Source organism: Dipodomys merriami, unplaced genomic scaffold, assembly GCF_024711535.1.
Source record: "Dipodomys merriami isolate MVZ:Mamm:240054 unplaced genomic scaffold, mDipMer1.0.p SCAF_1, whole genome shotgun sequence".
Lineage (NCBI taxonomy): Eukaryota > Metazoa > Chordata > Mammalia > Rodentia > Heteromyidae > Dipodomys > Dipodomys merriami.
The window spans coordinates 77,120,941-77,265,119 of NW_027202270.1; the positions used below are offsets into that span (position 1 = coordinate 77,120,941).

At 38.6% G+C, this 144,179-nt stretch overlaps 2 protein-coding genes, 1 long non-coding RNA gene and 1 other non-coding gene across 14 annotated transcripts; 1 reads left to right on the forward strand and 3 right to left on the reverse strand.

Annotated features, from left to right (window-relative positions):
- Nucleotides 1-6,108: 6,108 nt before the first annotated feature.
- Ccnt2 (cyclin T2) lies at nt 6,109-40,693 on the reverse strand. Of its 6 annotated transcripts, none has more exons than XM_070024062.1 (10): nt 39,605-39,686; nt 30,862-31,013; nt 29,373-29,496; nt 25,271-25,399; nt 23,031-23,091; nt 20,034-20,096; nt 17,366-17,411; nt 15,746-15,909; nt 13,150-13,220; nt 6,109-12,670 (listed from the first exon to the last, which is right to left on the reverse strand). In XM_070024062.1, the coding sequence occupies exons 3-10, from the start codon at nt 29,418-29,420 to the stop codon at nt 11,246-11,248; spliced, it is 2,007 nt and encodes a 668-aa protein (XP_069880163.1). In that variant the 5' UTR covers nt 29,421-29,496; nt 30,862-31,013; nt 39,605-39,686; the 3' UTR covers nt 6,109-11,245. The 6 variants fall into 6 exon arrangements, with proteins under 6 accessions (XP_069880163.1, XP_069880155.1, XP_069880171.1 ...); XM_070024079.1 differs by lacking the exons at nt 29,373-29,496; nt 30,862-31,013 and adding an exon at nt 40,511-40,693 and having other exon boundaries at nt 11,253-11,413; nt 11,515-12,670; XM_070024054.1 differs by lacking the exons at nt 29,373-29,496; nt 30,862-31,013 and adding an exon at nt 40,511-40,693.
- A 234-nt stretch (nt 40,694-40,927) lies between these two features.
- Nucleotides 40,928-114,600, forward strand: LOC138828244 (uncharacterized). 2 transcript variants are annotated; one of them, XR_011372218.1, is made up of 3 exons: nt 40,928-41,002; nt 72,143-72,359; nt 113,065-114,600. It is a non-coding gene; the product is annotated as an uncharacterized lncRNA (long non-coding RNA). The 2 variants fall into 2 exon arrangements; XR_011372219.1 differs by having other exon boundaries at nt 40,937-40,956.
- On the reverse strand, nt 48,053-103,753 carry Acmsd (aminocarboxymuconate semialdehyde decarboxylase). 5 transcript variants are annotated; one of them, XM_070024120.1, is made up of 11 exons: nt 103,560-103,751; nt 93,794-93,838; nt 81,228-81,324; nt 77,877-77,926; nt 76,415-76,651; nt 72,211-72,304; nt 69,123-69,218; nt 67,513-67,685; nt 65,030-65,086; nt 54,813-54,911; nt 48,055-50,354 (listed from the first exon to the last, which is right to left on the reverse strand). In XM_070024120.1, exons 1-11 carry the CDS (start codon nt 103,614-103,616, stop codon nt 50,292-50,294), a joined length of 1,068 nt encoding a protein of 355 aa, XP_069880221.1. In that variant the 5' UTR covers nt 103,617-103,751; the 3' UTR covers nt 48,055-50,291. The 5 variants fall into 5 exon arrangements, with proteins under 5 accessions (XP_069880249.1, XP_069880221.1, XP_069880211.1 ...); XM_070024110.1 differs by having other exon boundaries at nt 65,030-65,089; XM_070024148.1 differs by lacking the exon at nt 76,415-76,651 and having other exon boundaries at nt 48,053-50,354; nt 65,030-65,089.
- A 6,461-nt stretch (nt 114,601-121,061) lies between the features above and the next one.
- Nucleotides 121,062-121,194, reverse strand: LOC138835154 (small nucleolar RNA SNORA13). Its single transcript, XR_011374472.1, has one exon. It is a non-coding gene; the product is annotated as a small nucleolar RNA SNORA13 (small nucleolar RNA).
- Between the last annotated feature and the right edge of the window lie 22,985 nt (nt 121,195-144,179).

Sequence of the window (144,179 nt, forward strand, 5' to 3'; positions counted from 1 at the left end):
AACTTTTTGTTAAGAAGTGTTCTTTTGAGTGTAAAAATCTTTAGGATGCTCCTTAAACTGACATATATATATATATATATATATATATATATATACATATATAAACTGACATATATATATATACATATATATGATTTACTGTTACTCTTAAAAATGGTTACTATTTTTCAATCATATTTAACAAAAATGGAGGCATTCAAGGATAGGGTAGGCTCAAACCAAAGGGAAAAAATGAGTATTTTTAGATGTAAACAATAAAAGGGATCTTAAAATCTGGACAAATGATCATAATCTGTTTCATACTGTTATAAATAAATTTCATATACAGTTATCTCTTACAATATATGGATCTACCAATACTTACAATTGCCCCCCAATTTTAAGTATTGGGGCTTGAACTCTGGGCATGGGTGCTGTCCCTGAGCTCTTTAGCTCAAGGTGAGCGCTCTATCACTTGAACACAGTGCCATCTCTGGTTTTCTAGTGGTTTATTGGAGATAGTCTCATGGACTTTCCTGCCTGGGCTGGCTTTTGAACCTTGATCCTCAGATCTTAACCTCCTGAGTAGCTAAGATTACATCTGTGAGCAACTAGTATCTGGCCTTACAATTTTTTTTGGTATGCTTTTTATTGTAAAAATATGGCCTTACAAAATTTTTATTGCATAAAGAAACAGTTGCAGATTCCCTTTTTTCATGGATACTAAGAGTATATTATCAAGAAAAGAAACATTATTGCCTAAAGTCAAAGATACTGTAACAGTTATTTCAAAATGTACACTGGAAAAAGTCAGAAAGGAGCTAGCAAGTAGGAATGATATATAGGAAGGTATGAAAACATTTTTTTTTTTTTGGGGGGGGAAACAAAGCTAAAGAAAATTCTTTTAAACGTGGAAGTAATGAAAGTAAGCTTTGTTTTAAAGAAGTGTTCCCAAATGGGAAAAAAAAGTAGAATATATTTGGTCCTTAAAGAGTGTGTATAGAGGGTAGAAACAGCTCGGACAAAGAAATCAGAATGCTATGAATAGGTCTTGAAATATATAAAAGATGGAAATTATGAAGGGTTTATGTGTGTAATTAAGCTGGCTGTAATTTAAAAGATTATTTTAAGGTTTTTCTAAGGTCAAGATTGAATACACTTATATAAAACTAACACTAAATTTTATGCCTATGTGTGTGTGTGTCTTGGTCCTACGGCTTGAACTCTACCACTTGAGCCACAGCTCCACTTCCAGCTTTTTGGTGGAAGGTAATTGGAGATAAGAGTCTCATGGACTTTCCTGCCCGGTCTGGCTTCAAACCATGATCCTCAGATCTCAGCTTCCTGAGTAGATAGGATGAACCCCAGCCCTGTCCATGTGTTCTTATTTGTAAGAAAGAGTTTATGGTTCTAACAATGATGTCAACATTAATTATCCTAAAATGTTGTATATAATAGAAATAATTAGACTGTTTTGTCAATTGCCATTAAAAAATTTTGGCCTTGGCTGTTGTAAGATCTTTTTTTTTTTTTTCTTTTTTTGGGGGTCCGATAGTGGGCCTGAACTATGGACCTGGGCGCTGTCCCTCAGCTCTTCAGCTCAAGGCTAGCACTCTACCACTTGAGCCACAGTGCCACTTCCAGCTTTATTTTTGCTTATGTGGTGCTGAGGAATCGAACCCAGGGCCTCATAAATGCAAGGCAAGCACTCTACCACTGAGCCACCTTCCCAGCCCCTGTAAGATCTTTTCTGTAGATCTGATCCTCCTCTGGAGCATTGCAGACAGATCCATAGAGGATGGCTCAAACTAATATTTGTCAAACTGAAAAGGTGGCCCTGCTTAGCTTTGTTGCTCACATTTGGCTAGAAAAAGATCTTACTGGTATAGATTTCCACTTGACCTGCCTGTGGGACCAGAGCAATTGGGACATTTTATCCTAGGAACGAGGAAAAACTAACTAGGATATCTAATACTTACAATGAGTTGAGTCCTAGTAGGACAAAGCTTATCCTAGTAACAAGAGATCATATAGAGACAAATAGTATGAAGAACTGTTTATAGAAGAGGGGGGAATGTTATCAGAATCCAAATGAAATCACCTTTCAAAACTAAAAATGAGAGGTTGAAATAGTTTATATGTGGTTACATGACACCCATTTGTCTACCTTCCAATTGTCCAGATCTTGTATCCTAGCCTATCAACTGCTATTTCTCTAGATCTAGGAGAAAACTAGATGCTTCTCTTCATTAGATCTTACATTGTTAATATTTCAACCAACTTTCCTTTTTTTTCCCCAGACTATAAAAGTACAAATTGTACAGCCTAAGAGCTAACTCTACTGAACTCTGTGATAGTTGAGAGGTCAGGCAATACTTCAAATCAGGATATCCCTCGATATCCTAACCATAGCACAAGGTGACACAGGTGCCCAGATTAAGACTAGATGCTTTGATTATATTCCAGACAATTCAGCCAACATAACTGGCCCCAGATCAACGCAATGTTGACTGCTAGAACTTGAGTACTTTCCTGTTTTCTTGCTCCTCTGGATTCACGTAGTGTCTTACTATAGTTCCTTCTTAAAATCATCTGTGGGGCATCTTACTCTGCTTTGTTTACTGCTGTATCTCACTGGTTTCAACAGTTTATTCTGTGTTTCCACAGCATGGCTCCTCCTCAAATACAACTATAGTTGATTATGATCTCCTTCTCATCATTCAGCTTTTTCCATTGACAGAAAGCAAGGACAAGGCCTTATCTAGGCCTATGCCACAAACCATCAGGAAAGTAGCCAAAGACAGATATCAACTTGGCATTTCCTAAAAGATTTAAAGGTCTCCAATCTTTGAGGCGAAAATGATAGGTAGCTATGAAAATAGATAGGAAAAATGAAAATGGAACTTAAAAATAGATGAGATGGCAGAAATCTTTGAGACAGAACATTTTACTTAAGTGGACCACCAAGGTCATAGGATGTCAGAGTTACCAGGACAATAAACTATGCCCTATGGGTTAACTGTTACAGTAAATCTCCCCTTTGGACAGTGATTGTCCAAAAAGCTGCTCCTGGACAGGGTCTTAATGCTCATACTTTAATAAAAATGTGCTGGGGTAAAAATTAATGTCATTTGGGGGGGGAGGGGGGTATAATTGGGTGGGGGGAGGGGGGAGGCTGGGAAGGGAGGTGAAGGGTAAACAAAGGAGGAGGCTGCAATGCTTGGTAAGAAATGTATGCATTATCCTGCCCATGTAATTGTAGCCCCTCTGTACAGTATGTTCTCAAATAAAATAAAATTAAATTAAAAAAAATTAATGTCATTTTGACTTATTGACAAATTTACTCCTAAGATCTGACAGCACCATTTATTTGCAGTGAATTAGGTCAGTCTACATCTAGAAGCAAAGCTGAAGCCAGCTGTCAGGCAAAATTGAGTCTTGATAAGGATGGAATGGTCACTCTTCATTTTCAAGAACACTGGATTTATCCCTCAAAGTAACCACGTGTTGTTTTAAGCTATAACTTTTATTGGCTCCTACCACTTCAAGATAGCACCAACTACAAATTCTACTTAAGCTAGTATATCAAACTGCTTTACTATTTGGCTTGGGTGCTGCACCTGAGCTTTTTTGCCTCAAGGTTAATGGTCTATTACTAGAATCACAGCTCTACTTCTGGCTTTTTGGTAGTTAATTGGAGAGAGCCTCATGGACTTTTCTGCACAAGCTGGCTTTGAACTGTAATTTTCAGCTCTCAGTCTCCTGAGTAGCTAGGATCACAGGTGTGAACAACCAGAGCCTGGCTTCTAGAGCAATAACATGAAATGCAGCTTAAGTGAGGTAGATTTTCTTTTGGTTAATTTCTAACATTGATGACTTCGTGTATATATTTTCCTTCTTTCCCTGTTTAGCTTTCCCTCCACACTTAGCATGAAGGAATGAGTATACTTCATATTTTACTTATATACCAACATGACCTCAAAGTATTTTGTAAAGGTAGGGCTTCATTTCTCTCCCCACCACCTCCCCCCCCCCTCACTTTGGGGTTATCGTCATTGTTCTTTACTTACATTGCCTCTGTGGGAAGACTTATGCTGTGAAATCACAGTAAGGGACCTATGAACTAGACTGGCAAGTCTACCTCTTGATAAAGAATTTGGAATACAATGTTAGAATATTAATCTTCAGAATAAGTTTGAAGTAAGAGCCTTCCTAAGGATTATCAAGTTGTATCAAGTTGTATAAATTAGTACCACTTTCAAATTTCTTTCTGCCTTCCAGATTTTAGATATTCATTACATTCTCAAGTTTTATTCCACTCAAACAAAATGCCAAAGACACAAGTCCTGTTCATAATTCTAAGTTACTTTAGTGATGGGATAAGCTTCTCATTTTTTCACTGAACAGTTTTATTGCCTACCCCTCCATAACCCATCACCTTACCTTTTCACCATACATAGTTTTCCATACATTAAAAACTAATTTTTATTACATTTAACTCTTCCAATATGTTCACTTGGGCCCAAGTCAGAAGAAATTTAAATTCCTAAGTAAACTTGTAAAAAGTAGGTGTATGGATCTTAACTGTAACGTATGCTAGCCTTTACACTGTGGACATTTCTTGGTGGGTGAACATACAAAAGAGCAAGCTCTGGAGTACAGGATAGAAAGATGTAGCAGTGTGAAACTACCCACTCTCCTGAAACACAACTCTGAGAGCTCCAACGTAATTGTTTAATCTGATCAATGAATAGGCATAGACCTCCTTCATGTATGCTGGCCAGTCTATTTTTCACACCTGCTGCACTGTTTAGAGCTGTTTAAATGCAGGAATTTGCATTAAAAATGTTTTCAACTAATCAAGTAGGGTATCTTCACAGGTAACCAGTTAAAGTTTTTGTGTAAGCCACTACATAGTGGAAAATTTTAAGTTAAGCCTCAAGGACTGTTTGCTATTGTCAGGACACCTCAAAATTGTGAAAGATGATGGCAAATTCAGCTGTAGTTTCTTTGACTTGAAAGGCTAAGAAATCTTGATTATATGTACACCAAGACAATTCAAAGGTTTAGGTTTAGTCTCATCTTACTTTCATGACAACATGATAAAAATTATTAGTGAGGCCCTATTGTTGAGGTGGTATTGTGGGAACAGGTAGATAATATAGTAGAGCTAAAACAAAAATGTTAAGACTAAAAAGTATACTGAAGCTGGGCCCTAATGGCTTACACCTGTAATCCTAGCTACTTAAGAGGCTGAGATCTGAGGATCATGGTTCAAAGCCAGCCTGGGCAGGAAAGTCTATGGGACTCTTATCTCCAATTAACGACTCAGAAAAAGCCAGAAGTGGTGCTGTGGCTCGTGATAGAGGGCTAGCCTTGAGCACAGAAGCTCAGGGACAGAGCCCAGGATTTGAGTTCAAGCCTCAAGATCTCTGCCCCCGCCCCCCAAAAAAGTATACTGAAAATAACATGGGAAGGAGGGAACAGAGCTGGATGCACATGGTTCAACATGTTCTCATGTAAACCACCCAACTGATTATATGCTAAGGGAATAAGCTAGGACTATGTGTCACCATACATCTCTGTGACTTAAAGACGTTTGCTTCAGTGAAAGTAACTTCTGTCCTAATTCTACTGTACTAAAGTTATTGCATTTAAGTCTTTATTATCTTCCAAGTACAAAGTATAGGAAGTTGGGAGAAGGAAAGTAGAGAGCAGCTGCACTGCATTAAAAAAAAAATCAGGTGATTCACTCAATGTCATTCTTCTAGTAAGTTAATGGGGCTGAGACTGGAATGTGGAACTGATTACAGAAACCATGTTTGGCCCAGGCAAAAAGTTGGAACACTCTTATCTCAAAAAACAGCCTGGGTGTGGTAGTGACATCTAGGATCCCAAGATACAAGGGAGGCCAAGGTAGGATTATGCTCTGAGGCAGACTTAGGCAAAAAGTAAGACCTTATCTAAAAAACAACCAAAAGTGGATTAGATTGTGGCTCTAGCACAGGCCCCCAGTATTTTTTTTTTTAAAAGTCAATTACAGTCTCTTATAATTTCCCACATTTCCCAGGGAGTAACAATTGTTTCTGATTCACATTAACTTAACAAGACATGTTAAGAGTCTTAGGATTTATGTTGCCAATCAATAAATTTTATTAATAATCCCTTGTAAAGATACTGAGAAGCTGAAATTCAATGACTAATTAATGCCAATACATACATATGCCTGTTAAGGATTTTTCTATCAGCAAACATCCCATTCAAATTTCCATGGATGTCTTGAGTACATTCAGAAAACAAAATCCCAATCACTGTTCACAATGAATACTAGAGGAAGTTTTTCTAACCAAATAAAGCTGCTTGAAAAACACACCTTAAAAACAAGAATGCACTTATTACTTCAGAACACACTTAAACAACAGGCAAATCAAATTGGACTACTAAATGGAAGGACATTAAATGAGGCTTTCTCTTAGAAATAAACCTGAACAGTCCTCAGGATCTAGTTTTGAGATTAATGGGTCCCCTCTATAATAGAATTGCTGTTTATATATTGCTTCAATATATACGCCTATCTAAAAACATCAGGTAGGAAACATGATGGTAAATTAGAGAACAAAAAAAGGAGGCACAGAGACAAAACCTGGCTGGGTCAAAGGAATCAACAGGAGTAAAAATAAAATGAATACAAGGCATGGAAGCCAAATCACTGAGCATTTCAGTCCCATACACAAGATCATCTTGTGAGGATATATGCTGTAGCAAACTTCTTACAAGCCACCCAGCCTTATTAAGCTGGCCACAAACTAACCACTGATTTCAGACAGACATCTTAATTTTCACTCAACCTATCAATACCAAAAATTAGTACCCTGGGAGAACAGATATGATGTGCTGCATTTCCAGTGTTTAAATCCGCCTAGACTAGTCTATCTTAAATAAATGGGCACATGAGACTTAAGTTCAGTTCAAGTTTTCAGAGTGTGGGATTTGCTTTATCTATGTTCTATTGCTTCTACAGAAAGGCTGAGGGAGCAACAGCTCAATAAAGAAAAATAACAAATCAAGTATTCTTCACCTTGTTTCACTTTTTCCTTAACAAAAGAATTCCTAAAAAGCATGGCAGTAGGAAAAAATTGTGCGATGTTTTAAGAACAACTAATGTTAAGGTTAAAGCAGGATTAAGAGTTGGATGGTTAGACTGGGCTATGTAATCAGTCTCAAACCAGTGCTGGTAGGTCATGCCTGGTTACTTGGGAGGCAGAGATCAGGAAGATGACAATTTCAGGGGTTGAGGCCACCATGAGGAAAACAAAAGAAGTCCCAGGCAAAAACACAAGATCCTATCTAAAGAATGAAATGAGTGAAAGCACCTGTCTAGCAAGGTTTGGGTTCAAACCCCAATACCATTTAAAAACAACAACAAAAAACCAAACCCTCCCTAAACCAAAACTCAACCAAAATCTCAGAATTGTCTTTATTTTTTAAATAGATGTTACCATTTCCTTGTGATTTTTTTTTTTGGGGTCGGTCGTGGGGCTTGAACTCTGGGCTTGGGCACTGTCCCTGCACTCTTCAGTTCAAGGCCAGTGCTCTACCACTTGAGCCACAGTGCCACTTCCAGATGTTACCATTTCCTAAGAAAGGTTCCCCGTTCAAAAAAATGCGAAAGCCTAAAATCTCTACTCATTGTGTACTACATATGCATATTTAATCAGTGGTTTATTTCTAAGGCTGGATAAGAATAGGTCAGCAATTTAAAGTCTCAGATACAAAAGAAAATGTGCTTACAATGTTTTAAGGCAAGGTACTTGGTAACAAAAACATTCTAAACTGGTCTCTGAAGTAGAACACAACTAGTCATTTCTTCAATTCAAAGAGGATAGGCCAAAAAGATAAATAAGAATTCTCATATAATAATAATCTATTGGTACAAGTATCAGCATTTTATCATGATATTCAAGAAACTGCACATCATGGTAGATTAAAAAAACGAAAACTAGGCACTCACACACAGTGAGACCAACAGAGGAGACTCTTGGGGGAGGAACACCAAGTTGTAATGCCTATGTGCCTCTGATCATATAAAATAATATTTATAAAAACGAATTCCAGGAAATGGAAAAAAAGTCCAAAAACTCTGAATAACCTGAAAACCCAGCGAGGCCAAGATGGACATGAACTGCTTTGTGGGAGACGCTAGGACAGACACCAGTACTTGCAAACAGGTAACTAACTCTTGCAAGGCAAAGGATATGGCCACCAATTTTGTAAAGCAGTCCTTTGAGAATTTCTTTAAACAAACATCTGATAGCTTTGGTTCTGAAAATATCATACATTAAAGCAGGTAAGGCAAATATTTAGAGGAAATAGCTAAGTATTGGAAAATTAGATGAAAGAGGTAGAAGTGAGGCCTTTGTTTGCTATGTGCTTCTGCATAAGAAGGTTAACAAATATATGGTATAGGGAAAACACAACTTAAAAATGAATCACTCTTTTATAGGATGTTTTAAAGATAATGTTTTTTAATAGTTCAAATATTAAAAAAAAACTCATCAAAAATGTTATCACCTTAACAGTACTTTGCACATGTGGAATTCCATACCTAAATTTGATACTATTTTGGTTTATTTATGGCTACTTACAAGACTCACAGTAATAATGTCCATTCATCTGAGTCTTTTTCTTTGGTAGAGTCTAATGGGACCAGGCAGATGAACTATTTTATGCAAATAAGATGGTTAAAATGAATTCATGGTGATATGAATTAGGAGGGTTTTTCTTTATGAAAATGAAACTTCAAAAGGATTCTGCATTTATTCCCACTGTGGTTTTGGAAGCTTAATATCCTGTTCAGAGGTTAAAGAGTTTGAATAGCTCACACAATCCTGTGAAAATCACAACTGGCTGCCCTTTAATAAATAGTCATTGTAAAGAATTACATTTACAGAGTGAAAAGTGAATACATAGCATTTCAAATTCAGTTTTGGAAGTACTAGTAAGTACTGACCATAACAATATACACTAGCTATCTTTTTTTTAACTGTCCATCATTAGCACCAATAAAGATTCAACAAGATTACCTTTATTCCCACATCTCAAAACAATTCTGCAAGTTCTTAGTGAAGTTTAACTATAGTCACAGACCTTAAATATTCACATTGTTTTCTATGTCATACTGAAAATAAGTTCACTACTTTTATGGATATTCTTTACAAAATCTTATTAAATTTCCTGGTATTACCCCCTCCCCCCCATTATACAGTAGCACAACCACCCTATGTCGTTTTACATGATAGCTCTGCGGAGGTTTCACATCTAAATTACCAAGAACAAAACCCTTCCCTCCCTCATCTTGCACTCAGCTTAATTCTATACTAGTCCTTGGATTATGTACCATGGTAAAAGTATAACTGTATCAAAATTACCATGTTTATGGATACAATATTATGCTACACAGAGCAACCAAGTTACATATAATGACAAAGATTACTAATGTTATGCAAGACAAGAACAAATGTGAGGACATCTACCTAGGCAAAGTCCCTATAAAGAGGCTCCTAGTATGCCAAGTTCAAATAACATTGACAAAATAATGAACAATTATCTTAAAAATTATAAAGCTACTAGCAACTTAACTGCTAAATAAAAGTAGATCACAAGTTCAAACCTCTAATATTTACAACCACAATATACTTGAGTAAAATTACAATTGTGCACATACCAGTGGCTTCGTAACAAAATAGCTCATATACACAGAGGAAAAATTAGTCTTCAGTTCAACCAACGTTGAATCTAACCCATCTTATAGATACTCAACAGCTTGAAGATTTACCACAGAAAAAAATCAATATTAACTGATAAACAAGAGCCATACTATTGGCATTTAAACCAAAATTTACACAAGTTAAAGCCTATTGTTGGATCAGGAGTCAGATGACCGTGCAAACTTTACCTCAACAGGAATATACTGAGATGTGCAAACAAATGTATAACCCTCCACTAGTGGTTTGCCTGGAGGCTGGCTTTTTTCTTTAAAAACAAAAACAAAAACATAGCTTCCTGATAACAACCATAAGCTATAAATACAGGTACAATGCACAGTCAGTGATCTTTTATTTTTATTTATTAGAATATAAAAGAATTGAGAGCATAGGTTTATTTTCATTTTTTTATAAGGAAGACTGTATTTTACCTGAAAAAGAAATATGGCATCACAATGCAAACACACCTCAGGGGAGGAGTATATTAAAAAATATGGTGTTATTGTGAATGCTAAAGGAAGCAACCTCAGCTTACTGTTATATGTAGTGTTTAAGTTCTTTAAAGAAAAAACTAATTCTTCACTATGTATGCTTTTGCAAATTTAGTTTTTAAATCACAGTAATCCACATAACCATCATTAACAGTTGTTTTATGGTACTGTAACAGGCCAACAACATTTAAATGCACTTCACATCAAGAGTATGTAAACTTTATTTTTTTTCCTTTTCAAGCCTTCAGAAAATTAGGGGCTATTTTATTAGCCAATCTGGCCAGAAACTCTGAAGGCAGAATTCGAGTGCCACTTGAGGCACTATATACCCATCTGGTAGTGAAGTGTCCCCCCTTCAGTGGCTTCCAGTAAGGCCTAGAGTTTAAGGTTAACATGAAAAAGTGCCACCTTTTAGATTAGTGATGGACTCTGACAAGAGAAAATAAAGTTATTCTGTATATTGTTATACTTACAAGCAGCTCCAATCCTGAGTATTTATGGTAATATCTAAACATACAAAAATGTATGTACATTTTTCTCCACTTTCTTGTAAACAGTTGTCAGTATGCTGTTTTATCCCTTTATCATTGAAACATGCAAATCATACATACACATATAAATACACAAAAGAAAACAATTTACACTCATTCAAAAGCCAAGCAACAACAAAAAAGCTACAGTATTCAAATTATAAATAATGAATGCTTGACACATCTTATATTCCTAGAAGCATTGCCAGCCATTCATCCTAATGTTCTCAGCTGCAATTGTAGAAATACTGAGTTTTGCACCTTCCATGCTTTTACAGTATTTATAACACTATCATATGTGGAGATAAAGACTTGTTTACTATAATCTCTTCTTTTCAGAATGACGAGTAAAGCAGCACTTACAAATATTGAAGCAGTGGCAGCAAAAGCACGTGTTACCACTGCTAGATCAGGAGGAAGTTTTTCATCCTAACAATTTTTAAATTAAAAAAGTAAAGGAAAAATTGACCTAAACAAATGATTACATATTCATTCCTTGGGCACTTAACAGCGAGTCCAGCATGTCGAATGTGTCTTTGTAGTCCATATGCTGGCTGTTTGTACTGTACTCGTGATTGGCATCAGGACCGTTGGTCTCCACTGGTTTCTTGTCCAGTTTCACGAGGGTGCTGAGATGTCCGTAGCCCACCTGGTATGTGACAGGGGGAGGAGGGGGTAAGGGATGGTTAAAAACAGAGTTGTGAGAGGATATATACTGCTTAACAGAGGAGGAAGAACTAGATGAACTACCTGAACTTTTGGAACTTTTGCTCATTTTGGAGTGATGGTTGTAAGAGGCATCATTGATATGCAGCTTCTTTCTTGAAGAACTGGAACTAGAGGAAATGCCATCACTGCTCAGGCCAACCGGACTCCTCAAAACAGTAGGTGGTATTCCATCAGCACTGTGTTTACTGCCACTGCTGCTGCCAACATGCAAATGGGAATGCTTGTGGCCACTGGCATGGTGGCGATTTGTAGGATGCTCTTTGTGCTTTTCCTTATGGTCTCTGCTAATATGCGGGCTTGAATGCTTGCTCTTCCCACTGCCTTCATCAGAAGAGCTGTGTCTTTCTGAGGATGAGACTTTAATCTTCATTTTCAGTTCCTCTTTACTGGTGCCTTTATCAGTGGGTGGTATTGGAATTCTTAATTTCAGTGATCCACTCTTTTCCTTTTTCTCTGCCATGTATTTTTCAGTCTTTTCAGTATTTGTGATGGGAATTTTCATTTTAATGGGAGAAGTTACAGAACTGCTGCTGGCTGCCTGTGACTGCATGTGTTTGTGTTGCTGTTCTACCTGGGCAGCTATATAATGATCCCTTACATCGAGATCAAGAGTTTCTAGCTTACGCTTTTCTCTGTATTTATCTAAAGACATTTTATGAGGAATTACTCCAGGAGTAGCAGGAATAGGCCCATGGTGTTTACTGCTCCCTGCTTTATGAGTATATTCTTGTTTAACAGAAGAATGATCAGATATTTTGTCAGGTCTGTGATGTAACCCTGAATGCAGTGACATAGAAGGTCCCTGCTGGAAGTTGATGTTGTATTGGCTACTAGACAAAGATGCTTCCTGTTTCTGTGAATATATCGGCTCTGTCCTTGATGATTCTTGGTGCTGAGGCCATTCTTGGTGAGATGACAAACCATATGAGGTGCTGGGCATTCCCGTTGCTAGCACTGACAAATTATCAGATGTACGGCTGTCCTGAACAGAAACATTTCCTGAGTTTAGAGGTACCGGTGGAGGAAATGTTGATGTAGAAGGTTTCTGAAAACTTGGGTTTGCAGGCACACCAGTGACACTATCTACTAAAATGGAATTCTGGACCAAAGACGAACCAAGAAGTGGTGTCTCTGATACTTGTCCATCTACTTTTGGTTTCTGAGCCGCCTGAGTAGCCTATTTAAATAAAACACAAAAGAAACAATGACAGCAAAGAGATTTAATACAGTCTGTTAATAAAACTTCCATATTAACTATATGGAAATAAAAATCACCTGGTTTCAGGCTTTTATGTTGTCAATAAATGTCAATAGAGGCATAATAGAAGGCTCTAAATCGAAAATTCAGTTTTTGAGTTAAGATTCAATTAACCAACCCATACCCAGTATTTGAGAGAGTAATTTGTCAGCTCCCTCACTTGTAAAACAAAGACAACACTTCCACCACAGTCACTGTAAGAATTAAATATAAAATGCATAATGCAATGTATAGTCCACTGAAAACAACAGCTGAATAAATTGAATATATATAGTTTATGGTATACTGCAGTTATCTGGGATACTGGAAGGCAGATTATTTAATAACATAAAACTGGTTTGCTATACAATTGCTAAATGACAAACTGATATTCTGTTAAATCCTGCCAATTCTCTTACCCTCCAGTTTCGAATCCTCTTCAACCTACTAGGCGTTTTCTCCAATATTTGTAGAAACTCATGTGTTAGCTCTAAAAATAAAATTTAAATTTAAAACTTAGAATTTAGAAACTTAGAAGTGCCTTTAGGATTTAAATTTCTCTCAAGTGGGCACTATTAAGAAAGGGGACCTTAAAAGTCTATCTCCTTAATTATTAACCTTCTATTTAACCATTATCATATACAGAAGTAGACAGAACTAGTATTTGAAAAGCTGAGTCCTTTTTTAAAAGAATACTCTCCACTCTGATTTTATTTGCTTACTTAGAATCTCTGGAAGACTCAGTAGAACTAAAAACAGCCCCTCTAAAATAACAGTCTTTATTATATAAGGAGTAATAGTAATGTTGGATGAGAGAAAGATCCATTAATGGATTCTTCAAAATTAGTGTGCAAAAGATTGAGGAAAAAGGATACTTCTATCTCAATAAATTTTCACTAAGGTAAGTTATTAATTACAAAGAGAGAGTACTTGTACAGGACAAAAATTTGGCAATCCCACTGTAACGAGCTGATTATCACTAGTGGCAAGATGTATTAGCATGATGTACCCTTGCAATCATGGTAGGACCTACTCATGAGAAAATATCCAGCAAACTCCAACGGGGAAAGGCTGTCAAATGTAATTGTCCTTCCAATCACTTCAAGTGTTGAGATCATAATAGAAAAATATCATAATATAAAAATACCACAGACCAGAAGAGACTAAAGATAAATCTGATTTAATTGATAAGTTTTTTTATCAGTATTAGTTTTGTTTTTAATAATTATACATTGTTATGTAAGATATTAACAATATCAACTGGGTAAAGGGCAAATAGGAATTAAAAAGTTCTTATACCAACACTCATACTTCCTAGCAATCAATACTATTATCATAGTAGCAAGTTACCATGGTCAATTTTCTAAGTTCAGGATTACAATCATCATTGACCTTCCATATGGTTATACTGTATGTTTTCTAGTCTAAAATAGTATCAGTAGTTACAAATACTCTAAAGACAAATATTAGCTGAGTTAGAATATCCTTTGTGGCATGTCTATCATAACACCAGGAAGGATCTCTGTCAATAAACAAGATTCACTTACTGTTTTTTAGTACAATAGTGAGTTTTTCTGCACACTATTTTATACAAATGCTAAGACTGATAACACATTATTGAATGTTTTCAAAAAAGCACATAACAAAAACTCCATACCTCTACACAAATACCTAAAAGTTGTCACAAGTATAACTATCCAAAACTAGCTTGTCAAACAGGTGTGCTAACAACCATCTCATGAACTAAAATCTTAATTTTACAAGATGTGTGACTTCCTTGACAATTTAATGAGTACTGTAGTCTGAGATTTTTGACAAAGTTTGGATGAAATAAAATGAATGCCTTGAGCTCTACTTCCTCAGTTGAAAAAGAATAATTTTCTGCCTGGCACTAGTAAATACAGCAAATCATAGATACATTAAGTCAATTAAATACACTGAAGTCACAGAATTCATGCTCAATTGCTTTTTAAATAAAAAAAATAAGCTTGAGCCTTTTCAGCAATTGTAGTGGGATATTTAGGTTCTTATGTCACACACAAAAAAACACCAAACCAAAATGAAAACAAATCCCAAACTTTAACCTAAAAGCAGGAAAAAAGGCAACCTAGTTTTTGTTGCATTTTATTTACATATTATGCATATATTTTTTTTAAGCTCAGTGTCTTAACTCTTCTCTCTCTCTTTCTCTCTGCCAGTCTGGGGCTTGAACTCAGGTCCTGGGCACTGTCCCTGAGCTTCTTTTGATCAAGGTTAGCATTCTACCACTTGAGCCACAGCACAACTTCTGTTTATGTGGTACTGAGGAATCAAACCCAAGGCTTCATGCATGCTAGGCCAACACTCTACCAACTAAGCCACATGGATGTCATTTCAACCCACTGAAATTAAATTTCCTTTGGACAAACTGTAAAAACCTGACAACCTAATGTAGCAGTAATGTGTACTGGGAGAAAATTTTCAAGAAGGAAAAAACAAAAGAAAGAAAGTCAATTAAAAAAAGTATATTTTAGAACAGGTGTAGGCAACCTATGACCAACAGTTAACCAAATATGGCTTGCCACCTGTTTTTTGTCTTTGTTGGTTTTGGGGCTTGAACTCAGGCTCTTCTGCTCAAGGCTAGCACTCTACCATTTTGAGCCACAGAGTTACAGCATCCCAAGGGGACTTTTCAGCCCAGGCTGGCTTTGAACTGTGATCCTTAGATATCAGTCTCCTGAATAGCTATGGTTACAGGCAGGAGCCACCAGCCCTCACTTGCTACCTGTTTTCTGAAACTATGTTACACTGGAACACTGCTTCATTGTTTATTTACAAATCACTTGTGGCTGCTTTTCAGCCAAAACAGTAGTTTCAGTTTGAACAGAAACCTTATGGCCCACAAACTCTTTAAAAAGCTACTCCAGTCTCTAACTTCATACCAGAATTGACAACTATTCAGGTGAGTAAAGCACATGTAAGATTTTTCCATTATACAAAGTTTAATATAAGGAAGGACCTCTTTTCTCTACTTACCATCTAGTAATTCAAGAGTAACTGTGGGATCCACATATTCCCACCAATGCTTTCCATCAGTTGATACAGGAATCTCCCAATTGGACCATTTGCAAGCCAAATGAATGCATACACATGCTATCACTGTTGGTTTGTACTGAAGACAGAAGGTGGTAAGATGCAGACTGTTGTAGAGCAGGTTTGAAAATGATGAGCCATAGAAATTCAAATATGTAAAACAAAGAAAAACATTTACCAGTTAAGATTAAAGCAAAAACAAGATTACATAAGTTTTCTTCAAGTTTAGAATATTTAACCTTATTTTAACAAATTAAACCAGTAATAAAAATTTAAGAAAATCCTAGATTAAATATCTCTCACCCACTACCCACAATACATATTTTATTAATATGACTATTTAAAAAATCCTGCTTTTTTATATTTTAAGGTACTAGATAAAAGAAGACAGTATACTTATAATAATCATTATATACAAAATAACACTATAAACTTGTATTTTTATGTCATAGCAAAAATGTAAAATAAAGAAAGGACTGTAAAACAAACTGCAATCTCAATGTCACATTATAATCCAGGATCATACCAGACCTAATGGTTAACCAATCAGAGACTTTACCATTCCTATGTAAATCAGTGTTCTTGGCAGCAAGAGCATAAAAAGAACTTACCTTTAGCCAAACACCAGGGCTCAAAGTGGGTAAATACTACAAAAATAGTACCTTTTACTCTTACTATTTCAAAAAATCATGTATCTATCATGCCATATCTTAGCTTTCTAACCAAAGTTTTAAAATTCTTTTCCCCCTCAGAATACCTAATGATAGAAGCTAAATCCCAGCAAATGTGCTGTCATTTGCCAATCCAAAATTTTAAATGAAAGTTGTCAGTGCCACATAAATTAAGGACCATATAAAACTCAGTTTGGTCTTCTCCCAATGGGCCCACTTAAAAATTTAAATCTCTAAGAATTATATGAGACACTAAACATTCCTTAAAACTATTCTTTCAATTCAGTTTCAGAAATGATAAAATGTTTACTGAATAGTCACAAACACATTTTTTGCTTTACATAAACTGAAAGGAAGTAAGGTTTTTTTAAAAGTAAAAAACTACAACTGACTGATAGGACTTTTTTTCTGCTTGTGAGTATTATCTGGAAAAATAAAAACCCTAAATTATGTAAGTTTTATTTATTTAAAAAACTTTAACGTATATTTTAAAGTTAAGATTGGATCAATGTGAAATTTTAAAAAAATTGTCATTTAACTATAATTGTAAACTAGAAATAGCTTTATACTTACCAAGTTGCTCGAATTTCTACGTTAAGTTTAGCTCTTTGTAATCTTTAGCTGCTATTCAGGCTACCAATTTTAGACTTATGCACTCACAAATCGAGAATATGTCATCAGAAAGCACCACTACACTTCACATTGTGCATTTAACCCCTCTGTGCCCAAAGTCCCTTGTACAATACACCGCAAAGCAAACAGGAAGGTACCACCACAGTAGATGGTCCAGTCTCCTGTTGCAACAAGGGTAAGAGACACATTGAGGGGACCCTGCATTAAAGGAAGCTATAGTGTGCTACAACAGTGCAACAAAGAGGGTCAGGATAACAACCTGTTGGTAGCCATGAAATAGGATGTCTGTGCCAAATCCTTGCTTGCTGTAAGAAAAGGAAAAAAAAAAAAAAGGAAGACAAGACTATGAGCTCAAACATGTTATTATCAAAAAGTTCTCAACGCAACAAAACTTCAAAGATTTGTACACAAAAAGTAAATTTTACTTACTACTTACAAATATCACAAGAGCGCCATCATTTTCTATACTACTGAAAATCTTCAACAACATTCACTCAAATGTTTCTTGCTATCCCCCAAAGATCTGAGAAACAAGCCGATTTGCTTTTAGCTAGCCAGTTACAAGGGCTAAACTTGTTACTAAGTTAAGCATCTAGTCAGCTAAAAGTTGAAATAAAGCATTCTCCTGGATTAAAAAAAAGAAAAAAGAAAAAAAAAAACAGAAAAAGGAGAACAAGAAAAGATTTTTGAAGTCTAATACAAAACATGAAGAGTTGCCTGCCAGACTTAATTAATCCTGTCTTAAATATTTCCATCAGAATGAAACAAAACAACCCAATTCCCCAAACTGACCAGTTCTTCATTATGCTATTAAGTTCAACAGGACAACCTAGAAACATACTTAAGGAGTAGTATAGGAAGCTCACTCTATTTTTTTTTTTCATTTCTAGATTCCAGTTAAAGACACATGTAGAAAAAAATACGAGTATTCTCAGAGAAATTAGAATGCTTCAAAACCATTCCCAACAGAAAAGTAGTATTTTACAAGCTTATGATATTGAAAACAATTTTCCCACCCATTCTCCTGCCTGGTATTCTTCTAACAGAAATGCCCTTGCTATACTGTCTCCCTTCCCTCCCATATTCATAATCACTGTTTTCCAAGGATCTGTTCTCCTAGGATCAGTTCACCTCAGCTCCACCCACCCCTCTAATACCAGGCCTCAAATTCCTTTCCCATCCTATTTTTTATTCATGGCACCTGTAATCCCTGATGCCCCATGTGGATCATCAACATAAGGGTTTTACAAAAGGGATTTGGGTTTGGCAGAGTTGTGCTAAGGAAGAGTGTCAAAGCATCAGATGTCTTGGAGGCAGTATGACTTAAGTATTGCATTCTTTCCTGGTGGAGAGGGGAGGAGAAATCACAGAAGTGAAAGGTCCCTGGTAAAAATGACAAGCCAATTCTGTAGCAAAGTAGCATAGTATCAACTGTCTCATCTCAGGGGAAGGGAGGAGGACTTTACAGATAACAATTTACCCCTCCTTGAAAAAAAGCATAGATACATATACAAAAAGGAAAAAAAAATTAATTGCCACGTCATATTTTCACCTAAGAAATGTATCTAATTTCAATAATCTATGAACAACAAAGAAATGGAGGGGAAATGTTTTTTTTTGTTAGCTGAAAATTTGTAACAGAGTATAGAAATAAACATACCCATGGTTTGTACGTAAATCAGTTTTAAATGTTTTTGTTTTGGATGTTGTATCAAATTTGCAGTTTATGTGAATGATTTAAAAATTCAACTATTTTCAACTAAGGTAATTTATGTAATTAAAAATACACTAATATTTTTCTTTAATATTCTCATCTTAAGAGTGAATTACATGACCTTCTATTATTCTTGCAAAAACTTGGCTTTTACTTTTAAGTCTTTAGGAAAACAAAACTAAGCCATTTTTCTGATTTCAACATCTACTACTAATTACTATACAAGCCTAAAATATTAGGGGTGAGAATATGCTACAAAATATATTCATATAATAGTCATGAATAAAAAGAATCATAAAATATATTCTAGCTTGATATAAAATTAATATAGAATGAGTAAAACGAGAATATTTAGAGAAACACAACACAAGATCATCAGAAATCTTAGCCATTGAATCTTAAAAACCCTGGTGATAGTGGTAGTGTAAAAAAAAACTCAAAAATTTTTATTTTTAAAAGAAAAGGCACACTAAGTTTCGCACAGGAGTGCTATGAATACATAAACAATTCAATTGGAAACAGGTAAGAAGTAAAAAGCAGCCCCATATACAGCCATGTGAGAAGTATTTTTATCAGTGACAGATACACAGAATAGTTTTTAAAAAAGTATATTTTACATGCCAGAAAGCAAAATAGCATGAAAATACATACTCCTATTTATAAAAGGTATTAACAGGCACCTCAATATGTATATCAGTTTAAAATTTTCCATTATACTTTAAAAGGAAAATCTTCGGCATTCTGAATAATGCCAAAAAAATTTATTAAATGTTTCATTTAAATAAAAATGGGAAAACTATTTCCCCAAATGACCTATCTACTAACACAAAGTTTTACCTGTAAGGTATGAGGTTGGCTCAAATTCATTACTTTCTGCATCTATGCACTAATGGCTTAAATCTTAAATATTAACTGAACCATTCTTGGGATAGCCTAACAGGAGAGTGATTGTTAGTATTGAGATATCCTCTAGTTATTTAGTAAGCAGATGCCCATCTAGATTGAATGGAAGCCAGTGCACAAATAGAGTAAACAAATAGGTAAACATAGAACACTAAAAACAAAAATTAATTTCAAACTAACATTTACCGCATTTTCAAAAACCCAATAAAAAAGACCCGAAAACCAAAATAACATCCAAACCAATTACAGACCACAAAAAAAAAGAAAGAGCATTAATAGTTGTCTTTAAAAAGTTACAAAGATCACTTACCTCTTACTAACTGGGTACATTTCACTACATCTGTGTGTGGGTGTTCAATGGTGATTTCAAAACCTGAAACGATAAGCATTTTCCCTCCAACTACTTACTACTACTATAATTGCCTGTGAAATACCATTTGCAACACAATTGTAATTATGTAATATAGCCTTCATTATTAGTTTCGAACACCGGCATGTTCATTACATGTAAGAATGTGAATTTCTTCTCAAGTACAGTGTCTCAATGAAGGGAACTGAAAGTGTGGCAAGAGGAAGAGCTCCAGGCTTGAGCAAAAATGCCAAGTAAGAGGGAGAAGCCCTGAGTTCAAGCCCCAGTATTGGTACAATAACAAACAAACAAAAAAATATCTCAATGAAGGAAATAGACAAAATTATTAAAGATCAAGGATAATTTTATTCAAAATTTACAATTAATTTGTGACTGTCCTCAAGTCAAAAACACATCAAAACAATGGCAAATAGTAACATTAACAATCAAAGTATTAAGCTGGTCCCCATAGTTTAAGCAGGAAATATAATTTTCTTAATATCCAAATTTTTTTTCCAGAAGATATAAAAATTACCTCTTTCATAACATAATTGTTGGGTTACAGTGACAGAAATAAACTTTAAATGAGAATAAATGTAGTTTTACACTACATGTAAGAACAAAGGGTTTTAGCCGAGCACCGGTGGCTCATGCCTGTAACCCCAGCTACTTTGGAGGCTGAGAGCTGAGGATGGTAGTTCAATGCCAGCCTGGGTAGAAAAGTCCCAGTGAGACTCTTATCTCCAATTAATTACTCAAAAACTGGAAGTGTTGCTGTGGCTCAAAGTGAAAGAGCACTAGCTTTGAGCAAAAGAGCTCAGGGGCAGTGCTCAGGCCTTGACAAAACAAAGAAAGGGTTTTAACCAGTTAGCTTTCAAGTATATTTTATTAACAACTAAAATTACATGGCAAGCACATCATATAGGTATTACAATTCTTAAAATTACTGTTTGTAAAACCAAAGATAAATGGTTTGAAAAGCTTTCACTATCCAATTAACCCTTAGGTATGGCAAGCATGGTCTTTTCTTTCTAAGGGAGGTTACATCTAGTGCTTCCAGAAGCAGTAAATGAAAGTACCAAATAATCTGGATTTATGAAGCAGCTGTATGCTTTAATTATGTTTTGCTTGTATTTGAGCATATAAAACAATTCTTCAAATAAATTCTAATGTTTTTAAAATGTTCATTTTCTGTGCTTAAGAATGTATTACATATTATGTTATGTAATGACTTTTTTGTAGTATTACTGGGATGGACTGATCACAGGCTCATATTCTTTGCATACTCTACTACTAAACTACACCCCTATATAACACCTGCATATAATAAAATTAATATTTTATAATGCAATGTTTTATACTTAAAATCTTATTATAAAATGTTTGTAACTTTATTCATAAAGGCATATAACTTTATGAGACAACTACATATTAAGTTGGCTCCTTTGGATCTTGTTCTTCTGGGTAACTAGGATTAAATGTGTGAGCTAAGTGGCAAGCCACTTTTATTTTTCTATCTTTCAAAATCTTTTTTTGGTGTGGGTCCTGCGGTTTGAACTCAGAGCCCAAGCCCTGTCCCTGAGCTTTTTTGCTCAATGCCAGCACTGAGCTACAGCATTTGAGCTACAGCTTCACTTCTGGCTTTTCAGTAGTTAACTGGAGATAAAGCGTCTTATAGACTTTCCTGCCTACGTTGGCTTAGAAACCTGATCCCCACATCTCAGCTTCTGGAAGTTAGGATTATAGGTGTGAGCCACTCACTCACTAAATCTTTTTTGTTATATGCATTTCAAACAAGCTACCTTAGAATAAAAAGAATCTATCATGATGGGCACTTGTACTTACAATATTTCTATTCAACATTTGGGAATAGAATAATAAAACAAACTTTCCTCAACTTTCTAAAACATGTCAGAGCCTACATATTTAAACTTAAATCTCTGAACCGGGTGCTGGTGGCTCACGCCTGTAATCCTAGCTACTCAGGAGGCTGAGATCTGAGGATCTCGGTTCAAAGCCAGCTCGGATAGGAAAAGACCATGAGACTCCTATCTCCAATAAACCACCAGAAAACCGGAAGTGGCACTGTAGCTCAAGTGGTAGAGTGCTCACCTTGAGCTGAAGAGCTGAGGGACAGCGCCCAGGCCCAGAGTTCAGGCCCACGACTGACAAAAATAAAAATTAAAATTAAAAAAAAAAAAACCACCTTAAATCTCTGTAATGATCATATTTATCTAGGATCTTCTGTAATATGTGACTTTGAGAAGGCATAATGTTCTTAGTATGAATTTCCACATTAGTAAAGTGAGAGTAAAGTCAGAATAAATGAATCTTGTATAGAAAGAAGTAACATGTAGAAAACAATAATTACTCAAATAATTACAACATCATTAAGAGTGGCAAGGACTAGCTAGGTAGGTGCTAGTGGCTCATACTGTCCTCTTAGCTCCTCAGGAAGCTGAAATTTAGGGATTGTGTTTCAAAGTCAGTCAGGGTAGGAAAACTAGTGAGACCCTTAATTCCAATTAGCCACTGAAAAGCTGAAACCAGACCTGTGGCTAAAGTGGTAGAGTACCTGCCTTGAGTGAAAAAGCTAAGGGACAGTGCCAGGCCAGGAGTTAAAGCTCTTGTCCTGGCGTGACTGCAACACACATATCCCAGAAAAGTGAATGAATGCTATATAAGTCTGAATACAGATCCAGTATATGTTAACTGCCCCTCACAGACCATTTGACCCTATAATGAAAACCTACACTGCTTCAACTATCTGAAAACCCAAAGAAATCATTGAGGTTATTTACTATCAAATTAAATTATGCCAAATAAAATTCAATTTCTGAAAAATGGTTTCCTTTAACAAGTTAACACTAGTGTGGTCGAAAACCTGTCTTAAAATTACTTGGCTTAATAATAAAATTATCCTAGGAATATTTTGATATAGAATATTAAAGAACATACCTAGTGTTTGTAGCATTATAGTTTCAAGTAAAACCAGTTCTTGAGTTTGCTGAAGGTAAGCCTGCCAGATAAAAACAATTATTGAAATGCTTTAGATAAACAATATATTAGACAACCTGACCATTACATCTCATAAATATTAGATCAATTATGAAAGAATCATAGCAGTATAGAGGGGAAGAAGAAAATCGATTTACTCTGATGTTTAAACAGAATCACCTTAATATAGGAACTGTAGACAAAGAATGAAAATGAACTAAATAGGTAATGCAAAGGAGTACAGGTTGAAAAAAGATTAGTTTAACTTTATACAGGCATTGCTGCTTTAAGGTATCTAAGGACAGAATCACTAAACCAAATGAAAACATTGAACTCAAACCTGCTTTTAAGATAAAGGCTTATAAACTGAAGACAAACACTAAGACTTGTCATGTGGTAATTCCTTGAAAGTCAAGGTTAGTTGTGTTTCTTAGGAAACACAACAACAAAACCTTTTATCACTAATAACTAGATTAAAAGAAAATAAGTTGGATATAGAACCAAAATAATTTATCATCCAACTATAGAGACATACATGCAAGAGAATACATCTTTATATCTTTTCTTTTTTTGCCTTTTCTTTTTTAATTTTTAAATTTTTTTTTTGTCAGTCATGGTGCCTGAACTCTGGGCCTGGGCGCTGTCCCTCAGCTCTTCAGCTGAAGGCTAGTGCTCTACCACTTAAGCGTCAGGCCCACTTCCGGCCTTTTCTGCTTATGTGGTGCTAAGGAATGGAACCCTCATGCATGCAAGGCAAGCACTCTACCATTGAGCCACCTTCCCAGCCCCAATTGTTTTTTTTTTGTAAAGGTGGTATCTAGAGCGGTTAACTCTCTCTACAAAGAGATTATTGTCCTTTACTCTGTGAAGAAAGAATAGGAAACCTTTTTGCCACACATTATTAGGATCATGCATGACACTTGACCCAGATGAGAAGGAAATAATGCATTATGCAAATCATTTTTTGGTGTGCTGATACTGGGGCTTCAACTTGTCTTGGGGGGCTGTCCCTTAACTTTTCCCTCAGGGCTAGTGCTCAACCACCTGGACCACAACTTCACTTCTGGCTTTTTGGAAGTTAACTGGAGGTAAGAGTTTCATAGACTTTCCTGCCCCAAGTGGCTTCGAACTGTGATCAACAGCACTCTGCCTCCTGAGTAGGTAGGATTACAGGCATGAGTCACCAGAGTGCAGCTAAATACTTATTTTTTTTTAGGCACTCTGCTAATCCCAGAGGTTAAGAACACCTTTAATTTTTTAAAGGTTACTGACCTCATTCCAGTATTTGAAAAATATCCTTAAGCGTTAACTAGAAATAATTAGTTAAGCTAATAGGAGCTATAAAAATTACAGAACAGGGGCTGGGAAGGTGGCTCAGTGGTAGAGTGCTTGCCTTCCATGCATGAGGCCCTGGGTTCGATTCCTCAGCACCACATAAGCAAAAAGAAAAAAGCCGGAAGTGGTGCTGTGGCTCAAGTGGTAGAGTGCTAGCCTTGAGCTGAAGAGCTGAGGGACAGCGCCCAGGCCCAGAGTTCAGGCCCCACGACCAGACCCCCCCCCAAAAAATTACAGAACACTCATACATTCCCTTTTAATACTGACATTACTATTTTACTCTAAAACAAATTTCATTAATAAAATCAGATGCATTTTATTAATCTGGACTTTAAACTTGACCTAGATCAAACTGAATCATTATAATCTGGTAGTCATTTAGTAAATGAAGGGTCTTGGTTATAACTCACCTACAAGGATACTAATGAAAAATGACTGTAAAGGTTTACAATTTGAGGTTCCATTTTAAGATTTCATAGAAACAATCCTTTATAAAGATTCATTACTGATCTAAAGGTAAACTAGATTTTTTTATTCCTTTACATACTAACAATTTAACAGTTACTTATCTTTTGATCTCAAATACACCTACCACTGGTGGTAAATGACATATTTGATAGTTTTCTGTGAGGATAAACAATCAAATGTGAAACGAGAAAAAGTAAATCTGAATCAAAACATCTGACTTCAAAGCAGGAAGAACGACATCTAAATTATGAACATGTATGAGATGTTCTTGCCACATGGCTTCCTGGTATATTCCTAAGTGGCAATTAAACGAATTTGAAAGGCAAGACTAATTGAATAGTACTTTAGTTAGGATTTCAAATTTACGAAGAAAAAACAACCCCCCCAAATTTACATACATCACATTTTGTATCCAGCAGTGGATCTAGGGGATGAAGACAAGCATGTGCTACTTTGATAACATGTTCAAGTTTTCGCGCCTGTTCTTCTACTTTTGCAGCCAAAAATAATGCAGTAGGTGATATTATCTGCAAGAAAGATAAAAAAAAAAAAATCGGTCATTTTAAAAGTAAATACATTTTGGGAAATCCCTCTACTTTCTAAAAGAGAAGGTGTACAAATAAGAAATGTACTGGTTGGTTAATAGTATGAACTGAAGAGTGGGCTATGACAAGATTCATGTAAAGGCTTCAAGTGTTCTACCACTTGAATCACACCTCAGTCCTTTTGGTTTTAGTTTTTCAGCTTGAACTTTTGCCCTCACCTATCTCTGCTTCTTAGACAAGGAGTACAATCATGAACCATCATGATGGGTCTGAGCTTTAAGAGCTTTTGCACATATTAAGCAAGATATGTTTTAATAGTTATTAATTTACACATTGTGGAGGTAAGGAAAAAAATAAATCAAGCAAGATAATGTAGCTTAAAAGAAAAAAAGATTTAAAAAATGGGTGAAATACCATAGTGAACTTCTTTTGGGGGGGGGGGAGGCTCAGATTTACTAGTTTCTAGTTTTAAGTCAAACAATAACTTGCATGCTTAGAAGCCAGACAATTTTATTTAAGGGGCAAAAAAAGCAAAGGTAAAAGGTAAAAAGGTAAAAGGTAAAAGCAAAAAGGTAAAAATCTGAAAGTGAATCTGCCACTTAATACCTTTATTACATCACTACAGCAATAATAAAAAAAATCAGCTAGAAAATCAGGGTAAAAGAAAAATAAACTAATAGAACAGAAGCTTTGCTAAGTGGAGTTCCAGGGAGTAGGGATTTTCATTTTTTTTTAATTTAGTAAGTTAGGTTCTTGGGATACTAGAACAGAGCTTAATTACAAAGACACTGGATAAGACAGAGAAAAAAATTCTGAGTAAATATTTACCTCCCAAATAAGCAACAAACCAAGCAATTACTGATTCAGAAACTAGGTATACTTTACAAACTCAACAGGTTTTAAGATTACAGGAAAAATTTCTTACAGAAAGGTAATTTCTAACTTCCAAGATTCAAGTATCTATTTTTAAAAAAAGATTAATATCTGAATTTCATTGTTACTTTAGATATCATCAATCACTAAACACACCCAGGCATACACTAAAATGGGAGATGGACAAAGGCATAAATCACATCACTAATTGATTTGAGTAGTTAATGCAAAGAGGACATTTCTGATACAAACTTTTGTACTGGGGCTTGAAATCAGGGTCTTGTACTCTAGCTTTGTTTATTGTGTTCAAGACTAGTGTCCACACCCATCTTTTGCTGATTAGTTGGAAATATATCATGGACTCTTCTGCCTGGGCTGACTTTGAACCTCAATCCTCAGATTTTGGCCTAAGTAGCTTTGATTAAAGGTGTGAGCCACCAATGTTTGGCATGCTGGAAGCTTTTAAGACATGACATGATATTTAATCCGTAAACTTTGGACACAAAAGGGACTTTTATTTGCAAATGTGTAAGTGGAATGAAATTGACTTTAAGCTCTTTGTATAGCATGAACTTTCAAAATAGACCTAAAATAAATGTGGTTTCTGCAACAGTATAGATTTTAAAGGCATGATCTCCAAAGATAGCACTATTAGGAGGACTATGGGCTTTTAAGAAGTAGGCCCTTAGTGGGACATTTTTAGGTTATTAGGGGCATACCTCTCAAAGAGACTATGGGACCAGGCCTTTTTGTTTTTCTATTATGAGGTAAGCAGTTTACTTGGTCTTGATTAGCTAGCTGCCTTTGCAAGAATCCCAGAGCAATGAAGCCAGAACAGTGAGCTAAAATAAGCCTTTCTCTTTGTAAATTTATGGTCTTAGGTATATCATTACACTGACAAAGTTGATTAATAGTCTTTTCAACACCAGAAATACTGTTACCTTAAATGGGCAGACTTATTTTTATTATTTTAATGTTTATTAATTTTTAAAATAAAATTACAGCTTGGAAGAATCAAGAATGCTCAAATGGGTAACTAAATCTGGAAGTAGCTACCACATGACTAAGTTATTTATTTCTTGCACTGTACATCTGCTATCCAATGTTTGCTGAATATGTAAGATATGGATAATATATATGGGTATTAATATTAAAGTATTACAAATATTACAGCAAAATTCTGAGAGTGTCAACAGTGAGCAAGAAAGCCTAGTAAGAACACAAGGGCCTGAGTTCAAGCTTGGTACAAGCACAAAACAATCAGTCAAAGAGCCAATGCCCAAATTCAAAAAGTACTAAAAAACCCCCAAAAACCCAAACACCAAAAAAAAAAAAAAAACAAAACAAAACCCTGAAGATACAATTTCTTATTTATTACTTTGTTGTCTAAGAGAATCTAACTTTCAAATGCAAATCTTTAGGAGCTGTTGTTAGTGAAGACACTCAAGTCATAAGTCAAACCAAACTGCTTATAATACTCAAATTTCCAACATAATTGCCAGATGATTCCTCTTATTTGCCAAAAAGATATTTATAAATTTCCAAGAAACTTTTCTTGGTAAACTTCATTCATGGAATTTCTAATCATTGCTCCATTCTCTTCAGATTTTGTGGCAGCATTAACTTTAAGCTTCAATATCAAGAAAATTTTCAAACTATACAGCTTTTCACTTTCGAAGATAGTCTCAAAACAAAAAATGACTATTAATAATTTTAAAGTTTTATAAATAATTTTACAAAGTTTCCAGGGAGGCTGGACACTGGTGGCTCAAACCTGTAATCCTAGCTACTCAGAAGGCTGAGACTTGAGGATTGCGGTTAGAGGCCGACATGGGAAGAAAAGTTTGTGAGACTCTTATCTCCAATGAACTACTTAGAAAAAGCCAGAAGTGATGCCTATGGCTCAAGTGGTAGAGCACTAGCATTGAGCACAAAGAGGCTCAGGGACAGTGCCCAGGCTGTCCATGGGGGGTTGGGGGGGAGAGGAGGTTTCCAGGCAGTCAAGCAGGATATATTCCTGGTTATAGAAGTCTTTTTGTTCCTATCACACAAAACTCAATTCCCATTCTGCTTCAGTGTAACACTAATACACAACTGTTCCAAAGCTCTTGGTGAAATCCACTAACTCCATTTACATTTCCTTTTTTACAGCCTGAAAATATTTCACTCTATTAGGGTTGACTATAAAGAACACAACAAAAAGGCTTTTTAGATAGATACTTGGTGAATATCTATATGAGGCTTAATTTAAGAATGACAATGAAGGTGATCAAATAGGGACTACTGCTTTTTGTATACAAGGCTGACTGTCATATAGCCTAAAAGAATTCTAAGTTTCCAGTAGTAGAAACATTACTAGTCTGTTGCTTTTAAAGGTGTTGAAGGCAACAAACATTTATTAGCACATATAAACCTGGTTCAAAGCTAGAATTCATATCAATACTATTAAATGAGTACAGATAATCAATTTGGTTTGTGTGACCCAACAATTCTAAACTTGAAACTCAAAAAAAAAAAAAAGAAAAGAAACTCAATTCACTAGAACATCCATGTACTATTTGTTTCAGTGTTCTGGTCCTTAAGTTTAAAGTAAACTTTCTTAAATTATTATAGCCAAAGGGAGAAAAAGGTAAAAAGAAAGTTGATTTTTAAATAAGTACCCAGAGTCTGTCACTGTAGCAGATGCACAACTATTTCCAGGGAATGCTACATTCTCAAATTTCTACAGAAGCATGCCATATAAATCATAGAGAAGGAGTCAGTGGTGGACAGTCAGACTGAGTGGTCAGACTGAATGAAGTGTCCCTTAGGAATATATCTTAAATATTACTATGTTGAAATTTTAAGTGATTGTGTATCGTTAAGTGTTGACTTTAAATTTAAAAAAAAGAGTTAACAAGCTTTTAACATTAACTCTTCTTTCTCCCAGTTTTAAAAACTCAGTGTTTTCAAGGTTGTGTTGCAGTCCTAAGTATATTTAAACACTACAATTATGACACTTGACATTACTTCAATGATTTATATATACCCATATTCCTTTCTCCCCCTTTCCTTTTCTATTCCTTTATATTTCCATTCCTACCTCTTGATCTGACTCCCTTCCTTCTCCATCTGTTCTCCTCCTGCCCATTCCTGGCCGCTGTCTCCCCTCTCTGCCATGATGCCCTCACTGCTGACATTCTTCACTCTCCAATGCTGGCTTCAACCTTGATAGTTGGAGGCAAGGTCAGTTGAATTAACAAAAGGCCTGGGTAATTGCTAAGTCACCAAAGATGGATGTATCAGTCAGTTTCAAATGAATCCATTCTGGTATTTTTTAAAAACTAGGTAGTTATAGGAAAATCAATTTATAAGTACAATATCACCCCTTTCTGTTCCTCATTCTTTTAATAATCTTGGTACACATATTATTTAGTTTCTACACACTAGTGAAGGTATTCTTTCCCTGTCCCAAACATCTCCCCATTTCAGCTCCAAGGCTACAAAAACTACTTGTTGTGCCTGGTAAAGGAGTTTCATTAACGTATCACTAGATCTAACTGTCACAACTAGAATTTGGAAATTATTAGAATTTGGTAAGTATTGCAGTTTACTCCAAAGGATGTAAGTTGAGTAAAAATACAGAAACATCTTAGGATAAGGAGAAGTAGAACTTAAGAATAGTTCACGAAAGTGGAATAAAAACTCACTCGTTGGTATTAAAAAAAATCACCATGCTGGATAACTGAGCAAAAATTCCAGTATTATGCTAAAAAGTGGTTTACATTTTTAATTTTGTTGCAATGAAATCACTGACATTTTTAATATTATAAAAAATGCCATTACCTCAGCCTGGCATTTTATTTTCCTATTCATGTATTTATGGGTGAAATACTGTCACATAAGACATTTCATATTAAGAATTTAAACAATCTTCAAATGAAGTTATTTGGGACAACTCACTACATTTAAAAGGTAGTTGACGTAATAAAGTCTCAAAAATATTAGTATTCAAGTATTGCTGAAAAGTAGTAATTAAGAGAATACGGACTGATTTCTATATCGTACTCGAATAATATCATACTAAATAAATGTCATACCATCTGGCATGTATAAACTTTCTAGCCAGGTACTGGCGGATCAAATTTATAATTCAATCTAGTTACTCAGGAGGGTGAGATCTGAGGATCATTGTTCCAAGCCAGATGGGGCAGGAAAGTCTGAGACTCTGATCTCCACTAGATTCCCCAAAAAGCTGGGAAGTAGAGCTGTGGCTCAAGCAGTAGAACACTAGCCTTGAACTAAAAGGTGAGGGACAGAACCTAGGCGCTGAGGGACAGAACCCAGGCGCTGAGGGACAGAACCCAGAACTGGTGTGTGTGTGCGCACACACGCATGTACACGCACACACGGACGCATGCACACTCACATCCCAAAACAATAAAAACTTTCTATCATGACCCTATCATGAAAATATCAACTTACAGCTTAAAAGCCCACATATTAAAAAAAAGTAGTCAACATAAAAATAGTTCTATGAAACAAAAATATTAATACCAAAGAGGTTTTCAAATATACTAAACAGATCTTACCCACTTTCCTTCAGATGGCTTTTTATAAAGATGGCAATCATTACTCTCCTCAAATTTACTCTACAAATCCAAGATTCCCATTGAAATTCCAGGGGGCTTTTTTGTTAGTTTTTTCTTTCTTTCTTTTCATATAGAAAACAAATGAGCTGATCCTAAAAGTAATATGGAAATACAAAGGAGCTAAGAATATCCAACTTAAAAAAAAAAGTAGGCAGAGTACAGTGCCTCTCAGGTGGCAGCAATCAGGGGGATCATGGTTCAGAGCCAGCTTAGGAAAAAAGTTTTCAAGAGCCAGGTCAACCAATAAAATCTGGTTGTAGTGGTGTCCATCCTAGCTTTGTGAGAAGCATAAACAAGAATGCAGTACAGGCTAGTCTGGATACCAGATCCTATCTGAAGAACAACTAAAGCAAAAAGGGATGGGGGTATAGTTCAAGTGGTAGTGCCTGCTAACAAGCGTAATACCCTGAGCTGACAACTGCAGTATGATCCCTCCCCCAAAATGAGGACATACTTTCTGAATTTAACACATACTACAAAGCCACATCATCAAGGCTACATGGTATTAGCATTAAGGACAAACATAATAATAGATCATGTAATAAAACCAAGAATTCGGTTGGGAATATGAGTCAGTGGTAGTGTTTGTATAGCATGCATGAAGTCCTGGGTTGGATTCCTCAGTACCACATAAACAGAAAAAGTGGAAAGTGGCATTGTGGCTCAAGTGGCAAGAGTGCTAGTCTTGAACAAAAAGCTCAACAACAGTGCCCAGGCCTCCAGTTCAAGCTCCAGGACTGGCAAAAAATAATATAAAAATGAATTTTAAGAAATGAAATAAAAATAAAACCAAGAATTCAGAAATATCCCCTTTTGGGCTGGGAAGGTGGCTCAGCGGTAGAGCGCTTGCCTTGCATGCATGAGGCCCTGGGTTTGATTCCTCAGCACCACATAAGCAGAAAAAAAAAGCCGGAAGTGGCGCTGTGGAGCTGAAGAGCTGAGGGACAGTGCCCAGGCCCAGAGTTCAAGCCCCACGACTGGACCAAAAAAAAAAAGAAAAAAGAAAAAAGAAAAAAGAAATATCCCCTTTTATTTATGGTTGATTAAATTTGATACTGCAACAACCAACTATATTAATATGAAAAAAAGTTCAACTTCTTGGTACTATATGCAATAATTAACTCAAATGAATCACAGACCAAAATTTAGGAGCTAAATTTATAAACCTCTTAAAACAATCCTCTTTGATTTTATATTACACAAAGGATTCTTTTTCATTGCATCAAGAATAAAAGTAACAAAAGAGAAAAAATTAGATGTTTGTGTTGCAAATAATACTGCCAAGAAAGTGATAAGCAAACACATACAGTGGGAGATAACATTTCACATCCACAAGAGTGGCTAATACACTCTGATTAATTTTAAGTATTGGAAAAATGTAAAGACATTGGACCCTTTATACATTAGTTTTAGGAGAGTAAAATGGTGTAGCTAGAATTTGGCAGTTCCTCAAAAATGTCTGAAAGACCTATCCAAGATCACTGTAGTTTAGAATGACCCTACAACAATACATACAGCAATTCTACTCTGAAATACATCCAAGACAAATGAAATCATTTTCATATAAAAACTTACACTTGAATGTTCATACCATTATTTGTCACTAAGTGGGATAAACCCAAATGTTCACCAACTGATTCATACAATCACATGATGGATAGATATTTAGGAGTAAAAAGGAATCAAATGCTTATAGGTGTTGTAGCATCTTTGAATCTTGAAAACAATACATTATGTCAAAGACCACATTATTACATGATTACATTTGTCTAGAATAGGAAAATTATGGAGGCAGAAATTAATTTATAAGTTGTTCTGTTTGGGAAAGGGAAAGCAACTGGTGAACAACCTGTTAATAGGTACAGTTTTTCAGGGGACAAAAGTACTCTAAATTTAGACTGTCGTGGTGATTGTGTAATTCCAAACAAAACACATCCTTAGACTTATACATTAGAAATGGGTCTATTTTACAGTCTGAAATAACAAACCTCAATAAAGATGGTTTTAAAAACTGTTGCTAAAAAGCATCTATTTATTAGATCTCTTTAAACAAGGTAACACAAAATAACTATTAACACCCACCTTAGGACAAGGATCTTGGAGAAATCTTGTATCTTCTCTAGATCACAAAAACTTTTCAAAACAGGGCCCCAAATTCTCAGTACTACCCCTCCCCCTGCCTTCTTAGTTACTGTTGTTTTTCCTCAAGCGTGATTCAATATCAGTCTTTTATTTTTAGATTTTAAGCAGAAAATAATTACTTTTCTCATTTTTTAACAACTTATAAATAGTCTGAACACATGTATGTTCTTACAGAATGAATTAATACACTGTAACTCCCATCATTTTGTTGATTCAAATAAGCATAACCTACTATTAAATAAAAGGTTAGCCATATATATAATTTGCAACATCTGGAAAGCAGTAAAAACTATTTAAACAAGAAAAATTACTTGCAATTGTACTGTATTTTACTAATCTCCAATCAATATAAAATATTAGATGTAATATTTCATATATCTTCTCCATATTAGGATTTTAAAAACTAGCCTTACACTATCTCAACTTGGTCATTTAATATTTCAAAGTCAAATTATTTTACCTTGAGTTTTTTACTTTTCTGAACTTCAAAAGGCTGTACAGGGGGTAATGTCTAAATGTCTAGTGCTTCTTGAACAATCACTCTTCTCCCCTAGGTTCATTTCACATATCCCACTTGCTTTATCACATATGTATGCTGAATATTCTTGCTGTAATTTTTAAACCTTAAAATTTATTACAGTTTTTAAGGTTTTTTTAGTTTTTCAGTACACTAGCCATACTTCATGGGTTCAATAGCCAGTTTTAGTTAGTGCCTATCATGTTACCTTATTCAGTTTCAAACCCATGAAAACAAAGAAATAAAGTTCTAAATGTTCCTAAGTATACAAAAGACACAGCTGATTAATCTTTTTAGCCATTTCTACATTAGACAAGTTTAAAATAAGTACTTTTAAACTGTGTAGTTTTCTCTCACCTAGTAGAATATATATTTCTAGGCAAAGTAGTACTTATGAAAATAAAAGATCCCATCTTTGCTTGTAACACTAGGAACTCAAAATATTGTACACAGCATATAAATGAGTTAAAGCACATTACTAACTTAATATGCCAATTTACAACTAGAAAACTTTTAAAGTGTAATATATTAGGCAAATATACCAAAGTATTGGAGGGTTGTTAAGAAGGTTCCCCAAATGTCCCTCATTTCCTAGGATATATATACATACTCACAGTAGAGTGTACAATGATCTAACTTGATTTTCACTTTTAACAAACTAATGTAACTGCTTAGTGGTATCCATCATGTGACTGCATCTTGATCTGGTGGGTCATGCCTGTAATACTAGCTGCTCAGAAGGCTGAGACTGAAAGATCGCAGTTCAAAGTCCGTCTGGGCAACAAAGTCTGAATTAACCAACAGAAGACTGAAATTGGAGCTGTGGCTCAAGTGGTAGAGGACCAGCCTTTAATGAAAAGGCCAAATAAGGATCCGAGGCCATGAGTTCAAGTCCAAGTACCAGCACAAAAAGATAAACAAAAGTCAACATAACAAAATGGAGGGCCTGCACACTCACATGCAATATAATAAAGACGGAATTTTACTTATCCTTTTTACAAAAATTAACTACACAGGAATGAACCTAAGCTAAGATCTAGGACTATAAACTCTAATAAGAGAAAAAGCTTCATGACACTGGATCTGGTGATCTTATCTTGAATGACACCAAAGTACAGAAAATAAAAAATAAATTGGACTTCAATAAAGCAAAATGATAAAGCACAGAATGGGAGAAAGCATTTGTAAATCATGCATCTGGTAAAAAAAATTAATAACCAGAATATACAAAGATCTCTTACAACTCAACAACAAAACCCCCAAACAATTCAATTAAAAAATGGACAAAGAACTTGAATAGACATTTATCCAAAGATATACAAATGGCTGACAAGCACATAAAAGAGATGGTCAATACAGGGAAATATAAATCAAAACTACAGTAAGATACCACTTCAAATCAGGATGGCTACTACTTTAAAATGGTGAATGGTGGCTAGGAAGGTGGCTCAGTGGTAGAGTGCTTGCCTTGCATGCATGAGGCCCTGGGTTCAATTCTGCAGCACCACATAAACAGAAAAAGCTGCAAGTGGCGCTGTGACTCAAGTGGTAGAGTACTAGCCTTGAGAGAGCTGAGGGACAGTGCCTAGGCCCAGAGTTCAGGCCCCATGAATGACTGATAAAAAAAGTAAAAATAAAAAAATGGTGAATGCTTGCATATTCACAATAGTGGCTGTTTCTAAAAATACAGTATGCTCCTCAAAAGTTTAAATAGAATTGTCACTTAATCCAATAATTCCACTTCTAGATAACAGGGATAAAATTCTAAAGTAAAAAATACAAAAGTAAAACAGGTATCTCAGAGCTTAAAATCCTGTTATTACTTTTGTAACAAGTAACTTCTGACAAAGAAAAGAAATTGTGGACATTTCTCTAGATAGATAAAAGAGTTTCTTCAAATCATTGAGGAAGAATGCAAACAAAAATCTTTAAATTTCCATCAATATATACTAGTGGGGCTGGGAAGGTGGCTCAGTGGTAGAGCGCTTGCCTTGCATGCTCAAGGCCCTGGGTTCGATTCCTCAGCACCACATAAGCAAAAAGAAAAAAGCCGGAAGTGGTGCTGTGGCTCAAGTGGTAGAGCACTAGCCTTGAGCTGAAGAGTTGAGGGACAGCGCCCAGGCCCAGAGTTCAGGTCCCACGACTGGACCCCCAAAAAAAAAAAAAAATACTAGTAATGAACTAAGTCAATCGAGAAAAACTGAGGAAGAAATGGGACTCAAATTTTAGCACAAGCAAATGCAAATCTATTTGTTTATGTATAGCAGTGTACCAACCAAATTTACATGTCTAAATCAAACTCAAATATGACAGATGTACTTTTATAGGTCATTCCTTAAGACCATACCCAAATACTTCCCCCCTTAACACACAATAGTATTTAAAGTGAGCAGAATATAAGTAGTTCTGATTGCAAAGAGAGAGATAGTGATATTAAAGAAAGAGAAGTACATCAATTGGGGAATGCTATGAGAACAGACCATGACAAATTAAAAAAATCAAAAACACTTAGAAAAGGACATGGTTTTTTTTTTGGGGGGGGAAGGGGGGGCAGAAGAAAGGAGGGGCTGGTTCTGGGGCTTGAACTCCAGAGCCTGGGTATTGTCCCTGAGATTTTGTGCTCATGGCTAATGCTTTATAACTTGAGCCATAGCTCCACTTTCCACTTTTTGGTGGTTAACTGGAGATACCAGTCTCACAGAACATCCTGCTTGGGCTGGCTTCAAACCATGATCCTCAGATCTCAGCTTCCTGGGTAGCTAGGATTATAGGCCTGAGCCACAGGCACCCAGCTGACATGTTCTATTTAATCAGATTCCTCCTCCTCATCTTTATTTTTTCTTTTTGAGATAGGGTCTCACTATGTAGTCCAAGCTGGACTTCAATATCTTCTGGCTTTAGCCTCCAAAGTGCTGAGATTATATGAGGCCCAGCTAAAGAGAAATCACTCAACTTGGAACTGGAATAAGGAACAAATTAATATAAACCTAACCAAATTAATGTGAGAAGCTCGATCAATACCTCTAATTACAATACAGGAGAGGATGCTCAACTTCACTTTATACAGGAAGCACTGTTGGCTTCAGAGATTTTACACTTTCACAAGTTTTATTTTGAGCTTGATCTAGGAAGGCCATTCTTTAATTTCAAGCTTAATTTACAGAAACATTTATGCATATAACAGAGTATAGAATTATCTAATTAGGCTACATTTTAAACACTTACTATATTTAAATACTTACTATCAATAATGATTCAACTCTCCAAGATACTGACAAAAGGAATGATAAAAAGGTTTTGGGTGTCACTAAAACATGTGGATAATGATTTTATCCTTAAATTACTACTTTACTTCTACAGTTCTTTTTCTTTACTTTTAAATTTGTCATCCTTGCAAAGTAATGAATGACAAGTATTTTTAAATACTTTAATGCGTGACATTTAAAACTTGATAGGCTTTGTCCTTTGTCCTACCACTTAACATTTAAGCTTGTTATTCTATATGGCTTAATTTACCAGTGTTCAGTTTGTGATGAACTCACGATTTTTCTAAGTTTAGTATGGCATTCAATGATAACACTTCAAGAAAAAAATTTCCCAAAGATGTGGGAGAACATGATTAAATATGACTCACATTCGAGATCATCCCTTCATATACAGAAATAGGAAGTTAAAATAGCAAGGTCCTGTAATTGATGCAAGTACACCAACACAAATATATTTTTTTGTCGGTCATGGGGCTTGAACTCTGGGCCTGGGTGCTGTCCCTCAGCTCTTTAGCTCACGGTGAGAGCTCTACCGCTTGAGCCACAGTGCCACTTCCAGCCATTTCTGCTTATGTGGTGCTGAGGAATCGAACCCAGAGCCTCATGCAAGCAGGCAAGCACTCTACCACTGAGCCACCTTCCAGCCCACCAACACAAATATTAAAAACATTTGGATATAGAAATAGAGGCAAAAAGACAACAATTAGATCTCACTTGGACCTCATTAGCTAAAAGTTGTGAATTCTGGCTTTAAGCAAAATATTTATTTAAAACACACCAATTAGAACATAAAAACAAATTTATGAGGAAAGACAGCCCCCCCCCAAAAAAAGTGGGAGATTTATAGCCATATAAAGCATTTCCAGGGCTGGGGATACAGCTTAGCAAATGCTCAGTGTGATCCCCAAAATACGAATGAAAAAAGGACACACACACAAAACACTATTATGTGTAGTGCCATACTAAGGGGCTGAACTCAGGATCTGGTCACTATACTTGAGCTTTTTTGCTTAAGGTGGCTCTCTACCACTTGAGCCACAGCTCTACCTCCAGTTTTTTGGTGGTTAAGAGATAAGAGTCTCACACTTTCTTGCCCAGGCTGGCTTCAAACCAACATGCTCAGACCTCAGCCTCTTGAGTATCTAGGATTAAATGAGCTACCAGCCCTGGGATAAACAGGACTATTAAGGCTTATAATTTCCTTTTTTTTTTTTTTTTTGGTCAGTTGTGGGGCCTGAATTCTGGGCCTGGGTGCCATCCCTGAGGTCTTCAGCTCAAGGCTAGCGCTCTACCACTTGAGCCACAGCACCACTTCCCGGATTTTCTGCTTTTGTGGTGCTGAGGAATCGAACCTAGGGCCTCATGCATGCAAGGTAAGCACTCTACCACTGAGCCACCTTGCCAGCCGGAGGCTTGTAATTACTACCAGGACCATTTAAGAAAAACCACTACCTTTCTGCTTCACAACTACCACTGACTCAAGTACTATGCATAAGAAATAACTATGAAACAAAAGAGCAACAATTACATAGATCTAAGAGAAAGAGTGGAAGGGGGACTAAAAGATACTTAATTTTATATGAAATATGTGTGTATATGTGTATAATTTGACAATCCAAATTAAACATCATTAGAAGAGCCTAAACCAGGAAACATACTTCAAGAACATTATAAATAGGAACTTTTCTAATGCCATTTTCTTAGCAAATGAAACCATATAATGACTATCCACATTTAACATAAGATCTTTTTGATCCATTTTTCTTCTAACACTTTTCAAAATAACATTATGAAAACTGAATTAAAAAAGTAAATATAGATATTGAGGGGGCAGGTTTAAATGTTTCTAAGTTTACATTTTTGGGTGGGCTAACAAATTTAACACAGTATTCTGAAAAGACATAACTTTCAGATGTTAAAAATTTTAAACCGAACAGTTCGTCAAGATTTACTGATTTGAAATCAGTACCAGTAACATTTTACATAAAAATTAATATACATAAACATAATCCTGACATAGGATATTAGAAGTGACCTTTTATTTGTTCAAGGATGGTACTCTACCACTTGAGCCACAGCTCCACTTCTAGCTTTTTGCTGTTTCATTGGAAGTAAGAGTCTCGTGGACTTTTCTGCTCTGATTCATCTTCAGATATCAGTCTCCTAAGTAACTAGTTTTACAGGCATGAGCAGCCTGTGCCCAGCAAGAGGTGATATTTAAAATCCTAACAACTAAAGGAACTAAAGCTGTTTGACACAAACAGAAACTATGAAATCTTAAGAATATGGTGTTAGTAAATGAAATATTTCCTTAACAGTAAATGTTCAAAGTGACATTAGTTACATTAATGTAACTATCTTAATCCTAATTCATATTTGAAACAAAGAGACGAACAAAATTAAGCTCTTTCACTGAATAACTAGGTTAGCTTAACTACACTGTCATTACTGAAATTCCAGCAGAAAGCATAAACTTTAAATAATTAAAATCATAAACGTTAAATAAAGAACATTATCTCTTTAGGTTAAAAATATTTTTTCTTTTATTAAAAATATTGGCAGAATCTAACACTGCCTTACAATCACAAATTAAAAAAAAATCCTCTGCATTTGAAGGAAAAGTATATCCTGCCATCTACTTTTATTGTTAACGCACAACACTAAATCGAACAGCACAATCAACCACCAGCTGACTTTTCTGTGTATAGATTTACACAACATTCAGCAGCAATAAAAAAGACAATAAAATAGTACTTACATTTCTACTAAATTTGGTGAAAGAATGGTGCATATAAAACCTGTGCATATAAACAATCGCAGTGTTTATTGTAAGCTGAGAGCTGAAATGTAACGTTGAGGAAATAATCAGAAAATACGTCTCATGGCCAAAACCATTTTCATGGAAAATTACTGACCCGCAAAGGGAGGTCTCCTGACCCCAAAGCCTCCCGAATATCATTCAAAACAGAAGCCCGGTCTGAAAATAAATGAAAGCCTGCGGAAGCGGGGGGGGGGGGGGGGGGGGACGACTGAGGGGGGGGGGGAGGGCAGGGAGATGGGTGGTCAGGGGAGAGTAAGAGTAGGCCGGACGCCAAATAAACAGAAATAACCTCGGAGTATTTTACTCTTAACACTGCTGTGAGGAGATCCCTGGGACTGAGGAAACTCAACACCGGACCAGTGGAAACCGGCGCGGCTCGGCTCCGCACAAAACCAACTCAGGGACATAAAGACCTCCAGTGCGCTGCCAGGCCGCCGGTGGGGAGCGCAGGTTCAAGCCTCGGAGAACAACTTGGCCCCGGATCGCGAACCTTCCTCCCTCTCAAGCCCTTCGGCGACCCCGGAAAGTCTAAGCTGCCTCCCCCACGACACGGCCTGGGCGGCGCCCCTATTCCCGCCGCACCACGCGCCGGCCGGAACAGATTACACAACGCAGCTCCTCGGCCCGCATTCCGGGGCTCCCGCGTCTTCTCCCCTCCTCCGCCCGGCCCTGCGGCCGCTGGAACCCCGGCTTTCCCTCCCTCACCGCGGCCAAGGCCCTGAGGAGGCTGGGGCGGAGGCGGCGCCATGTTCACGGGACAGCGAGGCCCGGCCACTGGACCGGGGTTGGGGGTGGGGGGGGACCAGACCTGAGGGGCGGAGGGCCCCAAAGAGCAAAGGATACACATTGAGACGCTGCCCCATCTCCTGGATGAGGTTGGCCGCCTGCTGGCGGTTCGAGAGCTCTTTGTCCGCCTCCATTCCGCAACGGCGGCTCGGCGTGTTCTCCAGCTGTTCCCGAGTGAAGAACCAACGAGAAGAAGCTCCACGGCCCGACGCCATGACACTTCCTCCTCCGCCCGCTCCCTCACCCACACCCCGCCCCTCCCGGCTCGCGGACTCCCCGCCAAGGCCGTGCGACCCCGCCCCACTCTGCTCGCCGTAGGCTTCGCCCCGCCCCCTTTCCCTGCCCGCCGCCGCCTGTGCGCGTGCGCGAAGGCTTCACAACCGGCCCCCTCCGGTCTTTTGCTTTCTTTTTCCTGCCCTCCCCTCCCCCCCCTTCCTCCCGTCGCAGCGCGAGCTCACGGGACCACAATGCTCCGCGCCGTTTGTCATTGGGAGGCGCCGAAGGTGGGGGTCACGCGGAAGGAAAAGGTCGGCGCGGTGCATGCCGGGTGTAGGTTCGCTAGGCCTATAAGGTGTTGGAGGGAGGCGGCTGGCCTTGTGTGGGTGATGGGAGAGAGCGGAGTGCACGGGCGGAAGGCAGGGCGGGCCGGGCGGCCGCGCTTCGGGCCTAGCCGAGATGGACTCGCGGCTCAGCGGTTTCTTCCGGGGACCTCAGTCCGCAGGCGCTTTAAACTTTGTGGCCCCATCGGGGTCTCACGCCGCCCTTGCTTGTGTGTGTGTGTGTGTCTGTCTGTCTGTCCGTGACCGTGTCCGTGTCCTGGACTTGAGCCCCGGGCCTGGGCACGGCCTCTGAGCTCTTTGGCTCCAGGCTAATGTTCTGCCAGATACTTGGGGCTTTGGGGTAGTTGCTTGGAAATTAGTCTCTCCGAATGTTCTGCCCGGGCTGGCTCGGGCCGGCGTGAGATACCGACCCCGGCGCTCTCTTTTGGGGCGGCCGGTGCATCGCAGGCGAATGACGCTCTGGGACGGAGCTAGCTGGGGACGGGTGCATCGGAAATAGTGCTTGAGCCCTCTACTCCCAACGCAAAAGGCCCTGGTGTTTGGTTTTTGTTTTTGTTTTTTTTCAAACTTGCTAAAGAATAAGCCCTTAAATAACTGCAGGACCAGAATCTCTGAACGAGGTCTCGAGTTCACCCTGGGAGTGTGTTATTTTTAAACCACGCTTAGCTGTTGAAGAAAAAGATGGGAGGGAAATAGTGCAACTGAGTAAAGATCGTATCTTTAGTACTTGGTAAAGTGACATACCAATCGGTTTATCCATTTTCTTTTGAAGAAGATGATACATCGTTTCACAGTAGTTGGGTGGTGGGCTCTGAGACAACTCCTATTGTACGTGAACAAGTATGTTTAAATTTGTAACTGTTGGCTGAAGACCCGGGAAAGGTAAGACAGGTTTACAAAAGACAAGTGTAAATTTCAACAGTTTCTGATGAAAACTCCCGGCTTTTGTTTGGGGTTCCTGGCTCAACCTGCCCCCATTGTATTGTAATATTATTTTAATTATAGTAGTTACCTTAGACAACTGCTTAGGTAACTTCATTTATTTGCCTCCAGGCTTGTGACTTAGAATGCCACAGATTTGATTCAAAGCAACATTTTTAACCTACATTCACCATTCATTTATGTTGAAAACTAGAAAAAGAGAACTTCCTCAACCAAAGTATACTTGTTTACATACAATAGAAAATTTTCGTAAGTACAAAACAAAAAATGGAAATTAAAAGATTAGGGGGGGAAGAAAATCTTATTCATAGATGACAAATGTTATGTATAATAGCCTAAACAACAGTCTTGTAACTAATGAACAGTGATAGCTAGATTTTTGAGATACAAGGTAAAGATATAAGTCAGTTGTTTACTGTGTAATCAACAAAGAATAGTTGGAAATTGAAATTGAAAACACATGTATTTACAATTATAGTCCCTACCTCAAAATAATAGATGTAGATCTAATATGCAGATCTGAATGTAGAATATTACAAAATTGATTAAGTCAAAGATCTAAAATGATTATGGGTTTATGGATTAGAAGAGTCAGATAACAATTTTTTCCCAATTTGATATATTAAATCAATGTAATCTCAAACAATTTCAGTATGTCCCTTTAGCTACTACTACCAAATTGATTTTAAAGTTTATGTGCAAAAGCAAATGACACAAACGCCAACAGAATCAAAAAGAACAAGTTGGATTAAGAATGTTAGGATTGATCAATGGAAGAAAATAGCCACACAAATAATCACCCAACCTTTGACAGAGGAGGTAGGGCAATACAATAAAGTAAGGATAGTCTTTACAACAAGCAGTACTAAAACAACTGGATGTCAATGTTGAGAAAAAAATGTCTAGATAGCTTATACTTTCCACATTTGTTGGGGGTTGGGGGGGGTTACTCAGGACTTGGGCTTTGTAATCTCAGCTCAGTAGGAGGTCTAGATAGGAAAATCATGGGGTTCCAGGCCAAGTTAGCATGAGACCCTATCTAAAAAACAAAAGCAAAAAGGACTGCGAGCATGATTCAAGTGATGGAGTTCTTGTCTAGTAAGCATAAAGACAAGAATTCAAACCCCAATACTGTGTAAATACTTAGAATAATCCATTCCTCTTCCTCCTCCTTACAAATAATTCAAAACTAGCTAGTCTAGTGGCTTGTGTCTATAATTTTAGATCCTTAGGAGGCAGATCAGAAGGATTACAGTTCAAAGGCTGGCTTGAAGCAAAAGACAAACTTGGTTTGGTAGTATGTGTCTGTTATTCCAGTTATAGCAGGGAGCATAAAACGGGAGGATTAAAGACCAAGCCAACCTGGCAAAAAATAAGAGCGTATCAAAAATAACTAGAACATATTGGGTGTAGTGGATCATGTCTGTAATCCTAGGTATTCAGGAGGCTGAGATTCAGAGAATTGTAGCTCCAGGCCAGCCTAAGCTAAAAAGTTCATCAGATTCCATCTAAAAGGAAGAAGTTGGATATTGTGGCAGGCAAGTCTTTATCCCAGCTTTGGGAAGCATAAAATAAGAGGATCATAGTTGGGTCACAACCCTGGCAAAAAGGACTTTAGCAGTAGATTGTCTGACAATCTTGAGGCACTGAGTTCAAATTCCAGTACCACCCCCTCAAAATAGAGCAAAAAGGATTCAAAGTATGGTTCAAGCAGTAGAACTTTCTAGCAAGTGTCAAGTCCTTAGTTCAAACCTCAATATTCAACTACAACAACAAAAATCCACAGTAAAAACTGAGAAACAACTTGAATGGATACCTCACAAGGAAGATTTAAGATAACATGAAAAAATGTCATGAGGGTATTCTTTGTAGCAGCTCATTGGAAAAGATTAGAAATGTGAGTGTCCATAAATTGAGAATTGGATGATTACAGTACAACTATGTAATTTTCATTCATAGTATTCAGCCATTAAAAACCAAGAGGCAGCTTGTATACAGAATGATCACCAGAGATTAAAACTTTGGGTGAAATGAAAAAAGAAAAGAATGCATGTAAGTACTCATAATCATAAACTGTACGGAAACATTAAAAAAATAGAACAGGTAAAATAGGTTCTTTAGGGGAATAGAGACCAAGTTGAATTTGATCTCTTTTTAACATGTTTTCAAAAATAAACTTTATTTTTAATTTTTTTCTCATTTTTTGTTTTTTATTGTAAAAATACTGTACAGAGGGGTTACAGTTACATGAGTTAGGTAATAAGTACATTTCCTATTGAGCATTATTACCTCCTCTGTTTTTCCCCTACCATCCCTTCCCTTCCCACTTGCCCAACTCCCCCTGCCCCTTGAACAAGTTGTAAAGTTTATTTTCATCATAGTGTCTTGTACATCTCATTGTTACAGTGGGTCAACCTGTATCCTTATTTCAGCATTTTGTTATTTCCTTTCCCCTTCCCAAATTTGAAAAATGTATATACAAGATGCAGGGCACCGATATCAAATACAGTGAAAACAGGGGTTATACCATCTGGGAAGAACATACAAAAGAAACAAAAAAAAAAAAAACCCAACACATAATACATTTTAAATATGTTTAAAAAATAGCAAGAAAGAAAAAAAACACTTGTGTCTCTATCTTGGGGTTCATTTCACTTAACATCTTTTTTTTTTTTTTGGGTCCGGTCGTGGGGCCTGAACTCTGGGCCTGGGTGCTGTCCCTTAGCTCTTCAGCTCAAGGCTAGCACTCTATCACTTGAGCCACAGCGCCACTTCTGGCTTTTTTCTTTTTGCTTATGTAGTGCTGAGGAATTGACCCCAGGGCCTCATGCACGCAAGGCAAGCGCTCTACCACGGAGCCACCTTCCCAGCCCCCTTAACATCATCTTATATGGTCATATGTACATAGCTTTTGATGTTTTTTTTTGCATGTCCTAGACTTATACTAGTTATTGCAAATAAGGGAAACCATGGGACCTATGTTTCTTTGGGCCTGGCTTACTTCACTTCATATAATTTTTTCCAAGTCGTTCCATTTCCTAACAAATGGAGCAATGTCATTCTTTCTGATGGAGGCATAGAATTCCATTGTGTATATATACCACATTTTCTTGATCCATTCATCTACTGAGGGACATCTGGATTGATTCCATATCTTAGCTATGGTAAATAATGCTGCAATAAACATAGTTGTGCTGGTAGCTTTAGTATGTTTGTGATCATTTGGGTAAATGCCCAAAAGTGGGATTGCTGAGTCCTAGGGGAGCTCTATGTGGAGTCTTTTGAGGAACCTCCATATTGCTTTCCAGAGTGGTTGAACAAGTTTACACTCCCATCAACAATGCAGTAGGGTTCCCTTTTGGCCACATCCCCTCCAGCATCTGTTGTTATTAGAGTTCTTGATTATAGCCATTCTAACTGGGGTGAGATGGAATCTCTATGTTTTGATTTGCATTTCTTTTTTCCTTTTTTTTTTTTTTTTTTTGTTATTTTTTGGGTCCGGTGGTGGGGCCTGAACTCTGGGCCTGGGCGCTGTCCCTCAGTTTTTCAGCTCAAGGCTAGCGCTCTACCACTTGAGCCACAGCACCACTTCCTGGCTTTTTCTTTTTGCTTATGTGGTGCTGAGGAATCAAACCCAGGGCCTCATGCATGCAAGGCAAGCACTCTACCACTGAGCCACCTTCCCAGCCCTGCATTTCTTTTATGGCTAGAGAAGATGAGCATTTCTTCAGGTGTCTTGGCCATTCTTCTCTCTTCAGAGAAGTTTATCTTTAAGTCTTTAGCCTACTTATTTATCAGGCAGTTGTTTCTTTGAAGATTTGTTGTTGGGGGATTTAGTTTTTTGAGTTCTTAAGTATAGTTTAGATATGAGATCCTTATCTGTTGTATGGCTATTGAAGCTCTTCTCCCAATCAGTGGGCTTTCTGTTGATCTTGCTAGCTATGTACTTTGCCTTGCAGAAACTGCAGTTTCATGCAATCTCACTTGCCCAACCTATCTTTGATTTGTTGTGTTTCTGGGTCTTTATTAAGAAAATTTCTGCCTGTGCCAAGGAGCCATAGAGTTTCTCCTATTTCTACCTGTAATATTTTCATGGCGTCTACTTTGACTTCAAGGTCTTTGATCCATTTGGAGTTGATTTTGATGGAGAGTGATATATAGGGATCTAGCTTTAGTTTTCTACAGGTGTTAAACCAATTTTGCCAGCACCATTCACTGAAGAGGGTATCTTTCCTTGATTCTATTTTTTTTAAGCTCCTGTATCAAAGATTAGGTCTGTGGATCTTCAGTTCTATTGCATTGGTTCTCAGGTTTGTTCTTGTGCCAGTACCAAGCTGTTTTGATTACTATGGCTTTGTAGTAGAGTTTGAAATTTGGTATTGATATTGCTCCAGCACTGTTCTTTCTGCTAAGGATTGTTTTTTCTATTTGGGTCTTTTATTGTTCCATATGAAATTTTGGATTGCTTTTTCTATTTCATTGAAGAATGACGTTAGAATATTGATAGGTATTGCATTGAATTTGTAGATAGCCTTTGGAAGTATTGCCATTTTTACAATGTTAATTCTCCCAATCCAGGAACATAGGAAGTTTTTCCACTTCCTAAGTTCTGCTTTAATTTCCTTTTTTAGGTTTTTAAAGTTTTCATCATAAGAGGTCCTTCACTCCTAGGTATGTTATTTTTTGTGGGGCTATTACAAAAGGAGTTGCTTTCCTGATTTCAACCATGTTCTTCTCATTGTTGGCATACAGAAAGCCATTGATTTTTGAGGGTTAATTTTATACCCTGCTACTTTGCCAAAGTTTCAAATCAGCTCAAGTAATTTGGAAGAGGAGTCCATGGGATTCTTTAAATACAAGATCATGTCATCTGCAAAGAGGGAGAGTTTTACTTCGTCTTTCCCTATTTGGATCTCCTTTATATTTGCATCTTGTCTTATTGCTGTAGTTAGGCATTCTAATACTAAATTGAAGAGAGGTGGAGAGAGTGTACATCCTTGTCTCATTCTTGAGTTATGGCTTTAGCTTTTCACTGTTGGGAGCCGACAGTAAAGTTTAAAGGTCATCTTGACCCCGGTGCTCACTTGAGGGCACATTCAAGGAACTAGCTTACTTAGAAAATACCAGGTGCCGGGATTGCTTTGCTGTGTCTGCAGAGTTTGTTTTACTTTCTACCAGTTGACCTTGTCTTGTTTTTACTGCACTCTGTTTTTATTGAAATTTTCCTTGTTTTTCTGGACTATTGTAACCTTATGTTACCTCTTGACTTCTAATAGTATATATTAGGGAAAGTTAAAAATAAACGGGGCTGCAGTCTTGAGCTGCAGACCTCCCGACCCCATCCTTTGTTTTATGTCTTTATTTTTCTGCATCCTCGCCCCCTAATTCAGGATTTCCTTTCGTTGCCGGCAGGCTCTGGCATTTCACCATTAAGTATAATGCCGGCTGTAGGTTTGTCATACACAGCCTTTATTATATTGAGGAATGTTCCATGGATTCCTAGTTTTTCCAGCACCTTCATCATAAAGGGGTGTTAGATCTTGTCAAATGCTTTTTCTGCATCCATTGAGATAATCATGTGGTTCTTATCCTTGCTTTTGTTGATGTGATGAATTCTATTAATCGATTTGCATCCCTGAAATGAATACTCTTTGATCGTGGTGTATGATTTTTTTGATGAATTGTTGAAGTCGATTGGCCAAAATTCTGTTGAGAAGCTTTGCATTGATGTTCATCAAATAAATGGGTCTATAGTTCTCTTTCTTTGATAAGTCCCTGCCTGGTTTTGGGATCAGGGTTATGATGGCTTCATTGAAAGAGTTTGGTACTGAACTTTCACTTTGAATTTCATTGAAGAATTGGAGGGAGTATTGGTGTGAGTTCTGCTTTGAAGGCCTTGTAGAATTCAGCTGTAAACCCTAAACTTCATTATTAATTTTTTTTCATTTTTGTGTGCCAATCCTGGGGGCTTGACTTCAGGACCTGGGCGCTGTCCTTGATCATATTTGCTCAAAGCCAGCACTCTACCACTTGACCCACTGCTTTACTTCTTGCTTTTTGGTGGTTAATTGGAGATAAGACTCCCATATGCTTTCTTGCCCCTGCTGACTTCAAATTGTGATCCTCAGGAATCAGTCTCCTGAGTAGTTAGGATTACAGGTATGAGGCTCTTGCTATACCCAAATTAAAAAGGGAACTGATTGATTCTTATGGTACCTGCACAATTTAACTTTTTTGTTTGTTTGTTTGGTCATGGGGCTTGAACTCTGGGCCTGAGTGCTGTCCCTCAGCTCTTTAGCTCAAGGAGAATGCTCTACCACTTGAGTCACAGTACCCTTCCGGTTTTCTGTTCGTGAATTGGAGATAAGATTCTTACAGGCTTTCCTGCCCAGGCTGGCTTTGAACCATAATCCTCAGATCTCAGCCTCCTGAGTAGCTAAGATTACAGGATTACCAGCACCAGGGTACAGTTTAACTTTTTAATTTTTCTTGTTTTTGGTGACAGTCCTGGAGATTTGAACTCATTGTGGGTGCTGTCCCTGAGCTTTTTTGCACAAAATTAGTACTCTTATCATTTGAGCTACTGATCCACTTCTAGTTTTTTTGTTTGTTGGTTGTTTTTGGTTTGTTTTTATGTTAATTAGAGGTGTGAGTTTCAAGGACTTTGGTGAGCTGCCTTTGAACAGTGATCAAATTTCAGCCTCTAGAGTAGCTAGGATTACAAGCATGAACCACTAGTAGGTGGCCAGTTTAACATTTTTTTAATTGTGAAAATACTGTACAGAGACGTTACAACCACGTGAGTGAGGTAATGAGTACATTTCTTAGCAAGCTTTGTTGTCTCCTCCTTTGTTTCCCCTTCCCATCCCTTCCCATCCCCCACTCCCACGAAAGTTGTAAAGTTATTTTTTTTTGACATAACGTCTTGTACGTTTTGGAATGCAGCCAGAGGTATATGAACTACAGATGTTCATTACCTGTCTCACATACAAGTGCCTTTGTAGCAGCTCAGGTGGGATGAAGTCATAAAGTCACTAGACAAAGCAACCTGTATTGCTCAGATCATTCTTCACAGCTAGCTTCCTATATCCTGCTCAGTATTTTAAATTAAAAGAGCTTCTGGTAAAGTACATTTGTAGACTAAAACTATAATGGGCAAGAATGGATAAGTTTGTCTGGCATTGGTGGCTCACCCCTGTAATCCCAGCTACTCAGGAAGCTGAGATCTGGGGATCACAATTCAAAGCTAACCCAATCAGGGAAGTCCATGAGACTCTTTTTTTTTTTTCAAGTGATAATTTTTTTTATTATTGTGAAAATACTGTACAGAGGGGTTACAATTACATGGGCAAGATAATGAGTACATTTCTTATCAAGCATTGTAGATTCCATCCCATCCTCTCCCCCCCCCCCCAATCCATGAGACTCTTATTGCCAATTAACCACCAGAAAACTGGAAATGGAGCTAGTTTTAAAGTGGTAGAGTACTAGCCCAGGGACAGCACCTAGGCCCCAAGTTCAAGCCCCACAACCTAAACAACACACACACACAGAGAATGGATAAGTTTTATCCAGTCTGAAGTCACAGGTATGTTCCCATAATTTTGCCCTTCTGTCTATGTCCTATCCCGTAAAACTAAAAAAAGAAAGCCATATCTATCCTAGACTCAACTCAAGCTCCAGACTCTGGGAAGATCTGCCCAGCTAGTCAAGATCAATATGAGTTTAATCTTCATGCTGTATTGTTCAGTAATTTCAATTGAGTTTTTTTTTTTGGGGGGGGTGTTGGTCATGGGGCTTGAACTCTGGGCCTGAGCGCTGTCACTCAGCTCTTCAGTTCAAGGCTAGCACTCTACCATTTGATCACAGCACCACTTCCTTGTTCAGTAATTTTCCCATGTACTTTTGCTTCTTTAATTGGATTATAAGCTCTTTGAGATTATGGGTTTCCTATGTATGGGCTGCATTTATCATGCAAAATATTCACTAATAGTGAGCTAATAAAAAAAGCTCTGAGTGGAAAAAACAAGTTTTTCAGGTCCATTCCAATGTCCTTGATAAAAGGAAAACATGTGAGCCCTATAAAGTGAACCCTTATATAAATCATTAATAACATTTTTAGTTTTCCAGAGTAATTGAGGAGGCTGGACAATATTTTTGATTTGCATATGAGATAATGTACTGCTTTTCAGAATAGCAATGTGAATCATGCCTATTATGAACAATTTAGGATACTTGGGTATATTCTATTTCTGGGAAAAGTGGTTCAAATAGGGTTTTAGTAATGCATATATGACACGCATTTATCTTCATGAAGTTTTGTTTTTATAGTGAATTCATTCAAATTGTTTTTTCTCAAGACCCAAAAATGCCAGGGCATTACCAGCTTTGAGTTTTTCCTAAAAAAGAGAGAAAGAAGTGTTTATTATTATTATTACTATTACTAGTGAATGTATTTTTTAGTACTGGTCTTGGGGTTTCAGCCAAAGGCCTGGGCCCTTTAGCTTTTTTATTCAGGGCCAGCACTTTCCACTTGAGCCACAGCTCCACTTTTTGGTGTTTTATTAGAAATGAGTCTTATGGACCTTACTAGCTGGGCTGGCTACTCAGATCTCATCCTCTTGAGTAGCTAGGATTACAGGTGTGAGCTATTGGTGCCTAGCTCATTATTGATTGCTTTAAAGTACTTTATTGAATGTCTTCAGGTGTTTTTTTTTTTAAACCTCTCCAGTATGAGACAAACATATTAGTAGGTTATTATTAAAACTCTTTAGACTAATGATGATTTTTGTGTTTTTTTGAGTTTTACTATGCTGTCCTCAAAGTTATTACGTAACCCAGAGTGGCCTTGAACTTAACATCCTCATAACTCAGCCTTCTTGGGGTTGGGATTTCAGGTATGTACCACTCTAGATGGCTTTGAACCCTGCTCCCCCACCATTTGAAGTCTGAAGCTTAATTATAGAAGAAAAGAAAGGTGCTTATAAAGGGAAGAGACTTCCTAGGAAAGTACCCTTTTTTGAATGTCATCAGTGAACTGTCTAGTAGGTCTTAGGGAGTGCTTGGAAGCAAATACAGAAAAAAGATGTTTAATTCTATAGGACAACAAGGCTGGAAGCAGCAATGTAGCCATTCTCTGGCTTTCATGCCTTATCCTTATTCTTATGGCCATCAGTAAAAGATAAGCTCTTTCATAGCAAGAGAAGTAATAACATGAGTTCAGGTGGGGTACAAATCTGTACATTTCATAAATTTCATAAAGGACTCCTATTTTTTCTCTACCCACTCTATTTTTATCGACTATATTAACTCTATAGAAAGAAGTGATTTGATAGGAAGTTTTGTAATATCCTAACTGATCTGTGTCTAGTCTGTAAAGATAGACATGTAGATGATGGTAGAAGGAAACATGTATGAAGTTGTGTAACATTCATACCATTCATGTATCTATCTGTATGTCATAATTGCTTCAGGATTCTTACATAGCTTTGAAACGTGGAGACTCACAGCAGAGATCTGTTAGTATTCTTCCCACAAAACACACTGGGGCCATTCTCTTCAGAGAACATTTTAGAAGTGCTGGTAACTGCTTGGAAAAACCATTTGCTTTACTTTTTAAAATATGTTGATACTGTGTATCTTTTGAAGGTGATACCTTTTGGTGTGTTAGAGACCTGATCCTGAAGTACAGGGTTTTGGAGTTGCTTCTGTGTAATGTAACTCAACCCTTTTTTTTCTCTTTTAACAAATTACTTAACAGCTAAGTCTTTGTTTTCCTTCTCTACATTTTGATGGTAGAATGAATCTTCACAATGTTTTTGTACTCATCAAATGGAGTTGATATTATACCTTAAATTTTTGTAGGGTGTTTACCTTCTTATGGTTCAAAATTCAAGAGGTATAAAACAGATGCATTCTTTCATTACTGCCACCCAAATTCCACTTTTTCTTCCCAGATTTATCAGTTATTCTTCCAGAGATATTTTATACATGTATAAGAAAATATTTATCTTTGGTTCCAATGCTCTTATTTTACACAAATGGATTAGTGTAGTGTCTTCTAGTGGATTGTGAAATTGTGATAATGTGTTTTTATTTTTATTTTTTGGCAGTACTGCAAGTCCTCTACCAGTTGAGTCATAGCTCCACCCCTTTTACTTTAGTTTGCTTTTAGATAAAGTCTCATACTTTTGCCTTGGCTGGACTTTTGCCTTGGACTGCAATTGTCCTATTTTATCCTCCTGAGTAGCAAAGATTACAGGCTTTGAGTACCAGGTCAATTTCTTGCTTGTGCCCTGTACCAGTGACTCATGCCTATATATCCTAGCTAATCAGGAGGTTAAGATCTGAGGGTCAGAGTTTGAAGCCAGCCTGGGTAGGAAAGTATTTGAGACTCTTATCTCCATTGAACCATCGAAAACCCAAAGTGGTTTTGTGGCTCAAAGTGGTAGAGCACTAACCTTTAGTGGAAAAAGTTCCTGAGCCCTGAGTTCAAGCCCCATAACCACCACCACAAACAGCAAAAAAGTCCTGGCTTGTTTTTGAGATAAGGGCTTTTGAACTTTTGCCTGGGCTGTCTCTAGACCATTCAGAAGAGTTGAATGGTATGCCTTTCCCTTGCCTTCCCCTGGCCTCCATTGCTCATTGCTCTCTCCCCTCCTTCCTGTCCTTCCTTCTTTTCCTCATTCTGTTTCTCTCTCTCTCTCTCTCTCTCTCTCTCTCTCTCTCTCTCTCTCTCTCTCTCTCTCTCTCTCTCTCTCTCTCTCTCTCTCTCTCTCTCTCTCTTTCACTGGGGCTTGAACTCAGGGCCTCACATTCTTGTTTAACTATTGCATTCAAGGCTGGTGCTCTACCACTTAAGTCACAACTCCATATAGAGTCTTTCGGATTTGTCTGCTGGGGCTGACAAATCTGATCCTAGAACCTGATCTTCAAATTTCAGCCTCCTGAGTAGCTAGGATTACAGGCATGAGCCACCAGCATCTGGGTTGAATGGCTATATCTCTCCTGCTCCTGGGGTTTGAACTCTCAAGGCTTAGGCACGGTCCCTTGGCTTCTTTTGCTCAAAACTAGCACTCTACCACTTGAGCCACAGCTCCACTTCTGGCTTTTTTTTTTTTTTTTTTGTAATTTATTGCAGATGTCATGGACTTTCCTGCCTGGGCTGGCTTTGAAACACAGTCTTAGATCTCAGCTTCCTGAGTATCTAGGATTACAGGCATGAGCCATCAGTGCCTGGTTTGAATAGCTATTTAACAGATAGGAATAGACATTAAAAAAACAAAACAAAACTTTGGGGTTCTACTCTAGGAAAAAATTAAGTATGCAAAAAAGAATTGTGACAAAATCTTTTGTAAGATTTTAAAGAATATTTGTATGTGACCATTCTTGACCCCTGGTAGTGATTCATTTTAAAAGCCTTAGGTGGGAAATAGTAATTTTAGGGGATTAGGTGCAGGAGGAGATGGCAAAGGGGAAGAAATATGAGAACATTCACTGTAAACTCATTTTGGTCCAGGAGCTAAAGGAGTAGTTTAGGTATTGATAGCAAAATGACACATTTTAGTAACATTTATCCACACACACAAAAAAATACATTTAAATGAGGGAAGGGGGTGACATTGTTAAAAAAAAAATGTACTCTTTATCTGACTTATGTAACTATAACCCCTCTGTATATCACCTTTATAATGACAATAAAAAATGAAAATAATACATTTAAAAATACATGTTAAAATTTATTTCTGGGCTGGGAAGGTGGCTCAGTGGTAGAGCGCTTGCCTTGCAAACCTGAGGCCCTGGGTTCGATTCCTCAGCACCACATAAGCAAAAAGACAAAAGCCGGAAGTGGCGCTGTGGCTCAAGTGGTAGAGCGCTAGCCTTGAGCTGAAGAGCTGAGGGACAGCGCCCAGGCCCAGAGTTCAGGCCCCACAACCGGACCCCCCCCAAAAAAATTTATTTCTAAGTCAGGCATTGATGGTTCACACGTATAATCCTAGCTACTCAGGAGAGTCAGATCTGAGGATCACTATTTGAAGCCAGCCTGGATAGGAAAGTCCATGAGACAATTTTCTCTAATTTCCCAGCAGAAAATTGGAGATGGTGCTTTGGCTCAAAGTGGTTGAGCATTAGCCATGAGCACAAATATTCATGGACAGTGCCTGAATTCAAGGACCAGGACTGACTTAAAAAAAAAAAAAAGTTTCTAGAGTGCTCTGAATCCTTGGCTGCTTGTTCTTGAAAGAAACTTTGGCCTCAATATCCAGAATAACTAGAGCCATTGCAAATTTTGAGATGGATAGATTTGTAACAGGAATATTCAAGGAAAAACAGATACTTTTCTTATGGCCCATTTAACGTGTAAATTTATGTTATTTTTAAAAAATTTATGTTATTATGGGATGCTTGTTTGCAGTTTTTTTCTTGGTTTTATTAATTTAGCTGTACTAGGCTGATTTTTTTTTTTTTTTTTTGGGTCCGGTCGTGGGGCCTGAACTCTGGGCCTGGGCACTGTCCCTCCTCAGCTCTTCAGCTCAAGGCTAGCACTCTACCACTTGAGCTGCAGCGCCACTTCCAGTTTCCTGGTGGTGTATTGAAGATAAGAGTTTCACGGACTTTCCTGCCCGGGCTGGCTTTGAACCGTGATCCTCAGATCTGAATAGCTAGGATTACAGGCGTGAGCCACCGGCTAGGCTGATTTTCTTTTGTCCTTTAACAGCCATTTCTGAAGATCTAGTGATAGTTCTAGTCATAGTTAATGTAACAGCTACTCTGTATTTGTTACCATTTGTCAAAATGCTCAGAAACCAAACTCAATTAGAACACAAGACTCAGGAAGAAGAAGATGACATACATACCTTTGTTTCTTCATCAAATTCTTCCATGGACTCTATCAGTTTCCCAGGTTCTAGCTCACCTAGTGGAAAGGGGTAATCAGTTCCCAAAATGACTTTATCCTACAAAGAGAAAATGTATTTTCATTTACAAATTTTAAGAACATCAAACACCCTATATAGACTTCATTTAATTATATATACTTTTATGATGAAATAACAGATTTCCTCCTGATGAAAAGAAAATCGTCAAAAAAAATTTTAATAGTTCAACTTTTAACATTATTTCCAGTAGGTGTCACTATTAGGTCTCCTAAGGTTGCAAATCAAACTTAAGCATCTTTCTTCCTCTCCTCTCCTGTCCTCTCCTCTTCTTTCCTCTCGCTTCTACTCCCTTTCCCTCCCCTCTCCTCTCCTCTCCTTTCTTCTCTCTATAACTGCAATATTGCAATACAAGAAATAGGCATTTACTTAGTAAAATACATTGACACATTCATATCAAGTTAAGGACCCTTTCTTAGAATGATATAACACAGTTGATTACACTTTTTTTTTTTTTTTGTCAGTCATGGGGCTTGAACTCTGGGCCTGGGTGCTGTCCCTCAGCTCTTCAGCTCAAGGCAAGCTCTCTACCACTTAAGCCACAGTGCCACTTCTGGTTTTATGGTGGTTTATTGGAGATAAGAGTCTCACAAACTTCCCTGCTGGGATTGGCTTTAAACTGTGATCGTCAGATCTCAGCCTCCTGAGTAGCTAGGATTACAGGTGTGAGCCACCACCACCTGGCTTGATTTCACAATTTTTGAAAGCACATTAGAATTTGAAAGAAGATTGGATACAAGGTAAAAGCAAAATAAAACAAAACCAAAAAAAGCATAAACTTCATAACAGTTCAATCACTGTCTGGTAGATAACAGGATTTTTTGAATGGCATAGCTTTACATTTCCTTTAGACACTATACAACAGAATCACAGGCTTGTCAGTCTATACATGTATTAAGCAGTATGTCATTTGTGTGCTAGAATCTAGATGTGCCCTAGTCAAGAGAGCATATGTTGTCCTTGTTCTCAGGGAACTTATTACTGAGAATAAGGGAAAGTAATAGTATCAAAATATAATAAAAACATATCTCAACCTGATTCATTACTTGTATAAATGTATTTCATGGACTCCTATGAGAAAATTATTTTGAGAAAATTATTTAAGTTAGTTGTAGTTAAAAGACTACACAACTAAATTATAGAATATCTGAAAATAGAAAATAATAAAGAATATTTTATATGCTGAAATGAATACATGTAAAGAGGAATGATGTTGAAAGCATATTGTAAAGAAGAAAAACATACTGAACAATGTATCTGTTATGCATGTTTCTGTGGTTGTTTTTTTTTTGGCCAGTCCTAAGGCTTGAACTCAGGACCTGGCAGTATCTCTGAGTTTCTTTTGCTCAAGGTTAGTACTCTACTACTTGAGTCACACAGTACTACTTCTGGCTTTTTCTTTGTATGTGGTACTGAAGAATCAAACCTAGGGCTTCATGCATGCTAGACAAGCACTCTACCACAGAGCCACATTCCTAGCTGCATGTTTCTGTTTTTAATGAGGGACTTAGGGACCCACAAATGCATGATTGTACATATAAAACCTAATTCAGGAATGATGCGAGTAGTAAAGCACTTGCCTAGGGTGTACCCAGACACAAAAAAGTGACCTCAAATTTGGGCTGATACATGGCTTTATAGTCACACACACACACACACACACACACACACACACACACACACACACACACTCACACACACACACACATATAGTCATATATATAGACATATACATACATATGGCCATCTGCTTTTCCTAGGAAAATGTTTAGCATTCCTCATACATACTTGAGAAATTTTCTAAGACTAATCAATTTAAGAACACTTCCCTAGAAACCTGCTCCATTATAAGACTGAAACTAGGGTAAGACCTTCAGTAATTCAAGGAGACTTCCATGTTCATTTTTTTCTTTTTTAAATCCAGTGAACATAAATTGTCTAGCCATTTTCCCCATATAGCACCTCTGCCAAGTGTGATTATTTGAACTGGACTTTTGGGAAGCCTCTTCCTGAGGACAAGTTTGGAATATAACTGACACATACTTATAATCCATTAGAGACTTACTTAACAAATGTGTTTGTATTGAAGGAATGAATGAAAATATGAAAGAGGGAAGTCTTATGTAACAAGACCTGAAATACTAAATATATTTTAAATACTCCAAGTAGGTGCTATTGTGAGGGCAAATAACATGATTTGCACCAAAGAAAAGATTTTTTAGGCCTTACTAATACATTTTTATGAAATAGGAAAGTATATAATAAAGTTTATAAGAGGCTAAGTAAACTAGCAAATCTGTTTCAAGGTTTCTGTATTAATTTCTCTATGAAACCAAGAAAATAGACCTGCTGATAAAAACCCTAAAGACCCAAAGTTATGTCCCCTCACATCTGTACCAACAGCTGATCTTATTCTGAATTGTCTGCTTGGTATTCAGTGGAGGTTCATTTGTCTTTTTTTCTACCTTCTCTTGCCAAAGCTGTTTACAGTTCCAAAACACAACACAATTTTCAAGTCCCATGCTTATACCACATTTGTCAACTGTATGAACATGAAAGTGAAAGCTAGGAATTAATTTTGTTTTCTAGTCAAGAATACTTCCCTTCCCACTAGCATAGTCTTCTCAGATATAATAAACATTTTTAAGAGGAGGTCTGTTTTTATTAATGTGGAGAAAAATAATTCTAAGAAATAAAAACCGTTTTTCTGCAATTCAACCTTGGTTAAGATACTTCCTTGTTTTCCTTCCTAAGTTAATTCACTGCTGAATATCACATTTTGTAACACTATTTAAATATTTTTTGTACTTATTGTTAACAACTCCTTTCTACAGGATGTTAATTATTATCTGGCTTGTGAATTTTTCTTACTTGAGACCTGTACTTCTTTTATTAGTGTACCTTTTATTTATGATTTTTGGTAAACTTTTAGACTTATTTTGTGTGTGTATATGTGGGTCCTGGGGCTTAAACTCAGGGTCTGGGCACTATTCCTGAGCTTGAGGCTGGTATTCTACAACTTGAGCCACAACTTTACATCCAGCTTTTTTGCGGGGAGGAGGAAGAGGGAATTAATTGGAGATGAGAATCTCATGGACTTTACTAGTCAAGCTAGCTTTGAACTGTGGCCCTCAGATCTCAGCTTCCTGAAGGTAGGATTGCAGGCATGAGCCACTGTCACCTGGCTAAGTTTTGGACTACTTTTAACTTGTAAGATATAAAGGAGAGAAAAGTAGGCATAAAAATCTGGAAATGAAATTCTCATTGAGGTTTCTTATGATGGAGATGAGATGGGGGAATGAATGTCATCAACCATTCTATGGTCTTGTTGGATGAAGGCAATACATTGCATCTCTGAATTCTAGAATTTACTTGATAAATGCTTAGTAAATACTTGAGTTAAAATACTTTTTCAATTGTTATTTCTGTAACATATTTTCTCATAACTGCAAATTGGCCATATGTTTAATTACATGAAGAATACTGGGTTTAGAATGTTTATAATGTAGCCTTGGGTGACTATTGCTGTATTTCCTATTGTCCTTAGTCCCCTGAGCTAAGTGTTTCCAAGTAAGGTTCCCAAGTTTTATACATAATCATACTTATCACTGGCCTGTTCAAAGCTGAATTTTCTTATCTTGTCTGTAATCCAAGATTTTATTCCTTTGAGATCTACCATGATCATGAACCAATTTTTAAATTGTTCTAATGTGATGGTAATGTAACATTTCACAGTATCTACTGAATTTTAATAACCTTTTTTTGTGGTAACAAGGTTTTACCTTGGCTTCACTGTTAGTGGGCAATTGTCATGACTTAGTAGGGATGTTCTGAAGATTCTGTTTGAGTTGAGTGTGGCAGTGCATGCCTGTAATTCCAAAACTGAGGAGACTGAGGCAGAAAAGTCACAAATTTGAGGCCAGTATGAACTAGATTGGAAGACCCTGTCTTATAAACAGTAAACAAACAAAGGCTCTCTTAATCTCAAAGGAAATTTTTTTTGGTTGGGGTCTAGTCATGGGGCCTGAACTCTGGGCCTGGGTGCTGTCCCTCAGCTCTTCAGCTCAAGGCTAGTGCTCTACCACTTGAGCCACAGCGCCACTTCCGGCTTTTTTCTTTTTGCTTATGTGGTGCTGAGGAATTGAACCCAGGGCCTCAGGCATGCAAGGCAAGCACTCTACCACTGAGCCACCTTCCCAGCTCTAGGAATAATTTTAATGATAGGATTTTAGGAATCATAACTACCTCTTCTGGGATCCCCAAATTATACGAGACAGATGTTGGATTTTCTTATTAGGCAGTAAAAATGCAGTAGATAATCCTGATGGATTTTTCATATCAACACTCTTCCAATTTCATTTCCCTCCCCAAATGTAGCAGCAGCACACATCTCCCTATGAGGTAAAAAACGTACTGAGCTGATAATAATAGTGATTAATATTCCTGCCAGGGAGAAGGAATAAACTGCTCACCTGCTGGGAGGCATTAACTTCTATTTTCAGGGAAAGCTGCAAACACTGAAAGATATAGCTTATTAAATGTTATAGTAGTGGATGAGAGTTCCAGTTTTGCTTTTTGGAAAGGAACAATTAACTGTCTTTCATTAGCATATCTCATTAGTAACATTTGTAAGAAAAACAATATAACTTTCATAACATAGGTTACTACAGAAAATTCAGGCATATTGGGATTCAGTTTGTTACTTGACACATAATTTCATAGGAAAAGACCCTGGTTTAGGTCAATCAATACAAAATAAGATTAGCTTTATATCCCCAAGGTTATTATCAGCTCAATTAAACAAACATTAAGTTAATATCTACTATTTGTAAAGCACCAGAGTAGATGTTATAAATCCCTGACATTTGTAGTCCTTTGGCATAGTATTACACTAACTCTTCACATCAACTGTGTCTGGTTATCATCCCCACTTACAGTTGAAATGGCTAAGACTGAATGGGCTAAGTGACTTGATATCAAAGGCCACAAAGTGAATAAATGGTAGAGTCAGACCCAAACACTTTCTACCACTATTTCCCTCTCAGGAGGCTACAGACATTTAAAAACATGATTGCATTCTACTTCAGATTGCAATGCATAGAGTTATATCATTTAGTCAAAACTTCAGAAGCTAAAGTATTTTGCTGGCTAATATACCATAAGAATCTCACTGATTTGCTGGCTTGAGCTGGCTTCAACCTGAGATCCTGAGATCTCAGCCTCTTGAGTAGTTAGGATTACAGGTTTGAGCCTATAAAGGATTTCCTATTTTGCAGAACAGGAATTTCTTTCCTTCCTCCCCTTCCTCCCTCCCTCCCTTCTGCCCGCCCTCCCTTCCTTCCTTCCTTCCTTCCTTCCTTCCTTCCTTCCTTCCTTCCTTCCTTCCTTCCTTCCTTCCTTCCTTCCTTCTCTCTTTTTCTTCTTTTTTTTTTTTTTTTTGTTGGTCTTGGGGCTTGAACTCTGGGCCTGGGTGTTAGTCCTTGAGCTCTTCAGCTCAAGGTGAGTGCTCTACCACTTAAGCTACAGTGCCACTTTTGGTTTTCTGGTGGTTAAGTGGAGATAAGAGTCTCATGGATTTTCCTGCCTGGGCTGGCTTTGAACCATGATCCTCCTGAGTAGCTAGGATTACGGGCGTGAGCCACTGGTGCCCAGCTAGAACAGAAATTTCTGGCTTTTCTTTTAAATATAAAGACAATATGTATAAATATTTTTATTGGAGTGACTGAAAGTCTAATTTTTAGGAAGAACTCTTCACTTAAAAAGGTGGCTTAGTGGTAGAGTGCTTGCCTTGCATGCATGAGGCCCTGGGTTCGATTCCTCAGCACCACATAAGCAAAAAGAAAAAAGCCGGAAGTGGTGCTGTGGCTCAAGTGGTAGAGCACTAGCCTTGAGCTGAAGAGCTAGGAACAGCGCCCAGGCCCAGAGTTCAGGCCCCATGACCGGAACCCCCCCCAAAAAAAAAATTGAGATGAGTTCATATGGCATAAAACTAACTTTTATTTCTTTCTTTTTTTTTTTGTCGGTCGTGGGGCTTGAACTCTGGGCCTGGGCGCTGTCCCTCAGCTCTTCAGCTCAAGGCGAGCGCTCTACCACTTGAGCTACAGCGCCACTTCCTAACTTTTATTTCTTATTTTCTTTTTCTTTTTTTATTAGGTCTGAGACCAGGACTCGAACTCAATATTTGCTTCTTTCTCTCATTGGTTAGCATTCTACCAACTGAACCATGCCTCCAACCCCCAAATTAATTATTTTACAGCACACAGACAGTTCAGTGGTACAGAACATACTCATGTTGTGAAATATTGCCTATGTCATATCCTAATGACAATATATCTAAAAAGGTCATCAATCTCAAGAGTTAGAACATTTATGCCCAAAGAACATGTAAAGGCATGTGAAGAACGCATTTAATCTAAAAGATTGAGACTTAAAAGTTGATATAGAAGATTTGCATGGATAAATAAACTTCCCAAAATTCTGTGTATTCAAAAAGATAAGAAGTATTACACTTATCTAACAGTAACATCATGGTTTGTTTGTTTTACAGCAACAACAAGAAGAAAAACAGCAATAAGCTCTTGGTGGTGGGGAAGGAGGCCAACTAAATAGAAGGCCTTCTCAATAAAGCTAAGGAAGTTGTCCAGAAAGTAAAACAAAATGTCCAAAAGGTTGAATGTATGGTAGAAAAAAGGTTCAATTTTAGAATAGTAAGAATCTTAGCAGAGGAAAAGAAATCATGAAAGAACTGATTTCAAAAAGTTAAAAGTTCCATTTTAGAATTATAAGAATCTTAGAAAGCAGGGGGAATGATCATTAAAGAAATAGTTTTAAAAAGTGTATTGAAGGGCTGGGAATGTGGCTTAGTGCCTAGCCTGCATGAAGCCCGGGTTCGATTCCTCAATACCACATGAACAGAAAAAGCAAGAAGTGATACTGTGGCGGAGGTGGTAGAATGCTAACCTTGAGCAAAAGAAGCTCGGGGACAATGCCTAGGCCCTGAGTTCAAGCCCCAGGACTTTAAAAAAAAAAAAAAAGGAAGGAAGAAGATAATGGCAGGCTGCATTCAGATCATCTAGTCTCAAGAGAAACCTTGAACCAGAACATACCAGCCACGTGGCTCCTGATTCCTGACCTAGAAAAAAATGTTAGATAATGTTTATTTATTATTTTAAATCACTTGGTTTTTAGGACTACTGGGGTTTTGCTTAATGAAGTGAAATGTAACAACACTTATAAAAGACAAAGAGAATTAACAGAAATAACAGACATTTGGGATGAAAGGAACAGACAATACAATGAGAAGACACCTTTATACAGGCATGAAGCAGTGTGTAAAAACTACTCAGCCAACATTCATGGAAAAGGAAAGATGGCTCAGAGAGATAGAACCAAAACCTACTTGACTCATTCCCATATTTTGAGTTTTAGTCAATTAAATGTCAATATATGCCTGATGAATTTAGGATTTGCTCCTGAGTAGTGACTTGAACCTCTGGGTGTGTGTGTGTGTGTGTGTGTGTGTGTGTGTGTGTGTGTGTGTGTGTGTGTGTGTGTGTGTGTGTGTGTGTGTGTGTGTGTGTGTGTGTGTGTGTGTGTGTGTGTGTGTGTGTGTGTGTGTGTGTGTGTGTGTGTGTGTGTGTGTGTGTGCGCGTGCTCCTGAGTAGTGACTTGAACCTCTGTGTGTGTGTGTGTGTGTGTGTGTGTGTATTAAGTGTAGGGATGAGGCAAGGGACTTAATTCTTTAGTTTTTAGTTCTTCAGATTGAGAGAAATTGTACATGAAGAAACTCACCACACATTCATTTAGATAATGAGATTCTTAGACGTCAAGGTGGTGCTGTAGATAGAAAAGACTTTTGGGGTAGTCTTGGTGGAGGAGATGTTTTAAATTTAAGACGGCTATAGATCTTGAGCAATCAGAGGGAAATTTTAGTAGTTTTAAAAAAAGTTTTCAAATTTTCTTTGATATTCTTCCCTTCAAAAGATAGAGACAAATTCATTTTCCTTGAATGTGGGCCAGATTTAGTGACTATGAATAAAATGTAGCAAAAGTAATGCTATGACTTTTCAGTTTAGGTCATAAAGAGGCTAGCTTCTGGAGGGCTTTCTGACTGTCTGTTTCTGTCTCTGTCTCTCTGTCTTTGTCTCTCTGTCTCTTTCTTACTCTCTCTGCCTCTCTCTTTCTCTCAATTTTCTCATTCTCGGAATAACCAGCTGTAGAGAGACCCACTCTGGGAGAAACCCAGCACCCACATGCCAGTCATAAGTAAAAATCCTTGGAAATAAATCCTTCAGCCCCAGTCAAGCCTTCTCATGATAAGTCCTGATGGATAGCTTGGCTGCAAGGTAGGAAAGCAATGTTTTGTTTTTTTTTCCTATATAGTAATAGGCGGATAACATATAACTAGCATTCTTTTCACCTGTCTTTAAAAATAAATAGACAGATTAAAAGTAAATCATTTTAAGGTTAGAAGGAAACTAAGATATTATGGAATTTAAGTCTTTGACATAGTGTTTTGGTACGCCCAACTTTTTTTGTTGTTGTTCCTGGGGCTTGAATTCAGGGTCTAGGTACTGTCCCTGAGCTGTTTTGCTCAAGGCTAGCACTCTGCTGACTGAGCCATAACACCACTGCTGGCTTTTTAAATTGGAGATAAGAGTCTCACTGACTTTCCTTCCTAGTCTGGCTTCAAATCCCATCCTCAGATATTAGCCTTCTGAGCAGAATTACAGGTATGAGCCACTGGCTTAAAAGAAAATATTATATATATGCATATATACATACACATATATGACCATATATATACAGATTGGATATATATTCTTATTTATAAAATGGAGATTTACTAAAATAATACCTACAAATAATTGGATAACCAAATATAGGATAATCAAATATTGCTCAAGTACTATATGTTATATTATTGAAAATTGTCTTTTGCTCATTTTCCCAACCCTTTGTTTGTGTGTAATACTAAGGTTTGAACTTAGGGATGCATGTTTACTAGGCAGGTGTTCTATCAACCAACTATGTCCTCAGCTCAAACTTTCCAACTAACTTTTATCCCCTAAAACAGCTACTTTGCTTTTTTTTTTTTTGCTTGCTCATGGCTGGTTCTCTACCACTTGAACTATGGCTCTAATCTGGCATTTTCCTACTTGTTAGATAAAGATCTTGAGGATTTTCCTGCTTCAGTTCACTTGGAACCTTGATCCTCTGATCTCAGCCTTCTGTGTAGCTAGGATTGCAGGCATGATCCACCAGCAACCTCTCATTTTTGCCTTCTTAACTGACTACTGGAAGCTATCTTCATAATCCCAGATAAAAAGCTTATGCTATTGTTTCTTGATTTATGAGCTTTAGATATTATTACTAATATCTATTTATGGTTGTTGAGAATTTCTTTCTTACCTTCAACTTCTCTAAATTCCAATAAAATTAAAATCTTCAGTTAAACCAATATATAGTTTTTACACTTTGTGACTATGAATATTATTTGGTACTGAGTCAAATAATGTAAAATAATTATCTGCCCTCATATAGATCTTTGTTTTGTTAGAATTGTTTTCTAGTTCACCAATGGTTCTAATTAATGGCTGACAGTGATTATTACCTGCTCTCAAGTACACCCAATAATAATCAGCTCCATTTTGTCCTTCCTACATGTAGACTTCCCTCCGTAGGCAACTTGTTCTTTTGCCCTAATCTAGCTAGGTTACGTTCTAACTCAGATGTCCAGCTAAACTTCCCTTGCCCATTCTGACTTGGAGATCTAAACGTTTATTATTATATTGGCATGAAATAAGTGTACAAAGAAGTTTCAATACAACATGTTGATTTATGTGTACAATATATCTTGATCAGTGTCACCACTTTCATCATTCTCCTCCATCTATGCTATCCTCATCCACCCCTCATTTGCTAGTTTCATTTTCACATAGGCACATTGAGTATTATGACTATATTCTGACTATATTTTCTCATAGTTCCTCTGTTCACTATCCCTCCTCCCTTAATCCTCGGACAACACATATTTCAGCTTATTGGCATTCATTTTTTAATATGGCTTTGTATGTGCTTTCATATATTTTAATCTAACTTCCACATATGAGGGAAAACATGCATCTTTCATGACTTACTTCATCCAACACAATTTTTTCTAGGTCCTTGGAGATTTTTTTTTCCAAAAAGAGAATCTGCTAATGTGAACATATCCAGAAAGGGAAAACATTAATATTTTACAGACAATCCTAAATAATTAATGTATGTCTTCTATATCCTGGACTCACTAGCCTGTGAAATCATGTCAAAGGAGATTACATTTAATTCTTGCGCCCAAATTATTGTAGTTCAAGACTTCACACTTAGAATGTAAGAAAGATACTGGGCTAGGAAGGTGGCTCAGTGGTAGAGCGCTTGCCTTGCATGCCTGAGGCCCTGGGTTCGATTCCTCAGCACCACATAAGCAAAAAGAAAAAGGCCGGAAGTGGCGCTGTGGCTCAAGTGGTAGAGCGCTAGCCTTGAGCTGAAGAGCTGAGGGACAGCGCCCAGGCCCAGAGTTCAGGCCCCACAACCGGACCCCCCCCCCAAAAAAAAAGAATGTAAGAAAGATCTTAGTAGAATTACCTTTGTAAAGTGCTTTTTGAGTTTTCCTGGGGAGGGGCATATAAGAATGCAATCACCTGTGCTCACCAATCTACCCACTGGTTATTATGAGGCACTTACGTTCCTCCTCTTCTGCTTTGGCTCCTTGGCCAATGTGTATTGTATGAAGGTACTAACAATATTCTTCACTGCTGATAGTTTTGCTCAGAAGATGGGCTTTGAATATGCCAAACATTCCATGATGTTTCCATTTCCAAGAATACTAGGCTTGTGATGAGAATGATCCTTTACTTAGTTCCCTACCTCTTTCCATCTTCTCTTTTTACTCAAAATCCAGAGCTTACTCTCTTCCAACTTCTCTACTTTGTGGTTTCATGGTTACATACTTCCTTATTACACTCCATTCAAATTAAAAAAAATCAATAGTCACAACCAACTACTAACCACCCATTCCTACAGAAGCTAGGTCACACAAAAATTTGATAACTAGAAGTTATAGTTCAACCACACACAGTAGTAGCTCTTACTAGGGGCTTGCTTTCCCTGGCTTCAATTATCCTAAGTTAATAACAGTCTAAAAATATTAAATAGAAAGTGCCAGAAATAAATCTTTCATAGGTTTTAAATTATGAGCCATTCTGATCTTGATAAAGTCTTGCACTGCCAAGCTTCATCCAGCCTGAGGATAATCATCCCTTTGCCTTGGATATCCATGCTGTATATGCTACCTCTCCATTAATCATTTAGCAGTTATCCTGGTTTTTAGATTGACCATCACAGTTATTTCCATGCTTGTTATTTCCATGCTGGTTTGGTACTGCTTATGTCTTTAGACATCTACTGGGGTTCTTGTAATACATCTCCTTTGGCTAAGGGAGAAACTATAATTTTATTGCCAAATTAGAGTATTTAACATTTATACTCTAGTGATTTTCTCTAATTAAAGGAACAGTGTCAAAGTATTCTACAGTTGCAAACATACTTGCATCTTACAAATGATGGACCTCTTTTTTTTTTTTTTTTTTTTTTTTTGTCGGTCGTGGGGCTTGAACTCTGGGCCTGAGCACTGTCCCTCAGCTCTTCAGCTCAAGGCGAGCGCTCTACCACTTGAGCTACAGCGCCACTTCCGGTTTTCTGGTGGTTTATTGGAGATAGGAGTCTCACGGTCTCTCCTGCCCGGGCTGGCTTTGAACCGCGATCCTCAGATCTCAGCCTCCTGAGTAGCTAGGATTACAGGCGTGAGCCACCAGTGCCCGGCATGATGGACCTCTTTTGAACAAAATTCTAAAAAATCTTAGTATCTAATCTCATTTCAAGTCCCTTACTTAAACCTTTAAATACACACACACACACACACACACACACACACACACACACACACACACACTTTTAAAAAAATCTCAAAGATGTTTCCCTAGGAAAATTTGGGAACCTTCTATACTTCTATACTTAAAGTAATAGAATGGAGGACTGAGTACATGGCTCATGTTAAGCACTTGCTTAACATGTGTGGAACACTGGGTTCAATCCCCAGGAACGTGCACACACATACACACATAGTATAAGTAATAAACTGGAGATGAAACAAATTTGGCCATTGGGTCCCAAACTCTTGGATTCAACCAATTATGGATTGAAAATACTTGGGAAAAAAAATACTTCTACACTGAACATGTACAACTGTTTTTCCTTATGATTATCTCCTAAGCAATATGATATAATAACTATTTACTTGCATTTACATTTTAATAAGTATTATCAGTCATCTATGGATGATTTAAAATATATAGGAGGATGTGTGTAGGCTATATGCAAATACTATGCCACTTAATATAAGGTACTTGAACACCTTAGGATTTAGGTATCTTTCAGAGTCCTGTAGTCAATTCTCTTTGGATACCATTATTTCAAACTTTTTTTTGCTAATTTCCTTTAACAATTGTCTAACTTGTCAAGTAACTGGCTACTGATCCAACATTCTGTACCCTATAGCCATCCAATAGCAGAGCCTGCTTACCTTTCCTATGACATCTGTTAACAGCTTAAGAGACCGATGATCGTGAACCAAGGAGTCTGTGTAAAAGGAACCAAGGTATTTCTTTGGGTCATTTGGATTGTCCTGGGCACATAGATCTGGGCGCATATTGAATCCATGGGAGATTCTTCCCATTGTGAAAGGGAAAGCACCACCTGAAAGTAAAACTAATTACTGAGGTGCAAGTGTTGCTTATAAAGGATCTCTTTTGCTGGGCATGATGATGCACACATGTAATTCCAGCATTTGGGAGTCTGGGGTAGGAGGATCATATGTTTGAGGCCATACAAAGTATTCCTTGGTCATCTTCAGTTACATGACACAACCCTGTCTCAAAAAAAGAGATTCTTTTCCGTTCTGATGTTTGTATACAAGAAGTTATCCCTCTGGCTAACAATATTTACAAAGGACCTGCTTGATTCTAGATGCTGCAGTGACCCAGAAGAAATGACATGAACTCATCTAGAGCATCAGATTTGAGATTTGTATCTTAAAGAGAGAAGACAATATGCAATGATATTTGGTCAACATTTTATGTGTGTATGTATGTGGGGTCTGGGGCTTGAACTCAGGGCCTGGGTGCTATCCTAAACTTTTCTTTGCTCAAGGCCACTGCTCTACCATTAGAGTCACAGTTCCACTTCTGGAACTGTGGTAGTTAATTTTTGGTAGTTAATTGGAGATTTTCATTCTCAGGCTGGCCTCAAACTGTAATCCTCAGATCTTAGCCTCCTGAACAGCTAGGATTTCAGGTATGAGCCAACAGAGCCTGACTATGGTCAGCATTTTGTAGTGTGATTATCATATCACAGTAGTAATACCACCCATTAGTGAGTGTAAATCATGATGGCATATCATAAAACATATGAAGCCATAAACTAATGGAGCGCTGTATTTCTTGACATGGAAAGATGACTATGCATCAAGAGGGAAAAGTAAGTTAGAGAGCAGCATATACAATTTGATATTATGTATTTAATATGTGCAGCAAAACATTTAAATTACATATAGAGACTAGGCAAGCAATGTAAAGGAATGATATAGGCCTATTTTAAACAATTCAGAATAACAGGGACTAGAGAGCCTATATTTTGACTAGAGATATTTAAATAAAAATAAAGCAAAAAAAAACCTATGACAACCAAACTAAACTTGCTTACAAAAAATAGAATTTGACCCTCAAACTGTTATCATGACTAGAATAATAGTTGGAAAGATGTTGCAGACTGAACTGAATCTTTCTAGAACTCAGATGTAGAAGCCCTAACCTCTAATGTAACTATATGTGGACATAGGGTATTTAAGAAGGGCAAGGCTCTAATCCAAGACGGATGTCCTTATGAGGAAGAGGAAGAGATGCAGAACTCTCTGTTTCTTTTATCTGTCTTCCATTTTTCTGTCACCCCTCCATGCATAGAGGAAGGGCCAGGTGAGGACTCATTGGCCTTTTATGAACTAGGAAGAAAACTTTATTTTAAATCAATCTTGCCTCTTGATCTTGGACTTTTTGCCAAAATGCATGTGAGTTGTTTGAGCTACATGGTTTTTGGCATTTGGTATGGAAGCCTGAACTAGTACATATAGAGTCTTACCTCCATGTGCAAAGCACACTTTCAGTTTTGGAAACTTCTCAAACACTCCACCCATGATCATGGAGCAAATGGCCATGGTGGTTTCTGCTGGCATTCCTGGAAGAGGAAATAGTCACAAGGTTTTTGTAAGAAGGCTTGGAGAATGGCAGCTATGACTGAGGAATTGTCAAGTGCCAAGAAACATGGGGCCACTATACTCTAGTATGGTGTTAGCTGTACAAAGTATGCATAGGCCATACTTTGACAAAGAGAATCCTTTGAAGCTTCTTATTTGCCTTCTGTAGGGAGAACTGTCTAATGGCTAGGACAGTTGAGAAACCTGAGAACCTAGTTTTTAATCCTTATTTTTCTGACCTCATTTTTAGGGCAGAGTGTAAGAAATATATGCTAAATACTAATGCTTGCAATTTTCTGCCTCTTGGCCTGCGAGAAGTTATTTAATGTTCATGAGCCTGTGCTTCTCCATCTGTAAGATGACAGTGTTTCCTATCTTGGGAACCTTTTGTGAAGTTGTGCAAATAATGATGTCAGCAAAGTTTCTGATTAGGACTTCCCATTGGAGGCACTCAACAAATATTAGTTGCTTCTGATTTAATTTCCTCATCTGTAAACTGAGGATAATAATTATTAATTCCTCCCAGTGGATATTTTGAGGATTCAGCACTTAGTTTTTGCTCACTAAATACTAATTACTAAATATTAACTACTTTATTATTATTCATGCCAATTCTTTGCTGCCTCTTAGAGCTAAGGTTGAAAAACCACTGCCATCAATGTGAATTACTACAAGTGTTTGTGCTTCGAGGAGAAACAACTGATTCTAGTCTGATGCCTAAGGAACCAGTCTGATCTCCATGACTGCTCTTTTAGATGCTGAAGTTCTGTTCCTCACCTGTGTCCTGTACCTGTAGAAGAAACGGATTCTCTAAGCTTCCAACTCTGATTTAATTCAACGTGTTTTGCATATCACTGCTGTATGTGCAAAGATGTCCCTAGATTACCAGCTTCCTGGGAATTCTGGAAGTAGGATGAATTCATATCTATCTGAGATTGGATTGCTGGAGTTTTTTGAAGGCAGGAGACAGTACTACTTCCTTCTATTCTGTGATTCTAATTTCCATCAATTACTTTGTACCATAGACACAAATACATGAAGCAAACTTACATTTACAGTGTGAATTGTATGGTGGCTCCTCCTATTGGGAATTTTGTCTTTGCATTCATAATAAAATTATGAAATTGAGCCAGGCACCTGTGGCTCACACCTGTAATTTTAGAAGGCTGAGATCTGAGGATCATATTTTGAAGGAGCCTAGGACAAGAAAGTCTGTAAGACTCTTCTCTCCAATTAACAACCAAGAAGCTAGCCAGGCATTGGTGGCTCATGCCTGTAATCCTAGCTACTCAGGAGGCTGAGATCTGAGGATTGTGGTTCAAAGCCAGCCTGGGCAGAAAAGTCTGTGAGACTCTTATCTCTGGAAGTGGTGCTGTGGCACAGAGGTAGATCTCTTGCCTTGAGCTGAAGAGCTGAGGGACAACACCCAGGCCCAGAGTTCAAGCCCACAACTGACAAAAAAAAAAAACCCAAAACAAAAAACAGAAGTGGTGCTATGGCTCAAGTGGTAGAGTGCTATCCTTGAGCTAAAAAGCTCAGGGGCAGCTTCCAGATCCTAAGTTCAAGCCCTAGAATCTCCCCTCACAAATTATGAAATTGGTCCATTTTTTTCTTTTGATCTGTACACTCCATTATCATTTCTTTCCTTTAAATAGAATATAAGCTCTAAGGGGAAATCAGTTTGTGTCTACATCCTAAGTGTTTAGGGCAAGACCTGTCATATTATAAGGGAATTATATATGTGCATTTCATAAATGAATCAGAAAATGACTCTATATGCAAATACTAATTTTCATGTGAAAAGTTGCAATATGAATAAGTTTGTGTAAGTTATCAAAGTTTGTACATCAGAAAGACATTATCCTGGAGGCTGGTCAGTACAGTGTTTATAAGTAACAGTAGAAAGTTCTTGGTGGGGGATGGGTAGGGAGTTGCTTTATTAAATACTTTGGTCTCCACTAGAAGTCATGGGGCATATAAAGTGTGAGAGCAGAAATAAATCTTTGAAAGTGCCCAGAACATCTCTCTCATTTTATGGATTATGACCTAGAGCCCAAGGAGGAAATTATTTGCTACAGATTATACAGTAAAATAGAGGCTAAACTCAAACTGAAATTCTAATTTTGAGTTCCAATATGGTATGTTGTTGAATTTAATTCTTTATGACATTTTGACTACTAATTATACTGATGGGCTAGGGAGAGAACACGTTGCAGTCTCCCTAAAGAAAGTTCAACACTTTTCATTTAGGTATTGATTTTTCAGTGGGTTTTTGGATGAGCTGTATTTTTTCTTTTTTTCTTGTAACTCCAGAATTTTAAATCTATTCTTGGGATTAACAATGAGAAATTTGATAGGCTGAATGGAAGTTTCTCTTAAAGAGAAGAAATTTTCACTCTCATGTAGAAACATGAGTAAATAGTGTAAAAGGCAAAGAGCAATGGGAGCAGATAACAAAATATCGAAAGCCTCAATTATCTACAATCTAAGGTTTCAGGTACTTGGATAGTACAGGTGTACTTTCTACTTGTAATTCCAGTATTTTCATTTATAATAGCTATTATCATCTTCTGAAAACATCTACTGTGAAAGTAAGGTTATTCTTTTGGAGCTTCTTGGGTAGTGTAGGGAAGTGTCTTTGGAATCAGGCAAATTTGAGTAACTTCCCTTTTTGGCATACTAACTATTGAAATTGAACAGTTTACCTACCACTTCAAGACTCAGGTTCTCTATAAAATAATCATACTCATAGATTCAATATATGATATATTAATGAGGTGATTTGTTTCTGATCATATTAGATATGATATTAAAATCAAAAGAGGCAGTATATACAGCACTTATCTGAGAGCAGTAAATAATAATTGATGCTAATTTTTCATATTTTCTCTCCTTGATATTATAGGGGCTCCAAAGATGATTAGAAAAACCCAAGAATTGGTCCTTTGTTTCAGACCTCAGAATAACACAAACCTACAAGCCAAGGGAGCCAGTATTTGGCCATTCGTCCATCCATCTGCATGTCCCAGGGATGCACAAACAGGGAACAGTTCAACCTTTCAGCTGCCTTCAAAGAAGCAATGAGAGAGAAAAGGTTATTTTGATGAGCCAGCAAATGCAAGGTACTGTTTTAAGGAAACTGCTTTTTTCTGAGTCTCTATTGATCTAAATAAACTAAAATGCTTTTGAAGTTGTTTCTTGATCTATATAAGAAAATCATTGATAAGCTCTTTTTCTTGCTTGGAAAGTAAAAAGGACTCAAAATTAACAAAAGGGATCGATGAATTTACTGTTGAAGTTGATGAATTTAATAATTGTTTGGCAAAACAGGAAACATCTATCACTCAAACATTTTGAGCAAGGTCAAAATGCTCAAGAACTAATCCCACACCTCAAATGTAAGGGAAATTTCCCTGCTGGTCCACTCTTTTAGAAGGATGGTTGAGGTGACATCCTTGAAATCAGGGAAAGAGTGCTCCTTTCTTTTTCTTGTTTTGAAACTTGAGGCTGTAGAAAGTGGGCTAGGCCAGGCCAGGCTGGGCCTGATCTGAGGTATGAATCAGGCTTGAATCATGAGCCCAATGCTAGATGAAATTCTTGAGTCTGTAGACACTCTTGCAGCTCCTCAAGCCTGTGCTCTAAATAGTTTGTATGAATGAGATGACCTTAAAAGGAAAGACTTCTCGATGTCTGGAAGGCACTAGGATGAATGTCATGGGCAAGTGTGCTTCAGGGCATTTTGGGAAAGGGAAATGCCATCTGGATGGAATGAACCTTATTCAATACAATGTCTAATTAAGATAAGTACCATCAACAAACATTGAATATTAGTACTTAAATGTTCAGAATAGATTTTCCTCAGAACATTTTCTTTCCACATATATTGGGATACTAGAGTGACTTATCCTACTTCCACACATAAATATTTGTGTTAACCAGGTTGATGCAATATCCCCTGTTTACCTAAGCATTTTTTAATGGAAAAACAATTTTGGATACTAAGGATTCTGGAAATGGCAAGCAAGGGTAAGTTGAAGATTTATAAATCAAGTTCTGAGAAGGAGAGCCTTTTGAAGTGAGATTACGATATATATATATATATATATATATATATATATATGCAAGTTGGAAAGAGAATACTGACTTCTTGGGATTGCTTGGCAAAGATACATAATTGTATTATTTCAGTTGACTCCTAATTATTATAAAACTTTATATGCCTATGCTGTATCATTTCTATTCAGTTCAAATGAACAAAAAACACCTCTTGCCAGGTTCTGGTGGCTCACGCCTATAATCCTAGCCTCTGAGGATACTGAGATCTGAGGACTGTGATTCAAAGCCAGCCTGGTCAGGAAATTCCATGAGACTCTTATCTCCAATTGACCATCTGAAAACCAAAAGTGGCACTGTGGCTCAAGTGGTAGAGCACTCGCCTTGAGCTGAAGAGCTGAGGGATAGCGCCCAGGCCCAGAGTTCAAGCCCCACAACCGACAAAACAGAAACAACAGCAACAAAACACGTCTTATATGTGAGGTATTATAGAGAATACAAAGTCATTCATAACCTTAAAATCATAACTAACATTCACTAAGAACAAACGTTGAAACTGCTATAGTAAATTTATAAATATTACTGGTTTATTTATTTTTATTAAAGGAGTTACTCCTATTTCTCTTGTTTTATGGAAAGGGAATTGAGGCAGATAGAACCTATGGCTGAGACACAATAGAGCTAGTAGAGCCAGACAGTCAGGCATTAGTAGTGTTCTGTCTACTACATACTTGTATTAAAGTTGGGGTTTTTTTTTGTACCTGAATATTGACCTAAGTGTGTAAATTAGGATTACTTACTAAGAAGAGAGGTGTGGAAGATAAGGTGTAGGAGATAAGGGTGACATTTAGATGCTCCTCAGTACCAGGCTTGCCTTGAATTAACAAAGCCAACTTTGGCTCTGAGAAATCCTCCTATTTGTTTGAGCACCTTACTGACGCAAGCTAGAGAGCAGTGAGGCAGGTAAGCCCTGCTAACTAAACAAATGTTCTGTCAACCTCTGGACATCACGAGTGAACTGGGGACAGGATGTGCTTCTGAATCCTGCAGAAACTGGCAACCCAACAAACAATCTAATAAAAATGACTGATGGATTGAGCTAGTCCCACAAATGAAAACATCTATGTGAACCACAACTAGATGCTGCTGCTTTCTAAGCGCTTTAGTAATTCACAAATCTAATTCTAATGAATAATAAAATGACTTGTGGCTGAAGTCTCACTCATACTGTGCTGCAACAACTTGAATGCACAAGTAAATAAATCTTTTTTCAAAACTCATTAAAGTTTCTAGCAAACATTTGCTTCATCAGCTAAGCTACTGTAGCTAATAAGCTTCAGGGAGTTCAATATTTAGAGGAACCATTAAATTTTTCAAGTCATTAGGAGGCAATTTAACCCCCAATTGATGGGCAGTTGCCATAGATACCAACATGGAAAACACTTTTTTACATGTAATTAGAGCTCAATAAATATTAAGTGAATAAGTGACAGTGAGTAAAGTCTATAGTGAGTCCACAGACAGATATTTAATTTGTTATTGAAGATTTTACATTTACAATGAAAATTGTAGAAAACAATTTCATATCATTATAATTCTAGAAAAGAAGTGAAAAATTTTAAAAACTTAGATAAAGAACTATATATTTTAAATCCTGCTACCAAGGATAATAATTTATGTTATAAAAAGAACTGAAAGAAAGAGGAAGACTGGTGGAGAAGAATGTGAAATGATGAATTCTTGAATTGAAGAAGGGTACTTAGAAAGGGATAGCACTAAATATTGAAGTATATATTTTATTATATTTTAGGTATAGAAAGTATGAACATTAGATCAACAAACATCCATATCTCAACCATCTAGTTTCATCAGATGTAAACATCTTATATTACTGTAAATTATGTATTTTTATTATACATTTTCAAATTATGTGGCTTTAAAAGTTTCTTAATAGAGAATTGGTTCAATAAGTCAAAATGTGTCTATGCAACAGAATATGCTTCAATTATTTAAAAACCATGCACTAAGATAATTTTCCTTTAATTTGGAAATTGTCAATTAGGGTAAGAAATCACATGTAACAAAATCACAATTTTGTTAAAATACAAATATATGCAATCTTTTTAATGACATGAATTATAATAGTGTTCACTTATCTTTGGGTAGCAGGGTGATGATTTTCTCTTTATACTTCCCTGTAACTTTCCACAATTTCTTCAAAATTATTTTATAGTTTTGAAAACATTTAAGTATTTTTCCAAATAAAAATATATTTTAATGTCATTAACATGGTTCTTATGTACAATGGCAGTGATGAAAGTGACATTTAGGCTTTCAAATAAGATTAAAAGGAAGCAACTGTGAGCGGGGAAAAAGTGGTTCAAGCTGTAATCCTAGCAACTCAGGAGGCTAAGATCAGAGGATCACAGTTCAAAGCCAGACTGGACAGGAGAGCCCATGGGACTCTTTTCTCCAATTAACTACCAAAAAGCTGGAAGTAGAGCTGTGGCTCAAGGATAGCCTTTAGCCAAAAAGCTAAGGGACAGCTCCTGGGCCCTGAGTTCACACCCCAGGACTGGCACAAAAAGAGAAAAACAAAACCATAGATAGAAGAGCTATTTTATCTCTGAGTTAACTCAGGGCTGGCCTAGGACACACTTCTGACACCCCTCATTGAGGTAATGGCCCCTTCCTTTTTCAGGGGAGTTTAGGTAGGAGATTTCTTCTTACCTGCATCTAAAGCAATGTATTTTTTTTTTTTTTGCTTTTGTTTGTTTGTTTTTTGCTGGTCCCTGGGCCTGGGTGTTATCTCTGCACTTATTTTGCTCAAGGTAAGTGCTCTACCACTTGAGCCACAGTGCCATTTCAGGCTGTTTTTAATAGTTTATTGAATATAAAAGTATTATGGAGATTCCTGCCCAGGCTGGCTTTGAACCATGACCCTCAGGTTTCAGCCTCCTGAGTAGCTAGAATTATAGGCCATGGTGCCATGGGTGCCATCAGTACTTTTATCTACCTACTCAGTGGGATGGTACCTTCATCTTCTCACCAGCACCTACACTATTGCTGGGTACACTATGTTTTCTATGGCTACATGTTGGCTGAGCCACAGTGGTGTACTCACTGCATAGACAGGGAAGAGTTCTTGTTCATTCAGGTCCCAGGTGTTGATGTGGGAGCCAATCTGGACCCCTGGAAATCCCAGCTCCTTTACACAACGCTCCATCTCCTTGACTGCCAGCTCAGGGGCTTGCATAGGCAATGTCCCTAGACCCACAAACCTCCGAGGGTGGCTCGCTACAGTGGCAGCTAGGTCATTGTTTAAAAGCTGACATAGGTCCAAAGTGTCCTGAGGTTTGGCCTGGTGAAATAGGGCAGGGGGTAAAATCCACATCATTAAAATCTAGTTTTTTAGACATTCACTCTGAACAATCTCTCTTCTTGGCTGAAATATTCTGCTCAATAACTTTACTTCTCAAGAAACTGAAGCATAGTTTCTGGCCCCAGAAGACCCAACGTCTGTATAATCAAACTGCCAATATACTTCTGGTCAGAAAAATTAAAGCCAGAATTATTAGACCTCATATCCTAATTACTGGGTCACTCCATCTGAGAGATGGAGTGAGGAGAGGCCACCAGCAGGAGCAAATGGATCTTGAAGGCCTTCCCAACTAGGTCTTGCCCAGTACATGAAGCCACAATTAAGTCTCCTTACCTCCCCAAGGGATGAGAGACCTGGTCATAGAACTATCCTGTCCCTGTCTATCTTCCCCATCCTTCTTTTGGCTGTAACACTGAGGGCTAGCCTTTGAGGCAAATTAAATTTGCTTTTAGCTCCCCTTCATGGCTACTTCTCCTTTCAGCAACACTCACTTCAAGGAATCTGGTACTCTCCTGCAATCCTGGTGGTCCGTTCAGAGTTATATCCAATTTTTTAAGTTCAGGCATACTACCATCTTAAAGAGATTTTGTCTTAAGTAGTGACTCTAAGTGACAGAGAAGGGCTGGTAGGAGAAGTGAATAGGGGGTATTTTCATGGCTTCTTAAACCAGGACAGAAGAGACTGCTAGGTTGGGCAGCTACTTTGCACACCCTCAGCTCTGTGCAAGAATTTCCCTCTACTGACTCAAATTCATGCCTGAAAGCACTTTCACTGTTTGAGATTTAGTCAGTTGTAGAGAGGGTGTTCAGAACCCTCCCTTGAATCCGTATTTCTTTGGAAGAGGTAACATATTAGGCCATTATTATCCCTTTTCAAAATTATCCTCACTTCAGAACAAGTTGGCTTGTCAGTTCCTCAGCAAGACATTGAAGGAATGAGTGGTTAGATAAGTAAGTTCTGGTGAGGCTAAAGGTGGGGCCAAAACAGCGCTGTCCATTAGAACTATACTGCATGTTCAATAGAGACATATTAGCTATTGTACTAGTGTAAGGACATGACTAAGACAACCTGGGAGAGGATGCTGGTGCTATTTGAAAGGAAGAGGGGCTGTAGGTGGAACCAATGTCAAGACTCGCCTATTTTTTGATGATCTGGTGACATGAGTCTTTAGCACCAAGGAAATGGTTTGAGGTTTCACACTCACCCAGTAGCTAAACATGATGGGAACCGTAGAAAGAGCTTGCACGGTTACTCCTAGGTATATATAAAAAAAAAAAAGGCAAAGCTATAAGAAGAATAGCCCAAGTATTCCTGCCTTCCCCAGGGCAAGAAGCCAGCAAATCTCCACTGTATCTTCTTTCTGCCCTCCCCGCTTCTCCTCCTCCCTATATCCCCTCCCTCAGGCTCTCTCCCATGCCTCCCTCATCTGCCAGCCTCAGCCTCAGGTTCTTTGGAAAGAGGTAAAAGCTGGGCAGAGATGAGATCATTTAAGAAAAACAAATGCTGTGTGCAATAACTCATGCCTGTGATCCTAACTGGTTTTAGCTGGAAATTTGGAGGATCACAGTCCAGGCCAGCCTGAATAAAACCATGAGATCCTATTTGGAAAGTAACAAAAGCAAAAGCAAAAAGGGATGGGAAATGCCGCTAAAGTAATAACAGCACTTACCTAACCAAGCACAGACCTTGAGGTCAAATCCCAGTACCATCGAAAACAAAACAACAAAAACAATGAGTTGACTCCATTTTCCAAGGGTCTACTCTTCCTTTCTGTGAAGTTTTCTTTAAGTCAGACGTTTTTCCATGATTTTTTTTTCAGGGCTTTCTATCTTAGGTCATGCACAACAAAGTTTTCTTTCTTTCTTTTTTTTTTTTTGTCAGTCGTGGGGCTTGAACTCTGGGCCTGTGCGCTGTCCCTGCGCTATTCAGCTCAACACGAGCACTCTACCGCTTGAGCCACAGCACCACTTCTGGTTTTCTGAAGGTTTATTGGAGATAAGAGTTTCACAGACTTTCCTGCCTGGCTGCTTTGAACCATGATCCACAGATCTCAGCCTCCTCAGTAGCTAGGATTACAGGCGTGAGCCACCAGCGCCCGGCTGCATGACAAAGTTTTATCTTAGCTCCCACTAATTAATTCATCTCCTATGTCAACCTGGATGAAGCCTCAAGGTCTAGAATACTCAGAATGTGATCTTGAGTTTTTAAAAGCCAGAATCCAAGAAGTCAAAAATATCTCTTATCTTCAAGGGAATACCTTCTGAAGTTGCTGTAGGGATTACCTGGGTTAATACACGTTAGGTGAATAGAATTGTGCATAAACCAAATGCTCAATGAAGATTAGTAGCTCACTTGCAAACAGCCATGGAATGAAGCACACAACAAAAGCAAAAGGAAAGACTCGATGACTTTATTTCAACATCAGCCAGCCAAGACCCTTTCCCACTAGTTTTCTCCTTGAGAGGATGGATCCTTGCTGTCAAAACCTCTTTATTGTAGATGTAGGAAGCATGTTCTCAGCACCCCTCCCATCTCATAATACTCTTAGAACATGGGTACATGTACTATGTTTTTGTGGAATGGTCCACTGAGTGATTCAGGCCTTCTGAAAAGTTCCCCTTGATTGTAACTTAAGTGTGTTTTTTAATTGGTAAAAATATATAAAGCTGCCATATGACAGTTTCTCATGCCTATAATAATCCTAATTACTAGAGAGGCAGAGATTGATTGTGAGGATCTCAGTTTGAGGCCACCCTGGGCAAAAAGTTCCTGAGATACCCCATCTCAACTAATAGCTGGATGTGATGGTTCACAACTGTCATCCTAGCTATAAGGGAGGCTGTGCTCAGGAGGATTGCAGTTTTAGGCCCATCTCCAGGCAAAAAATGTTCTTGAGACCTCTGGAATGTGGTGGCACATGCCTGTCATCTCAGTTACAGGAGAAAGTATGAATAAGAAGATTGTGGTCCAGATCCTTCAAGACCTCTTATCAAAAATAGCCAGAAGGCTGGGAAGGTGGCTCAGTGGTAGAGTGCTTGCCTTGCATGCATGAGGCCCTGGGTTCAATTCCTCAGCACCACATAAGCAGAAAAAGCTGGAAGTGGCACTGTGGCTCAAGTGGTAGAGTGCTAACATTGAACTGAAGAGCTGTGGGACAGTGCCCAGGCCCAGAGTTCAGGCCCCACGACTGACCAAAAAAAAAAAAAAAGCCAGAATAGAAAGTGCTGGAGGCATGACCAAATGCAGATTATCTGCCTGGCAAGTATGAATGACTTCAACCTGGTACTACAAAAAGCAGTCAATCAGAGAGAGAGAGGGCAAGCACACTCAATATTTGGACAGAGATATCTGACACCAAATTTTTATTGCACACCTACTCATTTTGGGCCTGCCAAGTTGATGCCTTTTTTGAAGACCTTGGAATTAAATGAAGTCTCCTGCTATCTCTTGGATATATAACTGAACTTATAAAATTGTTTTTAAAGAAGGCGCTGGTGGCTCATGTATTTAATCCTAGCTACTCAGAAAGCTGAGATCTGGGGATGGTGGTTTGAAGCTAGCCTGGTCAGGAAAGTTCTTGAGACTCCAATTAAGCAAAAGCCAGAACTAGAGCTCAAGTGGTAGAACACCAGCTTTGAGTGAAAGAGCTAAGGGACAGTGCCTAAGCCCTTAGTTCAAGCTCCAGTACTGGTACATGCACAAAAATTATCATTGATTAGAAAGGTGGTAGTTAGTTATAATCTGCTGTTTTGTATGTGTGAATGAATTATTTGGTTTTAGTTCAAACTTTGGAATTGTTTTTATCATAAGCATTTCTGAGATACATGATTAACTTCTTAACAAACTGTTTTCTTCTTTCCCACTACTAATGTGTGTCAATGACGATGTTCTGTATATGGTGCCCTGAGATAAACTACAGAAAGAAACTGGATCCAAAGTCTAGCTAAGCAGGCAGATAAAACTGACATCCTTAATCTATCAGTTCTGATTTTATTGTTTTAATTGATTCGATAATAAGAAAATACTATGAACTTGAACTAAAAAATCCTTAAAATAATAAAATGCCATTATCTTTTTTGGTGATATAGCATTCTATTTTTAAACAGGTATAACTGATCTTAAAATATTTTAGTTCAAGCTGGGCACCATGGCTCATGCCTGTAATCCTAGCTACTCAGGAGGATGAGATCTGAGGATCACAATTCAAAGTCAGCCTGGGCAGGAAAGACTGCCCTTATCTCAAATAAACCACCAGAAAACCAAAAGTGGTGCTGTGGTTCAAGTGTAGAGCACTTGCCTGAGCTGAAGAGCTGGAGAACAGCGCCCAGGCCCAGAGTTCAGCCCCAATGACAGACAAAATAAATAAATAAATAAAAATAAATCTATACTCTTAGGACACTGTTTTAAAGGTTCTTTCCCTAGTGAAGTCAGAGCAGCTGGCTTGCAAAGGTAAGTTGTCATCAGGTAACTCACTCCAAATAGTCAATAGCCTTTAAGGGAAGATATTGCTTATTCAGTAAAGGCAAATATTGATAACCTTCCTTATTGTAAGTACCTTTTTGATCCATTTCTCTAATACGAACTTCTGGATTCCAGCAGTTCTCTTGAACCACTCTGAAGACCTTTCCATCTTTCACCATCTTTGCTTCTCCCTTGGACAGAAAATTCACTTAGGTTAATCTTTTCTTACATGCTTTAGAATATGTTTCACTAACACTTTAAAGGATTTTTTTTTTTCGGTCGGTTGTAGGGCTTGAACTCTGGACTTGGGTGCTATCCCTACCCTCTTCAGCTCAAGGTGAGTGCTCTACTGCTTGAGCCACAGCACCACTTCCAGTTTTCTAGTGGTTAATTGGAGATAAGAGTCTCACAGACATTTCTGTCCAGGTTGGCTTTGAACCATGATCCTCAGATCTCAGCCTCCTTAGTAGCTAGGATTATAGGTGTGAGCCACTGGCGCCCAGATTTAAGGAATTTTTAATTAATCCTCACAAAAGTAGAAATCTGTTCATTTACTAGAATTCAGATTTTTCCTCCCCTTATTCCTTCCTCTGCCCTGGTGTTGATGGAGTATGCTTTGTGAGTGCCAGTATCTGAACAGAAGTAACCATATCATAGTCATAGACTTTCTGGTTTGCATGTCTGAGGATAGATGACTGTGCTGACCTGAACCATTAGTCTGATAGACCCAAGAGCATAGCCCAGTGTTAGAACATAGACGTACAATATTTTAGAATTTGGAAGGACCTTCAAAGTAGACACATTAGTCCCATTCTTTTGTTTTATAGAGAGGCAACATTTAGATAGTGAGAGCAAGTAGTTTGTATAATCAAGCAAGACGTACTGATGCCAACTCTTGTAGGAAGAGGGGGCAATGAAGTGAATCAGTTGAGAAACACAAAATTTGGCTCTGAGCTACTCATTTCTAAGCAGCAACATGTCTGCTGTTTACACCATTAAAAATTTTTTTTGCTGCCAGTCCTGGGGCTTGAACTCAGGGCTTGGGCACTGTCCCTGACTTTTTGTGCTGAAGGCTAGCAATCTATCACTTGAGCCACAACTCTACTTCCAGCTTTTTGGTGGGTAATTGAAGATATAGAGTCTCAGTGATGGTCTTTCCCAGTTTGGATCCCAGATCACAGCCTCCTGAGTAGGTAGGATTACATGCATGAGCCACCAGTGCCTGGCATCATTTTTTAAAATTTAATTTAATTTTATTTGTGAACATACTGTACAGAGGAGTTACAATTATATGGGCAGGATAATGCGTACATTTCTTACCAAGCATTGCAGCCTCCTCCTTTGTTTACCCTTCACATCCACCCTTCACATCCCTTCCCAGCCTCCCCCCTCCCCCACAATCCCAATCCTTCTCCTCCCCCCCATTCCCCCCCCCCCCCCCCGCACCGACGTTGTAAAGCTCGTTTTGGACATGACAACTTGTACTTCTCATTGTTGCAACAGGTCCACCTGTATCCTTAAACAACTGGTTTTTCCCCATCTCCTCCACAAGTTACACTGACATCAAATATAGTGAAAGCAGGGGTTATACTGTGGGGGAGGGACATACAAAGCAACAAAGAGATAATTTTATAAACTGGCATCATTTTTTAAATGTACCTTTAAAAAGTTTATATATTTATGACATGTAACATGTTTTAGTATATGTAAACAATAAAAAATATATAAATCAAATTAATGTATCCTTTACTTATTTTTTTATGGTGAGAATACTTAAAACCTATTCTACTAGCAATTTTCAATTATATAACACATTATTATTAATTGTAGTCACATGCAGTATAATAGATACGTTTATTTCCCTTGTCTAACTGAAACTTTCTGTCCTTGAGTATATGACTAACACACACATGAAACAATATTCAACATCACTAGTACTCTAGGATATACAGATCAAAACCACTATCAAGTATCACCTCATACCTTTAAGAGGGATTTCATCAAAAAGACAACAAAAAAGATAACAAATATTGGCAAGGACATGGAGAAAAGGAAACCCTGTTCACAGCTAGTGTGTATGTTCATTGTTATAATCATAATAGAACACACTACTTTTTAAAAATTCCCAGGGCAGGAGGTCAAACTAACTGGTTGGGTAGAACAGAGCAGTGCGTTATGAACTGGGCTTCTACATTGTGGTTTCTAAAGGAAAGGGAAAAGTTATAGATCAGGCTTCTCTAGTCAGATGCCCCAAGTTCAAAATCCCATTCTGCCACTTACTTTCTGGCCTTGAGAAATTTAAATGACATATCTGATTCCTAGTTTGATCCTCAAAATGGGGATAATAAATGGCTTACCTTAAACAAAGCTAATATGTTTTGCCTAAAAAGGGATTTTGTGAGCATGAAATGAGACAATCCACATCAAGTAGTGGCTTATCTCACAGGAGTTATTATTTTCACTTGTTAATGATCTGTAACTGATTAGGGTCCAGGCTATTTACTCAGTGTTCCTTTGCTTTTAGATAGAACATTTCTGGTGGTGCTAAAGAGCCTCAAGATTATTCCTCAGCCCCACAGGGTTTTCAAAGTTCTGTATGCATATCAGAAGCCTTGAGTTCTGCTCAGTGGAGTCTCTGCCGTCTTGGCTGTTTCTATAACTTGGATTACTTAAACCTGGACAAAGTTCCCTTTATGGACATGCCTTTCTCACGCAAAGAGAAAGGCAGCCACTTTTTACCCTCAAGTGCTGAATCCGTTCCCAGCTTGCATCTGAGGAAAACATCAGATCCATATTTCCATCTCTCATGGACTGGGAAACATCAGGACCGTGAGTAAGTGACTTGTATAATTGTGACAGGGACCTATACTTCTGCAAAGCTGGGTCTTTGACATGTGCAATCAGGATTGATGTTACTCATCTCATCTGCAAATGATTATGTCAACTTCTGAATCATCTTCCAAGATTTGCTATCTCCTATAGGAATCTCTTATTATAAGTGGAGACAAAGCCTGCTTTCCTCTACAAAATCTCCAAACCTCAAATATTTGCCCACCCAACTGTTTAATTAAATTAGCTAGAATAGATTCTGCTGTTTGTAACTAGTAACAATGATACAGGAGATTCATCATACTCTCTTTGTGAAGGACTTAGTACCAGGCTCAATAAGTGTCAGCCAGATTTACCATACATGATCAACTTTCAAGGGAGGAAACTGGACTTCTCTGGGAGATACCTAGGTACTGAATTCACACAAAGCAGAACAGATTAGACCAGAAATGGATCATTTCAACCCTTGTCTTTTACCAGTGAGTCAGTGATGTGCAGTGACTTTTCCAATGACACATACTTAGTCAGTATAGAGCTAAGACATTCATGTTTATGAAGCAATTTTCACTGCCACGCAAATGATATTTGGTAATTGATGTCTATCTGGTAGATGAAAGTGGACTTCTCTAATGTCCTAAACTCTTCTGGGAGTGATCTTACTACATGACAGGAGAATCAGACCTCTAAATTCTCTCTACATCCTCCATGCTGGATTTGTGGTAAGGAACAAGAAGGATAGCAGCTCCCAGTGGAACTCTTTACTAGTGAAAATTGTCTCAGAGCAGCTGTGTCTTTATAATTTGCCACCAATACTCATTACCATTTTTTTTTAGCCAAAATTTTGAGACCATGGCAAACAGTCCATTTCTGACCCCTCGTACTTTGCACTCAGGAGTTCAAAGTCCTTAAAGACCTGTAAACTGTCTCAGCAGTCAGCACTTGATGCTGAGGGTAAGGAGGAGGAATTTCTCTTAGATATTTTTTCTTTTTTATTTAAATTGAATTTTTGTTTTTTATTATTTTAATTTTATTGTCAAGGTGATGTACAGATTTTACAGTTACATATAAGTAAGGCACTGAATACATTTCTTCTCAAACTTGTTATTCCTCCCTCATTTTTCTCCCTCTCCCCCCTCCCCCAGTTGTATTGCATATATGTTTATCTTAATTAGGGAAGGGAAGGGGAACAACAAAATGGTGAGACAAAGAACCAAGGAGGAACTAATGCAACAGTGATATTCATAAGACAGTATGTTAGAATTTTTTTCCTTAATGTTGACCTCAATATCAACCAAGATTTTAAACTTGATGAACAGTCAGATAAGTGGAACAGATTGTTCTAATTATGCAACTAGAACCCAATTCCATTTTTCAAAACTCTCAAAGGATTAGAAAGAAACTGAAGATTAAAAAAAACAACTTTAAAACCACAGGTTTTTTTAGTTAAAAAATATAACTGTATCCTCACTGTACAACATCTTTACAAGGAAATAAAAATTAAAAAAATGCCACCAAGCTGGGCACCAGTGGCTCACGCCTGTAATCCTAGCTACTCAGGAGGCTGAGATCTGAGGATCACGGTTCAAAGCCATGCCGCCAGGAAAGTCCGTGAAACTCTTATCTCCATTAAACACTCAGAAAACTGGAAGTGGCGCTGTAGCTCACGTGGTAGAGCGCTAGCCTTGAGCTGAAGAGCTGAGGGACAGCGCCCAAGCCCAGAGTTCAAGCCCCACGACCGACAAAAAAAAAAAATTCCACCAAGCCACCATCCCAATCCAGATAAACCTTTTTAAAATATCCTTCTTTTTTCAATTCCCTTATTTTCCCCATCTACTCTCGTTATGTAGTTCATTATTTATATAATGTACATTGAATACAATAACTACATTTCTTTCCCCTTCCTCTCTCCATTCATATACTCCCCTCTTTGCACACCCCCAAAAAACATGTTCCTGCTCCTAGTATTCTTTTTTTTTTTTTATTTTTTTTTATTTTTGTTGGTCCTGGGTCTTGATCGGGCCTGGGTGATATCCCTGAGCTCTTTTTGCTCAAGGCTAGCGCCCTACCACTTCAAACCGCAGTGCCAATTCCAGTTTTCTGGTAGTAAATTGGAGGACAGAGTCTCATGGACTTTACTGCCTGAGCTGTGAACTGTAATCCTCAGATCTCATCAGCCTCATGAGTAGTTGGGATTACAGGTATAAGTCACCAGTGCCCTCCTCCTGGTACTCTTTTGTTAAACACTTTATCAGTTGTTCAAAAGAGTTACACTTTTGGATTCCTCCCTTAAGTGTACTTTCCTTTAGTCAGTCTGTGTATATCCATACAACTCTGCATATGCTATCATGTATGTTTATATTTTAGATCTAGTTTCCACATATGAGAGAAAATATGTGTTATTTGTCTTTCTGAGTCATTTCACTTAATGTAAACTTTTCTAGGTTTATCCATTTCCCTGTAAATGACATAATATTATTATTTCTGATGGATGAGTAAAATTCCATTGTATGTATGTACCACATTTTCTTGATCTGCACTCATCTGTTATACAACATCTGGACTGTTTCTATAACTTGGCTATTGGCAATGAACATAGTTGTGCAATTGTCTTTATCATATCCTGACTTCTGATGCCCTGGATAGATGCCCTAAAGTGGTATCACTGGCTTATAGGATAGTTCTATGTTTATATTTTTGAGCAATCTCCACAATGCCTTCCAGAGGGGTTGTACTAGTTTACATGCCCACCAACAATATAATATGTTTATTTTTCCCTTACATCCTCACCAGCATTTGTTATTGTTTGTATTCTCAATGCTGACCAATCTTACTGTAGTGAGATGGAATCTTAATGTTGTTTTGATTTGCATTACCTTTATGTCCAGGAATACTGAGCATTTCCTCATGTATTTATTGTCCATTTATTAATTAGGTTATTGATTTTCAGAGGTTTTAGTTTCTTGAGCTCTTGTATACTCTGGATATTAGGCCCTTGTCAAATGTGTAGCTAGTAAAGATCTTCTCCTAATCTGTAGGCCTTAGCTGTGAGAAATTTTAATCTTGTGCCAGTCTGGGACTTGATCTCTGGGCCTGAGCACTGTTCCTTAGCTTTTTGTTGCCAGGGCTAGCACTGTACCACCTGAGTCATAGCTCTACTTCCTGCTTTTTGGTGGCTAATTGGAGATAAGTTTCAAGATCTTTCTTGCCTAGCTTGCTTCAAACCCTGAAGTAGTGCCATGGTGTGATATTGTGGGGGTCAGAAGCCCTTTATTCTATGTGTGAAGCATTCCATCTCCTTGGAATCTCAGCTTCCAACTCTTAGAGTAAATGATGTCTCAAGTCTTGGGTCTGATGTTCCACCCTTTCAGGAATAAAGGACTTGTTTTCTTAGCTGTTAGAACTTTTGCCAATAGATAGATGTCAGCCCTTCATTTCCATGGGAACATCCTGGTTGAAAAGAGCTTCTGCCCTCAAGGTCCTAATCCATTTCCAGGGTAGCAACTTCTAATGGCTGATTAACATGGAGCTGTAAATGCTCTTCTCTTCTTCCCTCCAGCTTGGGACAAGTGGGAAGTTGGCTTTAGACATTTCGTTGAGTCTTCACTGAGACTGCATCACAACTTAATATTGACATCTGCTCTATTCTTCCTTCTCTATGCCAAGAGCATGCCCTTATACATCTTCTATATGCTAATCTCAGTCTTAGAGTCTGATTCTTAGGCAGCTTAGCCTGTGGAACTTCTGAATCTTATGTTTTAGTTCTATTATTATCTCCAAATAAGCTCAAATATGGTTGGTATTTTATCTGCTACTACATGTATCCTCAGCAATGTATTTTCAAACTCAGTATTTTGCTATTAGATTTCCAGTGTCTATTCCTTCTCCATATTCCCATTCAGGCTATCCTTCTGGACTACTCAAGTTTTATGGCAAGCTGACATATTGGTGAAACTGAATATGCAGAATTGGCAGAAATAGCCTAGACCCAGCTGGTTGTTGGTTACTCACTGCAGTAGAGAAGGCTGAGGCCTGGAGAAGCACTGTACAAAGCCAGCCGCCCAGGAAGAAAATTGGTGAGACAATCTCTAATTAACCAGCAAACTTCTGGATTGAATGCCTAGCTCAAGTAGTAAAGTCCTGGCTTTGAGCAAGAAAGCTGCGTGAAAGTTCAAGGTTCTGAGTAGATCTCAAGGCCCTCAGTTTTCAAGCCCTGGTATACACACACACACACACACACACACACACGCACACGCGCGTGCACACACACACACACACACACACACACACACACACACACACACACACACACACACACACACACACACACACACTAAATGGCCCAGACCCTATCAATAGAAAGAAAACTCTGTAACCACTGCAACTCTCACAACACAAGATTTTGAAGGACAGGTCTATGGAGGCCCTACTGCAAACATCTTAAATAATTTCTATAACCTGTTTTTATATGGGCTCTAGGATTTGAACTCAGAGCCTAGGTGCTGTCCCTTAGCTTTTATTGAACAAGGCTAGGGCTCTACCACTTGATCGACAGCTCTACTTCCAGATTTTTTGGTGGTTAATTGGAGATAAGAGTCTCAGAAACTTTCTGCCTGGTTGGCTTTGAACTGTGATGCTCTAATCTTGGCCTCCTGAGCAGCTAGGATTATAGGCATGAGCCACTGGCACCAGGTCTAATTTCTTCAAGCTTTTTATCTCTCCCTGATCCTTTTGGCCTCTTGGCTTACCTGTTTCTCTTCTTGAACACTTCATTATCTTTTTTTTTAGCTCCTTTCTGCCTACTATACTTCCACCTAATCCATTTCTCAGTACTATTGATTTAATCTCCAAAATAAATCCTGCAACAGCTCACATCTGTTTACCTCCATTGCTCAGCTGCACTTGACGCCCCCATCTTCTCTTCTTGGATTACTCTTCTTTGCTCCTCCAAACTTCTCCACGAAATAGAGTATACCTTAAGTCTCTAACTCTGATTTTCTATTGCTCCACTTAAAACTCTTGAATTGATTCCCAACTAATCTCTGCAATTCCATACATATCTGTATCTTTATAAACAGTTACTTAAGTGTTCTAATTCAAATGTTCTGTTTGGAAATTTGATTGACCTCCCTACAAAAGTATAAAAATTCATTAAATAATACCATGTTATTTCTTTAGGTCATACACAGGTCATGTATAGGTATATATATATATATATATATATATATATATATATATATATATATATATATATGTGAAATCATAGCAAAAATTCTGGAAAGATATCCACCAGGCTGTTTGTTACTTTTGAAAAAGCTAATTATTCATAGAAATTATCATTTTTCCCTAAAGGTTTAATTTTAAAAAGAAGCACTTTCCAACTATTACTCATGTGATAATTTTAACAATAAAAATATAAGATAACGCTGGGTGTCGGTGGCTCATGCCTGTAATCCTAGCTACTCAGGAGGCTGAGATCTGAGGATCACAGTTCAAGGCCAGTCCCTGCAGGAAAGTCCATGAGACTCTTATCTCCAATAAACCACTAGAAAACCAGAAGTGCCACTGTGGCTCAAGTGGTAGAGCACTCGGCTTGAGTAAGGACAGCACCTAAGCCCAGAGTTTAAGCCCCACAACCGACCAAAAAAATCCAAACAAACAAATGAGATGAGGGCACTGAGCTAGATCAATGGCTTTTGGTTTGACTGTGACCTACATTAAGAAATCTACCACTTGTCAGGTGCCAATGGCTCACACCTGTAATCTTAATTACTCAGGAGGCTGAGATCTAAGGATCATGGTTCAAAGCCAGACTTGGCAGGAAAGTCTGTGAGACTCTTATCTCCAATTAATCAGCAAAAAGCCAGAAGTAGAGATGTGGATTAAGCAATAAAGCATTAACCTTGAACAAAAAAGCTCAAGGACAATGTCCAAGCCCTCAAGTTCGAGCCCTAGGACCAACAGACACACACAAAAAAATAAATCTACCTCTCAATCTAGCTGTCATGCCTGTAATCCTAGTTGCTAAGGAGGCTGCGATCTAGAGGGTCATAATTTGAAATTAGCTTGGGAAGAAAAGCTGTGAGACTTTCTAAAATAACCAGTTAAGAGCAGTGTTGCAGGCATGGCTCAAGTGATAGATCACCAACTGAGCAAGCACAAGGCCCTGAAATCAAATACCTGGACTGGCAGGGTGTGTATTACTCTATGAGCAATACATTCTGTAATTTTGTTTTGCAATTTATTTTTATTTTTAAGATGCAGTAGTTCAGTACATTGATATAACTCATTACTGGTTGTAAACCATATTTTCCAAGATAAATACTCATTAGCCTTACAGTTAGATGATTCTTTAATCTTCCCCCAAATTGCTCCTTGCTTTAGGCTTTTCACCTCCTTTGAACTTTCTTAGTATTTATTGTCTCCTTTACTCATTTAACACATAATTGCTTGTTGTCTGTATATTCTTCATTCATGTGGGTATGACTGGCTACTCAGCAAGGGGAAAATCAGGGACCAGATTAGGGTCTTAGCCTGAGCTTCTATAACAAAGTATCGTAAACTAGGTAGCTTAAACAGTATTTATTTCTCACAGCTTTGGAGGCTGGGTGACTTAGCTCTTGTTGAAGGCCCTCTTCCTGGCTTGCTGATGGCAGGCAAGCTGTCTGGTGTGTCTTATCAAATCATAATGCTATGATGAGAGCCCTTCCTGACCTCATATAACTATTTTTCGAAGGCCTTGTCTTCAAATACTATCATATTGAGGGACTGAGGATCCAACATATAAGTTTGAAGGAGCCACAACATTCATTTCACAACAGTGGGGCTCAGTGGTAGAGTGTTTGCCTTGCATGCATGAGGCCCTGGGTTCAATTCCTCAGCACAACATAAGCAGAAAAAGCCAGAAGTGGTGCTGTAGCTCAAGTGGTAGAGCGCGAGCCTTGAGCTGAAGAGCTGAGGGACAGTGCCCAGGCCCAGAGTTCAGGCCCCAGGACTGACAAAAAAAAAGAAAGAAAAAAATATTTTAAAAAATTCAATGGAGGGGGTAACAATGCTCAATAGGAAGTGTACTCATTACCTTGCTCATGTAACTGTAACTCTCTGTATAGTATCTTTACAATAAAAAATTAAAAAATATTAAGTATAATATAAATGTGTGTATGTGTGTGTGTGTGTGTGTGTGTGTGTGTGTGTGTGTGTGTGTGTGTGTGTGTGTGTGTGTGTGTGTGTGTGTGTGTGCCCATAGTCCTGGAGAACACTCAATGGACCTGTTTAGCTATGCATTTGAAGTAGACCTTATGTGTAAGTCTTTAAAATGCATCCAGGTGGTATAGCCATTAGGGCACGATTCTACCCCTACCTTATTCCTGGCAGATTGTCACAGTAACAGAATAGTGGCTTGCTATTTGTATTATTGTACATGTTCAACCAAAAGACAAATGATATTTTACAGTTCTGAGCAAGGCTTTACATGGCAAACAACTTCCCCTGAATTCATTCTAGGAGCACTGGAAAACCAAAGGTTAAAAAGAAATACATAGGAGCTTGGTGTGGTGGCAGATGCCTGTTATCCTAGCTACTTAGGAAATAGAGATCAAAGGGTTGGCCTTGACAAAAAGTTAGCAAGATTTTATCTCAACAAAAAGCCACATATGGTAGCACACACTTCTAAGCCCAGGTACATAGGAGTTGTAGGTAAGAGGCTCATTGTCTGAGGTTGACTGTAGGCAAAACCCACCAGAAACCATCTGAAAAATAACTGAAAGCAATTAAAGGGCTGCAAGTGGTAGAGTATCCCCCCTCTTTCTCTCTCTCTCTCTCTCTCTCACTCACTCACTCGCTTGCTCACTCTCCCTCTCTCTCTCTCTTCCAAGAACACACACACACACACACACACACACACACACACACACAAAGAGAAAAAGAAACAAGCAGGGAAATATTTTAGAAAAATCTTTCTGAGAACAAGAATCTCTAAGGTAAATCACAAGGGACAGAATATATTTGTTCACCAAAGGAATGCAGGAGAAAAAAGGATTTAAAAATCCTAAATATGGGATCATCTCATTGATCTTGGATAGTTTGCTTAATAGTATCATTTGCATGTTGTTTTCTAGCAACTGTAATCCTTAACCACTGTAATTCTGAAAAGTATAGGCTTCATTATGCTCTGTTTTATTTTGCTTTGTTTTAGAGTAAGAGAGGAAAAAAGAAGTCTCTGTTAGTTCTATTGGACTATTACTGTAATTAATTTTCCTGGAAATAGCTTACAACAGTGTATGGAACTAGGAATATTTTCCTTCTTGTTTGCTTCTGGACATATGCCACTAAGTTTATGAAATCTCTTGACATTCAAAGAAAATGAAATGACAGTCATTCAATCTTAGTACTGAGGAGCAAACCTCAGATAAGAAAAAAGCGTTCACAGTCTGCCTGTTCCTGCACAGCTGTATCATCAACTCTGCTCATGGGAAAGACTTGAGGCAAAATGAGAGAAGCAGCAATGTAGTTAGAAACTAGACTTGGAATGGAAGAGTGGAACAATGTTTAAACTAGTGCTTAGGGGACACACTTAGGAGAAGGTTAGAATGAGCTGCCTTCAGGATTAAGAAGAAAGATCTTAATTCATTTTGGGTCCTTCAAGGACCCCCTCATGAGACTTCTACCTACCTGTCTAGCTTCTTCCTACGAGTTTTCTCCATAAACTCTTGCCAGAGTAGCTATTTTCTACAGAACAGCTGAAGTGCTCTTTTAAAGGAGTGGAGACCTTTTAAATAATTTGTATTGCTTCAAGAGTAAAGTTCAGACTCCTGCCTAATGTGTTCTACAAATCCCTGTGTGATTGGGCCTGTTTCCTGCCATCTTCCTAGTCTAGTCTTTTAGTCACATCATCCTTCCTTCCTTCCTTCCTTCCTTCCTTCCTTCCTTCCTTCCTTCCTTCCTTCCTTCCTTCCTTCCTTCCTTCCTTCCTTCCTTCCTTCCTTCCTTCCTTCCTTCCTGGCATAGGTGCTGTCCCTGAGCTTCTTTTGCTCAACTCTAGCACTCTACTGTTTGAACCACTTCCAACTTCCAGATTTTTTTGTGTGTGAGGGAGCGTAGTTTATTTGAGATAAGAGTCACATGGATGTTCCTGTCCAGGCTGGTTTCTGGCTGTCATCTGCTCATCTCAGCCTTCTATGTAGCTAAGATGACAGACATGAGCCATCAGCACTTGGCAGAACCATAAGTTCTTTAGGACCTATCTTAGTCAGGTTGGCATTTTTGCTAGCTGCTCAAGAATGTTTATTTTGAACTCTGTGAGGGCATATGGTAACTCTGAAAATGAAACCAGACCTGAACTCTCTACAGGTCTATACTCTCAGCTCATTTCCCAGCCTTGTTATTTGCAGAATATTTTGTCCCATGCTATCCTCTTCTTATATCAAACTCTGCCTTTAGTAACAGTGGCTTCTCACACTTTGTCTCCAATGTTTGATCTCTCTAGTGTTTGCTTAAATCTAACTTATCCATTTATTTGATCTGCCTTAAAATACTGTAATAACTTTGCAAGGAGAGCTAAGTTACTTCCTTGAGGCACACAATAAATGCCAAAATTGATTCCAGAGCAAAGAAAGAATGATTTCTTAATGGAGTCTCAACTTCTAATTTTACCTTTATAAAGGCAGCTTTTTGAAGTCACCTTCATTTTTCTTAATAATTCTGAGCCATCAGTGCTGCTCCCTTGCATACTACAAACTGAAAGGCAAGGGCAGAAGAACTGCATTTCCCTGGAGGTATCTCAAGCTCAGGATGTCCACAGGTCCTGCTTATGGTTAGGCTTTGGGATAAACTCACCTTGCTGTGGTGTTGGAGCTGGATCCAACCTCCATAGCCAAATCTCTGCAATGAGAGAAGCACAATTAGACTTAAAAAGCCAAGAAGAGAAGGTAGCAATCTTGGTACGTCCTCAGAGTGAAGAAGGATCCTGAGCTCTATCCTTTCAGGAGTCACCTTCCCATTTGTCCCCTGAAGTACTTATTTGATGTCTAAATTTAAGTCCACTTACTTATTTCCCCTCAACCAGGTGCAGTGGCTGATGCCAAGAATCCTAGCTACTCGAGAGTCACAGATTAGGAGAACTGCAGTTCAAGGAAGCCAGTCCAGGCAAAAAGTGTGTGACACTCCCATCTCAACCAGTAAGAAGCTGGGTATAGTGGCATCTGTCATCTCAGTTATGCATGAAGTATAAGAATCATTATATAGGTTGGCCCAGGAATAAACTTGAATCTACCTTAAAAGAAACAAAAACATAAAAGGCTGGTGGCTCAAGTGGTAGAGCTACTACCTACCAAGTGAAAATGCCATAGTTCAAACCCCAGTATCCTCAAACAGAAAATAAAAGCCTATATCTTGGAAATACAAATTTTATCTTCTCTCCTAATACAGTTTGACATTTTAAAGTGAAGATGGATGCCAAACTGTGTATATGCAGACTCCATTCAAAATACTTTCATGGGCTACCTAAAACATACAAATCATAAGGACATATCTTAAAGAAATACACTGTTCTTCTGTGGATTTCAATCTGTGAGTAGATCATGCAATGAATTTAGTGGATAAGGACCCATACATTTTTTTTGTTTGTTTTGGTGTTTTTGTTTTTTGTCAGTCTTGGGGCTTGAACTCTGGGCTTGGGCAATGTCCTTGAGCTCTTCAGCTCAAAGTGGGTGTTCTACCACGTGAGTCACAGTGCCACTTCCAGTGTTTTGGTGGTTAATTGGAGATAAGAGTCCCATGGACTTTCCTGCCTGGGCTGGCTTTGAGCTGTGATCCTCAAATCTCAGCCTCCTGAGAAGCTAGGACTATAGGTGCATGCCTGTAATCCTAAATAGACTGTGCTGTAGATACTGTCACTGTACCACTAAGATTCCCTCTCCTTCCTGCTGCTGTGCACACCAGCCCACCTCCAGCTGTCAGCATTTGCATTTCTTTGATGGTTTCCATTATGCTCTTCTTTTTTTGTCTTTAAAAATATAGTTTGATTTATTTTATTCTATGTTATTCTTTTTAAAAAATTTTTTATTGTGAAAATACCATACAGAGGGGTTACAATTACATGGGCAAGGTAATGAGTACATTTCCTATCAAGCATTGTTGCCTCCTCCTTTGTTTTCCCTTCCCATCCCTTCCCATATCCCACCCAACCCCACTGGCCTTCCCCCTTCCTCCCCCCGCCCCCAGCCAAAGTTGTAGCATTCATTTTTCAACATAACGACTTGTACATCTCATTGTTGCAATGGGTCCACCTGTATCCCTATTTAAAAGTTTGGTTTTGCCCTTCCCCTCCACAAATTACACCAACACCAAATACAATGAAAGCATGGGTTATACCATGGGGAAGGGACATACAAAACAACAAAGAAATCATCTTATAAATATGTTAGAAACAGTCGCAAGAAAGAAAAAAACATTTGAATACTTATCTTGGGGTTTATTTCACCTAACACCAACTTATCTGACCTTTTCTGCTTGTCTCAGACATATACTAGCAATCCCCCTTTTGGGCATTTACCTAAATGATCACAAACAAGACCATACTAAAGCTACCAGCACAGCTATGTTTATTGCAGCATTATTTACCATAGCTAAGATATGGAACCAACCCAGATGCCCCTCAGTAGATGAATGGATCAAGAAAATGTGGTATATATACACATTGGAATTCTATGCCTCCATCAGAAAGAATGACATTGCCCCATTTGTTAGGAAATGGAAAGACTTGGAAACAATTATATTAAGTGAAGTAAGCCAGGCCCAAAGAAACATAGGCCCCATGGTTTCCCTTATTTCCATTATGCCCTTCTTTAATGAAACCCTTTCAGTGGGTCAGAAGTAATAGGAAAATAGTTCTCCCTCTCCAACTCCACTGCAGTTCTTAACCCATGATGGGATGAGTTTATGTATGAATGCATTAGTAACCTATCCCTGGACAGGATAATTGAGTTAAAGGGCACATCTATTCTGAATAGCAACCTATCATTGGCTGCCTTGATTTCCCTATCTCATCTCTACAGTATTTCTACTTTGAAAATACATGACTTACTTAAATTCTTGTCTCAGGATTCTTGGGAAACACAAACTTAAAAGGAAAGGAATGGGATGGAGAACAGAATGTCTCTTATATAGTATGGTTTGTGAAAAACTTTCTTATCTACATTTTTCTATGTGTGTATGTATGTATGTATGTATGTATACATACACACATTTTGACTGTTCAAATTGACTATGTTTGACTGGGATCAACCTCAAGAAACTTATTCTTGAATAGTAAACCAATTTGCCCTTGACTTCTAGTTACAAATAATCATGTTAGCTCTGATTTAGTGATATCTATGGACCCTGTGTAGCAGGCCAGGCATGAAGGAATCTGTCTACTAGAGTCCAGCTTCTCTTTCCTAAACCTGGATTCTCTTTGCCTGTAGCAACTGCTCACTCTCCTCCCTTCCTGAATTCATTCAGTACCCTTGTACCTTTCCCTTACCTTCCTTTGGAAAAAGATGGGAGAGAAATAGTTGGAGGAAAGGTGAATGATGACCTCAATCAGTTATTTTTTTTAAGTTAAGAATATTTTTTGGTGGTTCTGGAGTTTGAGCCAGGTTTTGTTAGGAAGCATTGTAGCATTTAAGCCATGCATCCAGCCCTCCAACAGGTACACTTTAGAGTAAGTGTGAGGCTACCAATATATTCTTTTTTTTTTTTTCGGTCGGTGTGGCCTGAACTCTGGGCCTGGGCACTGTCCCTCAGCTCTTCAATTCAGGGCTAGCACTCTGACTTGAACCATAGTGCCACTTCCAGTTTTTTCTGCTTGTGTAGTGCTGAGGAATTGAACCCAGGGCCCCATGCATGCAAGGTAAGCCCTCTACCAAGGAGCCACCTTCCCAGCCTCCAATATATTCTTGAACTAGAAATTTGCCTTGATAGCTTTAATGTAGACATTTTCTGCCCTCTTACTTTTTTCTTTACTACCTTCCTCTCTCCTTTCCTACCTTCCTTTCTCCTTTCCTTTCTTTCTTAATTACTGGTTTTATTTTTTATATCTCCAAAGAACTTTATCATATAGATGTCAGAAGATTAGAGCAGTGTTTCATCTGGGGGAGGAAAGAGAGGTAGACAGAGGAAGAATTTAACTTCTTTGGAGAAACTAAACACCTCCAGTTACTGTTTTCTTAAGTATAAGATGAGGCTAACTGAGATAGCTGAGATAGTGTGTTATGTGAATTAGCTGAGGTCATGCACCTATAGATAGAACAAGAGGGGTGGCTTATAGGAAGGGCTTTATCAATGAAAATTATGGTGATGGTGCTGGTAGATGTAGAAGTAGAGGTGGTTGTGGTAGTAGTAGTGGGGATGGTAGTGATAGAGGTAGAGGTGGTATAATGGCCATAGTGGGGGGGAGTGAGGTAGTCATGGTGGTTGGCAGTCATTATGGTATCAGTGGTGGTAGTTGTGGCCTTAGCAGTGATGATGGTAGCAGCAATAATAGTAGTGTGGGCTGGTGATGAGGTAGCAGATAGTGATAGTGGCAATAGCGGCAGCAGCTGTATTCTGCCTGTAGAGGGAATACCTTGGGGTCAGGCACTAGTGAGAGCTTTGAAGCAAGATTTTTTTTCACACTATGTTCTGTCACCCATTCCCACAAAGTGTTAAGTTGTTCCATTGCACTTTGCAATGATATAACCTATTTAGAACAGCTCTATCTGCTCCTAGTCTAGGCTCTGTATAGTCCCCAGTGTTCATTCTGGGCTGAGCCAAACCTTAAGTCTCAAAGGTATAACCTTGGGAATGAGTTAATCAGAGTATATGCAAGGAGACAGTCACAGTCTGAAAGTGTTTGCCAGTAGCTAGAGTCCCAGAGCATTTATAACATGGTAAATAAAAGGCAAACTTTAAAATTTCCAGGGAACTCAGCTTATCATTCAAGAGACATATTTCCATATAGGTTTATATGAATCAAAGTGGATGAACTAAATGACATTTGTTTTTAAAATGAGGCCTTGGGGCTCATGCCTTGCATGCATGAGGCCCTGCATTCGATTCCTCAGCACCACATAAGCAAAAAGAAAAAAGCAGGAAGTGGTGCTGTGCTCAAGTAGTAGAGTGCTAGCCTTGAGCTGAAGAGCTGAGGGACAGTGCCCAGGTCCAGAGTTCAGGCCCCACAACCGGCCCCCCCCCAAAAATGAAATGAAAATAAAATGAGCCTCATATGTTGCCCAGCCTGTCCTTGAACTCCTGGGCTCAATTAATTCTCTTGTCTCAGTCTCCTGAGTAGCTGGGGCTATAGGTGTGTACCACTATGCCCAATCTCTGAATGGCATTTTTAATGTCTTGGAAGCCTCCTACTTTCCTGAGATGAACAATGCCCCTCCGAAATGACAAAAACAGATATCAATTTCCTCAGAACAGTGATTTAGAAGCCAACTTATATGAAGGGAATAAACAAATTGTTTAAAATAGGGATACAGGTGGACTCATTGCAACAATGAGATGTATAAGACCTTATGTCGAAAAATGAGCTTTACAACTTTGGGGGGGGCGGGGGAGATGGGAAGGGATGGGAAGGAGAAACAAAGGAGGAAGCAACAATGCTTGATAAGAAATGTACTCATTACCTAGCCCATGTAATTGTAACCCCTCTGTATGGTATTTTCACACACACACACACACACAAAGTTAACTTGGGCTGGGAAGATGGCTCAGTGGTAGAGCACTTGCCTTGCATGCTTGAGGCCCTGGGTTCAATTCCTTAGCACAACATAAGCAGAAAAAAAAAAAGCCAGAAGTGGCGCTGTGGCTCAAGTGGTAGAGTGCTAGCCCTGAGCTGAAGAGCTGAGGCACAGTGCCCAAGCCCAGAGTTCAGGCCCCATGACCGGACCCCCCCCCCAAAAAAAAAAAGTTAACATATCTGAGATTTTGTCTTTGAAAAAAATCTTACCTTTAGCAAATGCTGTTAAATCATTGTAATAAAAGGAGATATACATATATGCATTTTAATCAGCAGCCAGCATTTTTATCCTATTTAAATTTAAGAGATTTTTTGCAGTCCTTCTTACTGGGTACATAAAAAGGGAGTCAATTAAAAAAAAGCCAAATTCTTATCATGGTCATTGTTATGGATGATCTTGTTGTAAATGAGATTGTATCTGCATCACCCTGCTTCCTGAGTCAGGATCTTCCTATTTGAGATAGCATAGTATGGATCCTGATTCACCAGAAACCATTTAAGATCTCCAAAATCTCCTGTATTTCCACCTCAGTGGTGTGTGTGTGTGTGTGTGTGTGTGTGTGTGTGTGTGTGTGTGTGTGTGTGTGTGTGTGTGTGTGTAAAGGATCTGTAAATCTGACAAACCACCATTAGTGAGTGAAAATGAAAAATGTCTGAAATACTAGTCCTTTGTGAGTTTAGTTAATAATCAGCCTGGGCGTGTTGATTCTGCTTTTCTGTTTCTTCATTGCATAAGAAGGTCAAAGTTGTGGTGGAGTGTCTATTAATATTTAAGAAGGAAAGGCACATTTGAAAGGAGACATTATTTCTTCCAAAGTGACCTCATCTTCTCAAATAAAATTGTGCAAATCTTAAATCTTTTGATTCTTTTGTTGGAAAGTTTGAAAAAATAGGGAGAAAAGGTTAGAGACTGAGGGTTTTAAAATAATATTTTCTCCACTAAGAAATAATTTGAAGACTAAAATAACTTTTCTGTAGTTAATGTAACTTTAATTTGAACTCATTCTACTCTGTCCATAGACTGACTAGAAATGAGGGAAGAGGGAGGAGTCCAGAACCATTCCTATTTCTCTCTTTGATCTCTATTGTATGGAACTGGTTGTTTCACTATTGGCTTGCCAGCCCTCAAAAGGAAACGTCTGCCATGGAATAGATCCAATTATTTGACCAGGGGGCTGGAGGGTTCTCAGGATCTCATGATAAAGCTAATGGGGAGTAGGCTGGTATCAAGGGAAACCACTGGAGAGTAGAGGATGGTGGGGGCAGCCCACTACCCTCAAGCTGGCTGGATGGAAAAAGTACTCTGGAGAAACCACTGTTGTCCCATCTACATGGTCTCATTTCTGGATATCCAGTACCTCATCTGTCAAGTAGGATTAATAAAAATAAATACTATATTCATAAGTCATATGGGTTTGTTTTTGTTTTAGCAGCACTGGGACTTGTACACCTTGCGCTCTTGAGCCATGGCCCCAGCTCCTTTTGCTTTTTATTTTTCCAGATAGTGTCTTGTGCTTTTTGCTTCAGCTGGTTATGGACCAAGATTCTCCTACCTACACCTCCCATGTAGGAGGATTGCAGATAAGAGCCCCCTGCCTGGCTTAGTGATTGTCTAGGCTGGCCTTAAACTTCTGTTCCCCTGAGAGCTAGAGGACCAAGTGCTTGGGAAGTTTCCAGGGCACCTATCTATATGCCCCATGCTTCTTGTGTGTGTGAGGGGGGGGGGGGAGAGAGGGGGAGACAGACAGACAGGAGACAGGGAGTACTGAGGATAGAACTCAGAGCCTAGGTGCTGTCCCTGAGCTTTTATCCTTAAGGCTAGTGCTCTGTCATTTGAGCCACAGCTCTATTTCCAGCTTTTTGATGATTACTTGGAGATAAGAGTTCATGGATTTTCCTGCCTGGGCTGGCTTTGAACCGTGATCCTAGATCTCAGCCTTCTGAGTAGCTAGGATAACAGACATGAGCCACTAGCTCCCTGCTTGCCCTATTCTCTTTACCTTTGGTTTTAAATTGCTAGCTGTAGGTGACAAGCAGTTCTCTGCTTGAAACAGGCAGGCTTGGGTTAAAAGTCAGGTAATGAGGTGGGAGTGTGGCAAAGGCTGCTGATGGATGTTTTCTCCTCCCTGAAAAGACTAGATACCACTTTAGGACTTGATAGGTCTTCCAATTGAGGAAGACTCGGGGCCCTTACTCTTGTAACTTATTCTTCCCAAGGAGAGTGTGTTTTCCAGAAACAATAGATGTTTGCTTAAATAAAAATTCCACACTAAGAATGTCATAAGAGGCTGGGTATGGCCATGCATGCCTGTAATCTTAGCATTCAGGAGGCTGAGGTATGAGGATCATGAGTTTAAGGGCAGCCTGGACTGGATTATATAGTGAGACTTTGTGTCAGAAAAACAAAAGACAACAAAAAACCCCAAGCAACAAAAATGGAGAAAAAGCAGTCAGTTTGTTGTTATTGTTGTTGTTTTCCATAGTGTGCTTTATGTCTGCCTGTGAAAGGAACTGCAAATTCTTCTAGTGATGAAAATACCTTAACTATGACTGGTTTACTGTCTTTCTTAGTCTATTTTGTTTTCTATAACAGCATCTCACCAACTAGTCACTAATAAATAACAGACATTTACTTCTCACAGTTCTGGAATCTGGGAAGTTCAACATCAAGGCACTGGCTAATTCAGGGTTTATTAAGAGCCCATTTCCTGATGGTGACTGCTTGCTGACAACTCATTTTGTGGGGAGGGTTAAAAAGCTCCCGTGAGACTGTTTAAGAAGGGCACTATCCAATTCCTCATGATATAATAGCTTCTCAAAGCCTTGGGGGAATGAGGATTTCAGTGTATGAAGTTCTCAGGGGATATAGGTATTGAGACTGTAGCACCTTCTAATACTCAAATTTCTTGCCTGTGCTAGGCACAGTGGCTTATGCCTGTTATCCTAGCTATTATGGATGGAAGAACGAAAGCCTGGGTAAAAAAGTTAGCGAAACCCCATTTCAATCAACAAGCCAGTATGGTGATGCTAACTGAAGACAAAAGCACTTAGGGTGTTAATCAAGTAGTAGAGTGCCTACCTAACCAAAACAAAGCCCTACATTCTAACTCTTCTACCACTGCGGGTAAGGAGGTAGATGCCATGGACCTGTGATGTTCTTTAGAGGGCCAGGTCATGCTGGACAGTTTTTTCAGGGGCAGTGCACTAGTGGGCGGTGTATCTAGAGACCACCATGGAGTTCCCAAAGGGTTTTATAGGGTAAATCACAGAGAAAAGCTGGACTGTTGGAATTAACATTCTTTGCTATTATAAAATATCATGTTAAACTTTATTTTTTAAAAAAATAGGGAACATAATCTCTTTTACTACATCATAAATCAATTAACTTATTCATCCTGCTATTCACCACACAACTGAGAGGTAGGAAATGGTGAGTACAGCAGAAACCCAAGAATTCCTGTGAAGTAACTGGTGCTTTCATTTCATGAAAGCATTAACATTGATGTATTGATATTCACACTTTAATATGACACTGCATTTAGCACAGCATGATCCCATGTTAGTATTTAGTTCCTATTTACTTGAACAATGAAGCACACTTTAATTAGAGCACCACTTCCAGTTTTCTGGTGGTTTATTGGAGATAAGAGTCTCATAGACTTTCCTGCCTGGGTTTGAACCGTGATCCTCAGATCTCAGCCACCTGAGTAGCTAGGATTACGGGCATGAACCATTGGTGCACTGCCCAGCTTTTCTTTTAAAGTATTGATTCACTCAGAGAGAGAGAGAGAGAGAGAGAGAGAGAGAGAGAGAGAGAGAGAGAGAGAGAGAGAGAGAGAGAGAGAGAGAGGGAGAGAGGGAGAGAGGGAGAGAGAGAGAGGAAGGAAGGAAGGAAGGAAGGAAGGAAGGAAGGAAGGAAGGAAGGAAGGAAGAAGGAAGGAAAAAAGAAAAAGAAGAAAGGAGGAAAAAAGAGAAAGGACTATGTAGCTGAGGCTAGCTTCAAATTTGTATACCTGTTTTTGCCTTGGGTTATTCTCTCTTTCTCTCCCCCCTTTCTCTCTCCCTCTATCTCTTTCTCTCATGCTGGGAAAGGAACCTAGGGTCTCAAGCATGCTAGGCAAGCACTCAACTTGTGAGCTTCAAGCCATGCTAGGCAAGCATTCTACCAGTGAATCACATCCCCAGCTTGCTGTCCCCCTTTTACAGAGAATACTCTTTAGAGACATTCATTGTGCAAAGATTTCATGTTATCTATTCTTGGAATTTTTCATGTGCCTATTTCCTGGTTCTTCATAATAAGGATTTACAGCTTAAAGATCAGAAAGGAAAGGTTTAGACAGTGTCCTAAAATAGATTAATTTTTTACACAAAACTATCTCCTGGTGCTTCTAAAACTTATTTTAAGCATTTTGGAAAGGAAATATATTTTAAAAGTCTTCAAAACCTATAACATTCCATTTTTGAATAGTCTTTAACTTGAAATGGTAAGATTCAATTCTGTAGTTGGCAGGTATCCTTCCAGCAGATGAATATGTGATTTAAAAGAAAGTAAATCTGCTTGACTTAAATTGTCCAGAAATTTAAAAGAATGCTTCATTTGAGGGATGGAGTGATTTCAAAAAGTCACTTATTTCTTTAATTAAATGTTCTTCCAAAATAAATATAAAAGCTTTTTAAAAAAACAAAACCAGGAAAAAGAACTATCACGTAATTTTAAATAGTACCCAGAACAAAGAAACATAACTTCTATTTCCCCAAAGAAGAGAAAAATCTATAAATAGACACATTGAGAAACCCTGGGGAAGCCCCAGGAATAATTCAACAAATTATTACCATTACCTTTTCTAGATCTGGCCATTCTTTTGGAAGAATATGACTATGGATGTCAATTTTCATCTCCAGAGGATCAGAGGAGACACGTGTAAGAAAAAGAAATAAATTTTGATATCAGGAGATCTCCATGAAAACCATGGAATGAATTGATTTGCTCAGTGCCTTTTATGACTACATTCAGGTACCAGTCAAGAGGCCTGGCCAGCCCAGTCTCAATCCATTGAACTGCCCTATTAAAGTTCAAAATTCTGTTTATCCACCTGGCTTTGAGTCAATATTCTTTAGTAATCAGGATTTAGCACAAAATTTAAAATGAAACCACAACACAGAATTAGACCTAACCTCTGAGACCAAAAGTACAGCAGGCTGTGTTGTTGACCTTCTAGCAGCAGGAAAAAATGCCAAACTTTGTACTTAAGTGTTTTTACTTCATAAGATATATGTAGTTACAATTATACATTACGTGGCTAAAATGAAGTAATACAGAAGACAAAGAAAAGTGACAGATTGCTGACTCACCTCATTTTATACTTAGTTTTATTCCTCAGATAAACCAGTTTTACTGTTTTTGCTTTTATCTTTAAATAATATTTAACAATTGGCTTGTTTATGAAAATGTAGCATGTTGAAAAAGTGGTAGATCAAATTCACATTTACTTTTAAATCATAGAGAGGGTTCACTTTTCATATTATGTTTTTCCTTTATTACCTTTGTTTTGCTTTCTCATTCTGTCATTCACACATGCATCAGGAACTACTATTTGCTGAAGATATAGGGTTGAATGAGAGGTGATATACATCCTATAATTGATCACTGTAAATAGCTGATGTGTAGGGAAAGAAGGCAAGAGCCATTGGAATTGATGATTGCCTGGTTAGTTGGGAAGACTTCCACAGGGGCATGAAGTGGGGTTCATAGTCATGCTTGTAAGGAGAACCTGCAACAAAGCTGTTTTTTTATTATTATTTTGTGTTTATTTTTTTCTCTTCCTGGAAAGTTTAAAGTATTCCAGGAAACTCAGGGTCCCTAGCAAAACCTTAAACCTGCTTTGAGATGTTATCTTTAATTCTGCCTTTATAATATAGGATTAAATAGTCAAAAAGCCTTGTGGCTGTTATGGAACTAAATTGTGGATAACTATAACAGATATAATTGTAAATAAATGATGCTCAGTTTGAAAGAAAATAAGTAAACTTTTAAATTCCATGGTTTCAAAAGTCCAATGAGCTGAAACACAATCAGTGAACCGTACATGAGTCTAAAACACAATGAGGATTGGTGTCAGCACTTTCAGAGCAGTTTCATGGGCCAGGCCCTGTTCTAAGCACTTCAACCTTATCGATTCATACTGCTCAGACAGCATTTCATAGAGGACATTGGAACACAAAAAAGTTAAGTAACTTGTCCGTGGTCATGCAATTTGTATGTGAGTAAAGCCTGACACTGAATCCTGGAGATTCCCCTAGGGGAATGAGAGAACCTATCTACATAGCTGAAACTACCTCATTAGGGAGCTGGGTGCTGATGGCTCACACCTGTAATCTTAGCCACTCAGGAGGTTGAGATCTGAAGATCAAGGTTTGAAGCCAGGTTGAGCAGGAAAGTCTGTGAAATACTCATCTCCAAATAGCCATCTGTGGCTCAGGTGGTAGAGTGCCATCCTTAAGCAATAAAGCTAAGGCACAGCACCCAGGCCCTGAGTTCAAGCCCCAGTACTGGCCCAAAAAATTTTAAAAAAGCAAATAAAAATAAAAATGCCTTCATTAAACTAATAAAAATAAAGAATCTTTTATATTCTTAGAAAAAAAATCCAGTAGTCACATCAGCTTCTCCACTATGAGAAAAAGAAGCAGAAAAGGAAGAGAAGGAATAATTGTTTCTCTGAGAGTTTGAGAATTTACTGTCCAAGGCCAACCATGAAAATTTAAAGTAGAATCAAATCAGCAATGCTCATTGACTCCTTCCCTGCTTTCTAGAGAAAGCATAGCTGCTCAGTCTACTCAGTATCTCCATAGAGTAAGACCAATAAAATATTTGCTCACAACCAAAAATTCTATACACATAAGGAATAAAAGCTACTGTGAGAGTCACAGAAATATAAATAGTAGATCTAAATCTCTAAAGACATAGCTACTGAAATAATTAAGCAAAATAGTTTATTATGTATGAATTTTTTTTGTCGGTGGTGGGGCTTGAACTCTGAGTCTGGGCGCTGTCCCTCAGCTCTTCAGCGCTCTACCACTTGAGCCACAGCACCACTTCCAGGTTTTTTTCTGCTTATGTGGTGCTGAGGAATTGAACCCAGGGCCTCATGCATGCAAGGCAAGCACTCTATCACTGAGCCACCTTCCCAGCCCTGTATGAAATTTTTAAAGGAATAAAAATAATTTAAAATATGATTGACCAACTTGGAAAAAGGCCTAAATCAAAATTTGAGACATGAGTCCAAAATAAATAGCATAGATGGTTTAAATACATAACAAGGCATAGCTGAAGAGAGAATTACTGAACTGGATGAGAGGCTTTTACACAGATGAAGGGGTTGAGCACATATCAGAGACTCACAGAGTGTAAAGGATAGAATAAGAACCTTTAAAATGAAACTCAGTGGAATGCTAAAAGAGATGTTGGCAGACGGTTATTCTTGGAAAAATAGCTAAGAATGTTCCAGATTTGGTGAGCTAGCATATTCAGCAAACAAAACCTGTATCAAGAAGGATCAACAAGCAGGGTGCTGGTGGCTCACACTTGTAATCCTAGCTACTGAGTAGGATCATGGTTCAGCCCAGATAGGAAATTCCATGAGACTCTTATCTCCCATTAACCACCAGGAAACTGGTGCAAAATACTAGGAAGTAGTGTTGTGGCTCAAAGTGATAGAGCACTAGCTTTGAACATAAAAGCTTAGGGACAGATTCTAGGCTGAGTTCAAGCCTGGTGACCCATCCCTCCCCACCCTCACCCCCCAAAAAAGGAAGGATCAGCAAAAGGAAATCCATTACTAATAACTTTGTAATGATGTGTATTCTGACTTCTGCATTTTCTAAGACAACAGTTTCTATTATGCTCTTCACTCCCTTTTGAGTCTTCATTATTCAAGGCAATGCAGGATTTTCATATTAGACACAGGCAATTTTAGAGTTGAAGAGGATAATATATAATAAATGGTGAAATACTTCCCATTTTAAATAACAAATTACCCTAGATATATAATATATGTGTGTGTATGTGTGTGTAAATGTATGACAAATCTTCCAACATATATCTCTCTATTACTGAAAAACCAATCAAATGCAAATCATCTCTGGGGAGCTGAAGATAAGAACTCCAATGCTGGAAATCCACAAAAGCACCTCAAAAGCATTTCAGAAGACAACGGGGAGAGCCTGGTGGGTCCACAGGACTCTTACTATCAGGGCCAGCCAAGTGACAACTTTCTTCCAGCCCTCACATTTTTCCCTCTCCATGCTTTGACCTGGCAGAGAAAAAGATCAAGTTCCAGGAAGAGAAATGCGAGTCAGGGAAGAAGAAAGAATCACTTCCTATCTTCATGGAGAAAATCCTAATTTTCCAAAGATACTATTTATATTCCATTGAACATTTCTGGTTTCTGAACTGACATTAAGCTTGCAATTTAAGCCAACTGTAGGAACTTTTGGAGTCAAACATATTTTGGACACTGCAGATTTTCATCAAGAGGGAAAAGAAAGACTATCTTCACTAATGGAAGGGCAAGTGGAAGATTTAAAAAGTTGTGCAGACTATTTCCAACCTGTGTCCAATGAGGTGATAACAGATGAGAAGAGCAGAGCTTTCATTGTGCTCAGAGACCAACATTCTGGGCTAAATGGAGGAGAGGTTAATTATAGGGTCCTTAAAAGCAGACAAAAAATACCATTTTAGTTTCCACTGCAACACCAAATAAAATGAAAACAAAAGGGAAAACTGTTATAAGAATTTACCTCCCCATTTAAAAATGATGATGATAGGCTTTGTACTGGGCTTTATCGTGAAAAGGCGGGAGATTTGTAAATTGTTTAGTAGTTGGATTTTGTGAAAATGAAAAAATAGTTTAAACCAAGCCAGAGTAGCAACTTTCTCTTAATCCCAATCTAATGGATATGAATCAGCTCAGATACCAGGGTTAGACTTCTGCTTCTACTGCTTATTAGTTGGATGACCCTGGGCAAATACTGTCTATAAAATCAAGTGATTATAGAAAAACTGGGTTGTATTAAGCATTGACTTGAATCATATAAAAATGTTAGCTATGAATTATACTATGATACATAATCTGTTTTTTAGGGTTATCTTACATAAAGACTGGCAAGCAATTTAGTATCAATCAATTGAAGGGACCTTTATACCCCCTTTCCTGGATTACATAAAAATCTCTGATTTGAGGGTATGGCTCAAATGGCAGATTCTTACTTACCAAGTTTGTCTCTGAATTCAATATCTAGTACTGAAAGAAAAAATTTATTTGCAGAGTGTAGTAGTGCATGCATATAATCCTAGAACTTGTGTGGATATTGGCCTGGGGTACATAGTGAGACTCTGTCGTGAGAAAAAAAAAAGAATGTGTACTTAAGAAATATATTCTTTAAAAAAATCGTTACTATAAAGTGATGTAAAGAGGGATTACAATTATATAATCAGGTAGAAAGTACATTTCTTTTTTTTAATTGTGAAAATACTGTACAGAGGGGTTACAATTACATGGGCAAGATAATGAGTACATTTCTTATCAAGCATTGTAGCCTCCTCTTTTGTTTCCCCTTCCCATCCCTTCCCATCCTCCCCCGCCCCCTCCCCCCAGAAAGTACATTTCTTTTTGGATAATATCATCCTTCCCTCTCTTGTCCCTCTCTCTCTCTTTTATTTAAAATACATTCTCAGGAATATGAGGTTGAGGCATCCCCTCTGTGGGAGTCAATATGATCATGTTTTTCCTTGACCAAGCCTGGGTGGTCTGAATGGACCATTTCTGAAAGTGCCCATTTGTGTTTCCTCTCTTCAGGAAAAACATATCCAAGCCATGGCCAAGGCATAGCCATACCCAAGTCACACTCTTGCGTCGTTTCTTTCTCAGTCCTCCTTCTTGCAATCAGTAAATTATCCAATCTTGTTATTCTAATCACCATTTCATTTGAATCCCTCTTTCAAGTCTTACTTTGAGGATCTCATTGTCTTTATCCTGGTGGGTTTTATTTTTCCTACTAATGGTCTCTGGCTTCAGTCTTTGCCCCTCTAATCCATCTCCAAGACCCTTGGCCAGTGTGATATCACTAAAACACAAGACAATCATATTTCCTTTCAGCATATTACTTTTATTGTCTCACTGCTAAGTCCAACTACTCAAGAGAAAACAGTCCCCAGCTGAACTTCTCCCTATCTCTTGACTCAGGGCTTTGGCAGGGAACATTGTGTGTTCCCAGACATAATTAATTTTCTATGGCTTCCTGGGCTTCTAGTGTCTCAAATGACATTTTATCCAGCCCTACTTTCTGCCAAGGGTACTCCTAACCATGACTCAACATTTGGCTTAAACCATTCCCATCCCCCAATGGTAAATGTGAAGAACCTCACTCTGGTTGGGGGAGTGAGTGAGTAGAAATAACCCTGGAAAAGGTGTGAATGAGTCCTACCTTATCTTCAAAGATAGCAGAGTCCCTTTCCGTTACCTTTCCCCCAGTCTCTAGATTTTGGCATCCAGAGACCTGTTCTCTTCCCTCTTTATCAATACGTGCTATTTAAAGAAGAGCTGGTTTCAGACTTTTGAGGTTAAATTTATCTACATCCAGGCATTGCTGCTAGTAAAGTTTTGAGAAAGACAGAGACTATGTTTATCTTGTTGTCTGTTAATTTTATGTTGGCTCGGGCATAGCACTCAGATGTTTCATCCAACAATATTCTGAATGTTCCCATGAAGACATATTTTTTAAGTGGGATTAAACTTCAAATCAGCAGACATTGAGTAGAGCAGTTATCATCTACACTATGGGAGAGTCTCATCCATTCAATTGAAGGCTTCCTAAAAATGACTGACTTTTTCTGCAAGAGGAAATTTACCCTACAGAGTTTGAACTTGCCAGCCTCTACAATCATGTGAGCCAGCCAGTTCCTTAAAATAAAACTCTTTCATTCTCAATCTTGTTTCTCTCTCTCTCTCTCTCTCTCTCTCTCTCTCTCTCTCTCTCTCTCTCTCTCTCTCTCTCATTTAAATGACAGTGATACGTTCTGAGAAATGTGGTCTTAGGTAAGTTTGTCTTTGTGTAGACATAGAGTGTACTTACACAAACCTGGATAGTACAGGTCAATCAGAAGACTCAGAAAACAAGATACATGAGGTTGCTGCTGGTGTAAGAGTATAGAGCCTCCTCTTGTACATTAAACTTTTTTCTGTAGCTAGGAGTATATTCTAAAATAATGATGAGAAAGTACAACATAGTAAATACATCACAAGTAGTATAATATGTCATATTATACATAATACATATTTGCTATGCCTTGTACACATGACAGAGCAGGTTTGTTTATATCTGCATCATCACAAACATTTTAGGCCTTATGTCCCACATCTCTGTGAGACTCTTTTTTTCAGTCATGGGGCTTGATCTCAAGACCTGGACACCCTGAGCTGTTCTGCTCAAGGCTAGAGGTTTACCACTTTGAGCCAGAGCTCCACTTCTACATCTCTAGATGACAGGAATTTTTCAGCTCCATTATAATCTTATGGGACCATCAACCCATATATGGTTGAATACTGACCAAATGCAGTGTGACAATAGGCTGTAGCCTATTGGTTGTATTTTTCTGAAAAACCCTAACAAACTGCTTTGTAAATATTTCATAATCTAATTGGTTAAAAAGTAAACACTAATAAGTGAATAAAATGTATTTTTCAGGAACATTGATATCTAAGCCTCATATGGAACTATTATGTAACACATTTCAGCCCTTATTCAATATTATTCAGCAATAAGTTAACATTCTTGGTGTTTCTGTAAATCTTTTGGCTCTTTTTATTTTGGATAACTAGACATTATCAGCTTTTGAATTAGAGGATTTTTTTAAATAAGCAGACACTATTAGTATTTGGATTAGAGAGCTTTTAAGAAGTTAATTCTTTAAGGGGGGAGTACTCTAAGGGTTGAACTCGTGGCAAGCACTCTATCACATGGGCCATGCCCGTAATCCTTGGATTTGAGTTTTAAAAGCCTTGGCTTCAGTGGTGGGTGGAAGGACTTTGAGCCATGGGCTTGGGAAAAACCATGGTTGGGACCAGATTTTTACCTACTCCCAAACCAAAGACCATTTGGACTCTGCAGAGGGACTCAGAGAAGGAAAGGGAATACGTAGTATAAGAAGGGCTTCCCTGTTAAGACCAAGGGTGGGATGCCAGAAGAAACCCTAGATAGGCTAGGGGATCTTGATTTGGGAATGGGAAGGACCTTGATAACCAGACAGTGCTGGGAAAGGTTCCAACACAAGTACTTGAGTGTTGTAGTTCCCAAAAAAGCTTTAGATGGGTGAGTAGAGTGCCTAAAGCTCAGCAAGGCAAGAAAGCTCTGGTATGATCTCAAAAGGAACATGGATGATAGTAGCTGAAACAAGCCAGCCATCAAAAGATCCTGGTGTGAGGGGTATGGGATGAGCCTTTAGGCAGGTGTCAGTAAGCCCAATATTGTTGGCAACCCAAACTAACTGTTCTATTTTCTATGAGAATAAAAAAAAAAACACATGAAAAAGAGGGTCTAGTATAATAGGTTAGAGCATGGACCCTAAAATAGATTTTAAAAATCTTATTTCTTTCCAAATTACTTACCACCCATCTCCTCCTATATAAATAGAATAGTAGTAGGGATATAGTAAGGATTAACACAGGAAAGGCATTTAAAACAATGGTTGCTGTAGATAAGTGGTTTATAGGTATTGGCCATTGTTATTTATATTATTGTCATATATGCCTACCAAAATTTAGGTAAAACCTCCAGCAAAATGTATAAATAAAAATCTTGAGCCAAGCACTGATGGCTCATACCTATAATCCTAGCTACTCAGGAAGCTGAAATCTGAAGATCAAAGTTCAAAGCCATCCCAGGCCAGGAAAGTCCATGAGACTTTTATCTCCAATTAATTTTTTTTTTAAAGCCAGAAGCGGAGCTGTGGCTCAAGTGGTAGAGCCCTGCCTTGAACACAAAAGCTCAGGGACAGCACCAGGGCCTGAGTTGAAGTCCCTCTCGCATGTACACACACACACACACACACACACACACACACACACACACACACACACACACACCACACATACACGCACGCACGCACACACGCACGCACGCACGCACACATATATACACACATACATACACACAAACTTGAAATAATTATGATTAAGTTTCTACCAGCTGATAGCATAGGATTTATTAACAATTGAGGGAGCTGGGCATGGTGGAGTATAAGTGTAATTGCAGCCCTAGGAAGGCTGAGGTAAGAATATTATAAGTTCCAGCCAGCCTGTTCTACAGAGCAATGTAAGGCCAGTCTGAGCTATAGGAAGACCCTGCCTCAAAAGCTCTCATGCTTATATTCCTACTACTGAGGAGGGTGAAATCTGAGGCTTTCTGTTTGAAGCCAGCCTAGGTAGTAAAGTCTGCTATACTCTTATCTCCAATTAACCAGCAAAAAGCCAGAAATAGAGGTGTGGCTCAAATGATAAGAGAACCAGCTTTGAAGATAAAAGCCAAGTGAGAATTTGAGGCCCTGAGTTCAAGCCCCAGTACTGGGACAAAAAAATTAATAGCAATATCCAAATTATTTTATTTTATTTTATTTTATTTGAGAACATACTGTACAGAGGGGTTACAATTACATGGGCAGGATAATGCATACACCAAATAATTTTTAAAAGCACACAATTGAAGAGAATTATAGGAAAGTACAGTTTTTTTTTTGTTTATTTATTTATTTATTTTTTTTGTCGGTTGTTGGGCCTGAACTCTGGGCCTGGGCATTGTCTCTGAGCTCTTCAGCTCAAGGCTAGCACTCTACTACTTGAGTCACAGCGCCACTTCTGGCTTTTTCTGTTTATGTGGTACTGAGGAATCGAACCCAGGGCCTCATGCATGCAAGGCAAGCACTCTATCACCGGGCCACCTTCCCAGCCAGAAAATAAATTTTTTATTCACCTGCATAATGACACATCTGAAATGGTTGCAGCCTTATCTAGGAATTTCAGGTATCATTTTACAGATAGTGATGTTTTTGTAAGGAGATTGTGATTGATCATCTCACTGTTCTTCAACCATATTGTCAGGGGATGTGAGTTGCCTGAGGAGGCATGAGGTGATGAAGACTGGGGAGCAGGTACAATGCTAGCTCAGGGACGCACAGCATGAGGAACACTGTCATATAGATGCTCTATCCTTCTGAGGATGGAGGAAAACATGAGAAAGATGAGTGGCCATGGTATGCTGAATTGAAATTTACCTTTGATCTTTTTGATTTCAGATAAGAAGGCATCTCTAGACTGAAGTTGAGATTTTCAGAGAGAGGAACAGCTTTAAGTGACATTTGGGTTTCTTGATAGATGATAAACAGCAGTCTCAAGTCTGCAATGTGTTTGGACTTTAAGAGTGTTCAATGGATCACCACTTGGAAAGATACAAAGGTATTCTGTAAAATTTAGAAGAAAATGCAGCCTATTGTATACTATGACCTTATTACAAGTGAAATTATCAATGGATTTTGACAGCTGTATTTTCTAAATAGTTTATAATAAAGTTACAATAGTATAATCCTTTTAAAGGTTTATAGAAGAATTTGTGATGTCACATTGTTAATGTTCTCAAAAGTTACCATCAATGATGTCATACTTGATCAACAAAAACCATGGTATCTTTCCTGAACCATGTAGTCATAGTTTAGATCAATATTCTCATCCCATTCTGATCACTTGTGCATGATAGACTTTACTTGTTTGTCTTAATAGTTCTGTCAATAACCCCATACTCTATTGCTCATTCTATCTGGACTCTTTTTCTCAGCCAACTGTAGGAAGCAAGAATTGAGATTGAGTGCAGTATGTCCTCTGATTGCTTTACTGTTGCCTCTTGTAAGTAGAATTAGGTCTACTGGAACCAAGGAAAATAATTGGCTCACTTTCAATCAGAGATATGAGTATAAACTTTAAAAACTAGTGGTACACTTGAATTTTATTCTTTTTTCCCATTATGACATTAAATCGGGTATCAGCTCTCATTTAAGATTCTGTTTTCCTAATTGAGAACTCAGAAATAAATGGTAGGCATTTACAGAATGGGAAATTATGTGCTAGTCATTCATAATGACAGTGCTAGGGTTGTCAATCATTGTATCCCTTACAATATGATCAAGTGGAAAGGCAGAAATAAACGAATGTGAAATCCAATATCTGATGTGTGCTTAAAAATAAGAGGAACTCTAACCTAAGAGTTCTGACAATAGAAAAAAATGATTCCTTTTCCCATGAGGTAAAGGATGATTGGGGTAAAACTGGCATTTCTTAATATTAAAAATCTAATGGTAATCATTTGAGGAACTTGAAAATACACTGCCATCCACTTCTTCTGTTCTATCCCCCCTCATCTCTCCCACATTTGCCCAGCAATGCTTAATTAAATTTGAATTTCAAGTGCCCAATGAATAATATTTTCAGTATAAACATTTCACGGGACATATATTTATACAAAAATATTCATTGGTTATCTGACATTCAAAGTTTAATTATAGTTCTATATTTTTACTTGCTAAATCTGGTTTATATCCCCAAACCAGATTCAGAATTAACAGATCTTTTAAATTTTAAGCCCCTAGGTGGTTGTTTACCAAGTTTCAGAAAACCTGTGCTAAACATTAATTGGAACTAAACATTAAATGAGGTTGGCAGCTAACTAAAATAGGAAAAGGAAAGAGGAAAATGATTTTTAAGATACACCAATAAAACCTGTCCTAACTACTTTAAAATCTTCCCTTTTGATGTTGAGGTCAGTCAAGCTCAGAGACAAATGGAACAAGGTTCTCTCCACTATATGGAAATTTGATCTAAAATGCTGGGATATACAGGATTCTAGAGACTCACACACAGTGAGACCAAAAGAGGATAGATATTCTCAGGAGAGAAACTCAAAGGTGCAATGCCTAAGTCTGCTTCATATTTACATAAAATAATATACATACGACATGAATTCTAAGACATAGAAACAAGAAACCTTTTCTCTCTCTCTCTCTTTTGTTTTTAACGAGTATGTTTCCTTTACCCTATGTATGGATTACTCAACTGTACAACTTCAGAAGGGTTGGGGAGAGGGTGCAGAACTTGAGGGAAAAAGGGAGAAAAGTGCAGCAGTGGAATGCACTGGACATTGATGAAAGTGAACTATACAACCTGTGGGTAGAAACAGGAGGGAGGGACAATGAGAGTGTGAAGGAACAGAAAATACTGTATGAAAAGAAATGTTCTCATTACCTGATGCATGTAATTGTAATTCCTCTGTACATCACCTCACCTCTATAATAACAATATAACAATATAATAATAAAATAAATTAATTATTTAAAAAATCATTAGCTGCAGATGCATAGGTCTATTTTTGGACTTGTATTCTGTTTGTTTAATCTTGTTTACCTTATGCCAAAACCACAGAGTCTTAAGTTCTATAGCTTGATGTGAACTTAAAATCTGGTAGGGTAAGCCCTCTTACTTTGTTCTATTTTTTGTTGTTGTTGTTGTTGTTGGTAGTGGGGCCTGAACTCTGGGCCTGGGTGCTGTCCCTGAGCTCTTCAGTTCAAGGTTAGCTCTCTACCACTTGAACCACTGTGCCACTTCCAGCTTTTTCTGCTTATGTGGTGCTGAGGAATTGAACCCAGGGCCTCATGCATGCAAGGCAAGCATTCTACCACTGAGCTACCTTTCCAGCTCCTACTTTGTTCTTTTTGAGGATAGTCATGACTATCCTCAAAGTCAAGTCTTTTGTGTTGTCATATAAATTTTAGACTCATTTAGTGAGTTTCTAACCCTAAAAATGTCTGCTAGGATTTCAGTTGAAATTGCATTATCCTTATAGATAAATTTGGGGATCATTGGCACCTTAAATTGTCCAACCTATAAATCCATTCTGTTTTTCACTTATTTAGATATTTAAAATTAATCCACCAATGATTTGTAGATTTTAGTTTAAAGATTTTATATATTTTTAATTAAATTTATTGGAAGACAAAAATATTCTATTTTGTAATTCTATATTCTGTATGTTACTCTATACTTGTTATGACTTATTGAGGAAAGCATTACAGTGCCTATTATATCTACAATCCCTCCTGAAACTGTCATACCCTGAGCCAATGCCTAGTGGACAATTTCAGGTGGCAATACAGACATATTTATATCAATGGCTCTCTTTACTGTTCTCAAACTTGTCTCTGAGGTAGGTAAGGGCCAAAAGAACTTAAGGGAGACCCATGACCATTATGGCCAGTCTATAATCTGGACAGTGGTTTATGATGTGGCATGGAATAGGAACTCTACCTAGTAGAGTGACAATGATTAAATTGGACCAGAGAGATTTGTCTATGAGCATTTTACTTCTGGAAAGATAAATGATTATGAAGAAGAATTTATTGGGATAGTTTGGGATAGAGGCTCTCGAAATTTAGTAAGCATTTAGAAAAATGCACAGGGCTTATTAAAGCTGGGTCCTACTGTCAGAGTTTCTAATTTGGAATGTAATGGTTGGACCCAAGAATTTAGATTTCTAACAAAATGCTAATAAATTTTTGCTGTTCTTGCTGCTGCTGCTGCTGCTGCTGCTGCTGCTGTGTGTGTGTGTGTGTGTGTGTGTGTGTGTGTGTGTGTTAGTCATGGAGGCTGTGTGTGTGTGTGTGTGTGTGTGTGTGTGTGTGTGTGTGTGTGTGTGTGTGTGTGTGTGTGTGTGTGTGTGTGTGTTAGTCATGGAGCTTGAACTCAATACTGTCTCTGAGCCTTTTGCTCAAGGCTAGCACCCTACCATTTGAGCCACAGCTCAAAGTCTGGCTTTTTTTGGGATAAGCTGGAAATAAGAGTTTCATGGACTTTCTTGCTGAGACTGGCTTTGAATTGTGATTGTTGACCTGCTAATGTTGCTCTTAATTTAGAGAGCACAGCTTAAGAATTTCTGGATTATTTCATGTTGCTTTTGAATTATTTATTTATTTATTTATTTAGGTGCTGGTACTGGGGGTATGAACTCAGGGCTTGGGCACTGTCCCTGAGCTTCTTTTGCTCAAGCCTAGCATTTTACCACTTGAGCCACAGAACCACTTCTGGATTTTTCTGAGTTTATTGGAGATAAGAGTCTTGTGGACTTTCCTGCCTGGGCTGGCTTCAAACCATGATCCTCATATCTCAGCCTCCTTAGTAGCTAGTATTATGGGCATGAGCTACCTTTTAAAAAATGCTTTCTTTTTATTTGAGGGCTCAAATTCAGGGCCTGGGCACGGTCTCTTAGCCTTATTGCTCAAGGCTAGCACTCTACCACTTGAGCCATAGCAACACTTCTGGCTTTCTTCCTGGGGTGGCTATGGGATCAAACTGTGATCCCTAGATCTCAGCCTCCTGACTAGGTAAGATTGCAGGTGTGAGCAACTAGAACCCAGCTCATGTTGCCTTTTATAATAAAATTATTTAGTGTTATTGTAAATGCGATATACAGAGGTTACATAAGTCAGATAAAGAGTACATTTCTTTTTGAACAATGTCACCCCTACCCTTGCTCTCTCCCAGTTCTTCCCTCCCATCCCCACCCACGAGTTTTCAACATAGTATTTGATGAGTATCACTGCTGCATTTGTTTACCCTTTGCCCATCATTTCTGTGCTTCCCCTTACTCTCCCAAAGAAAGATAAACAAACAAGACAAAAAGAAATGAAAACAAGAAGAGAAAAACAAAAGCCTTTTGTTCCCATTTCTTAATTTTGATAAATATTATTTTATAGGATCATATGTATGTAGCTATTGTGCCTTTGTGATCCTCTCCTAAAATATCCTTCTTTGGTCTCACTGTGTGAATGCCTAGAGACCTGTATTTCTTTTTCTTTTACTATCCAGTTTGTTTACATGTACATTTATGGGAACATTCTAGTTACCATAAATGAGGGAAACCATGTAACCTGTTTCCCTAGTTCTGGCTTACTTTGCTTAATACCATAGCCAAGATATGGAATCAACCCAGTGGATGAATGGATTAAGAAAATGTGGTATATATACACAATGAAGTTCTACTAATCCATCAGAAAGAATGACATTGTACCATTCATAAGGAAATGGAAAGATGTGGAAAAAAAATATGTTGCCCTTTGAAGTTCCAAATCTCAGTGGTTTTGAGACAGATCAGAGGGACTCAATTCTCCCTAAGGGTCTCTGGCTAGATAAAATTTTTTCTGTGAATGCTTTTTGATCTTGCTACCCAGTCAGACTGTCATCATCATGACATTAATGAAGGCTTCCCAAAGGCTTTGAGGAAACATACTCCTCTTATCAGGAAGGGGTATGGATTGGACTTACTAACTCTCCAGGCACTTTTTACTAGAGCTTTGGAAGAGTCCACATTGGGCAAATCAAGCCTTGGTAAATTCTAGATGATCCTGCTTACCCTGCAGTTACTCTTATTCAGACAACTCCCAGTGACTCAGTAAAAATCCTTGTGTGATGGTTGTTATTTTTGTTTGTTTTCTGAGATACTGGAGTTTGATCTCAGGGTCTTGCATTTGCTAAGCAGGTATTCTACCACTGAGACAGGCCTCTAACCCAATTCTTATATGAGGAAAGGAAAGCCATGAAGTGATGGGTGGAATTACAGTTAGAACATAAGTGTTCTAGCTATACCAACAGGCTGCTTTTCTGTCTTGAACTGGGGCCACTTCTGTATACTTCTTTCCCTAAGAAAGGCTTCTCCTGAGTAATCTTTTTCCCTACTTGTGTTCTTCATTGCTGATAAAGCGGGCTAACCTGGTTGCGGGGAAGGCACTTTGCCACTTGAACTATACCTCTAGCCTTCTTTCTGCTTTAGCATTTTTCAGGTAGGGTCTTGCATTCTTGTGGGACTTGCCTTAGACCATGAACCTCCTACCTATGGCCACCCTAGAAGCTAGGATATGCACCCCTGTGCTTGACCTATTGATTGAAATAGAGTATTGCTAACTTTTTGCCTCTGTTGGACTTGAATTGTAGTCCTTCCCATCTTTGTCTCCCATAGACATGAGTCACTCCATTTGCATCCTCAATGAATTTTAAGGATGTAAAGTTCTGCAACCAAAAACAATCAATAAAAAGCAAGAACTCTTATTCAGAAAGTCAGACAGCATTAGAACAGAGAAGAGCAGTTTTAATGAAGGATAGCATTTTACAGAAAAATACACTTAAATTATCTTCATTGACTGGGCTGGTAACTGAACAGATAATTTAATCAGAAACCACTAGGCAAGTAATTGTCTAAACATTCTGTTCTGTTTAGCTCTTGAGTTTATCACTCTATTGACAGAAACAAATGTGGAAATATAGTTAGGCCAAATCTGCTATCCATTCTTTACTTTGGCGTGGATATCATACTGGGACTCAGGATCTGAGAAAGGTTTGTTTTAATTAATATTGTTGGAGTCCACAGAAAAAGAAGCAATGGAGCTGGGAATAGGTGACTAACACCTGTAATCCTAGCTACTCAGGAGGCTGAGATCTGAGGATCATGTTTTGAAGCCAGCCCTTGGCAGGAAACTTTGTGAGACTCTTATCTCTTATTAACCACTGAAACTGGAAATGGGAGCTGTGGCTCAAGTGATAGAGTGCTAGCCTTAAAAAGCTCAGAGACAGTGCCCAAGCCCTGAGTTCAAGCCCTGGAACTGGCACAAGACAGAGAGAGAGAGAGAGAGAGAGAGAGAGAGAGAGAGAGAGAGAGAGAGAGAGAGAGAGAGAGAGAGAGAGAGAGAGAGAGAGAGAGAGAGAGAGAGAGAGAGAGAGAGAGAGAGAGAGAGAGAGAGAGAGAGAGAGAGAGAGAGAGAGAGAGAGAGAGGAAGAAAGAGAAACAAAGAAAGAAAAAGAAAGAACGAGAGAAAGAAAAAGAATAAAAGAACGAACAAATGAATGAAAGAAAGAAACAAAGGAAGGAAGGAAAAAAGAAAAAAACAAAAACAGGAAACAATGGGATTCATAGATAGTTGACTACAATAGAAAACAATACAGTTGCTGTCTGGTGACCAAGCTGGGTATCAAGGTTTTTACATACTTTAACCAGACCGAACCTTCCAGATATTCCTCTCCTCTCCCCTCCCCTCCCCTCCCCTCCCCTCCCCTCTCCTCCCCTCCCCTCCCCTCCCCTCCCCTCCTTTCCTCTCCTCTCCTCTCCTCTCCTCTTCTCCCCTCCCCTCCCCTCTTCTCTCTCCCTCCCTCTTTCCTTTCCTTTCCTTTCCTTTTCTTTCCCTTCCTTAGTTCCTTCCTTCCTTCCTTCCTTTCTTCCTTCCTTCCTTCTTGCTTTGGTGTATGTGGCAGGGGTAGTTAAGATTGAACCCAGAACTTCATACTTTGCAGGCAAAATCTCTACCAGGCCCTCAGCCCTGAACATCTAAATCCTGCCCATTATTAGTACTGGAGTATAGTTTTTCCACTACAAACTTATTTCTTCTCAGCTTTGCTATGTCACTGTCAGTGATCATATGACTAGTGTGTCAGCTCTGAAGACCAAAGGCAATAGCCTAAAGATGATAGGACTGGTAAGGTGAAGGATAACATCCATCAAGATTCAAAAAGTCTTCATTTTTCATTCTCACATCTGTTACTATTAAGTTAGTGTCAAATGCTAGTTTTCAACCATGGTGAATCTTGTCTTTAATTTCTATTCCTAAAGTTCTATTTTTTGGTAGTACTAAGATTTGAACTCTGGGCCTTGGGCTTGTTAGGCAAGTACTCTATCACATGGACCATTCTCCAGATCTTTCTGATTTAGTTATTTTTCTAATAGTGCCTAGCATTTATGCCTGAATAGCCCTGGATCACAATCCTCCCATTTATGCTTCCTGTGTAGCTGGGGTAGCAGGCAAACAACAATAAAGTATACTCAGACTTGATTGGTTGAGATGACATCTCAAGAAGCTTTTTTTTTTCCTGTTTGAGTTTGGGTTTTTTTTGTCTCAATTTTTTCAAATATTAAAACATTTATTCATATATTCTCTTAAATGCATATTCCCAGATGTTTGCCAGGCATTCACTACTCAGACTCCTGGAAGTTTTATGTGATCCAAGCAACTTGTGAAGTTCAAAATCATCAAAGACATCCTTATCCGAAGTCACCTTTGTGTCCCACGTGGTATCCAACTAGAGCAATCTATCCCAAGCACTCATCCTTCACATGAAGAGAATTTAGTTCAAATTGGTAAAGGGAACCACACACCTAAGCTGGCTACCTCAAAGATGACCTATGTGTACAGATGAACACAAAATCACGTACTGCTGCTTATGCAGCTCCAACACCAAAGATATCAAAATTTAAGGGCAGGAAATGCTGCAAAGCATTTATTTGTGCCTTTTTTGACACCACATTCACTAGTTTCCAAAAGTGAACTGGCAACACAAAGGCTAAATTTTGTCTCATTTTACCAACTTCAAACTAAATCTTCTGGTGAAAATATCTCTAAGGTCAACATGTGACAGAGAAATAATATGTCTCATAATGTCTGCACAAAAGCTATCTCAATGAGGGGACATTTTGGCAGAGTTACTTGAGGATGCTGATCCACTCAGCCTCTACTGAGAACAAAATGGAAAATAATTTATATGTCTTCCTTACACTGTGGTGTGGATTTTGTTCGGTTCTCATCTGGGCATTGGAGATTTGAAATATCTGAGTATTGACATACAGGCATCTCTATTTCTAGAACCAAAAAGAGATTTGGTCCCACAGAGCATGAAGGCCAGAGAGGGAGCATGACTTGGGAGTTCAGGGTTGCACAGTGGTTAAGCAGATATGCCTAGTCTCTCTTCTTCCCACTACCTTACACTGCAGAAGCACCAAATACTTTGTTATTTAGTCCCAGCCTGGTGACTTGAAGTCATGATGTGCTGTTTTCCCCTCGAATACCTTTCCTGTTCTTCACCTAGCAGGACCCATTCTCTTTCCCACTCTGGCAGGCTAATTGTTTCAGTGAAGCTAACCCTAGACCCTGGTTGTAGCCCACTACTGGCCAACTTGATTGGTAGAGGGGAAAACATGTGACCCAAACATAGCCAATCAGACCCAGCCTGAGGCCATTGTCTATTGCCATGGACAAAGAAGGTAGGATGTATTTTTGGTAGGATGTAAAATTGGAAGTATTTGTGGTAATTTTGACCTCACTTGGGAAGAGGCTGGCTGAAAAAAAAAAGAAACTAGAGCTGAGAAAAAGGCTAATCAAAAAGAGGGTGAAGAGAGGAAAAAGAGACAGAGTGAAAGATTGAGATTTCTGATAGCTCCCTTTAAATGTCTGTAGCTACATTTGAACCAAAATCTACCCCTGGATTAACTCCTCCATCATGCAAGCTCTCTCCATCACAGCCCTCATTGTATTGTCTAGTCTTGGCCGTGTCTGGTTTCTTCATGTTTTCTTGTTGAATCTAAGAGCTTCTCATGAGCAGCATGCTGTATCTTTGATTGCTATATCTATCACACCAAGCAAATAAATGAATGTGACTGATACAGTGATTAATCACTATATAGTGATTCCATCCCTGCTTTCAGTATAAAAGGTGAGGCCAGAGGACTAGTGGTGTCTCAATTAGTAGAGTGTTTACCCAGCAAGTGCAGGGGCCTAAATTCAATCTTCAATACTGGTAAAATTAAAAAAAGGAAACATAAAAAGTATGGAGACACTTTCTTTAGATTCTAGGGCATGTGATTAAATTTCCTGGAAATATATATAGCATACATGTTACCTTTGTCAAATAGAACAAAAAAAAAACTACAACACAATACTTATATATCACATTACACCAGATTTACCTTGAAAGTTTCTAAAAATGCAGATGCCTGGGCCTTGCTTCAGGATTACCAAAATCAGACTTCATGATGTTGGGATTGGATATCTGAATTTACAACAAGCCATAAATATTTTTTATGTTTACCTCTTATTAAATAGCCAAGTAGATTTAAGCTTTATTTGCCTATTTACTCTCAAGGATGGAAACTGATCTTAGATCACATTTTTTGTTATCTACCTACCATGTCATTTCATTTTTCTAATAATAGCCCAGATTTCCTTTGGAGAATTCCCTTGTTTTGCCCTTAGTGGGTGTGGTTTTGTCAGACCTACCCATGTCCTCAGATCCCCTCCATACAACATGGATGGAACGGACATACAATTATGGCCACAGAAAGTAGTTCAGAGATGGACACATGATGTCAGTTAGGCTGATAAGACCCCATTCTGAAATACTTATGGGACATTTTTGGAAATGTCTTTTTGGAAAAGTCTCTTTCTGAAAATAGCCTGATGAAAGGAGATTACACAGGGACTCCACAAATGCCTGTTGGTGGGTGATCCAAGTAATGTAAGGATAGGAAAATCAGGTGATTTTGTTTAAACTCAGGGTCAGTTCTGCTTGAAGACAACTTAACTTGGATCCAGTACAATACCTTTACATGGGCCACTTACAATCAGAGCAGATTATTACTTTTTTACTTATAAATTTGGCTAGTGTTTCTTAGAAAATCAAATTGAATACCAATTGAACCAAACAATATTCTTACTTACAGTGATAGTAAGACCTAACATTTATTAACTATCCACCAATGTGCCAGGCACGGTTCTAAAAGCTTTTTCATACCCCAAGTCATTCTTGTCTTGAACTACAAGTATCTTTCCATTACACAGATGAAGGAACTGAGGCACTAGTCTCAACATACTTCCTGCTATTAGATCAGAAAAATACAACGTTTTTGCAGTAGCTCATTTCAGCTACCATTGAAGTGAATTGTTGTACTTTTACGGGTTCATAGTATTGATGCTTTCAGGAAAAACCTTGAGAAAGTAAGAAAGAATGATGTCAGCTGAAGCTTAAGGTCACAAAAGAAAAAAACTCAGTAGCAGGTTGGTAATATCGCTGTAGAAGGAAGGTTAGAAAGGTTCTTGCCTCTCTGCAACATTAACTAAACAATCACAGGTAGCATACTACCCTCAGAAACCTAGACCTTGGCAGAAAGAAGACAGACGAGGAAATCATGGCACGTTGCCATGGCAGAGGGGTTGGGGAGTTGCCCTCTCAGCCTCTCTCCTGGCAACCATTTGACAAGAAGCTGCACTTGACTTTGAATTACAGGCAAGGAAGCCATCACTTGGGAATCGTTTGCAAGAGAACTTTAATCAAGCTTATCTTGGTACCCCGAGAGAAGCCCGGATTTATTAATAGAAAATAAATACAATCTCAGGTACCCCTCTGTGGACCATTTCCTCAGTCTGACTAGTCATGAGAGAAGTAAAGGATTTGCTCACAAAATAGTCTTCCCACTTTAATATTCTAAAGGCAGTACGTCCTATGCCATTCTCAGAGGCTAACTCCCGGGGGAAACAGAACCTAGGATACTTTCTGGAATCTTCTCCAGGAAAATATATATATTGCCTTTGTCCAATGAAAGGAAGGAATTCCCTTTAGAAACAAAACAATATGATGGGCAGAATGAACAATTCCTGGTTTTAGAACTGAAAATTTCAAGTTCCAGGAGTCCTGGAATGGTTTGCCAATGCTGTCTGATTTTAAAGGAAAAAATTCTATATCCCAAATGTCTCCATCTATCTGTGCTGCTATAACAAAGCACCATAGAACAAATGGCTGGAATAACAAGATGCTTATTTCTCACAGTTTTAGAGGCTTGTAATCTAAGTTCTGATCAGGGTACCAGCATGGTTGGATTCTGGTGAGGGTCCGCTCTTGGCTGGCAGATAGCTGACTTCTTGCTGTGTCCTACGTGGGAGTAGGACTGGAAGCATTAAGTGAGAGCTCTCTGGGATCATCTTGTAGTACTAAATTCTTTTATTTATTTTTATTGTGAAAATACTGTACAGAGAGGTTACAATTACATGGGCAAGATGAGTACATTTCTTATCAAGCATTGTAGCCTCCTCCTTTGTTTCCCCTTCCCAGCCCTTCCCAGCCTCCCCCCACCCCCCATCCAACCCTCCTCCCCCCCACCAAAGTTGTAAAGTTCATTTTCGACATGACAACTTGTACTTCTCATTGTTGCAACGGGTCCACCTGTATCCTTAAACGACTTGTTTTTCCCCTTCTCCTCCACAAATTATACTGACATCAAATATAGTGAAAGCAGGAGTTATACTGTGGGGGAAGGACATACAAAGCAACAAAGAAATAATCTTATAAATGCGTTAGAAACAAATGCATGAAAGAAAAAAAAACATTTAAATACATATCTAAAGGTTCATTTTCCTAACATCACATTATCTGACCTTTTCTGCTTGACTCATACATATACTAAATATTGCAAATAAGGGAAACCATGGGACCTATGTTTCTTTGGGCTTGGCTTACTTCACTTAATATAATTTTTTCCAAGCCTTTCCATTTCCTAACAAATGGGGCAATGTCATTCTTTCTGATGGAGGCATAGAATTCCATTGTGTATATATACCACATTTTCTTGATCCATTCATCTACTGAGGGGCATTTGGGTTGGTTCCATATCTTAGCTATGGTAAATAATGCTGCAATAAACATAGTTGTGCTGGTAGCTTTAGTGTGGTCTTGTTTGTAAACATTTGGGTAAATGCCCAAAAGTGGGATTGCTGGGTCATAGCGGAGCTCTATGTGAAGTCTTTTGAGGAACCTCCATACTGCTTTCCATAAATTCTTTTTTTTTTTTTTTTTTTTTTGGTTGGTCATGGGGCTTGAACTCCGGGCCTGGGCACTGTCCCTGAGCTCTTCAGCTCAAAGTGAGGACTCTATCACTTGAGCCGCAGCGCCACTTCTGGTTTTCTGGTGGTTTATTGGAGATAAGAGTCTCTCAGACTTTCCTACCCAAGCTGGCTTTAAACCGTGATCCTCAGATCTCAGTCTCCTGAGTAGCTAGGATTACAGGTGTGAGCCACCAGCACCCGGCTTCATAGTACTAATTCTATCATAAAGGTTCTATTCATCTCAAGCTACCTCCCAATGGGTTGAAACCTCGTCATGTAAGTTTTGAAGGAATATGGTTACACCATAATTTAAGACAAACTAGGAAAGTTGATTCATCTCTGGTGACCCATCTTCTCTGAAGGCCGTCTTCATAATGCTTTCTTAGAATATAGTCAACAGACAGGTTTACTATCTCTCTTGACTTTTCTATAGGTTTAGCCTACTTTGGCAAAACCTCAAGTGGGTAATTATCTACTTGCATGTAAAATAAACAACTTGTCCATCTTATAATTTCCAATGTACCTCAAACATTATCTATCCTAAGAAGCCTTTCTTGACTCCTGAACACACTCTGTGTTCTGTTCTGAAAATCCTAGAGTATAGTAGGCCCTCAATAAGTCACCAGATAAGTGTTCTCTAATTATTGACTTCAAAGCTCTTTCCTTGGCCGAGTTTCTTTTGTAGTCCTATGATGCTGGTCAGTGGCACCATCTCAACTTTAGGCCAAAAATATTCTGTAGTATGACAATACAGTGTTGTGTGTGTGTGTGTGTGTGTGTGTGTGTGTGTCTTTAGCAATATCCTCTCCAACCACGAGTCTTTGCAAGGGAATCTCAACTTTAGGCCAAAAAGTATTCTGTAGTATGACAATACAGTGTTGTGTGTGTGTGTGTGTGTGTGTGTGTGTGTGTGTGTGTGTGTGTGTGTCTTTAGCAATATCCTCTCCAACCACGAGTCTTTGCAAGGGAATGGCAATTCCAGGTTGATTAATATCTCTCAGCCAGATTTTGATTTCATGTCCCATGGATGTAGACACCATGCAATGGGGGTTATCTATGCATTGGAATCACTTGGAACTTTGGGGGGAAAAATCCTCTTGCTTGGCCCTCTACCTTGATCAGTTAACTTTAGAGATGGGGCCTGACCTGGGCATCATCATTTTTTAAAGCTTCCTAGAAGCCACTGGCTTGGAGAATCATTGAGGATTTACATGAATTGTAGGAATTAATTATTCTAGAAAAATTTATATTTACAGAGATTGAGTCAAAACCAACTTGTTTTCTGTCTTTAAATATATATTGTACTTTCTTATGAGGATTATACACCAAATTGCCTTCTTAAAGCTTCAAATAATTGAGAAGTCCATAGGTAGATTTTTGTTTAATAAAAAAGCACAAGTTGTTGTTTCTCATCCATCGTCTATAGATAGCCCTCTTGTTAGCAAGGGACATATCCTCTGAGACGTTTCTCATTGATATTTTATTTGCTTATATTTGTATAGAAGTAGATTCTCTTTGTATAAATGCAATCATGCTTTTGAGATTGCTCTCAAGTGTTTTTCTACCCTTAACCAATGAATCTCCTGGGTATTCCAAACTGCCTTATATGTGTTCACTTCTTTCCTTTTTAATTACTGCTTTGCCTAAGTTTGATGTTCTAAAGTTTAATTTACCATGCTTTGCTTATGAGCACAAACTGTTTTCAGAGTTTTGTGGAAACCAACACTGCTACTGTTAGTGTGTACTGTACATCAAGTGCTGACAATAGGAGTATCCCAAAAGACAACAAAAGAGAAGAGGTAGCTACACATGTGGAAACTGAGGAGCAAGTTTTAAACTTGTCTCTATTAGGAAAGGCTAAATTTAGGGATGGTTCTTAAGGGATAAAGGAGCAAGTGGTCTAAGGCATGGGGAAAGATGATTACAAGTAAGAGAAAGTGAAGTAATTGGCGATCTGCACATGCATAATCAAGGCTTGGCTCTTTGTGGAATATATGTTTAGAAAATGGGTTGTTAGTGTGCTCTGAGGGTAGAGTTTCGACTCTCTGATATTGATAGATCACCCATTGGATACTTATACAAGCCTCAAGTGAAGGGTCAGTGGTTTCACTTGGTTTGGAATAGACAAAAGCCACTTCATGATTCCTGAAAAACAACATAGGTGATTGTTATCATCGGGACTGAGAGAGTAAAGCCAGCAGGAGCGTGTTGCTTGGCTAGACAACCTCTAAAATTGGTGACAAAGGTAAGTTTCTCAAAATAAATAAATCTAGGGTACTTATTCAGGGTGTCCCAAAGTGTCAGCAACTTTGATCAACAGGTTAACATACTTTGGACCCATGTACAAATAGTTTTTCTAGAATAGAAAGACTGGTTTTCTGGGTTATAAGTACATATTTAATTGCCAAATTCCCTCTCAAAGGAATGCCTTTTTTACTTACTTTTTTTGGTCATTTATGGGGCTTGAATTCAGGGTCTGGGTACTGTCCATAACTCTTTTGCTCAAGGCTAGTGCTCTACCACTTTGAGCCACAGTGCCACTTCTAGTTTTCTGATGGTTTATTGGAGATAAGAGTCTCATGGACTTTCCTGCCAGGGCTATCTTCCAACTACAATCCTCAGATCTCAGTCTCCTAGGTAGCCTCCTATCTAGGATGACAGGTGTGAGCCACTAGTGCCTGGCACATTTTACATTTTCATCAGTTGATTCCTGCAAGCACCCTCCTGTACAGCTTCTTGTGTGTTAATCCCTCTAGTTGGGATGCTTGCCACATTCTTCTTTTAGAGAACAGTCCAAATTTCACTTCCTTGGAAAGCAGTCTTCACCCCTGACCAAGCCATGCTCATCTGTCCCAGGCTGTCAGAATATGAAGCTCCATGGAGCATTTAGCATATATCTGTGCATTAATTACTAAGTTACCTACCTTATACCTGCATCCCTTGGCTGATTTAATTCTTCATTTAACACTTTCCTGGACCCACTCATTACCCTTCCCTGTGCAGGAAGCTGGTCTTGGTTCCTTATCAGTGGGCTTAAAGTTGGGGTGGCCCACTAGGAAGCAATGACAGGAGATCTGGAAGGCTGCCTCGATGTTTGTTCTGTGACTGATAACAATTTTCTCAGTCTAAAAGGCATCCCACAATGCTGATGATCTATTATAGGGGTTACAGAAAGTTTCATCTAGTAATTTAAAGAAACCACACACAGACTCCAGTACTTTGTTACGGAGCTCAGTGACAAGCCCTCATATTTCATGTGAATTGAAGTTCTTTGGAGATGTGACTTTGGCTGAGTTAGGACATTGATTGTGGAGCATGGAGCATATGTTGAAGGTCAAGAGCCAAAATGATATTGGACTGTCTTTAGTTCCTTTATATCTGACCCAGCAACCTCTTAACTTTTGGAATGCCTAAGCCTGACACAACTAGTCTCCCACAGCTGTGAATGTGAAAAAGGCAACATCTAAATTGTATTTTGCTGCATGCCTACATGATGATCTTCCTGTGTAGTCTGCAAATGCACTAGTTTGTGACTTTCTTTTCTGTGACTGTGAATGTTTGTATATCTTCTTCCATGGTGGACTTTGTTGTGCAGGGTAACTCAAATCCATGTTTCCAGCCATGAGTACTCATATTTGTCTCAGCATATTCCTCCTTCCTTAACATAGACCTGGTAGTTTTATGTCAACATCTAAAAGTCCTGCAACAGATAGTTTTGAGAACTAGGATAAGGTCAGGAGCAGCTTACAGCAAATCAAAGCCTTTTGGATACAAGTGATTTTTGTTCGTTGTTACTGCAGTTACACACATTCTACCGTGCATCAGCTAACACAGAACCAGGGAATCCTGAACAGTTGCTCTTGAAAGTAAGACAGGGTTCTGGTCCTTCAGCTTCTAGTCACAACCTCTGTGACAGCCAATCTGTCCATAATCTCTGAATACTGGCTCCTTTAGGGAAATAGATTCAGGGAAAGTGTAAGAAGAAGGCTGTGTTGTATACAGCTTTAAATTATTACCTTCTTTTTGTCTGTTTGAGACAGGGTCTTCCTATTTACCAGACTGACCTCGAACTAGTGATCGTCTTGTTTCAACCTTCTGAGTACTGGAACTACAGGAAGGCACCATAAGGCCTAGCTTTAAATATTGATTTTGTTACCAAGATTCTGCATTGCTCTTGCCAATAAAAGGGTTTAAAGGATTGAAAACAAATTCTGATTGACATAGGCTAGCCATTAGTAGCACGTCCTTTGAAGCCAGACTGCCTGATATTAATCCAGCTCATCCTGTGGTTCTATGTGCTTGTGGGCAAGTTATTTAACTATTTTGTGCTTAGTCTACTAGTTTTTAATAATAGTGCTTAGCTTGTAGCACTATTATTGTAACAATTTAAATAAGTAACATACTTGAAGTGTTTGGAATAGTTTGGCCACATGAATGGTACAGACCAATTTGCTGTTATTTGAAATGAATGGTAAAACACAGTAATGAGCTCTGTCTGATGTCCAATACCCTTGTCTCATATTTCACAGGGTTGCTATGAGGATGAAATGGATGTGAGGCACTTGGTTCTTGTTGATCACATAGCAGCTAAATTAACCTTCACCCTTGCATTCAGCCAGAGAAAAATCAGGTGAGACCCAAACATTGAGACAATGATAAGGAAATTTCTTAGGAAAGAAAAATGGCAGAGAAAGGGATTATGGACACAAATATGCCAAGGGAAGATGGCACTTCAGATCATCTTCAGTCCATCTTCAGGTTATAGATGTAAACATTAGGTTTTAGTTGAGGAAGACTTAGGGGTGGACAAAGGTATTTGTAGTGTAAAAATCCTGGCCTAACTGGTAATTATCTCAGTTCTGGTTTGGGAAAAGTTGTTCCTTTGAGATGATTTTTCAAGAGCAGCCTGATAATTATAGGTGATTGTTCTCATAGGGCGGTCTGTCCTGCAAGGCTCTGCTGCTCCTCAGAGGTAGTTTTAATACTTTGTCATGAACATGTTTCAGTCAGTCCTGTCTTGCCTGGAACTCAAGGTGATTGCAAAGTGACTTAGAAGAGAATGGCATCTTAGGTCAGGACAAACACAAAACAGAGGCAGACATGCCAGGCTTTCCTCCTGCTTTTAGCTAATTTGTGGCAGCAGAGACTGTACTTGTTACTAGACTAAAAATGGGTTGTCTCTAGGGTGAGGACAACAGCATTAGTTTTTTTTTTTTTTTTTGTGAAAATACTGTACAGAGGGGTTACAATTACATGGGCAAGATAATGAGTACATTTCTTATCAAGCATTGCAGCCTCCTCCTTTGTTTCCCCTTCCCATCCTCCCTCCCCCCCCACCCAATTTTCCTCCTCCCCCCTACCGCCCCCCTCCCCCACCAAAGTTATTAAGTTCGTTCTCGGCATAAGGACTTGTACATCTTATTGTTGCAATGGGTCCACCTGTATCCCTATTTAAACGATTTGTTTTTCCCCTTCCCCTCCACAAATTATACCGACATCAAATACAGTGAAAACAGGGGTTATACCATGGAGAAGGACATACAAAGCAACAAAGAAATAATCTTATAAAGGTGTTAGAAACAATTGCATGAAAGAAAAAAAAATTTGAATACATATCTTAGGGTTCATTTCCCTAACATCACCTTATCTGACCTTTTCTGCTTGACTCAGACACAGATATTGCAAATAAGGGAAACCATGGGACCTATGATTTTTGGGCCTGGCTTACTTCACTTAATATAATTTTTTCCAAGTCTTTCCATTTCTAACAAATGGGGCAATGTAATTCTTTCTGATGGAGGCATAGAATTCCATTGTCTATATATACCACATTTTCTTGATCCATTCATCTACTGAGGGGCATCTGGGTTGGTTCCATATCTGAGCTATAGTACATAACAGCATTAGTTTTTGAAGCTTGAGTGCTTATTGAGATTAGCTGGGAGACATTCCTTTCCCAAAGTTTGGGCTGCAGGGCTGAGGACACTGGTGAGGCAGGAAGTTTAATTACAATAGTATCTCTTAGAGTTATTGTGATCCCATCCACCATTTTAGGTTTTCCTTGCTTTTCCCCATCATGCCTGGCTAGTTGCTACTTATTAGTATCGGGTGAGCAAAATAAATGCCAGTTCTTCCTCCCTTCTCCCTGTCCCGTCTCTCACATCCTCCATGGCTTCTTGATCCCTCCCTGTCTTCCTTACCTTTCCAGGCTCAATTCATGGAGCTTTGCTGGGGGAAGATTTCCTGTCTGTTCACAGCTGCATTTTTTGTACTAGGATGATGCTTGCAGTGGGACCATTGCTGGTCTACTTCTTTATCCTGCACGGACTGTAAGAACATTGATGATAACGATTAGCTTATTTTATCCTTATGTTTCTAGCACTTGGCCCAGTGCCTGGCAAATGATAGGCATTATACAACATAGAGACTTGTTTTCAGCAAGTAGGGGCATGAGGGGCAGCTTGGAGCATGTTATTTGTATGAGATTTGGGGACAGTCTTTGGACCTCTCTGAAATGAAGTTCCCTTAGTTATTAAAAAAACTGTACAGGGCTTGGGAAGGTGGCTCAGTGGTAGAGCACTTGCCTTGAATGCATGAGGCCCTGGGTTCAATTCCTCAGCACCACATAAACAGAAAAAGCCAGAAGTGGTGCTGTGGCTCAAGTGGTAGAGTGCTAGCCTTGAGCTGAAGAGCTGAGGGACAGTGCCCAGGGCCAGAGTTCAGGCCCCTTGACCGACCAAAAAAAAAAAAAAAAAAAGAACTGCACAGTCCATACTGGGTGCCGGTGGCTCATGCCTGTAATCCTAGCTTCTCAGAAGGTTGAGATCTGAGGATCACGGTTCAAAGCAAACCTGGACAGGAAAGTTCATGAGACTCTATCTCCAGAAAACTGGAAGTGGCACGTTCGCCTAGAGCTGAAGAGCTCAGGCATAGCACCTAGGCTCAGAGATCAAGCCCCACGACCAACCAAAAAAAGAAGAAAAAAGAACTGCACAGCGATTGATCGAGATGCTGGTGAGGCATGTTTATGAGGCTTGAAGAGGCCAAGTGTCTCAGTTCCCAAGATGCTCTGAGAGGGAACCAGTCCTTTGGCTGCCCTGCCTGGGGATTTGAGTTGAGCTCTGAGGATTTGGGAGAGATCAGGAAGATGGAGAGGAAGGCAATCTGTTTCAGGCAGGAAGATATCACAAGAATAAAAAACTAAGGGAATGAAGAGGTAGAAAAGAATCAAATCTCTTTACTTTCCTGTTTAAAAAAAAAGAAGAATGAAAAGGCTCATTGGCTTGTGATATTGATATTTTATTTCCTCTACCCACTTTGAAGAAAGGAAAGATTATATCTAGAAGCTATTTTAAAAAAGGGGGTCTGAGGAGGAACAGGGAACAGGAAGACTGTCCCAAACCCGGAGAAGACTAACTCTAAAATCATGATGGTGAAATTAACTTTTAAAGAAACACCATTATCATTTAATTGAATACAAAACAAACAACAAACAAAACAGTAGGAGGAAAGATAGCTAAGCTAATAACCAAATGTTCGTATTGGTTTGAATTTGAACTTTGTTTAAATGAATGTTAATTTTATAAAACTATAATTCAGTTTAAAAGACTTGGAAAAATAAAACATGGATATTTAGTTATTATATACTTGTTTGTAGGAGTTGAACATGCTTACTAAAATATGGATAATTAAAAAAAAACTGACAGTCAGCAAAAACTGTGATGAGGAAGCAAAAATATGTCAACTCTTGGTTGAAAGGAGTTTCACAACCTTTTTTTGCCCAGGCTGGCTTGAACAATCCTCTAAATCTTCCGAGTAGCTAGAATTACAGATGTAAGCCACTAGCATCCAGCATAAAAACTCTTTTTAAATGTAATCTATATAATCATTTTTTTCCTGACTCTATGCTAGTACTTTATCTTTTTTGGTGATGTTTTAGAAGATTTTTCCACCATTTAATCCTTCAAGATCAAATTGTCTTTTGCCTTTTCTAAAATGAAGGTAGGTATCTAAATTTTTTCTGCATTACATCTTTGGAATTGTTTCTGAAAAAAATGACAGATTTATTTTACATTTAATTAATATTGTTTTTTAATGAAAATCTCACTTTTAAATTGTAAGTCCATATTTTCTGATTTTTATACCCTGTGGCATTGCCTAAAATGTACTCCAGTACAAATAAAAGTAACTAATAATATTCAATTTTTGAATTAATTTATTTTTTTTGTCTGTCATGGGGCTTGAACTCTGGGCCTGGGCGCTATCCCTCAGCTCTTCAGCTCAAGGCTAGCACTCTACCACTTGAGCCATTTTTTCTGCTTATGTGGTGCTGAGGAATCGAACCCAGGGCCTCATGCATGCAAAACAAGCACTCTACCACTGAGCCACCTTCCCAGCAGAATCTTCAAATTTCTTTTTTTTGGGGGGGGGGGTCGGGTCGTGGGGCCTGAACTCTGGGCCAGGGCGCTGTCTCTCAGCTCTTCAGCTCAAGGCTAGCGCTCTACCACTTGAGCCATAGCGCCACTTCCAGCTTTTTTCTTTTTTCTTATTGGTGCTGAGGAATTGAACCCAGGGCCTCAGGCATGCAAGGCAAGTGCTCTACCACTGAGCCAACTTCCCAGCCCTCTTCAAATTTCTTGAACCCAACATCCATCTCCCTTTTTTGGTTCATTTGCCCCCCACATCCCCTCCATGGATGACCAGAGCTAGCTAGCTGATAGGAAGTAATATTGATTTCATCTACAGTGGTTTTTGTATGTTTCTGCATCCTGTCTACATGTATGGGATGCTGAACAGTTGCATAGTCACAGTGCACTTAGACCATCTCTGTGTAGCCTTTTTTTTTTTTTTTTTATTGTAAAGATACTATACAGAGGGTTACAGTTTCTGTGTAGCCTTTGTTTAAGGCAATGGCCTTGTTGAGCGACAAGGGATCCTGTTATTAATGGCTACTGCACTGCCCTCTAGTGGAAACTCCACTGGTCCATACGTGTTGGGGCCTGCTAATGCTACAAGGCAATGTTCAAACCACTTTGTAATGCTGGAGAGGTCAAACCCTCCATGTCCAGTTATCATCCTTGATATTCTGTCAAGCTCTTGTGGTAGCTGCAACATTCCCCTTCCTCCCATATCTTTTCTAATCATCAGATTTCATGGATGTATTACCAGGCACGTGAAGGGATTTTGCAGATACTACTAAATTAAGGGAAGTCCTAATCCACGGAAGTCCCCTTGATTATCCAGGTAGGTTCAGTATAATCACAGGGAGGGTTAGAAATGTAAGTGTGGAAAGAAAGAGCTGGAGCAGCTTCAATGCTGACTTTGCAGATGGAAGGAGATAAGGAACACAGGCAGCTTTTCCAAACTGGAAAAGACAAGGAAGCAAATTTTTCCCTGTAGCCTCTGCTGGGAACTTCGTTTGAACTCAGTGAGACAATGTCAGAATTCCAACCTCCAGAGCTGTAGGATAATAAGTGGGTGTTGTTTTGAACTACTGGGTTGGTGCTGATAAGCTCCAGTACAATGGCAAATGATGTACTAGGCTAGAGGAAAGGTAGCCTGAAACACTGGCCCCGTTGGAGCAACATGGCTGTTGCTCCTATGTCAGTCACTCAGTTAGTGTGTGACACTGACCTTTGAAAGTCACTGTGCTATCAAAGTACACTTAAAAGAGAGAGGGAGTTTTACTCTCTCTAGCCCAACAACAGACTAACTCCCTTGCAGAAGTAACAATGGATACAACATTGTTACCTGACTGAGAAAAACACAGTTGATCTTAGGGAGGAGAAACATATTTGCCCCTGGAAAGTAGGTGTATTACATGTCACACACTGTAGAAACATGGAAAAATATAGAAATAAAAGGGAGAAAACCCCCTATAACTTGATCCCTCAGAAAAGCACTGATATTATCACTGTTTTTTCTCGCTGTTTTTGATGAAGATTATACAGTGAAAAGCCTTGTGTGGCAGAGCATCCCTGTAATCCCAGCACTCAGGCAGTGGCAGCAGAATCTCAAGTCAATGCCAGCCTGAGCTATAAAATAAGGCCCTCATCTCAAAAGAAAATATTATGTAGTATCAGCAATTTTTGGATTCTCTTTTTAAATTTAGTATTATATCACGAGTATTTCCTGAAATCACCATAAATCTTCTGAAAATATTGTCATGAATGATAACATAGTCAACCAAGTCTGAGTCTGAAACTATGTTACTGGGCATTTAGATTGTTGGGATTTTTCAGTATAATGAATAACAGTGCAGTGAATATTTTATGTAAAAGTTGTTGTCTGGTGTCTTAATCTATTTTTTTTTAAATTTTATTTTATTTTATTTGAGAACATACTGTACAGAGGGGTTACAATTACATGGGCAGGATAATGCATACATTTCTTACCAAGCATTGCAGCCTCCTCCTTTGTTTACCCTTCACCTCCCTTCCCAGCCTCCCCCCTCCCCCTCACCCAATCATACCCCCCTCCCCCCCCCCACACCGACATTGTAAAGCTGGTTTTGACATGACATTTTGTACTTCTCATTGTTGCAACAGGTCCACCTGAATCCTTAAACGACTTGTTTGTCCCCATCTCCTCCACATGTTATACTGACATCAATCTATTTTGTGTTGCTGTAACAAATGATCAGAAGCTAGGTCATTATATATATATACATACAAAGGGGTTACAGTTACATGAGCAAGGTAATGAGTACATTTCCTTTCAAGCATCCTTTGTTTTTCCCCTACTATCCTTTCATTCCCCATCTCCCTAACTCCTCCCTCCTAGCCTCCTAAAGTTGTAAAGTTCATTTTCAACATAGTGTCTTGTACATCTCATTGTTACAGTGGGTCAACCTGTATCCTTATTTCAGCATTTTGTTATTTCCCTTCCCCAAATTAGAAAAATGTATATACAAGATGCAGGGCACCAACATCAAATACAGTGACAACAGGGGTTATACCATCTGGGAAGAACATACAATAGAAACAAAAGAATCACATAGTACATTATCAGTACATTAAAAACAACAGCAACAAAGATAAACCTCTTGTGTCCCTATCCTGGGGTTCATTTCATTTAACATCATCTTATATGGTCATATGTACACAGCTTTTGACGTTTTTTGCTTGTCCTAGACTTATACTAGTTATGGCAAATAAGGGAAACCATGGGACCTATATTTCTTTGGGCCTGGCTTACTTCACTTAATATAATTTTTTTTCCAAGTCTTTCCATTTCCTAACAAATGGAGCAATGTCATTTGTTCTGATGGAGAATTCCATTGTGTATATATACCACATTTTCTTGATCCCTTCATCTACTGAGAGGCATCTGGGTTGGTTCCATATCTTAGCTCTGGTAAATAATGCTACAGTAAACATAGTTGTGCTGGCAGCTTTAGTATGGTCTTGTTTGTGATCGTTGGGAAAATGCCCAAAAGTGGGATTGCTGGGTCATAGGGGAGCTCTATGTGGAGTCTTGAAAAACCTCCTCACTGAGAAGCTAGGTAATCTTTAACGACCTTATTTGGCTCACAATTATGGTCATTGGAAAGTCTACATATCATAGCGTCTGATGAAGAAAAAGGGAAATGGCTACATGTAGCTGCTGCCTTGCTGAGTCCTGCAAGAACTGCATTAATCCATGCTGAGAGTGGTACCATCATGATCTTATCACCTTCCTCCACCTGTGAAAGATCTACTACCTCTCAATATCACTATTCTGAGGACCATACTTCAAGCACATGAACCTTAACAGGACAACGCACATCTATACAATAGCATTTGCATGTTGGATTATTTCCTTATGATAAATACTCAAAGATTAGCCAGGCACCACACCTGTAAAACCTAGCTACTAAGGAGGCTGAGATCCTGGGTAGGAAAGTCCATGAGACTCTTATCTCCAACTAACCACCAAAAATCTGGAAATGGAACTGTGGCTGAAGTGGTAGAGCACTAGCTTTGGGCACAGAAGCTCATGAATGGTGCCCAGGCCCTGGGTTAAAGACCTAGGACCGCCCCCCCCCCAAATATAACTACACAAAAATAGAGATTGCAGATAATTTCAAGGTCTATGAAACTTGCTGAAAATTTTTCATTAGACTTATACTAACTTTTCCTTTTTATCAGTAGTATTTATCACATAGAATAGCTGCATATTTTATCAATGGCTTATTAATATGGTTAAGGGTAACATCCTAAAAAATCTATTTTGTATCATAACAAAGAGACAGAAACAGAACGAGAGAGTTCTATTTTGACATATATTGTAGTACTCCATTGTGTGTTTTCTGTTTTATTTTGGTTAATGCTGGTTTTGATTCATGTGCTGATTTTAGGGTCTATGATTTAGGGTCATGACCTAGTTTTAAAAACCTTGGGGAAAACTGTGGAGAGTAGATGTAAGTACAATGGGTATGAGCCTTCAGGAAGATCGTGGGAACTACCCATCCTAAACATATCTCAAACCCCAAGTTTTCTGCCACTCCAAGGAGCTCAATTGTCTGCTGAAATGATCACAGCACTAAATGAAAAACAACATCTGCACTGAACAGCTGACCAACCTTTTCAAATCTGAATTTAGCTCTGCCTCCGAAGTCTGAATGTCAGTCCTATTAGTTAACAGACATTTTGGATGGGTATTCATTCAAGAAATTCTCACAGGTACACACCTTGTGATTTCTGTGCATTTAATAATGGAAGGTCAAGTGGCAACTGCACATCCTTATTATTCTGAATTCTGTGAGATTTGGATGCAAGTGGCACCATTGGTGTTATCAACACTTTCAGATATCTGTGAGTTCTAGCTAGGGTTTTAAAAAAAGATCTTCATTTCCCAGCTAACATCTGGGAAAGGGGAATGAACAAGTACTTTAAAAAAAAAAAGAGAGGAAAGGATATGGAAGAGATGTACCATTGCTATTTTTAGTGGATGTCAGATTAATTTCCTGGATTTGGATAGAAGAGAAACTCCTTGTGGCTCAGTGCTGCCACTGTGATGAAATATTTTTTAAAAACCTGCCAGTAGCTATATTAAACACCTACTGTAGATACTCAGCTGTCCATTTTATGAGAAATTTATGATAAACATTTCACCAAAGAATTTTGATAGAAATTCTATTTTCCTGTCCTTTTTTCTTTAATTTCAGACAGTATTGGATAACTTAAGCTGGCCTTGAATTTTCTTTTTCTTTTTCTTTTTTTTTGTCAGTTGTGGGGCCTGAACTCTGGGCCTGGGCACTGTCCCTCAGCTCTTCAGCTCAAGGCCAGCACTCTATCACTTGAGCCACAGTGCCACTTCCAGCTTTTCCTGCTTATGTGGTGTTGAGGAATCGAACTCAGGGCCTCCTGCATGCAAGGCAAGCACTTTACCAATGAACGACCTTCCCAGTCCAGCTGGCCTTGAATTTTTAATCCTTTTGCCTCTCAGGTACAGGGATTATAGACACGTGCCAACAGCTGGCTTCTTGTTAAACTGGCAAATAAAGGTGATCATTAAAAACAACAGTGACACAACAGCTTAAAAAAGGATTATGAAAAAGTATCTTGAATTTCCAAAGTTCTTTTAGTATAAGAAACCAAAGTATTTTCTACCTATAGTATTGGCCAAGAGGACTTATGGGAAAAGAAGGCTATAACTGAAGGACCAGCCCAAATTCAGAAGTATAGACTAAAAAAAAAAACTCTTACAGGGCTGGGAAGGTGGCTCAGTGGTAGAGCGCTTGCCTTGCATGCATGAGGCCCTGGGTTCGATTCCTCAGCACCACATAAGCAAAAAGAAAAAAGCCAGAAGTGGCACTGTGGCTCAAGTGATAGAGCTCTAGCCTTGAGCTGAAGAACTGAGGGACAGCGGCCAGGCCCAGAGTTCAGGCCCCACAACTGGACCAAAAAAAAAAACAAACCCCAAAAACAAACAAACAAACAAAAAAACTCTTACATTTAAAAATTCTATTTTCTTTTTTTTTGGGGGGGGGGTCCAGCTGTGGGGCCTGAACTCTGGGCCTGCGCGTTGTCCCTCAGCTCTTCAGCTGAAGGCTAGCGTGCTACCACTTGAGCCATAGCACCACTTTCAGCTTTTTTTTTTTTTCTGCTTATGTGGTGCTGAGGAATCGAACCCAGGGCCTCATGCATGCAAGGCAAATATTCTACCACTGAGCCAACCTTCTCAGCCCAAAAATTCTAAATCATTATCTCATACATGCCTTATTCTTTAGTCACAAACCCTCAGGGGTCTGAGGCTTGGATAATGAAGTTGATTTGTTAAACACGTATACAACCCCAATGGTGTGTTGGGCCCTAGGTCAATTTTTTTTCAAATATAAGCTCATTTAATATTTGCAACAACCCTAATGCAGTGGGTACTATTATTTTCATTTTACTAATGGGGAGATTTTTTGTTAGATTGCTTGTTTTGGGTTTTTTTGTGTTGTTGTTTTTTTTTTTTTTGAGATGATCGATCGGCTGACTGTATTGACAAGATACTGATTGGTTACATGTTGAAGAAAACATACAATACAAAATACAGAAAAAGTTGGTTCCATCCCTTCTCTCTTCCCCCCACCCATGCCCACCCACTCCAAATACTCATCATCGTGATTTGGTCAGAACAGGGCTCAGAGCCAGAGATCAGGGTGACCTAGGGTGGAGGGGTCAGAGGCAATGGGGAAGTGGCTGTCATAATGATGCTGCGATAATGCTGCCGTTTCTCTCCCAGCTTAGAGTAGAGCGGGAAGGGAGGCTGCAGCCTGATGAAGAAGAGCTACCTGTCCCTTCCCAGTCCAGGGCCTGCCCACTGCCCTGGACCAAGACCACTCCCAACAAGGTAAGGACATGGGTGCTCTTGTGGAGTCTGCTTTCCAACAAGAGGGAAACAAGAGGGTAACTGTTTAACCCCCACCCCCACAGACAAGGTGGGTATAGGAGCACAGGGCTACTACCAGCAAAGGAGAGTAGGAGAGCATTAGAAAGGGGGGAAGTGGGAAGAGCAAAGGATCCTATATATTAAAAAAGTGACTTAAGACTTAAAATTGAATTTGTATTTGTACAGAAAGGTGCAGGTGGAGTAACTCCCTCCGGTCTAGGATCAAAGTTCTGCGGAGAAATCATGGTCCCCTCCCCTGCCCCCAGCTGTGGCCCTAGTCTTGTTAAGTGTGATTGGTTAGGATGGATTCTAGTCGGGTGGTTCAGGTGGAGGAATGGGGGCCGTGAGAGGCAGGGGGGGCCCAGTGGCTGCAGCACTGGCTCCTGCTGGCTGGCTGGTTCTCCTGGAGGTCCACGCCTCGGTGTCGGCCTGGAGCACCAGCAGCCTTCTGAGGCTCATTCGTGGGAAGCTTCTTAGCTATTGCCATGAGAGTTTCATTCACATTCATTGCAGTCTGTGCGGAAGTCTCCATGAACAGCCAACTGTTGTCATCCGTGGTACCGCTCCTGTCCAGCTGTGCCCAGATCTCACACTTGACTGTGGTGTCATCTAAGCAGACAGTCTGTGTGAGGAAGGCCGCTCCGATTGCGCTCTCCTGGTACTCCTTACTTGGGGCCGGGACTCACACAAGAGTGCGCTCCTCTTCCCCCTCTGCGGTCGGTTTTTTCTTTTTGGTGGTTGTTTGAAGGTAGAAACTCAATTTGCATGCAAGCCCGCACCTTAAGCTCCTCAGATCCTCCAAAAGGTTGAAATGGCAGTTGTGTGCTCCCATACATGGCCTTCTTGCTATTAGTGGTGATACTGTGTCACCTCCCATACTATAAACAAACTCTTGCCCTTTTCGTTGGAAAGCCATCCTTTTCTAGGATCTTACATGGTTGGATGTTTTTTGACACAGTAAGTTCTTTTTATAAAACTTTCATTTTATTGTGAAGATGCTGTACACAGGGGTTTACAGTTTCATGAGTAAGGCAATGAGTACATTTTCTGTCGAACATTGTCACCCCTTCCTTTCTTGTTCTCCCACTATTCCTTCCCTCCTCCACCTCCTTCCCTCCTCTCCCTGCCTGAAGTTGTAAAGTTCGTTTCCAATATACTGTCCTGTGGGTATCATTGTTGCACTGGGTCATCCTGTGTCCTTGTTTCAGCGTTTTGTTATTTCCTTTCCCTTCCCCAAATTTGACATATATATACAAGATGCAGGGTACCAAAATCAAGTGCAGTGACAACAGGGGATATGCCATAGAGGGGGAACATGCAAAGGAAACAACAAAAAAAAATCACATAGTACACTAAAAACAACAACAAGAAAGACAGACCTCTTGTGTCCATATCTAGGGGTTCATTTCACTTAGCATCACCTTATATGGTACATATGATCATATGTACATAGCTTTTGAGCTTTTCTGCTCATCTGATCAAATTATCCTAGACGTATAACTAATTATTCCAAATGAGAAAAACCATGAGACCTATATTTCGTTTGGTTTGGCTTATTTCACTTAATATGATTGTTTCCATGTCTTTCCATTTCCTAACAAATGGGCAGTGACACAGTAATTTCTATCAAAGGAGAAATTTAAAAGTGTGTGTGTGGGCGCATTCAGATATGAAGTAGGGTGTTTTTACATTACAGCTCTGATACAAAAAGAAGAAAGAAAAACATTTTTAACATATTCAATAACTGAACTCTTTTTCCATCTTGACTCTGCTAAAGAAAAGACCTAAACTTACAAGCTAGGCATACTGGTACATACCTGTAAACCTAGCACTTAGGAGCCTCAAGCAGAAAGATCCTAAGCTCAAGGCCTGACTGGGATGCATACAAGACCGTCCAAATAAGTTTAGATTTATCTCAGTCTCTTCCAATTCAAAGCTGTCAGTTGGGGGCAAGTTGTGGGTTTAAATTCATACTTTTTCTTCTTGGAGCTCTCCTATTAAGTCACCTGGGCAGTAGTACTACAGTCCTGGGCTACCCCTGCTGTCCACTAGATGGCCCTCATCTTGCAGGAGCTGCAGGTCTTTCAGGAGTAGAGTTCTGGCTTATATTTTGGATGTTACTGCAAAAATGGAAGGTTCTTGTCACACAGCCTCCTGTCATAAGGCCCTGTTCTCTGGGAGCTCCTCTGCTTTTTTATTTTTTATTTTTGTGCCAGCACTGGGCCTTGAACTCAGAGCCTGAGTGCTATCCCTTAGCTTTTTTTCACCCAAGGCTAGCACTTGAGCTACATCTCCACTTCTGATATTTTTTGCTGGTTAATCAGAAATGAGACTCTCTTGGATTTGTCTTCTCAGGCTGGTTTTGATCTGGTATTCTCAGATCTCAGCCTTTTTTGAGTACCCATGATTACAAGTTTGTGCCAGCAGTGCCTACCTGAGGCTCTTCTCATACTCAGGTTTTCTCTCTCTACCAGTTCTCTGACATTCCCACCTCCCTACTAGTCCCTGTAGGTCCCATGTGGTAGGTATCCACATTGGCCCACTGAGCCCACCAGTTCCACTTGATGATGCACCCTTGCTCCCTCATCTCCATGAAGGACCACTGTCCAATGAGGGACATATATAAACAAACTCTTGTAACAGAACAAAGCAATCTCATCTCCAAAGAGGCATCGCTTTAGGCAAATGCTGTTCTCAGTTTATAGATAGCTGAGAAAGATTGTGCTTCCCCTCCCTCACAAAGCACCCAGCTCCCCTACTTATTTGAAAAATTGAGTGTTAACTTCAGTGAAAGGTAAGTTAGCCTTGTGACTATTTACACGCCCAGTTTAAAACAGCAAAAACCAACTTCAAGTAGGTACCTGGGGCCTATTTATTAGTTGGGATGCTTTTAGTGACAACAAACATAAATACATCTCACAATGACAGCTACAAGGACAAGGGATCATCTCACTTAGCACTAAGTCCCAACTTGGGTAACTGTCTGATTAGTTTGTCACTCAAACAATATCACAAAAACCCAGTTTCTACAGCTTGAATAATAATTCAGTGGTAGTGAACTTGCCTAGTATGCATGAAGTACTGGGTTTGATCCAATAAAACAAAACCCAATTCTGTCCACCTTTCCAACCTGCCATCCTTGTCATATCAGTTTAGCGCCCTCCTTGTTACAAACTGGCTGCCAGGGTTCCAGGTTTCACATTATAGACATAACAGTGTGTAGCAGGATAAGAGAAGCTGTTTAATATGTTTTTTATTTCTCTCTCCTTCAGTCTCCCTTGGATCTCCTTTTCGTTCTTTGTCAGAACTCTACTCTATGCCCAATTCCAGATCAATCACCAGAATGGCTTTAGGCTACACCATCATTTTTCTCTGTGGCTGGGATAAACCAAAAGGAGGAGTTTCTGCTGAGGCGTACAAATTTGAGCTGGGTCTTCAAGGAAGTGAATCAAATTCAGGAGGATGCAAGGGATGAAGGAGGGCTATGTGAAGACCTTTATCCCACCTGTCATGTAGAAGACATTCAGTTCCCATGTGTGGAATCTGAAATGTAAATGGAAAGCACAGATCTGTGCTTTCCACTATGTACCTTCTAATACCGTCTGAGTGGAAAAGGATAGGAGACATATCTCCTGCTTTCCTGGTTCCTCTGGGGAGCACTCAGCGAGGTGTCAGTGAGATTATTTGCTGAAGTCATTTGTAATACCAGGGCTCTGGTGTGGCTGCTCCTTGGGGACCCACATTCTGTTTGCTCTCTCTGGAGGCTGTGTCTGGTATCTGGTCTACAGGCTCAGAGTCCCTCAGAGGCAACCACGGCTTCC

Coding starts and splice junctions, on each gene's coding strand:
- Ccnt2 (XM_070024054.1), bottom strand. CDS start 40,668: ATGGCGTCGGGCCGTGGAGCTTCTTCTCGTTGGTTCTTCACTCGGGAA. Junction 15,910..17,365: donor TATTTCATGGCTACCAACAG/GTTGTTATCCTG, acceptor GCTCTACAACAG/TCTGCATCTTACCACCTTCT. Junction 13,221..15,745: donor TACTCTTGAATTACTAGATG/GTAAGTAGAGAA, acceptor TTTTATTTTTAG/AGCTAACACATGAGTTTCTA.
- Acmsd (XM_070024110.1), bottom strand. CDS start 103,616: ATGAAAATTGACATCCATAGTCATATTCTTCCAAAAGAATGGCCAGAT. Junction 76,652..77,876: donor CCATCATGTTTAGCTACTGG/GTGAGTGTGAAA, acceptor CTATTTCACCAG/GCCAAACCTCAGGACACTTT. Junction 54,912..65,029: donor AAAAAATTGTGTTGGATGAA/GTAAGTCATGAA, acceptor TTCTCTTTGTAG/GATAAAGTCATTTTGGGAAC.